The sequence below is a fragment of the Mytilus californianus genome, unplaced genomic scaffold, assembly GCF_021869535.1.
Source record: "Mytilus californianus isolate M0D057914Y unplaced genomic scaffold, xbMytCali1.0.p SCAF_3, whole genome shotgun sequence".
NCBI lineage: Eukaryota > Metazoa > Mollusca > Bivalvia > Mytilida > Mytilidae > Mytilus > Mytilus californianus.
Genome location: NW_026262679.1, coordinates 14,393,953 through 14,538,131, shown reverse-complemented (window position 1 = coordinate 14,538,131; position 144,179 = coordinate 14,393,953). Strand labels below are relative to the sequence as shown.

General features: G+C 32.6%; 1 protein-coding gene and 1 long non-coding RNA gene across 2 annotated transcripts; one reads left to right on the top strand and one right to left on the bottom strand.

Annotated features, from left to right (window-relative positions):
- Nucleotides 1-3,369: 3,369 nt before the first annotated feature.
- Nucleotides 3,370-8,615, bottom strand: LOC127733974 (uncharacterized). Its single transcript, XR_007997316.1, has 2 exons — nucleotides 8,215-8,615; nucleotides 3,370-4,020 (listed from the first exon to the last, which is right to left on the bottom strand). It is a non-coding gene; the product is annotated as an uncharacterized LOC127733974 (long non-coding RNA).
- Nucleotides 8,616-24,004: 15,389 nt separating this feature from the next.
- LOC127733965 (trichohyalin-like) lies at nucleotides 24,005-138,125 on the top strand. Its single transcript, XM_052243453.1, has 5 exons — nucleotides 24,005-26,849; nucleotides 82,299-82,645; nucleotides 126,690-126,846; nucleotides 134,723-134,982; nucleotides 137,862-138,125. Exons 1-5 carry the CDS (start codon nucleotides 24,155-24,157, stop codon nucleotides 138,018-138,020), a joined length of 3,618 nt encoding a protein of 1,205 aa, XP_052099413.1. The 5' UTR covers nucleotides 24,005-24,154; the 3' UTR covers nucleotides 138,021-138,125.
- Nucleotides 138,126-144,179: the final 6,054 nt, after the last annotated feature.

The following is a 144,179-nucleotide window of genomic DNA, read 5'->3' as shown; positions in this document are numbered from 1 at the left end:
TATTTTTTATTTTCAATTTTTTTTTGGACATTACAATTTTCAAACAAAGACTAAATACTTGACAGTCACACATAACATTTTTATTTAAAGATTTATATACTTTATCAAATAATGGGCACGAAAATATCTAACAAATTTTCTCGTATCATGATTCTATGAAATTTGGAACTCTAGTACTATAACATGAGACCTCGGGGCCAATGTTTTCTATTTATAATATTTTCCTTTTACTTATTTTGCTATTTGTTAATTTTCTATTTTCTGTTGTATCTATCAATATGCCAACAGAGTTCGCTTTAAAAAAAGAAAGAGGAAATATCAGCGTAAAAACTAAAATAATTGATTAAAAATGAGTTATTATAATAGACTAACGGAACTCGAGCAACACATTTTTTGTTTTACGCAGAAAAAAAACCGGACATTTCAATAATTTGCAGTTTTCAACCTTTGATCATGTAGATGAAAATTGGTCAATAGCAACCGGGACTTTACTAGTATTCCGGCCTTATATATCGGTATATGCTATTATCCCTCAATACCACATGCTTTGCGGCGCAAAATATTTGGCTTGACCAAGTCGGGATTTTGCCTAGGACACACATCCGCAGTCTACCGGGCAGTTCCAAACACTACCAGTTAAAGACATTATATATACACAAAATCTATACTACTTACTAGGTTCAGGAAAAGTTGGGATTGTAATTTTAAAACTCCGCCCAGTACACAGGGACGCTATAATAGTCGGTGATATTGGCAAACTTTAACTTCTGTCTTACTTTTTGACATGCGTTTTTTTCAAAAGGGAAGCCAATAAGGAAAGTTCTTGATTTAAAAAAATTAAAGTGGAGTGTGTCATTGCGGCAAGAAATATGCATGACAACTTTTTTAATGATGTGTGAACACTGGTTATGTGTATTGCAAAATAAATAAATATCGTATACAAATAGAAAAAAAAAAGAATGAATGAGGACCCCCCCCCCCTCTTCCACACCTGCTAGCTGCAAAGAAACGTAATTATCGGCCTATGATGATAATATGGAGATGCATTTTTTTTTAATATTGACTTTTAAATTTGAACTTTGGTGGATAGTTGTTTCATTGGCAATCATACCACATCTCCTTATTTTCATATCGTAGGGTATAGAAATATGACTTCCCTAATCTGACAGATAATCCCTTGCTATGGCAGGGTTTTCATACAGCTGGATGTATCATGAATACCTCCGGGGGGGAAGGGGGGGGGGGGGGTGGTAGGAGGGGGCACTTCAATACTTAATTGATAAGGGGTGCCGCTGGGGCCCACCTTTTTCAAAAATTTATATTTCAAAAATGTATACCTTTTCATATATTGCGTAGGTAAAAATGTAACCTTTTCCCTATAATGCTTGGGTTTCATGTAGTGTAATGTAAGACTAGAATACCAAAGTGTTAAAAAAGAAAATTTGGTTGATAAAATCACACCCGGGAACACCAAGAAAGATGACAGACGAAGAAGTTATGGAAACTTTATTGACCTTATCATATATTTTTGATAGTTTTCCCGACCTTTTCACATATTTTCAAGCTTGAAAAGGTGACCTATTCCAGCGGCACGTCCCATCACCTTGAATATAGGAAGTGCCCCCTCCCCCACCCTCACCCGAGATAAATACGCAGCCTCGTATGGTAAAAAGGAGGAATTTTGTCCATACCAAGCATGCATTGTCCATTCATTTTCTAGCGACAGTCCATATATTTTTTGTGTTAACAAGAGTGCACAAGCTGAAATGTCTCACCTGCTTTACTAATCATCATTCATGATTGGTTTTATGTTGATATTCCTAAAGATAAAGTTTCACTACAAGTATCAGAAATTGATCAGATTAACCAATCCAAGCCAGCCTTACACAGTGGCGGAGCCAGAATTTTTCATGAAAGGGGGGGGGGGGGGTTTACCTAAGAGAGGCCTGCTCCAGTCATGCTTCAGTGATTCCCTATATAATCAACCATGGGCCCTCCCCCTAAATCCGCCTCTGTTACAATCACCCCATCAACCAAATATTTTAAACATATATATAGTATGCCAGTAACAGACAAAACCATGAACATAAGGTTAAGTTCAGATAGACCCTGCAAGACAGGCATATTTGTTTTTCATTCATTATTTTGTACATAAATATGCCATTAGTTTTCTCATTTGAATTGTTTTAAATTGTACATTTGTCATTTGGAGGCCTTCTATACCCAACTATGCAGTATAGGTTTTACTCATTGTCGAAGGTCGTATGGTGACATTTAGTTGTTTATTTCTGTGTCATTTGGTCTCTTGTGGAGTGTCTCATTTACAACCATATCACATCTTTTTACTTAATATTTCAATATATACATTTAATAATCATACCATACACCAAATATAATAACCCATTGATTACACAATGTAGCATGTTAAAAGAGGACTTACCATTGACCAACGAACCATGCAAATGTGGTCAATGACAATTGCCAGACAGACATGTACTCCTTACATTTGTGAATCATTGCATACATATAGTTTATCTACTACATGTACTTTTAGTATTAGAAAAAACAGACAAAAACACAAAAACATGACATTGTCAAATGACCTTAGTATTGCTAACAGTATCTGATAAACAACCCTAATCAGGTAACTTTAACCTTGATCACTGATCCATGAAATGTGCTTGAGATCTTTGTAGCAATCTGTATTAATTTGAGTGCATATCTAAATTTACAAAACAAAATTAATCTGGATTATTGTGATACTGTTAATTTAGAAATTATTACGAGGTTATTATTAATGCAAATAATGCGACAGGGTGCATATCGCAATAATAAGAACTTGCATTCTGATAACTGAATTATAGATCTTTATGCAGATTTTTTTTGTAATCGCAATAATTAAACTCGCAATTTAGTCCATTCGTCAAAAATCGCAATAATTTCTGAATTTACAGTAAGTAAAAATGTTGTCAGTTAATAGTGAGACACAAGTTTTCCCAGACAATATATAATTCTTTTGGTTGTTTTGTTTGGTTGCTGTCTCATTGAACAAAACTGTATTTTATTTCTCCTTTTATCCAGAAAATATAACTTTTGAAATAGAAACTGAATAGCATATGGATGGATAACAAATGCCAAATGATGTAAAATAATTCAAGTGGCCATTTAGGTCAGGGGTTGGTGAGGTAAAAGATGAGGCAAAGGCATGTGCATTTACCACAACTGCCACTTGGAATTATGATTTCCAAAATTTCCAAATCTCATAGCTACCTTCTGTATTAAAGACAACTGCATATATTGAAGTTTGCACATCATGAATTGTGTTTGCAGCAAAATTCACTACAGACAGCAAAAAAAGCTCTATTAAAATTCATTTTTTGAAACATTTTTGATTTTTATTCCTAAAATGTCTATGAGATCAAATTTATAAAACATTTATTAGCATTGTAAATTTCAATATACTAGTAATTGTTGACATGTATACATCATGTACATGTACAATCATTAGCTGATCAGCTCTATATTTTCATTATTTTTATATCAATATTCTTCATCAGTGTTTTTTATAAGACTCAATAATCTGTATTCATCATTGGGACAGGTAGGTAAAGTAGGTCCTTTTGATCTTGGATTTTTTTTTATGGATTTTGACAGCACTAAAGCATATAGTTCCAAATTATAGTTGATCTTGGCTTCTTAAATGGATTCTGACAACACTTTGCATATAGACACCAAGTGTAGATGATCTTGGGTTCTCTAATATGGATTCTGACAGTACTTTGATTATACATGTAGTTCCAAGTATTGTTGATCTTGGCTTCTAATGTTGTTCTTAAGTTTTTGCACTTTACATATAGTTCCCGTTTCTGCACTTTACATATAGTTCCCAATTGCAAGACAAGATGATATTGGCTTCTCGTGTAAATTCTGTCAGTTCTTTGCCAATAGTTTCCAAGTAAAGTTGAACATTCCAGGATCTTTCACAACAAATCACTCCTTCCTCTTACATGTACTTGAAGCCTGAAATTAAATGTCAGGGTAAATCTGTCAGAAAATCAACCATGATTGACATTTAAAAGCATAATGTAGTTCATATTTTAAATAAATGGGGAATGTGTCCATGGGACACAGATGATGCCCCCACTTGCATATAAAGTTATAAAGGAGCATAACTAAAGAACGGTAAGAGTGACACTACCCCCCAAAGTTTTACTTGATCTGAATTTTGTTGTAATAAGTAATGTGTATAAGTTTCATAACATTTGGATGAGGCAAACTAAAGTAAGAGAACAGAAACAAAAAATTCAGCAATTTTTCCATTTGTAAAGGGGCATAACTCTAGAACAATAAAAAAGACACCACCAAAAAAAATTCAAACTTGATCTGTGTTTGTTGGTAATAAGCATTGTGTATAGGTTTCATAACATTTGGTTGAGGCAAACTGAAGTTAGAGAACGGACACCAATTTTGGGACATACATGTACGTACAGACAGACAAGGGTAAAACTTAATGCCCACTCCACTACAGCATAAAAAAATGAAGAATTTGTGGCAACAATAATGAGCAAACAAAATAAAATTACATGCACAGCAAGTGTAAATAGTGATTTTGTTTTTATATATATGTTGAATACAGACTTCTCAGGGCATGCTGTTTCGATGCCAGGGACAAGTTATTTCTATGCCTAAAAATTCTAAAATGCAGCTGAGCTACATTTGTACTCCTCGTCAACCAAATTATGCTGAGGTGTCTTGAAACCTGTTTGGAATATGGGATATACAAATTTTGTGTTTAAAAATACTAAGCACAAAACAATAAAGAATTTTTCAACTCAAATGTATGTGTTATTTGGTAAACAAGATAAGCCCTACGTGTATGTTTAAACCTGATACTTGACGTTATGAAATTTTTTATACAAAAGAGAGACAGGGGGAGGGTGTTTAATTGTAAACAAATTGTGATCAAGACGAATCCATCAATAAAATGTATTGCCTCATACTGTAGTGGTTATACATGTAATTTACAAGTCAGGCCATTTATATATTCTCAAGAAAACAAACGAAACAATCGAACCCCTTGAGCGGGTAGTCCTATAATATATGCCTTCGCATTATATATTCACTATTTAACGTTTGCATGCTGATGTTTTCATTTTTTTTTTTTTGGAGGCACATTGACAATAAAAAAAAAAAAAAGAAAAATAGCAAAATCAGTAAAAAGAAAACAGAAATAGAAAATAATGCCCCTGAGTTCACTTGAACTTTTACTTGAGCGGGTGGACAGGGATAAGGGAACATGGGAATGAGGGATCAGGAAGCGAGAAAAGGGGGTATCATGTGCAGGTCCGTTACCGTTAATTAGCCTGGTCTGAGTGAAAATAAAAGTAACCAATTTGGTAGAAGTAAATCTTATGAAGATTATAAATAGAAAAAAAACCTTAGATCTCGTGTGAGTCACTTTATTTTTAAACAATAAAAATAAACTTAATATATCTTTATTTTATTGTTATAGAACTATACTAACAAAAGCATGATTTAGATAAAAGGAAGGGTACAAACAGACTCAGGGTGGGATGAACGTGAATTGGAGCGAACATGATTTTGGGTGAAAGGACAAGAATTCGAAAAGAGGGGGGGGATGAATAATCTGGGAAATATATTTAGCAATTTTTTTGTCTGGGAGCAAGGGGGATGGAAGTAGAAGTTAGGGGAGAAAATTTTAGAGTAAAAGGGAAGAGAAATGGCAGTTGGGGATAGGGAGTGGTAATCATGAACCCCTGTCCGAGGGAAGTTATGGGGTACCCCATTTTACAGGTTGGGACCAAACCCTCTATATGGTTTTCAGGGGTGGATCCAGCCATTTATAAAGGGGGGGGGGGGGGGGGGGGGGGGGGGTTCCTAACCCAGGATAAAGGGGGGGTTCCAACTATATGTCCCCATTCAAATGCATTGATCGTCAAAAAAGAGGGGGGGGGGGGGGTTCCAACCCCCCCTGGATCCACCACTGGTGTTTAAACCTGTATAGAGGAATAGTCCTTCTATAGAGGGGAATTTTTTTAGACTGGATTTAAAGCAAAATAGGGCAGAATGGCATTTTCTACTTATTATGGCAGTAACCTGCTACATTAGATGCACCAATTGATGTACTTAATTTCATTTCACATGCCCAGTTTACTGCTAAACTGACTGAATATACAATCTATTGTACACCATAATTGAAAGCTGTGATGATCAGGTAAATTCCACTCAGTTATGCCTCACTGAACAGAATTTCTATTGTTAGATTTAACATAAAATTTAAAGGTCAACTGCATGTCCCTTTTGTTGTTGATCAGGTGTTCAGATAGGTATACAGTAGATTGCAAGTTCTGTCACTTTAGCAGAAAACTGGGCATCCCAGGCCATTTTTTGGTAAAGAAATACAGAATACAGTAAAGTGCAATAATTGATGAATATATAGTGCTATAGATTATAGCAAATATAACTAGAAAATGCCATTCTGCCCTTTTTTGCTTTAAATCCAGTCTAAACAAACAACCCCTCTTTTATCCCTCTATAGAAGGATTATTCCTCTATACAGGTATAAACACCATGTAGAGGGTTTGTTCCCAACCTGTTTTACTAGTCATTATAGATGCTAACGATAAATATTTAACTTCATTTGACCCTAAGGGAGCTACCATTTGATTTTTATGGGGGGGCTAGGATGAAATTTGAAAAAATAGGCAGGACAGGAGTTTGGAGTAAAAAAAAAATTCAGGATGAGCAACACGGGTAAAAAAAAAATTCAGGATGACATTTTGTGTAAAAAAATTCAGGATAAACTAGTAAAAAAAAAGGCAGGACCGAATAGAGTAAAAAAATAAAAAGGCAGGACAGAGATTACAAATTAAAAAAAAAGCAGGTCAAAATTTTTCATCCTAGCCCCCCCCCCCCCCCCTCCCCATAAAAATCAAATGGTTGCTCCCTAACGTGGCTACGAAATTAGATTTTACGAATGACGATATAAAATCAAGACTCATTTGACGCTACCGACCGTGCAAGGGCTGTATAGCCAGTCAAGGTCGTTAAAAACTTCCATTTGTTGCTAACGATAGCGCAGATCATGAGATGCTGAAAATGGTATCGGGTCCGTTCGCGCCCAATACACGTTCGCACCCTACACGTTCGCACCCCACACGTTCGCCCCCTGGGTCCGTTCGCACCCTTTTTTTTTATTCAAAAACCCGATGAATTATAAGATGTTTTTTAAGATGTTTATCTCAAAATAAAGAAAAATTCGGCAATTTTTGAATTTTTTAAATGAAATATTGTTTTAAATTGATTTGATGATTAATTATTTATGATAACTGTTAATTATATATGGTGTTTACACAGCTAAACTTGATGTAAATTCTGCATGTAGTTATATTAGCATGTATTTAACTTGGTATGAGTAAAAACAATTAAGATTCAAAATGTTATTGTTGTTGAGTTTAAAGCGGTTTGGTATCTTAACATTTAAATAATATTCAACACAAAAAACCTTTTTTAGAAAGTCACTTTATTTTGAAACAATGAAAAAAAAAATACAGCAATACACTAACCAAAACACGATTAAAAAGATATTCAACACAAAAAACGTCACTTTATTTTGCATGTTTTGAAACAATGAAAAAAAACTTATTTATAGCAATACAATAACCAAAACACGATTAAAAAATTATTCAACACAAAAATCGTTTTTAGAAAGTCACTTCATTTTAAAACAATGAACAAAAAAAATATTTATAGCAATACACTAACCAAAATACGATTGAAAAATTATTTAAGACAAAATCAATAAAAAGGGTGCGAACGTGTAGGGTGCGAACGGACCCGGGGTGCGAACGTGAAAGGGGGCGAACGTGAATGGGCGCGAACGGACCCGGATTCGCTGAAAATGACCATCCCCTCCTCTTTGACTGTTTGACACGGATATTTTTCAAAACAGGCTATACATGTTCACAACTTGCCAGTTAACAGGTTAAGGGTCAAGTAAACACAAAAATAAGATACCAGCCATAACGATTATACATAGAACAGAAATTTAGCCCATGCAAGGTTTCAGCCGCAGTGATTTTCTACAGTATTGAGTATTTTGAGATAACCCCCCACTTTGTATTTTTCGTGATACTGATAACATTTGGCTGTCTAATATATTAAAATCTATGTTTTCTTATGTAATGACTCTACCTTCATCGTTGTCTATTCGCCACTATGTCTGTTATTCATGCACATGGTCGTATTTATCAGTGCAGTATGCTGCTCAACAATGGCGACCCTAAAATTTCTGTTGTCCGATTATGGCGCCAGATTAGAGGGAAGCAACTCGCGCCAGACAAAATTACCGTAGTTCACCAAAATAATCAAAATTTAGCTTTTTTATAACAAACAGTAAAATGTTCATCACATTTATATTCAGATTTCGTCCATTGATATAATTACAAACATTATTTATTTAAAGACATTAATAAAAAAATCACAATAAAGTAATTAATGGAGTGCATTGAAATCAGACCTCATGGGGTAGAGGGGTTAAACAAAAGCTCGTAACTTTTTTAAAAGCCTGGTGACCCCCATTTTATTTTACCTTAAAATGCATGAAAAGTTCATAGCTTTGACATATCCGTTTTTTTAAAAAATCTACCGGGGAAATTTTACGAAAAATCGATTTAAGGTGGTACCCAACACCTTGACTAATATTAATTTGGCTCGTTTAATTTTCATAAAATTTTGACAAAATGTTTACTTTGACCCTTTGACAAAAATATAAAAAAATCAAAAAATTTGAACCAACCACTTTATCAGAAAAATTTCATTGGTTATATAGCAGTTTGACAAACACTAATTTTGATCGTTGAGAAGCTTAATATTTCCTTAACAATACAACGTGATTAAAACGTTTAGTTGATTTTTACAGAGTTATCTCCCTGTAGTGTTAGGTACCACCTTAACCAATATTTTTAGCCTTAAACTGAAATTAAAAAATGCCAAATTTAGACATAAATCTGAAAATAAAAGGATTTTTAAGTCTAAAACAATCAAGAAGAACGTTTACATTTCAAATTTAATTGTTTTTTCACATAATAATCATACTGACATGGTTCTAAAAGTCTTTGAATTTGATGTAGTCGTTATTGTTGAAAGGGTGTAAAAGTTTGGAAATAGGGTCAAAATCGCACATTTCGCTTCCATTTGAGGAGAAAACGAGCCTGGTGACCCCCTTTTTTCTTTGCATTTTTGGATTCAGCTTAAAAAAATCTACAAAATATGTGAAAATAAAAAAATTCTACCGGGGGTCCTTATTGGGGTGAGCCACCTTAAGTTTAAATGAAAAAGGTAGGATCAGGTATCAGTAATGAAAAGGAGTTCCTGTATTTGATCATTTTAATCCTGTCTTGATCCATTATTCATTAATATTTTGGCTACCCCTTGTATGATTGTATTAGAAATTTATTTCTGTGTTGAAATAATTTGGTTACAGCAGTATAAATACTTACCAAAATATAAATATTAAATTAACTCTTGGAATAATAATATTATGGCACATACTGACATAGGGCCTATTTGAGTATTTCACTGAGAGTTCTGAAAAGTGATAAAATGTGTTTTGCACATGTCTTTAGTATCAAAATATATTCAATAAAATTACTTTAATAATATCCTCATGTATATAACAGCATATGGTGCTTAATATAATAATAGTTTGATCATGAGAGTGTCAAACAAAGGGACGTAACTCGTAAATTACTATCGGCCCCGCTTCGTCAGAAATATCGACACATCGAAGTGGCACATTTGCGTATTACAGCGTATTAAGTGGCACAAATTTGACATATCATAGTCAAAGTTAGGTTACATGACATAATTTAAATTCAGCATAGCTTCCCGAGAAGTTAAGAAAGAAAATTACGATTTTAATTTCCAGTGACCGATTTTTTTGGTCAACACCTAGACTTTGAAGACACATTTTGAGAGAAAAAAATAGTTTAATCCATAATTGAGTGGATCAATATATTTCTTATATACTCAAGAATGTTCACTTAAAAGCAAATTAGTTTTAATTCATGCAAAAAACTACAAATTCCAAAAAACGGGCTTCACTTTTTTTGGTAAAAAAATGCCCATATATGGTAATCACATGACTTCCATTGTTGCTTTAAGAAATGGGGTCAAACCGGGGTCAGCTTTCCGACTGATCTGCATTTCATTTTTTTTCTTTCACTTGCGCCGATTTTATCTTTCATTTGCGCCGATTGTGTACAGGTAAATTATAGGTGAAAGTTATTTTTTCATTTATCATATAAACCTCTTCCGTTAGCCAGTTGTACATATGTTATGAATTGTCAATTATAACATGTATATAACTGTTGTCCCCTGCTCACAAAGGGGAGGTGGGAGTAGAATTTTGAGCAGGATAAGTCAATTTAAAAGATATTTGTGCACTCTGTTTACATCCACTAAAATCACGGAGTAAAATTCTATTTACAGCATTTCAAAGCACCACAATAAAATCCATAAAAATGTAACACTAGTACAATGAATTATTATCTTGCCGAGAATATATATGCCACACATCTGATATATTCCTTTCTTGTCATTTTATCTTTTCTATACTTGTTATACTTGCCAATAACGAAGTCCATCTTTTCTTTCTCGTGTCAAAACGAAGTTCTCGAACAATATGACCAAAATTATCTTAAACATAAGGGAACACTATTTATATCCATATATTACCATGCAATATACATTCTAGGTTTACTACATGTACATGTATTTACTCGTATAGCAAATAAAGTATCGGGGCTAGTGATAAAAAAATAAAATAGGCGCTAATGAAAGAATCAAATCGGCGCAAATTAAAGATCGAAATTTTTTTTAAATCGGCGAAATCTCGTACGCCCGTGTAACTTTACACTGGTAAATTTATATGACTTACGCTTAGAATTTTAACTAAATATGTGATTTTCAAAACTGAGTTTTCAGAAGGTTAGGCCGATAAACAATACTTTCTAGAAGTTTCGATATACTGGCAACGTATGCATGTTGAGATTAACTTATTTCTTTAAGATTCTCGTAAAATAATGGTGATCTTGCAATGAAGTTCAATTTTATCTATACTGCTTAATTGACAAAATCTTATAGTAAAAATAAAAATGATAAAGGATCATTGTCTTTTGTCATTTGTTTCATTTCAAATTGTCTCAAGGAGAAATGATAAAGATTTCGCCTGATCTCACAGAAGCTTAAGGCAAAAAATATAAGAAATAATATACTCAGTGAATGTGAATTAAAATAAAAATTTACGGTTTTGAAAACTAAACTTGTTGTAAATTTAACTTATGACAAAAATCAATTGCTTCAAGAATAAAATCCAACATAAAATTTCTCACTTTCAAAAAGCTACAATGACCGGAAAGATTGAAAACAAATTTCGATTTTCAATGCCGGCAATCTATACATACAACCTTGTCGTTGTTTTAATTTCCAAAATGAGCTATTTAGATTCATAATATTTCATCCTGTTTTGAAAAATACTTTATAGTTTTCAACGGAAAATTATTTCTTAGATTCTAAACCAATTTTTGAATTAAAAACTTATTTGTATTTTATATTTACTGTCTCGTTTATTCAAAACACGTGAGGTAGTAATAACGGGGATCGTATTTTAAGATAGGTTAAATGGATGTAAAACGTTTTAGAATCAAAAACTTTAATTCATATATTATACCTATAATTTTAATTTTCTTATATTTTAAATATTCAGAAATAATGAATCCACAAACTAGATGGAATAATTTGTATACGCTCGTCTTAGTCGGGACACATAATGTTATAAAGAAGTCCGTCCGTGCTAATGTCTGTCCGTCTGTCAACAGTAGCGAAAGAGTGAGCTAGGGCGAAGTTCTGTTCAAAATTGACGTGACAAAAAAACCCACACATCTAGTCTAATATAGTCAAATAGTCTGTAAGTTAGCCAGTGTCATCTTTCATTTCTCTTTTTATTTTCAATGATTTTGCTAATGAGAGGGAGAGGACAAAAACGGAATTTCCTTTCTAAAGCGTCGTAAAAGTTTATTTCGAACAATTTTTCATTCCGACGGATGGTGTTTCTGAAGGTTAATTTTGTGCGACAACAACATCATGAGATCTGATACTGATACATACATGTGATCTCTTGTATTACCGGATAATATTAAAGTAGGTGAATATAGTTGTTATTCTTGATTCTTGAAAATTTAAATGTGGGTTTCAAACGTCTAATTTGCAATTTTTTTCAAACAGTACGCCAGCAAGGAAAACTTGTACTATGACGTCAGATTCAATGTTCTGAAGAAAGACAACTCTTTTCTTCAAAACGAACGAGAAAAAAACATGAAAATTAATCATAACTTTTTTGAAAGGTCGGTGACATATACATTTTTTGCTTTATTTTGAAGAGTACACATGGCACTTTCCTTCTTGAAATTTTGATGAAAAAATCACTGGTAGATATTTTTTAATACTTGAAACGTTTTTCATTCTTGCGTTTTATTTTTGGCAGGAATGAAATAAATCATATTTCTTAAGATCAAAACAATAAGAGCCTTAAACTCTTGAACCTGTATTTGATAGACACAAATCTACTGTTTAATATGAAACAAGAATTATGCTTGTAGGTTTGATATAATGGGATTTTTTGAGAGTTTAAATAACAAGCAAATATCATGTTAATATTCGGGAAAACACGAAACTGAGGTTGCTATAGTGACAAAACTAAGTCGGTGATCCCCAATTTTTTTTATCATATTTTGTTCCTCAAATCATGAAATACCTTCACACAAAATTTTAAGGAAATATCACTGGTAGAACTGAATAGGCTGTTTGGTCTTTAAGAAATAACGTTTACTGCAAATGGGGGTACCTGTAAAGAAAGTAATTTTAAATGGTGAACAATTGTATCTTTAATCCAAAAATTTGAACTTAAGCAGCAGGGGTATATAGTAATCGACTCATGCAAAAGTTGTCCGATTTTATTTCAGTATATTTCAGTATAGCGAAGTAGCGATTTCTGGCGCATCACTGTATTTTTCGAGATATTTTAGAAATGGAATATTAAATTAAATTCCTCCTGTCCCACCCTAGAAAATTAAATGGTCACCCCCTTAGGTATCTCTTTCCCTTCGTATTTTATATTACGTTTAATTTTTAATATTTTAAAACTTTTCTATTGCCTTTATGGAAGTTTTTATAAATTTTGGTGTATGCATGTATGAACTGGGACAAATTTATTTATCATTAGACCAGGTATAAAGTAGTCAAAAGCAAATACGTCTTACATTCTTATGAGTTGGTACATGGACTCTTTGAGTTGAATCTGAGACGTCACGTTAGCAATGTAAAAAGTAACAAATTTCATGTGGGGGGGGGGGGGGGGACCTTTTTAGAGTACTGTTCTTACAGTCGGCATGAGGTGTGATAACCCGTCCATTCAAATTTGGTTCATTTTGGTCGGTATTTGCTGTTTGAGGCTAATAATGTACAATTACCTGAGCAACAAGTGAAAGCGGTCAATAATTTCCAGAGAGATTGTGAAGAACAATTTGAATAGTTTGAAAAAGGATGTTGACAACTTGTGTTGGTATAATGTTTACGGAGACAAGGGCGGATATCTTAGGCCGAATTCCGAATTTAAATCACCAACGTTGGGTGTAAATAGTTGATTCAACATATGAATAGGAAAGGATGATGAATGGTATTTCATATTTCAAATAATTTTACACCTTATTTTTTGCCGTTTAAATCTTATCCTGAAAGCACACTTATTACTAAAATAATAAGCTGAAGATCTGAAATGAGCCTTTACCTTGTATGTTGTGTAGCATAAAGATAAAGCATCCAAGAATGTCATAAATGCAACTTTACAGCGTGGAATGCCAAAACCAACGTCAAACAATGGCCGCCATTACGTGTTGACAACGTCGTCTAGTGAACCGTATCACTGAGCACCGAAATCCTTACTCAGAGGTTTCCGTTAGGAGTGTGGTTTCGCATTTTGGCTCCGGTGGATTTTTCAAATATAAAAGTTATTGTGCAATGCAATTCATTTTTAGACATCTGATGACTATCCTATTTGAAATGATTGGTGGTTACAGAGAATTGCTCTTAAGGCTTCAAAGTGGGTTTATATGAACATCAAGATTGTTTTTGTCTCGCCTGCGACTTTTTATGTCGCAGTATATATGTAAGACATAGGGATTACTATGCGGCGGTGGCAGCGATGTAACCTATTTGTATTAAGCTTTATATTTCAGAAGGTAGAAGACCTGGATGCTTCATATCTTGTATGCCGAGATACCTTATGTGACGAAGTTTCTGTCTGTCATTTGTACATTTTCCTTAACCTCATTTTCATGGTTCAGCGACTGCTTGAACAAAAATTTAGTTTTTATTTAGCATGTAAAAATCTCACTTTTTATGAGTAATAGGATAAGTATATTTGGTATAAGGGTTTCTTGCAACGTCTACATGTTCGTCAGAGAGAGTTCACCTGACCATAACCTCATTATATGGATCAGTATTCAAGGTTTAAGTTACGTGATTAGGTCCGTTTCTCAGATACTATCAGCAGTAGGTCAACTTTATGTGGTGTATGGAATGATTGTAAGGGGTACTTGTCAGTCTGGCAGGTATAATCTTACCTTGACCCCATTTTCATTGGTCAATGTTAAGTTTTTGTCTTTTGGTCTGTTTTTCAATTACCTTATGCAATAGGTCAACTATATTTGGTGTATTGAATAATTGTAAGGTGAACATTATAAAAATAAGGAGATGAGGTGTGATTGCCAATGAGACAACTATCCACCAAAGTTCAAATGAAGTGGATGTAAGCAATGTCTGACAGGATTTATTTGACCTCGACCTCATTGTCATGGATCTTTTAAAATGTTAAGTGTATGTGATACTTGTAGTAAAACCTTTATCTGTAAGACTTTCAACATACAATCAATGGTCAGTAAAGCAGGCGAGACATTTCAGCGTGAACACTCTTGATTACATTTTTATAAGCTATTTGTTTGACATTAAGTATTTTCGTATCTAGACCGGCGATAGGTCCAGAAATTTTTGTATTGTTTACAAGCACTTATTTTTTGCTCACCTGGCCCAAAGAGCAAAGTAAGCTTTTTTTCATCACTTGGCGTCAGTCGTCCGTCGTCGTCGCCCGTCGTCGTCTGTTAACTTTTACAAAAATCTTCTCCTCTGAAACTACTGGGCCAATTTTAACCAAACATGGTCACAATTATCATTGAGTAATCTAGTTTAAAAAATGTGTCCGATGACTACGCTTGCCAACCAAGATGGCCGACATGGCTAAAATTAGAACCTATGGTTAAAATGCAAGTTTTGTCTGTTACTTTGAAAATCGTTATAAATAGAGAAAATCTGACGACTTATAGGTGATATTGCCCTTAAATGATAAATTTTTTTTTATTTTTGCCTATTATCTTGAAAATTATTATAGATAGAGAAAACTTTAAATTGCAAAAATGATCAACAAGACTAGTTCTACAAAAAGAACATGATCGAAATCGTCAGTCGACTCCTTATAAGAGTTATTGCCCTTTGATGACGATTTTTACCATTTTTTTGCGTTTTAACCTTATATCTTAAAAATTATAATAGATAGATAGAAACTTAAATAAGCAAAAATGATAAGCAAGACAAGATTTAAATTTAAAGACCAAACAGCCTATTCAGTACTACCAGTGATTTTTCCTTAAAATTTTGTGTGAAGGTATTTCATGATTTGAGGAACAAAATATGATAAAAAAAATTGGGGGTCACCGACTTAGTTTTGTCACTATAGCAACCTCAGTTTCGTGTTTTCCCGAATATTAATATGATATTTGCTTGTTATTTAAACTCTCAAAAAATCCCATTATATCAAACCTACAAGCATAATTCTTGTTTCATGTTAAAGAGTAGATTTGTGTCTATCAAATACAGGTTCAAGAGTTTAAGACTCTTATTGTTTTGATCTTAAAAAATATGATTTATTTCATTCCCGCCAAAAATAAAACGCAAGAATGAAAAACGTTTTAAGTATTAAAAAATAACCACCAGTGATTTTTTCATAAACAATTCAAGAAGCAAAATGCCATGTGTACTCTTCAAAATAAAGCAAAAAAATGTATATGTCACCGACCTTTCAAAAAAGTTATGATTAATTTTCATGTTTTTTTCTCGTTCGTTTTGAAGAAAAGAGTTGTCTTTCTTCAGAACATTGAATCTGACGTCATAGTACAAGTTTTCCTTGCTGGCGCACTATTTGAAAAAAATTGCAAATTGGACGTTTGAAACCCACATTTAAATTTTCAAGAATCTAATATAACAACTATATTAACCTACTTTATTATCCAGTAATACAAGAGATCACATGTATGTATCAGTATCAGATCTCATGATGTTGTTGCCGCACAAAATTAACCTTCAGAAACACCTTCCGTCGGAATGAAAAATTGTTCGAAATAACCTTTTACGACGCTTTAGAAAGGAAAGTCTGTTTTTGTCCTCTCCCTCTTATAAGCAAAATCATTGAAAACAAAAAGAGAAATGAAAGTTGACACTGGTTAAGTTAACTTACAGACTATTTGACTATATTAAACTAGATGTGTGGGGTTTTTTGTCGCGTCAATTTCAGAACTTTGCCCTAGCGCACTCTTTCGCTACTGTTGACAGACGGACACACATTAGCACGGACGGACTTCTTTATACCATTATGTGTCCCGACTAGGACGAACGTATACAAATTATTCCATCTAGTGTGTGTATTCATTATTTCTGGATATTTAAAATATAAGAAAATTAAAATTATAGGTATAATATATGAATTAAAGTTTTTGATCCTAAAAATTTTTACATCCATTTAACCTATCATAAAATACAATCCCCGTTATAATACCTCACGTGTTTTGAATAAACGAGACAGTAAATACAAAATACAAATAAGTTTTTAATGCAAACATTGATTTAGAATCTAAGAAATAATTTTCCGTTGAAAACTATAAAGTATTTCTCAAAACAGGTTGAAATATTATGAATCTAAATAGCTCATTTTTGGAAATTAAAACAAAGACAAGGTATGTATAGATTGCCGGCATTGAAAATCGAAATTTGTTTCCAATCTTTCCGGTCATTGTAGCTTTTTGAAAGTGAGAAATTTTATGTTGGATCTTATTCTTGAAGCAATTGTTTTTGTCATAAGTTAAATTTACAACAAGTTTAGTTTTAAAACCGTAAATTTTGATTTTAATTCACATTCACTGAGTATATTAATTTCTTATATTTTTTGCCTTAAGCTTCTGTGAGATCAGGCGAAATCTTTATCATTTCTCCTTGAGACAATTTGAAACAAATGACAAAAGACAGTGAACCTTTATCATTTTTATTTTTACTATAAGATTGTGTCAATTAAGCAGTATAGATAAAATTTAACTTCATTGCAAGATCACCATTATTTTACGAGAATCTTAAAGACATAAGTTAATCTCAACATGCATACGTTGCCAGTATATCGAAACTTCTAGAAAGTATTTTTTAACGGCCTAACCTTCTGAAAACTCAATTTTGAAAATTACGTATTAAGTTAAAATTCTAAGCGTAATTCATATAAATTTACCAGTGTAAAGTTACACGGGCGTACGAGATTTGCTCCGATTTAAAAAAAATTTCGATCTTTAATTTGCTCCGATTTGATTCTTTCATTAGCGCCTATTTTATTTTGTTATCACTAGCCCCGATACTATATTTGCTATACGAGTAAATACATGTACATGAAGTAAACCTAGAATGTATATTGCATGGTAATATAAGGATATAAACAGTGTTTCCTTATGTTTAAGATAATTTTGGTCATATTGTTCGAGAACTTCGTTTTGACACGAGAAAGAAAAGATGGACTTCGTTGTTGGCAAGTACAACAAGTATAGAAAAGATGAAATGACAAGAAAGGAATATATCAGATGTGTGGCATATAAATTCTCGACAAGATAATAATTCATTGTACTAGTATTTCGATTTTATTGTGGTGCTTTGAAATGCTGTAAAAAGAAATTTTACTCCGTGATTTTAGTGGATGTAAACAGAGTGCACAAATATCTTTTAAATTGACTTATCCTGCTCGAAATTCTACTCCCACCTCCCCTTTGTGAGCAGGGGACAATAGTTATATACATGTTGTAATTGACAATTCATAACATATGTACAACAGGCTAACGTAAGAGGTTTATATGATAAATAAAAAAATAACTTTCACCTATAATTTACCTGTACACAATCGGCGCAAATGAAAGACAAAATCGGCGCAAGTGAAAGAAAAAAAGTGAAATGCAGATCGGCGAAAATGCAAAAAGCCGAGTTCAAAATTTATATTTTTATTATTATTTTTATTAGAACGGAGGTTACAGATAGTGTAGTATCTTTTGTGTCCATTTGTGTTTAATTTCCACTAGGTATCAGCGCGACGCTTAATTCCACTTTTCTTGGAAGACGTAGTTTTAAGCGTACACCATGTTGGAATCCGTGAAAAACGCGAAATAGGACGTTATAATTTGATGTATTTTTCATGGCTAGAAACAACGTCATAGAGCTTTTATGTCACTACCAAGTTGCGTTAGTTGATGCGCATCAACAATAGGCTGTTTGGTCTTTAAGACAAAAATGGTGGAAATCATCCGATGAATCCTTATTAGTGTTATTGCCCTTTAATGACGATTTTCACCATTTTTTTGCGTTTTGCCTTATATGATACAAATTATAATAGATAAATCACAAAAATGATCATTAAGTCAAGATCTACCAACAAGTCAAATTTTGCCGATGTAGTTAGTAGACTGTCACTCTTTAAAGGAGTGATTGCCTTAAATGAGGAATTTTTGAACCCTCTTTTGTGTTTTGAGCAAAAACCAAAGAAGATACAGTCGGAAAGCTGACCCCGGTTTGACCCCATTTCTTAAAGCAACAATGGAAGTCATGCGATTACCATATATGGGCATTTTTTTACCAAAAAAAGTGAAGCCCGTTTTTTGGAATTTGTAGTTTTTTGCATGAATTAAAACTAATTTGCTTTTAAGTGAACATTCTTGAGTATATAAGAAATATATTGATCCACTCAATTATGGATTAAACTATTTTTTTCTCTCAAAATGTGTCTTCAAAGTCTAGGTGTTGACCAAAAAAATCGGTCACTGGAAATTAAAATCGTAATTTTCTTTCTTAACTTCTCGGGAAGCTATGCTGAATTTAAATTATGTCATGTAACCTAACTTTGACTATGACATGTCAAATTTGTGCCACTTAATACGCTGTAATACGCAAATGTGCCACTTCGATGTGTCGATATTTCTGACGAAGCGGGGCCGATAGTAATTTACGAGTTACGTCCCTTTGTTTGACACTCTCATGATCAAACTATTATTATATTAAGCACCATATGCTGTTATTTACATGAGGATATTTATTAAAATAATATTATTGAATATCTTTTGATACTAAAGACATGTGCAAAAAAATTAGCGAAACACATTTTATCACTTTTCAGAACTCAGTCTCAGTGAAATACTCAAATCATGAGGCCCTATGTCAGTATGTGCCATAATATTATTATTCCAAGAGTTAATTTAATATTTATATTTTGGTAAGTATTTATACTGCTGTAACCAAATTATTTCAACACAGAAATAAATTTCTAATTTAATCATACAAGGGGTAGCCAAAATATTAATGAATAATGGATCAAGACAGGATTAAAATGATCAAATACAGGAACTCCTTTTCATTACTGATACCTGATCCTACCTTTTTCATTTAAACTTAAACGAGAACATAATGAAAGTATTCTGAGACTGAATGTAAATTCTTCATTATTTGAAATAAAAGGAAATTACTTAATTAGTTTGCAATTCTTGTATGAAAAAACAAAATATAACAATCAATTATGTCTCACTGATTCCATGCAGATTCTAATGAATGGACTCAAATTATAAAAAAAACACTAAACCAATAAATTAATGGTTCTAATCATGAACTTGAAAATAGACAAGAACAAAAAACACTGGGTCTAATATTTTTCTTCTTCTATTTTTTTTTTTTAACAATTATGCATTTTTATATTTATATAAAAGTATTTCAGAGCAGATTCTGAGTGCTAAGTCAACAATATTATGTTTTAGATCACAAGTCATAAGTAAGTCACACTTCATGTCAGTATGAACATGCTTTGAATAAGAGTGATTAAAATGCTAGTCTGAAAGAGATTGTTTTAAGTTCATATTCAGGACAAGACTTTTTCATTTACCTTTGGCAGTTTTGCAGCATTACTTCATCACAATTTTTTTTATAATATTATAAACGATGAATGAGTTTTGGTTAAGGTTGTGTAAAGACAGTATACGATTTCCTTACCTTGTTTTAGTTAAGTCAAACAATTCACTGACTTAAAGAGAATAATTAATCCAGTCAAATATTCACAGCTGAACTCGCCATTGCTTATTCAAACAAACACACTAAATGTGTGTACATTGTGTAAAGATGCAAGTTGACATCGATGTGTAAGATAAAAAAACTACAATGTCAAAAAATGTCTTTCGTTTGGAATTTAGTTCGAACGGGGTTTCCTAAGGGGTGATAGAACATTAGACTTGATTTTTGTTTTAACTTTGAGATACTTATTATTAATTTTTTATATAGTTTGTATAATCTTTGTTTATCTGGAAAAAAAAGAAGAAAAAAATAACAGACAATTTCGCATAATTCTTAAACGACGATCAAAGGCATTACGTTATTTTTAAAAGACGGACAATTTATAACATGTTTAAGTATTATTTTCTTTGATAATAAGAACCATGCTTGAAAAATCGAACGAAATCTATTTTTGACCCTAATGGCAAGTAAGAAACAGAAAAAAGAAAAAAATCCAAATTGTCGCCAAATTATTTTTTCCGCGAAATTAACGCAATTTCAGAATGGCGGGTTTTAATATCAGTCCCATTGTTGTCTTAAGAAAGTAGCAACAACGGTCGTTTCTAAGGGCTTGCTTTCCGACTGGATAGAGAGAAACTAAACAGACTAAATGATCAGCAATAAAAGATCAACAAAACAGAGATTTTTGTCATGAATTATATTCTCGTCTACCATGTTGGAGAGTGTCCTTTGTTGAATATGCACATAGACAAAGGTGAGCGACACAGTCTCTTTAGAGCCTCTAGTTTTTCACGCGAACTTTTTTACGCAATTTTACAAAATAAAGAGACGAAAGACATATGATTTTTGTTTAATCTCTTCAAAGATACATATAGAATAACCATACATTGTCTCGAAATATAAATTTTATTTGTACAAGGCTTACAAACAGGTAGAACGAGAGGCTGTGCCGAGCATTTCTATCCTGTTTTGAGCCTCGTACAAATAAAATTTATATTTAGAGACAATTTATGGTTATTCTTAAATACTGCAATTCCTACAACTGTTCCAAATGAAATATTTAGGTAAAAACCATCATTTTTTAATTTGGAGCTAACGACGTAAAAATTCCGCGAAACTGTACTTTTAATGACGTCATAAATAAAACTCATTCACGCATTCTCAAGGTCATAAAAAAGGCGATATACGGTCAATGACTGTATATCACAAATGATTATATGGTCAGTGCAATTTGACTGCGCAAATAGCACAGCTGCAGTATATATGTAAATAATTTCAGAAAAGGTATCACTCAAAGGGATTGAAATTCTACTTTTGGCAAAATTTTTTGGGGAAATGTGACATTTTCACACCCCTTTTTACAATATTTTATTGCAAATAAATGCAGATTGTTGCCTTGAATACATAATAAAGAAATTATATTTCACCATTTTAACTACTGAAAATCAAATCTATGGAAGATAGAGTTGTCTCATTGGCACTCATACCACATCTTCTTATATCTAAGATATGATTACATACATTTACACATATATGACACAACCAGTAAGCTTAATTTGTAAGAAGGCAAGGAAAAGGGAATGGTAAATTCTTGAGAGTCAGTTTTAATTTTTTTCCTAACTGCATATTGCTATACCAAAGAGAAAGAAAAAAGACAAGAAATAGCACGATAAACAGATTATCCGGTTATCTACGTATAGGTATCCGGCGTAAAATATCAGCCGGTCGACACAAATGTGAACCTGGTTCGCTACACTCACTCGCCCAAAAGGTTCACATTGTTGCTGATAATTAACGATGTATATATGCAAACAATCCGATAATCTATACTTATTCACCGGGGAATAACAATCCGAGCCTAATTGGTAATGTATTAATTTATACACGAATTATGACGTCACGGACGTCTGTAAACAAAATGGCAACGGTTAGGTTAGGAATTAAACTTCTCGGTTGAGGAGAAAACAAGGTCTGAAAATTCATCCAGTGCCGAGGGAAGCCTTCTTTCAGGACCATCAATACTTTACAGAAAGAGTCTACTAAGTCAGGAACCTGATGTTCAGTGGTTGTTGTTTGTTGATGTGGTTCATAAGTGTTTCTCGTTTTTCGTTTTTTATATAGATTAGACCGTTGGTTTTCCTGTTTGAATGGTTTTACACTAGTCATTTTTGGGGCCCTTTATAGCTTGCTGTTCGGTGTGAGCCAAGGATCCGTGTTGAAGGCCGTACTTTGACCTATAATGGTTTATTTTTACAAATTGTGACTTGGATGGAGAGTTGTCTCATTGGCACTCATGCCACATCTTCTTTTATCTATATACTAGTAGTCGCCGTCATGTAAAATTGGCACCAGGTTTTTGATCAAATACTTTAAAGTCTAGCAATCACTGTCCTACCTGTTATGGTGATTGTACGGTATTATCCGACTTTCACATTATCTTAAACGGTTTTCCATTGTAAATCCACCATAGTAGCCAATGGTCTGCAATAGAATATTTCTTTAGACTTACGTTACTATTGAGCAAAAGTTTCGAGGGTCCGAAAAATATGTAAATAAACTGAACGTAAAACTCCACGGCAACACTTTCGGTGAAACAATGTCCGATTCCATCATTGAAAATCGTCTAGTATATTGTGAAGGTCAGGATTATACCGTGCAATCACAGTAAAAGGTGGGACAGTTAAAGTTTTTTTCTGAATAACTTGGGTTCCTCTTCATTGTAAAACGTCATCTCGAATGAACGCGATTGATAGTTTAAAAATATTTGATCAAAACACCGGTGCCAATTTTACATGACAACGACTATAAGATACAAAATAATTCTCTGCTGTAAGCAAATATGTTGCTACAGTAAGACACGTGCTTCTTTAACATTTATATTCGATGATTCGAAAGGCATTTCTTCTGTTAGTTCGGTATAATAAAACAAATGTGGCCCCTTAGAAGCGGTCAATATCCAAATTTGTCAATTCTAAAGAGTTATTCACTTCCGTTTCCGCACTTATGACAAAATCCTTTTAGGGTTGACAATCTTGGAGATTCACCTTTTCTTAGTATATAGCTCTGTCTCGAATTGAATATTTTCAGTATTTGAATTCAGGGATTATTTTTCTTTTCCCTTTTTTTTTATTATTATTTCATATGCTTTTAATGTGGATAAAGTTGAAAATGACAGGAACTATATCTTTTTTTCTACGCGTCTTCCTATAGTTTGATGTTGACAACACCTATTGTTTTATAACATCAGAAGAGTTAAATTACAGGATTTCCTTACTTTTAAAGTTATCTTATTTTATCTGAACTGGTAATCACGGTATTTCATTGCAACCAATGTAATAAAATAGGTTTTTCATGATTGAGTTTGAAACTTGAAACAAAAAACAAATAAGTATCTCCATTAAATATATAACAGAGAGAAAGAAAAAAAAACAACCAAACAATCAAAAATCTAAACTGATAAAAATAACATAAAAGATAACATTCTGCCTTTATTACAGCACATTGATTTTAACTGCAGGTATTTAAGTCGCTTGGCAATCTAGCGCAGCCAGATACCATTACCAAAATTGATCTAGCGAATCCAATTACAACCTTGAGTCTTCGATTATACCCTCAATTATGGGAGGGTGTTCCGTTCTTTAAACTCAAATTGAAACTCTGCGAACCAGAATATATGGATGCTCCTTCCATGAAGGCAAACGCGACAATAACTAATTCAGATTCTCGGATCATTAGAACTCCGAAGAGAAACGTCGAAAATCCTAAAGTTTCTATTATTAGAAACAGAGAAGCTGATATTCGCCTTTCTAAGAAATTGAAGCACCTCTTCCACACTCCTGCTGATCCCCATGCCAACAGTAAAAATAATAGAAAGTCTATAGTCAATGAAAATACCAATCATTTAATTGCTTCAAGATTCAATAGCCAAAAAAATCACAACTCAAAGTACCACACATCTTCCTACAAGCATCGAAACCAGTTTCGTAGGAATCAATACCACCATGGTTCTCCAAATATGGATATTGATCGTACATTGCACCTTGATACTTTACGCCCTATTTATGGTCACACATCGAACACTGATGATAAACCTTTTAAGGACCGCAAACAAAGAGATGCTGGGCCCACTAGCAGCTATCTTAAAAAAAACCCAACATTTCCTAATGGAAATCAATATACGCATGGTAAGGAGAATCGACATCTTCCAATCCGATATTACAATAAACGTAAGCACAAAAGAGACCGAATTGATGATCGACTTAGCAATGATAATTTGAAAACACACAAAAAAAACATTGACCAGTACAAAGAGCACAGACATAAACATAAAAAATACCACTCCAGATCCAATTATAACAAAGACAACGATAAAGAAGAAAAAAAGTCGTTCGAAAATATATTCAAAAAGGACAAAAATACGGATTCTTACAAAGAAAATCGACATAAACATAAAAAACCGTATAAATATGGCAAAAGGCACCATAAGGTTACCAAAAACACTTTGATAAATAAGATCGACCATCAATCTAAATCTGATAAACAAACTCAAATAAAGTTGAAGAAACAAAAGAAACAACCAGATGATGAAAGGCCTATTAAAAACAAGCAAAACATGACAAATGTGGTAATAACAGAAGGAAACAAACAGCTTAAAATTGAAGAGCAAATACGTAAACTTAGAAAAGAAGACCAAAGAAAACAGGAACATTTACTTAGAGAAAAAGAACGTAGATTTGAAGAATATAGACGTAAACGTAAAGAGGTAAAAATTAAACAACATAAACGTATAGTGGAACTAAATCTAAAATTTAAAAAACAACAAAGTGAATGTGATAAAAAAAGAAGACGGACATATTGTCAATCTCAAAGCTCAAATAGTCGGTCGAGAAAAAAATGCCTTCGTCGTTTTCGCAGTGAGTTTCAAGAATGTAGTAAAAAATTAAAAAAGTTGAGAAAAAAAGAACTTAGTAAGGAAAACACTAACAGTGCTTTGCAATACCTTGAACGTAAACATAAAAAGGAAGAGGAAAAGGAAGAAAGTACACGTAAACGTAGAGTGGAAGAAAGTACACGCAAACTTGAAGAGAAAATACGTAAACTTAGAGAGGACGCACGTAGACAACAAGAACATCAACTTAGAGAGAAAGAACGTAAACGTAAACATAAACTTGAAGAGGAAGCACGTAAACGTAAACTTGAAGAGGAAGAACGTAAACGTAAACTTGAGGCAAAACGTAAAATTGCTGAGGAAGAACGTAAACGTAAACTTGAGGCAAAACGTAAAATTGCAGAGGAAGAACGTAGACTAAAGGAACATAAAATTAGAGAGGAAGAACGTAAACGTGAACTTGAGGCAAAACGTAAAATTGCAGAGGAAGAACGTAGACTACAGGAACATAAAATTAGAGAGGAAGAACGTAAACGTAAAATTAGAGAGGAACTACTTAAACGTAAACTTAAGGAGGAAGCACGTAAACGTGAAATTGAAGAGGAAAAACGTAAACTAAGAGAGAAAGAACGTAGACGACAGGAAAACAAACTGAAAGAGGAAGAACGTAAACGCAAACTTAGAGAGGAAGAACGTAAACGTAAACTTGAGGAGGAAGAACGTAAACGTAAACTTGAGGAGGAAGAACGTAAACGTAAACTTCAGGAGGAAGCACGTAAACGTAAAATTGAAGAGGAAAAACGTAAACTAAGAGACGAAGAACGTAAACGACAGGAAAACAAACTAAAAGAGGAAGAACGTAAACGCAAACTTAGAGAGGAAGAACGTAAACGTAAACTTGAGGAGGAAGAACGTAAACGTAAACTTCAGGAGGAAGCACGTAAACGTAAAATTGAAGAGGAAAAACGTAAACTAAGAAAGGAAGAACGTAGACGACAGGAAAACAAACTAAAAGAGGAAGAACGTAGACGAAAGGAAAACAAACTAAAAGAGGAAGAACGTAAACGTAAACTTATAAAGGAAGAACGTAAACGTAAACTTGAAGAGGAAGAACGTAAACGTAAACTTCAGGAGAATGCACGTAAACGTAAACTTGATGAGGAAAAACGTAAACTAAGAGAGGAAGAACGTAAGCGTAAAATTAGAGAGGAAAAACTTAAACAACATAAATTTGAAGAGGAAAAACGTAAACGTAAACTTAAAGAGAAAGAACGTAGACAACAAGAACCTGTTCCAAGCATAACTGTTCAGACAAGAACAACGACCGAACCCACAACAACACCAAGTATAACGATAAGACAGCGAACCACAAATACGAGTCAACCAACCACAACGACAAGCCAACCAACCACAACAGCCAACTTGACAAAGGACACACTGAATGAAGATCTTAAAAAAGAACTCATCAAAGAAACGAAAGGTATATAATATTTTAGGAAGGGCAAAGGTCAAGGTCACTATTTTTTTTTTTTTTGGAAAAATGGTTTGCGGGTGATACATTGAGTTTCCCTTGCTAGATTAGAATGAAACTTATACAGATTGAAGATATGAGGGTAGGGGTAGAAACTCGGGGGGGGGGGGGGGGGGGGGGGGGGGGGGGGGTACGTGCACTTCGACCGTTTTGTGGTAGGGGTGAGCAGCATCGAGTATCCGACCCTTTTCATATATTTTTAATAACAAAAATACATACATAATCAATTATTTTTTGACAAAAAATATACCTGTACTAAGCTATGTTGCTTGAGATAAATAGATTTGACAAATATCTAATGCATTTATGACTGTAGTTTTCACGCATCTCTGAAAAAAATCGACATCTGATTAGTTTCAGATACGTTTTTATCTCAAAAAATATCGACCTTATCACATGTCACAGCGTCTAATCCCTACAACACATTTCATGGAAAATACCCCCCCCCCCCCTTTTTTTCCCTCCTGGGTAGAATTCTTTTGATTTTGGTGTCAATTTGTCAAAGGTATATGTTACTTTTGTCAAAAGTATATGTTACTTTAACAAAAAAATAGATTTTGATTTTAGCCCACCTGGCCCTGAGGGCCAAGTGGTCTTTTCTCATCACTTAGCGTCCATCGTCCGTTTACTTTTACAAAAATCATCTCCTCTGAATCTACTGGGCCAATTGGCACCAAACATAGCCATAATCATCTTTTGGTTATCTAATTTAAAGTTTTGTCCGATGACCCCGCTTGCCAAACAACATATTTTTCTCACACCGATTCAGAAATTTGAAAATAGCATGAAAATTAGAGAATATAGATTCCACCATTGCAACAAGTGTGTTACGATATTTCTCCACTCGAGACAGTTAAATTTTAATATTTAAAGCGCGAGGCTTGTCGAGCTCTTAAAATATTAAAATTTAACTGTTGAGAGTGGAGAAATATCGTAACACACGAGTTATAGTGGTGGAATCTGTTTCTCTAATGATTTTTATCCTTCCTTTTCAAAGATTTGCAGAAAGTTGTGTTCTTTATGTGTGACGTCATCAGGCATGGTCGCCTTGTTTCATGACGTCACAATCGGGAATTCAGAAGAAATCAAGAAAATTTAACGTCATAATTAAATTTCGACCAATCATTTGCCGAGAAAAGATATTTTACTAGTGAGGAGAACAATTTTTTCACAATCGATTGGGAAACGTGAAAAAAGTGACAAAATTAGAGAAAGAAATGTTCAAAATGTTGAGATCTACTTCTGTTTGATTACATCAAAACTGTCAGACGACTTTTTACAGGAGTTATTGCCCTTCAATCATGAATCTTACCATTTTTTTTTTCAATTTGCTTTTTATCTTGAAAACTATTTAAAGATATAGAGAAACTTTTAAAAGCAAAAGTTATCACCAACACTATATTTACAAATATAAAGTCAACTTGGCCAGTCAGTCAACTTCTTATTGGAGTTATTTCCTTTTAATGACGAGTTTTACCATTTTTTGTTGTTTTCGACCATTATCCTGAATATTTTAATTCGGTTGCTATAGCAACAATGTATCGGAATCTGCAATCAAAATCATAAAGACTTAAACATTTTTCTTTCTTTCGTAAGGAAAACTACATCAGTGCTAAGAAAGTGAATACCAAGATATATAATAAACCATCAAAGAGCTGTGTTTTATTTAATATGCTTTCTAATGTTCTTATTTTATCTTATTGTGAATACATAGAATCGTTTTCATAACAGCGTAGACAACCGTAAAACTTTTGTTGATTATAATACTGAATGAGTTACCTTTAACTTGTTTGTCATTGGCTAACGTAACAATGATTTTACGCTCACTCAGTCTGTCAGAGGCCTTCCAGTGGGGATTTAAATAATGATCACTTGTTACACATTTCGATACATAAAATGAAACTTTCTTTTCACAAAACTTTAAAAGATTTGTTTTAAATATTTGTTTATACCATCACATACAACAGTTTCATTTTAAAGAATAATAATGTTCAGAGCTGATATCATTAAATAATCCAAAAATACGTTTATTCATTGTAAAAAACTTTTAAGTTCATGGGGTTAATTCACAAAATATCTTATTGATTACGAGAAGAAGTACTTCTACGTTGTAATCATTTTAAAAGAGTGGCCTACTGTTTATTTAATGCATACATGTAGGTTTTGTTTGTGAAGAGTTCAGGATAATTAAAAAATCATTTTATTTTTTTTTTAATACCTTGATTTTTTTTTTACATATATCGATTCATTCATTCAGATATTTATCAGTTTGTCCTGGCTATTCAAGTCCTACACAACGTCTCACGAATTTGGTCTTTTTCTTACAAAAATTATATTCTTGTGATGTATTCTTTTGTTGAAGAATGAATGTTGCCCCTTTTTTAATTTTTTGTCGGTTATTTTTTGTGTCTCATTGACATATATGACAACCGGACTACCCCTTTCTTCATATTTAAAAAAACATACGAGTGACATCAATACCAATTCATGACACAAAATAACTAAGTTAAACTTACAACAGAAGAAAGATAATGAACATTTTATGGTCTACTTAATATCGAAGTCAGAATGTGGTCTTTGTAAAGATGTTGTAAATTAATCAAAAACAACAAAAAACTAAATAATTTGAATATTTATATTGGAAAAAGTAACGTTGTGTAAATCATTACAATTATTTTATTCCAAATGAATATCAAGCTGTTGCATTTTTCCGCTGCGAGCAAATTTTGACTTTTGACCGCATTTTTAAAATTAATTTTCTTGCTGTAATCCTGTTGGAAACTGCGCTGTATAGTTTATTTTTCGTTTATTGTTTATTGCCAAATATAGTCAAGACAGACACACAAAGTTTGAAAGGTTACATGTTAAAATAGTGAATGGAAATGGGAAATGTTTCAAAGAGACAACAACCCGACCAAAGAGTAAACAATACAGCCGAAGGCCACCAACGGGTCTTCAACACAGCGAGAAAATCCCGCACCCGAAGGCGCACTTCAGCTGGCCCTTTCACAAAAATGTGTACTAGTTCAGTGAAAATGGACATCACACTGAACTCCTAAACAAATAAATGAACTAAAATTAAAAAACATACAAAATGAAGACTAACAAAGACCAGAGGCTCCTGAGTTGGGACAGGAGCAAAAAATGCGGCGGGGTTAAACATGTTTAGTGAGATCGCAACCCTCACCCTATATCTCTAGCCAATGCAAATTAAACAAACACACAGCAATACACCGCTACATATTGTGCCAAAGTCGGGCTGGGGAGGGTGCATGTTATACTGATTTAATCCTGCAGCAATTTTAGCCAGGGAGGGGTTGCATGTTAAACTGCATTAGCCCACTAAATTTTGAGCCAAACGTCCGGCTATCCGGGTTTTGTGTTAAATTGTTCATTGTTGATTAAACGTCTATTTTACTATATATTTATGGACAGGACTCGATGGTTTTTGTTGTTGTGGTCTCTTAATTTTCCTACCTTTTATCTTTTTTGTTGTATAACAGATCTAAAGCCGTTTAATTACGAAACTATGTGCAATATATTTGTAACCCTCAGAAACGTGTCCTTACCCCCAAACGTGTCCGATTCCCCCAAACGTGTCAACATGACGTCACTGAACTGCAAAACATGTCTAAATGTAAAAGGGCGCCAAAGCGTGTCATTTTTATCAACGTCCAATCGTGTCCATTTTTCAGTTGGAAAGCAAGTCCTTGGAAACGTCCGTTGTCGTCAAGCTCTATCAGCAACAATAGCAGGGGGGATTAATTAGGTGGCGCTACAGTCGTGCGCCAAATCAATCGGCTAAAAGATTGACGTTTAAAGTATTTATTTCAACTTGTCATGCTTAAAATTATTATAATTGAATTTTAGAATTTGTAGGTTTTGCGACCAATATAGTTTCAATACGTCATAGAAACATTATCAAAAATAGCTTGTTATTGCTATTTCTATGTCCTGTCCGTTTTAAAAAATTTCAGCCATCTTTTTTGTTCGCCAAAAACATCGATTTTTCATAACTTGACGTTTGCGTATCCAAATACGGAAAAGAACGGTATCAATCTTAAATGAAACCGGGTAAACTATTTCAAACTTCTACACAATTTTGAAGCCATCATTTTTTACTATTATACAACAATTTTGGTGACCACCAGTCATGTCAATTTGTACCTTGCTTTGGCTGCGTTTCTACTTCAAAACAGTAAAGTTCAACTTCTTTTCATTGTACCTGTTTCCAAAGTATTCTAAAATCCTGATTTTATTATATATATGAATGAAACTGTGATTAAAAATTGTTGTTTTTCACAGTTCCATACGATACCTCCATTTTAAAGTAATTAAAACCCTTTTTGATCCCCTACACAAATTGACGGTGACATTGTATTCTTTTTCAACATACGTCATATATAACGTTCAAAATATGTGTCAGGGTCATGTGCATAGTGAAAATTTAAACATTGGAAAAGTGAAACAGCAAACAAAGTTCTTCTTTATGGCGTTTGAAACTATAGGTCTAAGAAAATTTCATTTATACTGGAAGCAAATATGACAAATTAATGATGACCTATGCCTGGATAAACAAAAGCACAAAAATAGCAATAGAAAATGCGTTGCAAAGAAAACTTCTGGAGGAAAAAACATATGAAAAAAGGAAATGAAGGTCAGTTAATTATATTTGTATTTTATAAGTTAAAAACCTTGCTTATTAATTATCTCTTTACTAAGTAAGCTACATTAATAAGAGCAAACACTTGGTTTTCAAGTCAAACAAGAAATTAATTCATAGAGATGTGTTCTTACAAAATTGAATTTATTCAAAAGGCAAATTCTTGTCAAATTTAATCATCATTGATCATTATTAAAGTAAAATGCACAAGATTTGTCATACCAACTTTCATTTCTGAGATTAATATCCAATTATTCAGGTAAAATATACAATGCTTTGTTTATAAATATATAAAGCAGCAAATACAGCAACCTGAAGAGAAGAAGCCACATTTTTTTTCTCAAAAAGTTTACTTTCTTATTCTATAAAATACCCTGAGAAATTGGACAAGGGCTACTGTGCTAGCTAATCTAATAGTTGAATTTTACAATAATAATGATTTTAAAATTCAAAATTATGTCACTTTCACTTATGATTTTAAGCATTATTTTTTTACAGAATTTTTGTCATTTTTTTGGTAAACTTTTCCTTTTTCTGTATGATATTTTCTAGGCAGTACTGTACTGTTCAACTAAGAAACATAGGCTTGAGTTAAAAGGCTTTTTTACTTTGAAGAAATTAAATTGTGACTCTTGGTCCCACTTTATTAAAATATAAAATATAAATGGTCAGTACTATTTTTTTTCAGAAAGATTATTTAAATTGTATACAGTATGTTTTATTGCATTAAACATTGTTAGAAGTAGTTAAAAGAAAATCCATTAGGAGTGATCCCATATCCCATTATAAAAATTACAAACTGAAAGTAAATTTCATCAGCCAGAGCTAATTCATATCAATTCAGCTAGGTTTCTAGATCTTATTTTCACCAATTTTAGGTCTTTTAATTTCTACCTGTAATCCTTCTCTGAAAAGTAGAGAAGTATCTCTTCTTAATATTATAACATAGTTGTTAATCGACTTTCTTTTATTTTCTTCTTGATTTTTGTAAAATAAACTCCTTTTTATTCATTTTGGTGGGTTTTTATTTTTGACTGGTGATATCAAGGGGAGATAACCACTTGCACAAATCGGCAAAAAAACCACCGCTTCGTGTTGAACATAACTTGACGTTTGCGTATCCAAAACTGTATTTCCTAGATATTCATATCGAGTGTTTGTCTTAATGAGATGCTTTATTAAATTTAAATTCAGCCCATCATTTTTAGTTTCCTCGAAAATATTTAGATTTTTCGATCAGGAGCCTTGACAATTTTCACACAAACACTTCAAGTTTGAAGATAAAATAAAGAATAAAGGACTTTGAGTTGATGTGTAAGTTTTGACGAGTTAAAACTATGTATATCCAAGATTATTTTTATCAATAAGTTTTCACCATGACAGTGATATTTTAGTGAGTAAAAGTGAGGTTTGTCTCATCCGTAGTTTTACTGAATTTTCACAGTCACGTGACTCTATTGTTGCTGATAGACTTGGGGTCAAACCGTGACCTGCTTTCCAACTGTTTTATACTAACGCCCAAACATGTCCAATCTCACAAAGGTGAAAGCTCAATCGTGTCCATATCATAAAAATACTCCTTTTACTATTTCATTGTAAATTGAAATGTAGTCCTTTAAGTCTTTATCAAACTAACAGTATAACCCGTGCCGAAGTGGGGCCTTCGTTTGGCTGTGCGGAATGTAAAAGTACGCAGCCATGTCATGTTATAATGTTGATATTAAATCAGATACCTCGTGTAGGGAGAATGCCCTATCTCTGCACATTAAAATCCTTGTAACAACGCTTTAAGGATGTCGTCGGTGATATGCTGCAAGGCAACATTTTTGTCCCTATCCATATACCCATATTATCTAGTGGCAGTTAGAATTTCCCCAACTTTTATTTCAAACGGCCTCTATTATATAAGGGGGAATGAAGGAGTATCATACTGAAGTCCCGAAAAAAATAAAGCGGTCTTTCCCCGCTCTCAAAAATTATTATTTAATTCCGAGTCCCGATTAGTGCAAGTGCCTATTATAACCAAACAAATTTAGACCGAATCCCAAATTCTCGGAATAATAATGGCACAATCCCAAAGTCCCGGAAATTATTCTTATAGAACCTACCTATAGTATTTGTTGTAATATGTTGTCGTCATGATAATGCATGAAATATTTTGCACTGAACGCAATGTCTCTTGTTTGTGTGTCTTTAAGCATTGTTAAGTGATGTAAAAAAAAAAAGAATACCAGTTTATAATTTCAAGAGCTTTTAAAGAAACAGAACTGTTGAAAAAAATAGAGAACACTTCTGCAGGAAGCCGGCCTGCAATATCCTCATTCATGATTAATATAGTAAGGCATTACGGCAGTTTATTAGTACAAAATAATTTACTTCTTTCAACAGTGTTCCTTTTTTAGTTTCCGTAATTGTGTCCAAAATACTTCAGGATTTATGTTTTTTTAATGCGGCTGTTATCTTATTTAGGATCCAACAAAAACCCGACATCTTCAATGTCCCCTATTATGGAATTGCCGTAAATGTTATAGGCGTCACTGAGAATATAATAGCGCTTAAAGTTTTCAGACGTTCCGGCGTTTTAAAATGGACACATTTTGCCAAATAACAATTATCGGACACGTTTAGGGCTTTGAAATCGGACACGTTTGGGCGATATCACAATTTTTAAGGACACGTTTGGGGGAATCGGACACGTTTGGGGGAATGGACACGTTTGGGAGTGTTCCTAAATAAGATAAAAGTCCTAAATGTAAGCAATTATAGGCAACCGTACGGCCTTCAACAATGAGAAAAACCCATACCGTATAGTCGGCTACAACAGTCCCTAATCTGAAAAATATGAAACAATTCAATTGAGAAAACCAACGGCCTAATCTACAACAAAACAATTAACGAAAAACAAATATTCTGCTCTTTGGTCGGATTGTTGTCTCTTTGATACATTCCCCGTTTCAATTCTCAATTTTATTATAGATATAACTGCATATAAAAATAAGAATATGTGGTGTGATAGACAATCAGACAAATCCCTTCCAGTGGTCAACAGATGTTAGCAATATAGGTCACCGTGCGACTTTCAACAATAAGCAAAACACACTCTGTATAGCATGAAAGCTTCAAATGGCCTTGTTATGAAAAACACGAAAGTTGAGTGGATGCAGAACAGAGCGAGTGAAAAAAACATGGATACCGCATGGAAACTGGCAAATGGTCCGCAATATTACTTTGGTCAACTCACTAACTTGAAATTAAAGACCTGGCGAATTTAAGTCCTTATCTATGGCTGAGATGTATGTTTAAAAAAAAGGAAAATCAAGGGTTGTTTGGACATTTTTATAATGCAAGTCTTGGTTTTAAATTATTTGCGAGTAAGCTTAAGGAGTCAATAACAAATAACCACTCCCAGAAAGACGGGAAAATCCATTAACAAAAGAAAAAAATGAATATACGAACTACAGAGCACTGCATATTATATACATATTTTATTTGCGATCATAAAATGTGCAAAGTCGTCCATTACTGTGTAAATTGGGTCGATTAAAAAAAATGAATATGTTTCTGTTGCCAAGGGTTTTTCACAAGTATAGTAGTTAGCAAAAAAGTTCACCAAACTATACATTTTACCTATTCAAAAACGTAAATGCAAATTTCACAAGGCTTGATCCAAATATCTTTTTTACTGTCTAATAACTTGCAAGTACGAAAAAGACAGGACAGAAGTATATTTTGTCTATATGTTTTGTGTTTGCACACTTTTTAAAGTTGATCACGCATTCGTTCTAAAATAAAATTTTGACCAGATAAAAGTTTAAAGATGACATAATTGGACAACCGCAATTGTTAAATCGCTTCAACATTGACGTCCGAAAAAAAGATAATAATCAACACATTCTATGGTACATGTATCCTGACAAAGTGATTGAATCGAAGATCTATTAATGCAGAGTAAGATGAAAAATCAAACAGCATTGTCAATAATATTAGGGCATGAAGGTGAAAGGGATGCCAAAAATAACTTCCAACAACGCATACATCTTGTGTATGTAGTTGTAAGACAGTCATAGATAAAAAAAAAACTAGGAATAAACATGGGATGAGACACTGTTAGTGTCCTAATAGGCAGGTATATCTTGCTTGATTTACATGTACCAGTATATGTCCATACATATGTTCATATGTTCACTTACAATGTGAAACAATGAGCTATAGTTACTCCAAAAACTTGGTGTTCATCCTGATATCTGTTTCGGGAAAGTTATAGATTTTCGGTACTTTATTTTTTTAAATAAAATCTCGAAATCGTGATATAATTTAAATAAACCAATTTGTATAATCGAAAACATATTAATGATTCTTGAGTGTGCACCACATGTTTTAGGTTATTTCGAATAGACAGAAAACATATTACAGTCATTCCTTATAATTTAATTCTAAATTCCGTTTTTAAGGAGTAAATTTTGAAAATAACGTTGGTGACGTCACGGTCACATGACAAAATCATGTCTATGAGCTGATAGACAAAACACTTTCAGCCAATCAGAAGACGTGTTACATCCAAAATTAAATTATAATCGAATAATACCAACACAGAAATAAATTTCTTTTTCATAAAAGCTAGGGCTAGTCAAATATAAATATTTGTTCTAGACAGTGTTAAAATGCCAAATCTATTAAATGCCTTGCAATACTTTTTTTATATAAATAAAAGAAATAATAATCTCAATGTAAATTCTTCACAATGTAAAATAAAAGGAATTGGATTGCAATCTGTGTGTATGTTTATTAATTAAACTAAATAACTTTAAATTTTGTCTCATTCCATACAAGTTCTACTGACTGGACTCGAATTGTAAAAAAAGGAAGCCTAAACAAATGCATAATGATTTAAATGGTAAATCATGAACTTGCGAATAAATTATAATGAAAAATATTCGATCTCATATTTTGTCTTCTATTTTGAAAAATAAGACTAGGCCTATTTCAATGCAGTTTTTGAGTGCTAAGTCAATAATATTTTTTTGGAACACAAATAAGTCACAATTCATGATAATGCATTCAATAAGTAATTAGAATGCAAGTCTGATATAGATTGCTTTAAGTTCAAAGGATAATACTTTTATGTTTCCATCGGACATGGAATATTTGTATTAACTTTTACAGGAGCCCTTCATCACAGTAATAATAAAAATTTAACAATGAATGATTTTTTCCAGTCATCTTGATTTAAGGTTGTGCACAGACAGTATAAAATTACCTCAATTTTTTGTTTCAGTTAACGTAAAACTAAAAGAGAATAATTAATCCAGTCAAATTCACAGCTGAATTCGCCATTGCTTTTTCAAACAAACACACTAAATGTGTGTACATTCGGTTCTTATGCATGTTGATATCGATGTGTAAGACAAAAAAAAACTACTATGTCAAAAAATGTCTTTCCTTTTTTTACATACATATATATATATAAATTTCCTAACAATGTAATTTTGACACACTATTTAGTATGTAAATGTTGAAATGTAAAAAAATATTTACAATGCGATAAAAAAAAATAAACACAATATTTCGCTAGACAGAACGTTATTGCAATTATTTTTTTTTTTTTTTTTTATTTTTTTTTTATTTATTAAGTGATTTATTTATTAAGTAATGCACATTTATACCCCCGAGGGGTTGAAGGTAAACAATACAACAATATAAACAATGCAAACGTTATAAAATATAAAACATCATATACAAATAGTTAAAAATCCCAACTCGTAATGATTATGCAGGAGTGGTGTCCACTCTCCTCAGTGCGAAAGACTGTTTAATGAACGATACAGTAAGCTGCATAATATAAAATGATGATAGAAGTAATTGCAATTTATCTTCCATAAATCCTGGATGAATGTTATTTATGTCTTTTTCAAGCTGTTTTCGTAACGATTAAATAATTTCACATGTTAAGAAAAATGAGTTTCATCTTCAACCTCATTTAAATATTACAATATTTACAAATTCTGTTTTCTCTTTGAATTCTTCGATTTTCAAAATTATTTTCAAGAATATATTTGTCTAATTCATATTTTGTCTTTATTTTACTGTACAAGAACATTTTACTTTTTTCATTAGTTGATTTAAATTTTTTAAAGAATATATTTTCAAAGCTATAGATTCTTTTTTAATATTTTTTGAGAATGAACTGTTCTCTTGTTTATATTTTATTTCCTGTATTTTATTTATGTCTATATTATTTGTGTTAGATATATTTTCAACATATGAAAATGTAGTGTTTGTGCTGAGCCATATAGATAAACAGAAAGCATCATATAATAAAGGGTTATTTTCATCACTGGATATTCTTGCTAAGTATTTCAGTGATTGCACTTTAATAAAAACATCTATGGGATACTGGGCTAGTTCTGCTATAGCAGCTATATTGACAGATTGTTTACTAAGCCCCTGTATATATTTAATATACAAAATTTTAAATGTGTCTTCTCCACTTGGCTACTATCGATCATTGCTAAAAAATCAAATTTACTCATAGATATAAGAAGATGTGGTATGAGTGCCAATGAGACGACTCTCCATCCAAGTCACAATTTATAAAAGTAAACCATTATAGGTCATGTCTTTATTTTGTATTCGTCTATCAGCTCTTATTATTTTATCATAAAAATTCATATACCAAATTTCAGAGTTATACATGGGAATGGGATTAACTAGGGATTCAAACAATTTTTTGTATAGTTTTATAGACACATTTTCTAATGGAGAAAGATATTTAAAAATAGAAAACATAACTTTAGTACCTTTTTTAACCAATTCAATGTGTGATGAAGTTAATTTCCCAGACGCTTCAATTATATTTCCAAGGTATTTATATTTTAAAACCTTTTCTAGTTTGCCACCATTTAAAACAAAAATAATATTAATTACATAAAATATTCTTCTGTTGAAAGACCATTATTTTAGTTTTTTGTGTATTTATTGTGAGCTGCCACTTATTAAAATAGGAGTTTAATTTATCTATAGAGTTATGTAAACCTTCAGGAGTTTCAGATAATAATAGAATGTCATCTGCAAACATACTGAGGCAGTTCATTGACATTTTTGCAGAGTCACTGGTTTACAGTTTTCATCAAATATTTCTGGTAGATCTTTTATATAAATATTAAATAAGTTTGGACTCATATTATCCCCTTGTTTCACTCCTCTATCAATAGAGACATATTCAGATATATTCTCCTTTGATTTCACAGAAGCTTCAGTATTCGTATACATATTTTTTATCAAATTATAAAATTTCATACCATTGTTCTCATTTTTTGTTAAGTTTATACAAAAGACCTAACCACCACACTGAATCAAATGCCTTCTTTAGGTCTACAAAACATCCATAAATCTTTTTCATTTTAAGGTTTATATATTTATTAAACAGAGTCTTTACAATAAACACACCATCTGAAGTCCTGCTGTTCTTCTTAAAGCCTAATTGATTGTGGCATACATTATTTTCAAATAAAGTAAGTAACCTGTGTAATTTATAGCCACTTAAATAATTTACTCAGCTCATCAGAGAAATTCCTCTGTAGTTTGAAGGATTTAGATGATCCTCACTTTTAAATAAAGGAACTATAAATGATTTATTCCAATTTTCAGGATATAGAGAGGTTGATAATATGAGGTTAAAATATTTAGCAATCGCTGTTAACATTACAGAACTACTGTGTTTTATAATCTCATATAAAATTGTATCCGGTCCACAACTTTTCCCACTTTTTAATCTTTTAATTTGTGTTTTTATTTCAGATATAGTTATTGGTTTATCACTGTCTTTGAAGTAAGCAACTTTTCTGTTTAACATAGTTTTTCAAAAATACTGTTCTCAAAAATTTTATCATTTTTTTCCGGTTTACCCTGAGTTTTAAAGTGATCTGCAAACTGACTAAGATCAATCAAACTTTCATCATTCTTATCCTTATTATTTTTTATTGTTCTTAAAAGCTTCCAGACTTCTTTAAATTCATTTGGTGACATGTTGTCTAGTTGAATTCTTTTAAGTGTAGAAACTTTTTTTAATTGTTTAGAGTAACAAAAATATTCTGTCTTTCAGACTGGTCAAAGGGAGATAGCTTTAATTTTTTGCTGTATAAATTAAAAGTACTTCTTAATGCAAAAAAAAATTGGTTCAGTCCAGTTAGATATTCTTTTTCATTTCTTTTTAAAATATTTTTTTCTCATACATTCATGTGACAAGTTTATATAAACGTCTGTAGCTCTGTCCTGTGTATTTTCAAAATTCATTTGTTGAAAATTGTTTAATTTTTCATATATATATTTTTCTTTAAGCTCATTCTAAAACAATAGTTTTGAAGTCTTTGTCCATTTGAATTCAAAATCATTTTTTATTCTTATTATTTATATTTGGTAATTTTACATCACATTTTAAATTGGTAACAATTTGATTATGATCTGAGAAGTATGATGGAGTTTTGACTATAAAATAATTCACTAAGGAGAGTAGACTCTCACTAGTTATAATTTTTTTTTATTATACTTTTTCACTTTTTTGGTCTTTTGAAAAATGTTGTTTTTGCTGTATTTAGACCCCTCTATCAAGAAATATGTTTTGCATGTACACGTATAAAAATTGCGGTTTTTATCCAACGTAATCATAGGTTTGAACGTCGTTTTCAATTTAGACTTACTTACGAAATCGCGGGTATTTAGAGCTTGATTGAAAGTATGTAAACTGTTGTAGGATGAATTTTTGTAAAAGATTTTATGTCTGGAGAATTTCAGAAAAGGTATCAAACTGAGTCATAGGCACTTGGAGACAGGACAATTATTTTAAGCCCTCTCCCTTTTTTCCAAAGTACGTTATTTGTTTTGCTCTCTGTTAAATTCCATGATTTTCGCGTTTCTGTATACTATGAACATACATACATACATACATAATTATAATATAAATAAAGTGTATTTGCTATTAACTATCAATTCCAAATTTCTTCTCCACGGCGATCACTGCTATATTATATAGAGTCTCTATATATTATAGGATTATAATCATAGTATACATGCAGAATAACGCGAAAATAATTGTCCTGTCCCCGTTTAAAATTATGTTTAAAGAGGGGAGTAAAGGGGGTGGGGGCATCTGCACGGAAGAACGCGAAATAAAATTGCCATTTCACCATGAGCGAACAATTAAAAATTTCTTGCACGTTGATCTTTTTATCGATTTCAAGAAACACGGTGAATAACGAACCTTTTTCACGACTGCACTTGAAATAAAAAGTGGCAAAACAGTTTCACGTTGCACGAAAATAACCCTTTACCACCTCTTTTAAAGTTTAAAATCGGAAGTCTTGGGTATGACTTAAAAGTCGGTCTGATGACGGAAATAATATCCGGATGACTTTTTTTTCGTTTTTCTCCCAAAATAACCCAAACTGACTAATCATAAGAATGGATGACAAATGCGACTATGCATGGTACCTATAAGGACACAGAGGCATGATGATTAATTTATTGGGGAAGGAAGAGAAGCGACACACAAAATGAGGCCTTCTCGTTTAATAGTATATAGATTTATATTTTTTCGTTTGGGCTTGTATTATATTTTCCTTCCGGTTTATATGATCCGTTCATCCTATTTCGACTCTTTAAAATTCAAGAGTCTATCCTAAATTGAGGTAAATTTTATGGTGTAACACCACTAATTCGGGCCCGGCCAGAAAGTACATACCGGAAAGATGTACATATTTAACACAAAATAGTTCCGTCGCATGAGTGTAACTTTCAAAACATGTAGAATATTTATGTCTTTTTGGTATCAAATGAAAGCTGAATGACTGGTGATCATTGTAGAACACTTTTTGACTTATAATTTTGATTATTAAAAAAACTGCACCAAATTTTAAAATGAGGGTACATTTTGCCTGTTTGTCAGATCTGAAGTACCAGCGGCTCTTTTCACAAATAATCTTAAGAGTAAAAATACTCGTAAGTCATACACATTTCAGTATAACTTACGATCAATTTTAATCGTAAGATTTTTTGTGAAAAGAGTCGCTGTTTTGGTACATCCTAAGTTCCGTGAACCAGTTCTTTCTTATAAATGTCATTAAAGGTATGTTGATTTTTTCAGTACAAGACACCATAAAGTGTTGCTTTATTTGAACTTAAAGTAAAAGAGCTGTGCCTGCATGAAATTGATGAATTTAACATAGAAAGCAATGGGGCCATGAATTAGTGGTGTACTTCCTATTACAGAGAATCATCAGAAATTTAATTTTTAGAAGTTGTACCTATTCCAATGAAAATTAGTCACATTTGATGTCAGTTATCATGTTTAATTATCTTTTTTGGATGAATAATTCTATATAAGTGAAATTTCAGCTCTTAAATTGACAGAATAAGATATTTTAGCCTTTTATGGTCATACAACATGCATGCAGTTAAGACTTGACTCCAAGTTCTTATTTTTGCATAATTTGGGATTGAAATCAATAAAACATGTATATTATGACTTGTTTATGGTAAAAAAGTAGCTCTTGGTCAAATAATCATATGATTTTCAAGTTTTATTGGTTTTCTTATGGTAGCCTTTTACAATCTTGGCAATTGGTATATACTCATATAAGAATTCCAAAATCTCACTGTACATGCAATTTTGAACCAGTTTAGCAAGTTATCCAGCTGAGGGATATATAAATTGCTCTTAATAATCTATGTTGTACCACAGAAGTATGGTTTATACCAAAAAATGTCCCTTTTCCAATAAGAAGAAAAAAGGGGGGACAATATTCTCAATTATGTCTTAGGTTTGGACTAATATATTTTTATTAAATGAACAACCTCTGGTAAAAATATGACTATTGGTAAGCACATTGCTATCCTAATAGAAATTAATAAATAGAACAATGATATTGAGAATAAAAAAAGTATATTGGCCATTGGTAATATCCATATGCAGTTTTCTCTGAATAACCCATATGTTACTACCAGTCCAATTTGAGCTTGAAATTAGTAAAATAGTATTTGGACTAAAGCTTTACATGTTTTTCATTGCTTCAAATAGATCATAGAATTATATAAAGTAAAGCTGAAGTCAATATAGCAAGTTTGGTTCTGTTATTACAGAGAATCATCTGAAATTTAATTTTTAGAAGTTGTACCTATTCCAATGAAAATTAGTCACATTTGATGTCAGTTATCATGTTTAATTATCTTTTTTGGATGAATAATTCTATATAAGTGAAATTTCAGCTCTTAAATTGACATAATAAGATATTTTAGCCTTTTATGGTCATACAACATGCATGCAGTTAAGACTTGACTCCAAGTTCTTATTTTTGCATAATTTGGGATTGAAATCAATAAAACATGTATATTATGACTTGTTTATGGTAAAAAAGTAGCTCTTGGTCAAATAATCATATGATTTTTCAAGTTTTATTGGTTTTCTTATGGTAGCCTTTTACAATCTTGGCAATTGGTATATACTCATATAAGAATTCCAAAATCTCACTGTACATGCAATTTTGAACCAGTTTAGCAAGTTATCCAGCTGAGGGATATATAAATTGCTCTTAATAATCTATGTTGTACCACAGAAGTATGGTTTATACCAAAAATGTCCCTTTTCCAATTAGAAGAAAAAAGGGGGGACAATCTTCTCAATTATGTCTTAGGTTTGGACTAATATATTTTTATTAAATGAACAACCTCTGGTAAAAATATGACTATTTGTAAGCACATTGCTATCCTAATAGAAATTAATAAATAGAACAATGATATTGAGAATGAAAAAAGTATATTGGCCATTGGTAATATCCAAATGCAGTTTTCTCTGAATAACCCCTTATGTTACTACCAGTCCAATTTGAGCTTGAAATTAGTAAAATAGTATTTGGACTAAAGCTTTATATGTTTTTTATTGCTTCAAATAGATCATAGAATTATATAAAGTAAAGCTGAAGTCAATATAGCAAGTTTGGTTCTGTTATTACAGAGAATCATCAGAAATTTAATTTTTAGAAGTTGTACCTATTCCAATGAAAATTAGTCACATTTGATGTCAGTTATCATGTTTAATTATCTTTTTTGGATGAATAATTCTATATAAGTGAAATTTCAGCTCTTTAATTGACATTATAAGATATTTTAGCCTTTTATGGTCATACAACATGCATGCAGTTAAGACTTGACTCCAAGTTCTTATTTTTGCATAATTTGGATTGAAATCAATAAAACATGTATATTATGACTTGTTTATGGTAAAAAAGTAGCTCTTGGTCAAATAATCATATGATTTTTCAAGTTTTATTGGTTTTCTTATGGTAGCCTTTTACAATCTTGGCAATTGGTATATACTCATATAAGAATTCCAAAATCTCACTGTACATGCAATTTTGAACCAGTTTAGCAAGTTATCCAGCTGAGGGATATATAAATTGCTCTTAATAATCTATGTTGTACCACAGAAGTATGGTTTATACCAAAAATGTCCCTTTTCCAATTAGAAGAAAAAATGGGGGACAATATTCTCAATTATGTCTTAGGTTTGGACTAATATATTTTTATTAAATGAACAACCTCTGGTAAAAATATGACTATTGGTAAGCACATTGCTATCCTAATAGAAATTAATAAATAGAACAATGATATTGAGAATAAAAAAAGTATATTGGCCATTGGTAATATCCATATGCAGTTTTCTCTGAATAACCCATATGTTACTACCAGTCCAATTTGAGCTTGAAATTAGTAAAATAGTATTTGGACTAAAGCTTTACATGTTTTTTATTGCTTCAAATAGATCATAGAATTATATAAAGTAAAGCTGAAGTCAATATAGCAAGTTTGGTTCTGTTATAGGTGTAACACCACTAATTCGGGCCCGGCCAGAAAGCACATACCAGAAAGTAGTACATATTTAACACAAAATAGTTCCTACACATGAGTGTAACTTTCAAAATATGTAGAATATTTAGGTATTTTTGGTATCAAATGAAAGCTGAATGACTGGTGATCATTGTAGAACACTTTTTGACTTATAATTTTGAATATTAAAAAAACTGCATCAAATTTTAAAATGAGGGCACATTTTGCCTGTTTGTCAGATCTGAAGTACCTGTTTTGGTACATCCGAAGTTCCGGGAACCAGTTCTTTCTTATCAGTCGGAAAGCAAGCCCTTAGAAACGACCGTTGTTGCTACTTTCTTAAGACAACAATGGGACTGATATTAAAACCCGCCATTCTGAAATTGCGTTAATTTCGCGGAAAAAAATAATTTGGCGCCAATTTGGAATTTTTTCTTTTTTCTGTTTCTTACTTGCCATTAGGGTCAAAAATAGATTTCGTTCGATTTTTCAAGCATGGTTCTTATTATCAAAGAAAATAATACTTAAACATGTTATAAATTGTCCGTCTTTTAAAAATAACGTAATGCCTTTGATCGTCGTTTAAGAATTATGCGAAATTGTCTTTTATTTTTTTCTTCTTTTTTTTCCAGATAAACAAAGATTATACAAACTATATAAAAAATTAATAATAAGTATCTCAAAGTTAAAACAAAAATCAAGTCTAACGTTCTATCACCCCTTAGGAAACCCCGTTCGAACTAAATTCCAAACGAAAGACATTTTTTGACATTGTAGTTTTTTTATCTTACACATCGATGTCTACTTGCATCTTTACACAATGTACACACATTTAGTGTGTTTGTTTGAATAAGCAATGGCGAGTTCAGCTGTGAATATTTGACTGGATTAATTATTCTCTTTAAGTCAGTGAATTGTTTGACTTAACTAAAACAAGATAAGGAAATCGTATACTGTCTTTACACAACCTTAACCAAAACTCATTCATCGTTTATAATATTATAACAAAAATTGTGATGAAGTAATCCTGCAAAACTGCCAAAGGTAAATGAAAAAGTCTTGTCCTAAATATGAACTTAAAACAATCTCTTTCAGACTAGCATTTTAATCACTCTTATTCAAAGCATGTTCATACTGACATGAAGTGTGACTTACTTATATTGTTGACTTAGCACTCAGAATCTGCTCTGAAATACTTTTATATAAATATAAAAATGCATAATTGTTAAAAAAAAATTAAATAGAAGAAGAAAAATATTAGACCCAGTCTTTTTTGTTCTTGTCTATTTTCAAGTTCATAATCATGCTTAGAACCATTTATTTATTGGTTTAGTGTTTTTTTTTATAATTTGAGTCCATTCATTAGAATCTGCATGGAATCAGTGAGACAAAATTGATTGTTATATTTAGTTTTTTCATACAAGAATTGCAAACTAATTTCCTTTTATTTCAAATAATGAAGAATTTACATTCAGTCTCAGAATACTTTCATTATGGTCTCGTTTAAGTTTAAATGAAAAAGGTAGGATCAGGTATCAGTAATGAAAAGGAGTTCCTGTATTTGATCATTTTAATCCTGTCTTGATCCATTATTCATTAATATTTTGGCTACCCCTTGTATGATTAAAGTAGAAATTTATTTCTGTGTTGAAATAATTTGGTTACAGCAGTATAAATACTTACCAAAATATAAATATTAGATTAACTCTTGGAATAATAATATTATGGCACATACTGACATAGGGCCTTTTTGAGTATTTCACTGAGACTTAGTTCTGAAAAGTGATAAAATGTGTTTTGCAAATTTTTTTGCACATGTCTTTAGTATCAAAATATATTCAATAAAATTATTTTAATAATATCCTCATGTAAATAACAGCATATGGTGCTTAATATAATAATAGTTTGATCATGAGAGTGTCAAACAAAGGGACGTAACTCGTAAATTACTATCGGCCCCGCTTCGTCAGAAATATCGACACATCGAAGTGGCACATTTGCGTATTACAGCGTATTAAGTGGCACAAATTTGACATATCATAGTCAAAGTTAGGTTACATGACATAATTTAAATTCAACATAGCTTCCCGAGAAGTTAAGAAAGAAAATAACGATTTTAATTTCAAGTGACCGATTTTTTTGGTCAACACCTAGACTTTGAAGACACATTTTGAGAGAAAAAAATAGTTTAATCCATAATTGAGTGGATCAATATATTTCTTATATACTCAAGAATGTTCACTTAAAAGCAAACTAGTTTTAATTCATGCAAAAAACTACAAATTCCAAAAAACGGGCTTCACTTTTTTTGGTAAAAAAATGCCCATATATGGTAATCACATGACTTCCATTGTTGCTTTAAGAAATGGGGTCAAACCGGGGTCAGCTTTCCGACTGTTATATGCCATTAAAGGTATGTTGATTTTTTCAGTACAAGACACCATAAAGTGTTGCTTTGACATGCAATGATTGTCACTTTATTTGAACTTAAAGTAAAAGAGCTGTGCCTGCATGAAATTGATCAATTTAACATAGAAAGCAATGGGGCCATGAATTAGTGGTGTACTTCCTTATGGCCTTCCAAATATTTTTTCGATCCATAACATCACTGCCGAGACTTTAGTTGTCAAAATCCGGATATGGTGTACTAATTTTTGCACCTTTTGTTTGCGGTATACCATCTTTTCCGCAAGTGTATTGTTTTCTGTTTCAGTGTTTGGTATTAGATTAATAATTTTTAAAGATCCATTTTGTTACATCTTTTTATCAGTTTATTTGGCAATCGCCAATAGCAGTCAGCAGGGTTTAAGAACATCAGTTGTTCGACCTGTCAGTCAAATGCGTTTTATTGAAATATACCTTTTCACTTTTTTTTTTCTGAACGCGATGTGACCTCAATAAAACTAAGTCACGCGATAGATACCTAGTAGTAGCTGTGGATGTGATTGAATTGTGCTGTATTTAGACCCCTCTATCAAGAAATTTGTTTTGCATGCACACGTATAAAAATTGCGGTTTTTATCCAAAGCAATCATAGGTTTGAACGTAGTTTTCAATTTAAACTTGTATATATATATATATAGATTGGAAAAAAAAATCCATGTAGATCAAATCTCAACTAATTAGCAAAGATTAGGCTAAAGAAATTATCATCATAACTCCAAAATATGATAACAGAGCTTTATTATTATTATTATTATTATTATTTTATCATTAATTTTGAAACATAAGACTATTCTCTTAATTCAAATAAACAAGTTAATATTGGTTTATATTAATTTAATTCTAAAAGTAAGTTTACATGTATCTTTTCGTTTGTTTATCGTGAAACGGTTGATTTTCTATAACGTTTTGGCTTCATCAAATCAAAATGGGTGCCTTCTGAACGCGAATTATAGGTCCGCTTCGAAGTACAAAAGTTCTAAATTTTCCTATTAGAATCGAAATTATTCTATCATGCCATGCTCTATGCTAATTTTAACATGGGTAGGCATTACGCTCGGTATAAAGATATTGACAAATATAATGCCTACCATGTTAAAATGAGCATAGAGCATGGCTTGAACGAATTATTTCTTAAATAAAATTAGTGCCAATACACATAAAATTATACCTATACATACAAGTTAATTTTTACTTGTACTTTCTTGTATTTTTATGTGATTGAAAATTAAAAGTCAGTTTTGAATTGTGACAATACAACCAAAAAAAACAAACAAAAACAAAAAATCTTACTATATCCACATTCTGATGGATACTGAGGAATTACATATTTATTCTTATTAATTTTTCTGATGTGTTTTCTTGAGTCCAAAATTTAAAATAACGAATAATGAGTTTAAATTTTCAACAATTTCTATGTACGCCAATAAGGAAAATCACTACACAAATGTACGACTTGAGATATTGTCTATTTATTGACTAACACAGTAAAATGCCATGTTATATTATCGTAAAACAGGAAGAGAGAGATGTAATGTTAAATGTCAAATGCACATCGGAAAACCTTTTCCGGAATATGAAACTACCTGGCGTTATCGCTTTTTTCTCTTTATTTTTTACAAAATTAGAAACACCTTCACAGGTTAGACTGCCCTCTGGTGTTTGGGATTATTCTGCCCCTTACAATAAAACTGAAAAAAATGAACTGTTCTTTATACATTTAGGAATCTCTCCATTACTCTCAGTACATTACATAGTCGTTGAATATCTTTGGAAGTGAGCGCTTGCGATCCGGTTGACTTATTAAATCGGATGATGATAAATTTTTTCGTTTTCTTTAGAGTCAGTATATGTTTCCTCTGGTTGTCCATTTCAAAGTTATCGTTACTTAAATTCATGTCCGGACTGTTTGCACTAAATGGATGTTCAACATTTCCTAATTGAGTACTTTGATGCGGTATTACTGACGGCAATGTTGGAAGGTCATGACGGCGTGCACAAAGCTGAGTCCACAAACGTAACGACTTCAAATTACTTAAATCATTTACGACGTCGGCATTTTTTCTCCAGAAAACAAACGCGTAACAAAAACACTGGACACTTAGTTTATCACATAGCTTTAAACATAAACGTTCAACATATCACTTTTTTTCGAACAACAAAGTGCAGCAATTGCACATTCTGGAAATATAAATAAATATATGCTAAGAGCAGTGTAACGGAAATAATAAGCGACTATGTCGTGGACCCTCTTCAAAAATAGCGTTAAAACGTCATTTCTTTAAATTGTAACATAATAGTTGGACATTAAAAAAAATCAGGTGTTCAGCCCGGGCTATCGAATCATTCATATTTTGCAGATTTTTGTAAACCTCTTGTTATGCACATTTGAAATATCAAGTTATTTTGAAGTAAAAAAATAGCAATTACATATCTTTTTTTACCGATTCTTCATTTTCGGATATTAATCCTTCCAAATAACTACTTCTTACACATAACGAATTACATTCCAAACTCATCCACCATGGCCGTTTCTGTTTTTTTGCGGTGAATTTCGTATGACGTCATAGTCCGAATCCGAAAAATTCTATTATACGAAAATGCGGGAAAATCTGTTGAATTTGTATAAATTTTAGGTCACAAACTCGATTTTATGCTTATTTAATGTTACTAGTTTCACATATTTTTGCCGTTCTTTCAGTGTTCGTTTCATACTTTATAGATTTAATTTTGATAACCTTAATAGTAATGTGGATTTTAATGGCTAGTATTCATAATTTTATCATAAAAAAAACTTCCTTTTTAAAAGATATTTTAAACACGGTTGTATAAAACTACTTTCAAAAGCGCATTTACTAGTTGCCGTCAACTTTGTGCACGCCGTCCGGATATTACTTTAGGTATTCAGTGTATTCAGTCGAGCTGTGACAAGTGAAATCGTTAATGGTTTTAAATCTGAGCTAGATAGGTTCGAACGAAGTATTTCATCTTCTAGTTCCTGAAAAGCTTTCTCAGCAACGGGGTTTTTGTTTACATTTTTGGGACGCCCTAATTCTATAGTGATGCATTGTCTAGCTAACAGTTTGTCTTTAACTAATGTTTTAAAACCAGATGCAGGGTCGGTCCTGATAACAGCAAATGGGCCGTGTTGAGGGTGGACTTCAGCAAGAAGTTGAATAATGGCATATCTAATAGTTTTGTAAAGGTGTAGGAGGTTACACATTCTCGTAAAACAAAAACTAACTGACGCTCACGTTTTAAGACATCTAGGGGAAATGAAGAACCAATAGTTTCAGGGGGGTCTGCTGAATTCTGTTCTTCGCGGACCTTTGGGTCTTCCAACAACGAAGCACACTGATGACAGCTACTAGTTACAGATTCGATCGCCTTGACCATGTCTAATACGTAAAAGTATCGTTGTTGTATAGACTTTATCAGGTGACACGACGGATGGTCTAGTTTAATGTGAGTTGAAGTAATTGGTCCATCTAATACTTGACGTGGTACAATTATTAATGCACGACAAGGTGCAAACGGAAGGTTTCTTTTGACTACCAATAGTCCGTCGTTAGCTAACGAAGCTACATTCAATTATCGCTTTATGTCCTTTATGTTTGTGAGTTTCTTGGAGGTCTGGTCCCCTGGTGTAAGTGATCATCCGTTCGCCGGAGGTCAGAACATTCGGTCTGGTTTGAAAGCCATGCTGCTCTGCTTGTAAAAGGAAACTTTACTGTTCCGTTAAGAATGTCTGCAGTTGTCACGTGACGCACAACGCATTCCTCATGAAGATGTATAAAATTGCAATTTGACAGGCGGGATTGTCACAATCGGGTGCGTTACGGCTTGAATAGTCAGACGGTAGTATTGCTAATCCAGAAACATGTCTGATAGATACTTGGAAGCGACTCGAAGTTGACAGAAAAGTAGAAACCCGAGGGCTTGATGAAAATTCATCTCTACATAATTTTTCAAAGACTTGAACACACGGTTTACTATCAGTTAGAACATATGCTGTAGATAAAGATTGAATTATGTATATTTATAACTTAAGTGTTTTATAGAAGCCGCAATTGATAAGGCCTCAATTTCAAGGTAACCACTGACGTTGAGTTTGTCTAAGTTTCGCACTGAAGAACCCTGCAAGAAAAAAAAGTTTGTCGCTTCTGCTTATGTACAACGTAGCTCCAAGTCCGTATTTTTTTAAAGCTCCGTCTGTAACAATCCAGAGTTGGTCGGTTGGACGAGGGAGAGCAATCAAACGATTGGTAGAAAGTGCGTTTTGTGCGCTAGTAAAGTCTGAGTTAAGCTCTTCGGTCCATAATATTGTGTCTTTTGACTCACATCCAGCTACTGCGTTTTCAAGTAGTGACAGAAGTCCAGAAGAGTTCTTAATAACACGAGACAACACTTTGTAGGCACCAACAAATGATCTAAGTGCACGTACGGTTTTTGGAGGCTGACAGCTAGAAAGTGTAGCAATGCGGTGAGGGCTTGCACGGATTGATCCGAGTTCCCAAATCCAGCCAAGGATTGTAGCTTGTTTAGGTGCAATGATTGTTGTTTTTGTAGCTGATAAATTAAGGCTACACTTCTGCAAGGCTTGTAATACTCTTTCCCAGTTAGTAAGAAGTTCTTCTGGTGAATTGCCGCCGCAATATAGATCGTCGGCAATTTTCGCTACGACGCCTTCTTGTACTAGGTGGCCTAGCACACGGCAAGTAAGTTCCTCTAACGCCGTCTCAGATCCAGGCATTCCCATTGCAGACCTCACATATACTCTAACACCACAGTACTTCATCGAGTCTCTAGATAAAGGAATTTGATAAAAAAAGATTTAGTCAAATCGGAAATCACAATATGTTTCCACTGAGCAATTTGGCAAATGCTGTGACAAGTCGAAAACCTCAATTCGGATTTTTGATGAGGAAGGATGGATTGAGATATTCTACTGTAACGCCTATATCTTCTGGTCATTTAAACACACCTATGTCTTCGAGTTCATTTAATTTTTCCTGTAAAGTAACTAGCTGCGTTTTTGAATATTGAGGTATCCGTCCCTTTCTTTGTGGTGGTTGAACTGATCCCATGTTAACTTTTGCTTCGAGAGCCCCAACTGCTCCGTTGTAGCCTTTAAACGTTGGACTGAAAACATCATCATACTGTCTAAGCAAGGCTTTAAACTTTCCCTTAACACATAGTTGTAATAGACCATCAGGGTCAACTCGAACAAGATCGGAATGTAGTACTTGAGCATTATGGAGTTGAAATTTAGCAGCGTCAGCATGTTCGGGGCTTTTAATGTCATTATTCTCCGGTAAATATGTAGAACGTACGTTGCAGAAATGTTCGTTACGTTTCAAAACGAGAGGTTCATCAGTGAGGTTAGGTATTTGCAGGTTTCCTGCAACGCTAGAAACTAGACTGGGTTCAGACCAAGTAAAGAGTTTTTCATGAGAATCATTGTTGTGAGGTTCAATAAAAAATATGTCATCAGTTGAAACCATGTAGTAGGTATTTTTACATCTATGTAATCTCCTGGCCATAAAGTAGTGGCGTCTGATGGTGATCGTGCCACATGTGCTCTGCGCACTGTAAATATACCTGAAGCCTGACGCGTCCGGGCGCGTTTAAAACTTGTACACCGAATGTTCAATATTTTAACGTCATTTGTTCATGCTTAGAGACGTGTTTAAAATTTAAACGTTTGTGTTCAAAATATTAACACCTGTGTTCAGACGCAGTGAACACCGGTGTTCAAGTTCTGTTCTAAAAATGAAGATAGTCATTTGTCCGATTTTCTATCCTTCCAATTGGCAAATTCAAAAAGAAATTCTTTAAAAAATATGAATGTATACGCAGGATGTTGATCTTGTGAATGTTTGGTTAATATTTTAGTAATTGTAAAATATAAAACTTCTAAGCTGGCATATATGTATAGTTTATGAATGTATTACAAGTTTTACTTATAAGTGACATAATTATGCATATGACGTTGCGCACGGTATTGGTACCACTGTGCGTTACACGACGTTCCAAAATCAAACGGGGATGTTGGCGTTGTTCCAAAGACCGTTTTAAGCGTACGAGCTTTTAACTAATGTGATAATGCCGCTTAAAATGACCATAGAATTTACATTCTTCTATTAAGTATTCAGTTTGCGAAGATTTTCGAAGTTGCTTCAATATATTTTTTTCATTTTTCCAAGCTGGGGTTTGCATTATTAAATGCATTTGTTTCCATTTCCCGGCATAGAATTAAACAAATATTTAAACACACAATTTTGTGTCAATCTGAAACTTTAAAACTTATTTTGATACTATGAGTGAAAAAATGCAGGGAAAACATACACTACTACCTCCTTATTCTAAGGACGAGGGTGCTTCTAACATATCAAAATGGATCACAGTCTTCGTTTATAACATTCGATGTCTTACTTTCTTCATTTTCTTTTACTATTTGTGTATTATCAGTTTCTTTTTCTTCTTTTTTAATTTAGCAATCTGATCTCTTTGCCGTAAAACTTCTTCAATATTGCTTGTGAAATTATTAATATTTGTTTCTTGTTTCTGTCTCTTTCCCCTATTATACCTTTCTTTTTGTCACGTTGTTATTTGGTAATTTCTCTCCCTCAATTTTTCTTTTTTCAATTTACGTTAAATTTCTTAATTTGATTATTTGAAAGATGTTCATAGACGATAGCCTGATATTTTTCTTTTCATAATCAATGCCAGAGCCTCCGGCGGATTTAGGGGGGAGGGGGGGTTCCCGGGCCACCCCTTATGGAGCTACATTTATGGTTAATGTAGACTTTTTACCTGTTCCACTCCTAAGGTTTCTAGTTTCGGGACCCCCAGGCCCCCTCTTTTTCAAAATCCTGGATCCGCATCTATCACATTTCAACACTTTATTAATAAGATGTCCATTGTACTAATTTTTTTTTCATAAAATGTGGCGTATACTAATATTTCATACATTTTATCGGGGTTAACTCGAACAAATAATCATCATCATATACTAGTATGTATTAGTTCACGATCTTAACATCAACTACGATTTTGAAGAAATTGTAAAAAATGGCAATGTTTTTTGATAAATCCCTAACGAAAAACTTTATAAACAAGCATTCTGAGAGAATGGCATGGCAATACATAGTCCCCTACCGGTTAAAATTCCATTGTTCTTGAACAAAATACTAACTTGATCTATAACTTGTCATGGTGTAAACTTTATAACAAATGTCAATATCTTCAACATGTTCAAGCATAACAAAATAAGTGTGGAAAACCGATTATTTGAGTGAATTTTCTAAGTCCAAGGACAATAGCTCTGCCAAAAAAAATCATCCGAACTGAACCAAATTTGAACTTGATCTGTAACTTGACATGGTAAAACTATATACCAAATATCAAATCAATATCTTCAAGCATGACAAAAAAAGTGCGGAAAACTGATTACTTTCGTGAATTTTCTAAGTCCAAGGACCATAACTCCGCACAAAATCATCAGACCGGAACAAAATTCGAACTTGATCTGTAACTAGTCATGATAAAACTATATACCAAAAATCAAATCAATATCTTCAAGCACGAAGAAAAAAAGTGCGGAAAATTGATTACTTGCGTGAATTTTCTAAGTCCAAGGACCATAACTCCTCACAAAAACATCAGACCGGAACAAAATTCGAACTTGAACTGTAACTAGTCATGATAAAACTATATCCCAAATATCAAATCAATATCTTTAAGCACGAAGAAAAAAAGTGCGGAAAACTGATTTGCCGGACTGACGGATGGACAGACCGACAGACAGACGGACGGAGTGCAAACCTAAAGTACCCTTCGACTTCGTCGGCAGGGGACTAAATATGGATACAGTTTGAAATAAAAATACGTATTCTTTGCTGCCATTGTTAACTTTCAAAATTTTAAGGTAGATTAGGGTCTAGATTATTTTTTTATTGCAGATAGCTGCAGATAATCGGTTCTAAATTTTTACTATTATTAGCAAATTTGATGCAGAAATGAAACTTATTTGTGAGCTTTTCATTTCAATAAAAAAAAATGGTTACATCTTTTTGCATTTAAAAAGAAAATGTTTTCATTGATTAAAATTTTTAAATCATGATTGTTTTATCACACAAATAATTCAGAAAATTTATTTTATAGAGAAATGTACATGTAATTTACATATTTTGTGATGAAGTAAGAAAACGAATACGGGTGTTCCGTTTTGTTTTTTGCTTTCGGAAAACACATTATAAGAGCTATCTTCTTATATATATATTATTTAAAACTCTATCGTTTAGTTTTTTCTTCTTCATATTTTCTTCACATCAATGTACCTTTTCCAAGTATAATCCTTACAAAATCTGATAATTTTCACAAACTTAAGCTTTAAAACAGTTTGGTGATCCATACTTTTTATTAAGTTTTTTTTTAAATTATAGCATTTTGGCAAAGTATGGAAAACTCTACCCCTTTTTATATAGACCCAAATTCATCAAACAACTATTTGATTAACAACAGGCAGAAATCCGATTTTTTTAAAAATCCTTATTTTTTGCGAATAGATATATACTTTTTAAGTAACTGCTTTCGTAAATATATACATCATCATGAATCATTTTTTTCTTAAAGGAAGTTCTATGGACCAGGAAAGTACTTTTATACTATAAATTCTTTTTGTTTTCGAGCTGCCAATTTCAACAAATAGTAGGGTATCGGTTTACACTAAATTTCCTTTGACATTTTTAGACCGTTTTCAAACGGGTTATTTTCGGGTTTTCGGTTTCAGTGTTTTTATGCCCCACCTAGGGGCATTATGTTTTTCGGTCTGTGCGTCCGTTCGTCTGTTCGTCCGTTCGTCCGTCCGTCTGTCCCGCTTCAGGTTAAAGTTTTTGGTCAAGGTAGTTTTTGATGAAGTTGAAGTCCAATCAACTTGAAACTTAGTACACATGTTCCCTATGATTTGATCTTTCTAATTTTAATGCCAAATTAGAGTTTTGACCCCATTTCACGGTCTACTGAACATAGAAAATGATAATGCGAGTGGGGTATCCGTGTGCTAAGGACACATTCTTGTTGATTTTGTCTTATCAAGTATAAAAATCAATAGTTCAGTCATGTTTTGTGACGTTCTGCGAAGATAAAAAGAAAGATCTACTATACATTTAAATTGAACATTTCCGCTCAGCAGATTGGTTGATTGTTTTTTTTTTTTTTTTGTGGTTAACGCCACATTTAGCACTATTGGATATTTCATGTTGTTCAGTTTTAATTGGTGGAGGAAGCCGGAATGCTCGGAGAGAACCACCGAACCCACACAGCAGACATTTTGTGGTTGATTTAGTGGTAATAAAGAGGAAAATATGATGTCAATTTATTATACATACAGTGTTTTCAATATAGTATATTTGTGAGGATTTGATATTTTCTCTAACTTTTTCTATCGATTGGTTATACATGTAAAGAATATTGAACTTCCAGCAAAATATACGCTTTCAAAAAATATAGACTGAAAGAAATTTTGGAAGATGAGTGGTAGATTGCATGGTGACTTTTTTTTTCGAAACGGAGCTAAAACTAGGTTAAAAGGTACTTCGGTGTGTCTGTAAATTAATACACTGGAGCCTGCTAAATGTTTTTTTGCAATCCATCATATTTTTCGGACGGACAACTATTACCCTAACATATTTGCTTTTTTTCTCTCTCAAATTAATGTAAAAGAAAAGTTTCAATTAAAATTTTTAACTCGTCGAATCGCATGCCTATGTAGCAGGCAATTCTGTTGGAGATTCGAGACAACAAACTCCATTCTGCCACACATTACTTCTAGAAGTAATAAACTTTTTTTTCATAGTAAACAGTAAACACAAGCGACTCATTTCACAAATAATCCAACTAGACTGTGACCATATGTAAACTTGTCTCACTGTTATGGCCCTGGAGCACGATTATCGCACTTAGACTAGTAAATCAACCAATCAAAATACTGATGTTTTGAGCAGAAAATGTGTACTCCGAGTAAAGTTTTATGACCGAGAGCCCTGATTTCCGAGTCTGAGTACGATAAGAAAGTTTTATGACCGCAAGGCCTGTTCTTTACTACGGAGTATCCGAGTTAAATATTTCGTCATCTTTAATTATTTATACAATGCAGATCTACTTAGATGCATATTAAACAAGAACTTTATTTAATATAGATCAGACTATTTCATGTAATTAATTGTATGTCAATTATGCAAGAAAAGTCATGTACACTTTAGCGTTATCATGACGTGAACGTCAAATTACAGTTATGGGGACATGTCATTGGACATCTAAGATTGTTTCGTATTTTCTACCAGCAACACAAACAAAAGTATATATCATATCATTTTAGAGGAAATTAAATGTATTTTCCATTCATACCAGTTAAAAGGTGATAACAATTGGAGATCAAGTAAAATTTCGTTTAAAAAACAGCCTCCGAATTATTTTATGTATCATTTTGTCCATCGGGACATTTTATTGGACACGGGAAAACTGACGATGTTTTGAAAGTGAGACCACAGTTATATATTGATGACTCCAAATACGTTCTTTAGGACATGTATAAATTTTCTGATATCAGTAAAAGCTACTTACATCTGTTATATCTTATAATAGTGAAGGCAAAAAGTTTTTATAGGAGCTGAGCAGCTAAATGGGACATTTTTTCTCTTCCTTATCTCAGCGCTTCTGACAATCTTCTTTCACTCACAGTTAAAAACGCCTATGACACCATTTTTCGTCAATAGTATACAATCATGTTGAAAAGTTTTATCACATTTAACCTACTAATTAATCCGAACCGTGATTTCAAAGACGCACACAAAACAAAATTGTAACAGCGGGACAACCTTTAAATGACGTTATGGGCATCAAAATGAGCAAGATTTTCTTTACAAAATATACAAAGCACAAAATGATCTATTTCATTGATTTTTTTGGTTTCTTTCCTTTCGAATGATATGCAGAACATGGATATTTATTATGTAGAAAAAGAGCTTGAATTGGAATAACCCGCTACAGACCTTCTAAAATTCAAACTGACCATTATTCCGTGCGTTCATCGTGTATCGTGCGTGTTGCGTGCGTGTATCGTGCGTGTACCAATCGTGTACCAATCGTGCGCTCATCATTCATCGTTCCGTGTATTTTCCGTGTAACGTGCGTGCATCGTGTATTCTTAATCGTGTATGGTGCGTGTATCGTGCGTGTATCGTGCGTTCATTAATCATTCATTCTTAACCGTGTATCGTGCGTTCGTCAATCGTGTATAACTGTGTACATCAGATAATGTGCATTTGTCAAACGTTCATCTCTAATCTGGTAACGTTCATTCATTGCGGTTTTTATATGATAGTCGGTTATAGAGCTCATCAAAGCTTATATTTTATCTCACGGTTAAAGTGTATATATATGTTCCGACTATAAATAAAATTTACATTCAAACTTACTTTCTTGTGAACACTTAATTAACTTCATCGTACATAACGTTCATACAGATTCATGAATTTTTGTGTAAAATTTATTTATCATCTGTAAACATTTCGTGGTTATTCAGTGAATCTTGGCTGGGACTGACACATTTTAATATAATGAAACATGTTCTACGTACAAACAATAACATGATGACATTTCTACGACAGAACAGTTAAAATTGGAATTTCTATTCAACTGAGCGAAATGGGCTTAAAAATATACTGTTGGCCAACTGTTATTTGTTAAAAAATATTCCGCCAATTAAAAACAACAGTGCTTTTGCAAAATTTAGATGTGGGGTAGCTCCACTAAAAATAGAAACTGGAAAGTATGAAAGAAAAGAAGTCCACGAGATGACATGTGTTGTAGCTCTACTATTGAAGATGAACTTCATGTCATTTTAAAATGCCCATTATATGTAGATTTAAGACAAATTATGATACATTAAGCTAAACATTTTAATGAACATTTTAACCTTTAATTATCAGATAGCGAAACATTTATATTTTTATTTAATAACGGCAATGTTGCTGCTATAGTTGCCAAAAACATCAACAATATTTCATTGAAAAGAAACGGCATTTTATTTCCTAGTTCTCAAAGAAAAAATGTTTTATTTTCATATAGTACAGGTGGACACTGTAAATTTTAAATGTAAATGAGTAAATATATTGTGTCTTAAAAGTCTCTCATTATTCTTTTTAAGATTGGTACATACAATGCAAATGTTTTAATGTTTTATGTTTATTTCTGTGATTCACATTTTATGTTTGTATGTGGTGAGACTATAATAAAATATTGAATCAGTATTAACATGATTAATGTTCAACTTGAGTCATTTTTCCAATGTTGAACAATGCAAGATTATAATTCTTCGCTTATTTGGCAAATTCATATAATCTACTAAATATTCAAACATTTAAGTTTTGATAAATACCATTACAAATATAATTTTTGTCTTCGTTTCTGATGGTCACGTGCAGGTAAGGTTATTACATTGAGAAATACAATATACAAGATTGTCGGGTAAATGTGGATTGCGGATTAAGATTTTAGATGTCAAACTTGAATTAACAAATTAAACTGAGGCGAATTTAACACGAATATGTATTTTCTCTTCAACAGTGTTTTTATTCTCTGTTCTTTATTGTCATTTAAAATAAACTAAATATGTTTTGTGGAAAATTGAATACAAATAAACATATGTATTTGAAGGCATTTTTTTAATTAAACAAGTATAAGATCACGCAAATATATCCCGTATTCCTTAAGAGGGATTTTAAATTGAGGAACTTTTTAAACTTGAAATTGTGTTTACGAGTTTAAGATATTCTTTTTTATTCAAATTTTTTGATAAAATAGTTAAATATATTGTATTATCATAACAAGTCTTTATTTAAATGGAATAAACATGGAACACTTTCACAGATTCACTTTTCATTGTGTTCATGGTTGCATATCAAGGACACCGTTTTTAATGTATGTCTAAAAGATTAATATCCGAAAATATAATTCACAATAGTACTTTGTATTAAAGAATGACGGATTATTTTACCATGGGGGTATTTTTTGTTCCGTTACTGAGGACATTTTTTTGTCCTTTATGAATCCATATGACAAATTTGACTCCAATAAGGATAAATTTTATCTTATAGAAAAATCGGTAGTTTTTATCCGATAGATTTTGTGTTCATCTTTATCGGATATAATAGATTGAAAAATACAAACAATTAATTGAAGTTTCGTATGCATCTATCACGATCCAGTAACTTTTGACTAGTATAAAGGGTTGCCTTGGTTTTATAGCTCAAAACGGTATCATTTGTTTTGCTTTACATTGGGTTAAATAATGAAATGTATGTTTCAGAAATTTGCACAAGTTTGATTTCGGCTTTGACTCCCAGGGACACTGTCGTTTACAGTAAAGGACGAAAATCTACACATTAACGTTCTTATAAAAAAGAAAGTTGTGGTATGATTGCCAATGTTCATCATTATATCATAATTATTGTACTCCCCCTAATAATGAATCTATAATATATGCCACTGGACGTTAAACGATCAACTATTAATTCATCCATCTTATCCTTTTAGTTTTGTGATAATTTGCATATCAAATACATGAAACAACAGGGGCGGATCCAGCCATTTTAAAAAGGGGAGTTCAAACCCAGGGCAAAAAGGGGGGGGGGGGGGGTCCAACTATATGTCCCCATTCAAATGCATTGATCGTCCAAAAAAAGGGGGGTTCCAACCCCCTGAACCCTCCCCCTGGATCCGTCACTGAACAACTGCAGAGTTTCACTAAAGTTAGAAGGCCGATATTATTGCACATATAAAACAGGCATTAACATCGATCCCTACGTTTTGATCCGCTCACAAAACAACACTTTATAAATTTCATGCATCTATAAAGCTTTTCTGGATTTACTTTCACTAGGAACGCCTAATGCTAAATATTTGAAAGCCAAAGAATGTATAAAATAGATAGGAGTGTAGAGCTATATGACCAATAAAGGGCCTATACACATTCACAACATTCTGTGTATTTATGTGTTTGTCCAAAGTCAAAAGCACGTAGTTCAGTGGTTTTCGTAACATCAATTCTGTTATATACATGTATTTGGGCTTTTTTTTTGTGGCAAGATACATGTAGCTTTGAAATAAAGAAGGCCGTTAGTTTGCTCAATTGAATTGTTTCATATTTTTTTCATGTCGGGGCGGGGCCTTTAATAACCGACTTTACAGTTCCCGTATTTTTTCATTATTGAAGGTCGTATAGATATAACTGCTAGCATTCCTCTTGATTTGAACTTTCTTGAATAGTTGACTCACTAGCAATTATACCACATTTTCTTATTTTTACATAAGCCTTCAATCCATCAAAAGCCAATTTAGTCTGCTGTAGCTGAAACCTACGTTTCTTAAAAAAAAATCTAAATTTATATACTGACAATTTAAGAAATGTTTGTCATAGATATCTGTTCGTGATATAAGTATTAAAATATTTTAGCTATGAAGATGTGTAAACCCTTAAATAAACCCTATTTCTTTGGGCAATACCTAGGGGAATTAAAATAATAAAAACCATTATTAGAAAATCGGAATATATATGTGTGTATGACTCGGAGGTGCAATGGAGATCATAAAGTTTGATGGCCACGCGTGAAGTGCGCTGGTCTGCGCCGAAGTGCGATGAGCTGTTCGATGGTTTGCGATGGTTTATATAACGCGGGATACCTAGATTAAAGTCTACAGATGTGCAATTATTATGAGCAGTATATTTGTTTCAATGTCAGTATATAAAGCATTTACTAGTGTTATTGTCTATGAATGTAATAGTTAAAGTTGCCGCGTACTAATTTAGAGATCGTCCTATTTGATGTTTTGCATGTGGAAATTATTCTTGCTTCAACATGTATCTTTACTTAATTTGTTCCTCTAATGAGATCATCATTTACCGTTATATAATCATAAGAATAGTTTCACGGTGGACCCGTATGTATTGAGGGAATGACACTTCATCGTACGTAAAAACAAATCTTTCGTATATTTCCCGTTTCACAGTCCTACATGTATATTGAATTTTACCCACAACTCAGAAAGTTGACCAGCGCGGGGTATGCTTAAACCTCTTATTCTAGATGTCAGGTAACTTACTTTAAAGTAAAAGTTAAGTAGAATCCGTATGCTGGTAACATATAAGAAAAATAATAAAAGATAATAACGGTTTCAATTCATCACTTTTACTAGCGCTTTCACTGCTTTTACAGATCTTCAGGTAATATATATATATTTAAATTTGTTTTTTAGGGATGCATCCAGTTGTACCTTTTCATTTAAAATATATTTCCGTGAAGTAATCTCAAAAGATTACTCACTTCAATAAAAAATAAATAAGGGAAATGAAACCTCTTCTCGCATGTTGCACTTTGTGTAATTGTTCTCTTCGACAAAATACTGCCTTGAACTCAATTTTGGTATAAATATAAAGAAGCCACATTTGGTTCTTAAATGGATATTTTTTAAACACCTAAAGCTAGGTAAAGCCTATCTCTTGATATAGGCTCTTAAATTCGGCAACTTTTAGAGACCGACCGTGCTTGGGCTGTATAGCCAGTCATGGTCGCTAAACTCTTATTATCCGTTTAGAGATTTTCTGAAAATACGATGGTTACTGTCTCATTAGAAACTAAAACCTTATCAAATATGGTGGCCTTCGGCTGTCATCTGCTCTTTTCGGGTTGTTGTCTCTTTGACATATTCATCATTTCCATTCTCAATTTTAAAATAACTAAAAATATGATAAACAGTTGCCAGAGCAATATTCATTTAACAAGCCAGTGCGTTGATACAGGTTATATTCTACTGAATTTACTATATCCGTTATTATTACGTAATTATATAAGTCCCGTGTCCAGGTAAAAATAACAATTTGTGGTTTGTATGTCAGGTGAAAGTGACAACGGGTGGTATGTATACTAAAATGTTTATCGTCTTCCATTATACATGAGGGTGTGGATGGGGGTTTATAGAATAAAAAATTATTGACCAAAAAATAAAGAATACAAAAAATAATCAGACAAATTTATAGAAAAGAAAATGATGAGGTACTAGAATATATATGGAATAAAAAATGATCGACAAAAGGTATAACGATTAGAAAAAATTGCCTAAAATGATAGAATACAGAAATAATGAATCCCTATTCAGACTCTCATAATCTGACGATGACGTTTAGCTTTAGGACAATTATGGGCATGTGATACAGTTTTAGAACCACAGTGATTTTTTTTTTTTACAAAAGTTCACATATATACAAGCTAATTTTTACAAAATCAATTTGTATATGTAATAAAAATTATATCTTCTTGTGCTAAATTTAAAAGACAAATGGGTTTGAATTATTCGACATTAAAAAATTTTACTTATAACATTTCGGTTTCTTGGACATTTTTGTCCTTTGAACAGACATCTTTAACTTTTTTGTTTCAAAAGATAAAGATATGCGGATTTCGGTAAAGAGATTGGGAATATCTTCGTTATAAAATTGGGCTCTACATTTGTGTAACAATTCTTTGTTAATATTTAATTTTTGTGAAAAGAAATTGATACAAGAAGAAAAAACGGTATTTTTGTTGTATATTCATCTAGTTAAAAAAAAGTAGGTAATTTCTTCATAAAAGTTGCAACGAATAATCTTCATACAGTATCAAGCAAAATGTCATGTCTAAAATGAGGGGCCATAACTGATAACACTTTTTCCTTTAAAAAAATGAAAAATAATTATTTGGATAAGAAAATAACCCAGACATTTAGATATATTAGAATAAAAATATTTTTTTAATTTTTTAAAAATCATTTAATATTCATCGGTTTATGATTAAATGAAAAATATAGAAAATTGTTAAGTTGTTTTTAAGGAAGGAAAATAATGTTTGTCCCGAGAAAAAAGCCCCCCCCCCCCCCTATAAATGATCATTAATTTACCTAAGTGGGGGCTTAAATTTGGAGACCGATCGCGAGGCCTGACTGCCATAAACAACAGATAACGAACAGCAAACAGTGGATACACCAATTGATATGTATGAAAGACAACGACGGACACAAAATGATTGCACTGAATAATTTCAACTACCATTGAGATCGTTTTTTTCTTCAAATCTCCTTATCAAATTAGAAATGCATTTTAAAAAACCTTGGGATATCTTTTACAGTTTGGAATTGGAATTGGAATTAAAAATTGCATTTCCCAAAGAGTTTCAGGTAAAACCCCGAGAATCTCACCTCCTAGAAATTTGAAGTGCCAGGATGTTTGAAAATATGTATGAATTTTATTACATACTTGAAATTGTATAAGGAATATAAAAAGATTCAGTATGTTTACTGTACAAACAAACAACAGACACCAAGTGATGGATACAATTGTGGCTTATATTGTTTAATTCATTTTTACTGAGAGCAAAATTTGATTGATTGATTATTCAGTGGTTGTTTAAACGTCCAGTGGCAAAAATTTCATGCATATTCAGGACAAAAAGTCGTTTCAGAAGTATATTATGAAGTATTTGGTATAACAAATGTTTAAATTTTCTCATTATTTGGTAAATTTCATTTTCTTAGCTATTTCTAATTAATTTTATGAATCAGATTTTTCTGGCAAATTATATATTTTGCTCTAAATTAACTCATACGATTCTGATAATATAAGGAACATTGTAACTTAAGTAAAAAAAAAGAGATTATGATTGTTTAATCAGTTGTTATGTAAGTTCGCTCGTGTCAGTCGGATCACTGATTTTCGGCAATATCAAGGAAAAACCAGCACGTTCCAAATATTGTTCAACTACTCATTTAATGGTGATTCTTTTTCTTTAAAAATTGGAATTTATGTAATAAAAATCTATCTATCTCTATCATAGTATGAAAACAGAGTACAAGTAACACGTCCTTTCTAGTCCTTAGTGGCATATTATAAGTCCTTAGCAGTGTTTAGACGTACAGGCAGAAAACAGTCGAAGGCCACCAATGGGTAGAAAATCCCGCACCGAAGGCGTTTTTCAGCTGGTCCCTAAACAAAAATGAATTTTAGTTCAGTGATAATGGACATCATACTAAACTTCGAAACATACAAATATTTCCTAAATTTCGGAACGTAAACATATGATAATTAATTAGTTAAGGTTACAAATTTAGGCATATAAAAAGAAGGGGGCGGGGGTCAATGCATTTGAATGGGGACATATGGTTAAAACCACCCCTTTTATCCTGGGTTGAGAACCCTCTTTTTAAAAATGGCTGGAATCGCCACTCTTTAAAACGTAGCAATTTATAAATTATTTATATTAAGTAGAATTATAAAATCGATGAGTTTTATAATTTGATAACACTCATTGATATTGGAAATACTATACTACAATTAATTTATTTAATACATGGAGTGTTTAGTAAAACTGTCGACCAATCAACACAGAAAGCGAGATATCTAAAATTTGTATACCCTTATAGATTTTCATTATCATACATCAATCTTAAATGCAATTCCAAATAAAATGGCTTTGAGAACCGTGTATTAAGCGCTTATCGTTCATTCGTCAATGAATAATTCACCGTGCGTGTATCGTGCTTGATCGTGTGTTCATCATTCATCGTGCATCGTGCGTGTATCGTGCGTTCATCATTCATCATTCATTTTTCGTTAATCCTCCGTGTAACGCTCATCGCTCATCGTGCGTGTATCGTGTATCGTGCATTCACCGTGCGTGTATCGTGCATTCACCGTGCGTGTATCGTGCGTGCGTGTATCGTGCGTGTGGTCAGTTTGAATTTTAGAAGGTCTGTATCTGTCGCATTTTTTCAAAGAGACACCAATACCGTGCGCAACGTCACATCAATGAGGCCTGTTATGATAATATCGTAATAAAAATATGTCGATGTTTATCTTATTTCATGATCCGTTCATTTTTTTAACATTACATGTTCAATCAGTGTTCAAATCGCTGGAAATTTTGAACACTCGTGTTAAAAAAAATATACCAGGATACCAAATACCGGAAACAGATATCGGCTGGCGATTTAGGCGGTTAAACGAAGAATGGATACACATAAAGAAGAGAACTGGAGAAGTGACTTCTATCCCACATGAAAACGAAAGAAGTGAGTAACTTAGGATAATCTCCATATATAGTTCGATGGCTTCCTTGTTATTTTCTTATGCCAGATATATATATATATATAACTATTAGGTGCGCGAACGGGTTTTTGTACGATTACAGCGTAATATATATATATGTGTGTCAAATATTCAAAACTATTATATCCAACATTTCAATATTCAACATAAAAGACGAACTAAAGAAGTGGCTTTAGATATAAACGTAAATAACTGTCAGCTTTGTTCTGATGATTTCCTAAACTGATGAATAACCAGTCTGTCTGTTATACAGAATAAAAGATGATTTTCGACATCCACATAGCAGACTTAGAAAATGAATTCGTTTTTTTTTATTTGCAGGAATCGTTAGACTAAAATGTCTGAATTAGGAACCGGTACCCAATAATCCCAAGAAAGTCATTTCTGCAAGCTACAAAGTGGTGGAAAAATAGAAAGATGTCAATAAAGGTATGACAATATATGTATATCAATAGCTTATTTCGGTGTATCATTTCTATCTGTACACCTTAGGTCAAGAAATAGACTTTTGTAATTTTTAATGTCAAAACGTGCATTTCATAGCACTAGAATATCAACATTAAAGCATAACAAGCATTGCATAATTTGATGCTTTAAGAAAAACTCTCTTTTATTAATTTTAAATTTTATTTTGCAGGATATAGGCTCATAGACATTCCTTTTTGAGGATTTTGACATTGGAAATGGATAACAACACATAAAATGCCACCCATGCAGTTGATAGCTTTAAGTGAAGATGCACCGAAAAGTGGAGCGTACATTGTATGTGATGACACCAGTGTCATGGAAGTGTCCGTTTGAATGGTTTTACACTAGTAATTTTTTGGGGTCCTTTATAGCTTGCTGTTCGGTGTGAGCCAATGCTCCGTGTTGAAGGCCGTACCTTGACCTATAATGGTTTACTTTTATAAATTGTAACTTGGATGGAGAGTTGTCTCATTGGCACTCATACCACATCTTCCTACATCTATATATCGTACAAGAACTGTTGGAATTTGCAATTTTTTAAACTTTCGTTGTGACAAATATTTATATTATAAACTGTTTACTTATCACATTGACATGCTTTTTGGTTAGGATACAGAGGATGTAGTAACTATCTAATAATGTAGGGAAAAATCATTATTTGTGATATATTTAAGTCAGTTTAAAAAAAAATATGTATGTGATTTCACTGACTGTTATACTTATATCATAAGGTATCTGATGTACTTTTCTTTCATATATGCTCATTTGATTATATAACGAATTACTCGTTAAAAGATGTATTTATTGTTATATTTTGACTGAATTGAATATAGTTTTTATAACAGTTTTAGTTGAGTACTTATGGAAAATTATGTACGCTTGAAAATAGAACATGTTCCACATTTGAACACCATCACTTTGAACACTTTTGTCAACTGTTCTGAAAGTGAACATCTGGTGTTCTGAATCTTAACACTTTTGTTCGTCGACGCGTTCAAAAGCCCTGTAACACTTTTTGAACACATAGAACATGTTCAAGAGCAAAAGTGTTAAGATTCAGAACACCAGATTCGGAGACGTAAGTCTTGTAGGATTGTGGCCATAATAAACGTCAATATAAGGTGATTGTTAAATCTGAACTCTGTTAGATGCTACGGGGAACTGGTCTTGAAAGGTTGAATCATTGTTATCTGAATCGCATTCGTCAACATCATGAATATCAGATATAGCACGAGCTTTAGCCATAAATTGTCGATCTTGTTGTGATAAGTATGTGCATTGACTAAGAAAATGACGGCCAGGTCATCCTGCTGATTTGCACAGTGGGAATGATTTGAAGTTTGAGCGGGGCACAAACGAAGATTGTTTTGTCTTTGGAAAGCGCTTGACGGCTGCTCTCATGGATTTGGCATCCTCTGTTGTACGTAATTCTTCTAGAAGTGATTCTAGAGCTTATGATATTTCTGGTTTTATAGACGCTAGTGTTCTCGCCCGAAGCTCTGTACCATATCTCTGTTTTATAAGTTTAGGTAGCTCAGGATGGATGAGACGAAGCCATGTCAATATTAAGAGGTTTTAATGTAGGTGATAGTTCCTTGTCGTCCTCTATGTCTTCATCGTGGTGAGTTATATCCATATCTTTTCTTAACAGACTGTCTTCAATAAAGGCCATTAATCGTTTGTACAAATCTTCAGGTATCTAACCTGGACCATAGTGAATAGCATCAAACCAACAAAATGCGCACCTGTAATCTTGAAAACCATAGTGGAGGCGGAAGGTTTTCCAAATGTTGTCAATCGATGTGGAGTTTTTAACAATAGTGTTCCTAGAAATTATTTGGCAGTAGTTGGCAATCTGTCCTAACCTAAGCTCTAGCATGCTAACTTTTTGCTCGCGTGTTTTTCTGTTGCCTTCTGGGACTTCTTCCCCATCATTTTCAAACCCCCTGTGAGTTGTTGTTTTTGTTTTTTTTCCCATTTTGTTCCAGACACAAGAAAAGGTGCTAAGTTTTTGTCTAAAGATAATGTATATAAGGTTCTGGCGCCAGTTTTCAAAAGTGTTAACAGTTTCTATCTTTGTTAAGCACCACTGTTTCGGTACCCGGGTGGAACTAGCCATGTTAAGGATGATTTGGGTTGTCGTTCACTTGCGTTCACAGTAATGTTTTTATTACGGAATGACTTGCACACATTTGTACGAAGAACGTGGGACGTAATCTCGCTGCCACCACGCCAATAAGGAAAATCACTACACAAATGTACGACTTGAGATATTGTCTATTTATTGACTAACACAGTAAAATGCCAAGTCATATTATCGTAAAACAGGAAGAGAAAGAGTTAATGTCAAATGCACATCGGAAAATCGTTTCAGGAATATGAAACTGTTATTGGCGGTAACTATAACAGCTAATAGTATCTGAATATAATACTAGTATATTAAGTACAATTCTTTTAATAGAGATGTTAAAACCCATTTAAGCTTTTCTTGAGCATTTTCATCATTCTGATGACGGACGGATTTATGTATTGTACTTTTGCTTCATACAATGATCATAATCAAAATATTGTGTATCACTTGTGTCATAGTTCCTTTTGTCCTGCCAATATTCAATTCATGTGTATATTATGATTCTGATTTGAGGGTCCCTGGCTGTACATATAGGTATGTGGCTGTTCATTCTTTACATAATAGTTATTTTTATATTCTCTTGTATACATGTTAGCTTCTTCAAATCTATCATATTTTTGCTCTTTTATATATAAAAATAAGAAGATGTGGTATAATTGCCATCGCGACAACTCTCCACAAGAGACCAAATGACACAGAATGTAACAACTATAGGTCACCGTACGGCCTTCAACAATGAGCAAACCCCATACCGCATAGTCAGCTATAAAAGGCCCCGAAATGACAAATGTAAAACAATTCAAACGAGAAAACTAACGGCCTAATTTATGTACAAAACAATGAACGAAAAACAAATATGATACACAGAAACAAACGACAACCACTGAATTACAGGCTCCTGACTTGGGAAAGGCACATACAGAATGTAGCGAGGTTATATGTCTATTTCTGTTTGAGTAACTTTGTCTAGTAGATTTATTCCAATTGTCAAAATACTTCTTTAGCCCATCATTTTATTCAGAACTTTCTTGTATGCACGTACTATAGTTTTGGGACACCGGTTTCTATTGAAGGATGAATTCCATCAATTATATCTTCTTCTCTCAGAGGGGCCTCGGTGGCCGAGTGGTCTAAGTAGTTACTACTGTAATCACTAGCCAGTCAACACTGAGGTTGTGAGTTCGAACCCCGCTCGTGCGGGTGCACTCGACTCCAATCTTAATTGACTAGGATTGTCAGTTTTTCTATCGAAGGTCGGTGGTTTTCTCCGGGCACTCCGGCTTCCTCCACCAATAAAAACTGGCCGCCACGAAATAGCCCAAAAACGGTGCTTAAAAGTGGCGTTAAAACACCAAAAATCAATCAATCAATCTTCTCTTAGATATAGACAAATAACAAAACTACAATTATATTGATCACATTCACAAATTTCCTTTAAGGGCATACGATACAGTTACAAGGGAGGTAATGACGTTGATAATATAAATTGTTATTTTCGCGACGTCAAACTGTGACTTGTCGGGAAAAGATGCAGTTTTCGACTGATTTTTATCATTCAAACTGATTTGACTTGAAAACGAGTTCATGGACCCCTCTTTTTTTAAAATGACATTTGGTTTGATTACGTATGAAGATTAGGTTTACCAATTTTCATGAAAAAGTCAATAGTGCAATTTTTTTAAATTTGATAAATATACAGCAAAAAATGACGTTTTTTTTTCTACAATCATGATCATTTGATTAATATGAGTTATTTGTAAAAATGAAATGTACAAATTTATAGAACATTTATATAAAACAGAAATTACAAATAATTTAACAAAAAAGAGCTTGTGTTTATCTTTTAAAACAAAAAAGTTATGTATTTCTATCGAAAAGAAAAAAACGTCCACAAATCCGAATTTTGAGGAAATATCTGAAATTTCAACCTCAATTTACTCAAAAAGTAGCACATGATGGTATATTTTTTATTACATATTTGATTTAATCAGGTAAAAAATAGCCTATATGCAAATTTTCATCAAAATTTCATTATGGGATCAAAACTGTATCGTATGCCCTTAATCCTGCGTTGAACTCCCCCTAGACTGATAGAGATAGTTAGGATTGAATATAATGTGAACGCTAACTGGTTTTATTTAGATCGATTCAAAATGTATATATACATTTACAGGCGGATACCCAGTTGAAATTAATCAAAAGAAATAGAACTCGTCGAAAAGAGTAAAAAAAAGTATAGTACACCTTTTCATGTTCTGGTGTGTTTGAGGTGACTCTTCTGTCTTGAAAACGTATAAAGCAAAAATATTTGATACATCATCTCGCTTCAGATTCTATTATTTTTATATTATATGATGATATAATAACAATAAAAAATCTCAGTACTAAAAATGCAATATATGGGTCAAGTGAAATACCTTTCTAATGAGTCATAACAACAGAGTAGGTGTGTTTGAATAACAATTTTTTACTAAAAGTACTCACAGGCGCTTGGGTATATGATACAGAAATTTTTTTTTAATTTGTTTGTTTGTTGATTAAAATATTCAATTTCTATATTTATACTACATATCTATCACTACTGCGCATGTCTCACATAGTTTCGAGTGATTTTACCAACTTTGAGACAAACCCCCATTTTACTATCCACGCTAGGGCGAAGTTCTGAAATTGACGCGACAAAAAAAACCCACACATCTAGTCTAATATAGTCAATGAGTCTGTAAGTTTGCGAGTGTCATCTTTCATTTCTCTTTTTATTTTCAATGATTTTGCTAATGAGAGGGAGAGGACAAAAACAGACTTTCCTTTCTAAAGCGTCGTAAAAGGTTATTTCGAACAATTTTTCATTCCGACGGATGGTGTTTCTTAAGGTTAATTTTGTGCGGCAACAACGTCATGAGATCTGATACTGATACATACATGTGATCTCTTGTATTACCGGATAATAAAGTAGGTGAATCTAGTTGTTATTCTTGATTCTTGAAAATTTAAATGTGGGTTTCAAACGTCCAATTTGCAATTTTTTTCAAACAGTGCGCCAGCAAGGAAAACTTGTACTATGACGTCAGATTCAATGTTCTGAAGAAAGACAACTCTTTTCTTCAAAACGAACGAGAAAAAAACATGAAAATTAATCATAACTTTTTTGAAAGGTCGGTGACATATACATTTTTTTGCTTTATTTTGAAGAGTACACATGGCACTTTCCTTCTTGAAATTTTTATGAAAAAATCACTGGTAGATATTTTTTAATACTTGAAACGTTTTTCATTCTTGCGTTTTACTTTTGGCGGGAATGAAATAAATCATATTTTTTAAGATCAAAACAATAAGAGTCTTAAACTCTTGAACCTGTATTTGATAGACACAAATCTACTGTTTAACATGAAACAAGAATTATGCTTGTAGGTTTGATATAATGGGATTTTTTGAGAGTTTAAATAACAAGCAAATATCATGTTAATATTCGGGAAAACACGAAACTGAGGTTGCAATAGTGACAAAACTAAGTCGGTGACCTCCAATTTTTTTTATCGTATTTTGTTCCTCAAATCATGAAATACCTTCACACAAAATTTTAAGGAAAAATCACTGGTAGAACTGAATAGGCTGTTTGGTCTTTAAGTCACATTCACATCAAGTAATGTTAAAACCACATTGACTAATGACACAACCATATTAAATAATGGTGAAACCACATCGAGTAATGACAAAACCATATTGAGTAATGACAAAACTATATCAAATCAATACGAAACCATGTTGTGTAATATCGAAATATCATTAGGTAATGACTATTCCATATACACCTTATCGCTATTTGTCCGTTGTCCGCCATTACTGGACATCACAAAAGTTCCCGTAAAATTTTGACGTCATAATAGAAAATATCTGACGTCGCAATGGAAAAAAGTGATTGTTGTATGACGTCAAAAGTTCAAGCACCGTCGATTCTCGGGTCAAGCTGGAATAGCGATAAGGTGTATTGAATTATATCAAATATCATTACGTAATGTCAAAACCATATTAAGTAAAGACAAAATATCATCAAGTAACAATAAAACAACATTATACAATTATAACCTTTGTAGGAGGTCGATACAAGATATATCGACCTGAAAGAAGTATATTGACTGAGGACGAAGTCCGAGGTCGATATATCCTGTATTGACCTCATAAATAGGCTATAATTGTTATATTATTAATTTCCGACCATATTTGTATCAAAATCATCATTTGATTTTGTTGTAATTTCATAGATATCATATTGTCTCCTAGACAATAACAACAGATTAGTTGTTATTTCATTTACTTTTTTGATGTTTTTCTTTCACATGTTATGTATTTGAAGATTTTTTTTCTTCAAATAATCGATCATAGATATTTTTTATAAAACTTTTAACAATATCATGAAATTCATTATATGACGTCACAAAGTATATCGGTTTTTAGATATTCTAAAAATAACCGTGCAATATGTTTTTTGCTGTGCAATATGTTTTTTGCTATCCGCCGTTTTCTCTCTACCTTCGAAAATATAGTTTAACATGTGACTATCCCTGAACGAATCAAATTAGTTAAAATATACGAATTAATAATATAAAGTAATATCAGAGTTCCACATAAGACAGCTGTGGCGTTCCATAAACCGGGGTCAGCTTTCCGACTGCGTAGTAATTATTTAAAATGTTAACTTGACATGCCATACATGATAGAAAATGCGGACGTGAAAGAAAGTACTTCATCAAAGCGTCAACATGAGTTTACATTCTGCGGAGGTTACATTTCGACGATTTCGTCTTTAAAAAACAAAATACGTGTATCTAAAAGGAAATTTGTATTAAATTTTTATGTAGACATGCACCCATATCGATCTGCTGGATGTAGAATTTTACGGGAAAAAACTATGGCTCTAATTTAAAACTGTCATATTTTTGTTTGCATAGCACAGACCGGGCTATTTATTACAAAACAACGTGGAAATGAACTTTAAGATAATTTGCAAATTCATAATTTTTATTTCCACCAATTTATCTTGTTTTCTAATATAACAGTTATGAGAACGTATCTATCCGTGTTTAAAAACCTCGCTGGATCGGCTGTTAACTAAGCTTTGCTAAAACCAAAGACTTGTTATTCCATTTTCTTCTTTTTTGTTTGTTATAAATAAAAAAATAATAAATTATAGAATTTTGTTCTATTTATAGCAGTTGTACAAGTTCTTGGTACACTTATTTCGTCACAGAATCTATCGTACCTCGGAAATGGCGGCGTTGAATCAGGATTTGCTTGTTAGCAAAAGTTAAATTTTCGATGTGGCCACCGGCCTCGACCGCTAAATATTTTTGCAAACTGAGTCAAAGTGTCAAACAATCAAAATAAGAGTGAAATTACTTTGGTCGAGGCCTGTGGCCGATGCAAAATTTAACCAGAAAGTGTGAAATTCTTTAAGAATTTGGACATTTTGAGCGTTCCTATTTGATTCCGGGTATTACGTCACATTAATGACGTCACAAAAATATGATTTAATACTACAATAAAACAAATAACTATATACATAGATATGTTTTAGCTATAAAGGATCCACCTTGTTTCTCTTTTATTTTTATTTTTTGTCAACTCACAGGGCCAATATCGGCACTTCGTGGCCTTCAAACAGACCTTATCCCGAATGTGAATAGATCGAGAAGTTGCAAATACATGTATGGAAATCGAGACGACCTGTTCTTAAAATTGTATAAAAAAAATAGTAAAAATCTTAATGGATTAAGATATTTATCTTTAATTTTTTAACCTGCACAGACATGACTTTTAAATTGTTATATTCATGAAAAGACAATATTTCTATTTTGAAAGTTCATGTGACAAGAGCAGACCGGTGTAAACGAAAACTTGAGATGTGCAAAAGTAGGTATATTTTGGGACATTGTCACAGACCAAGGACTATGTGGAACACGTTGAAATGTTTTACCTGAAAGATCTTTAGATTTTGTATGTACATGATTTTTTTTTATCAATTATATGCAGCAAAGATTAACATTCTTTAAATTTCAGTTTCACAAGCTTCTAATGCAATTATCTATGTAAATAATGAACACAAAACATCGCGTCTTTGCATGTATATATCTAATAACACAGTTTAACAAATAATTTCTTTAAAATATACGATTGTAAAGAAATAACTTTTGATCAGTATCGTCACCGGCATTGTTTAACTATTGATTTTCTCGACTTTTTTTTTTTATTATGGATACATACCCACGGGTGTCATTCGAGAATATCGGTATATTGAGAAAAATCATCATGAAAGAATAACTAACGGTGGTCAAGCATTGCGATCGAATCGTGAAAGTAATTAAATGTAATTCTACTTCAAAATCTGTGAAAAATCTGCTGTATTATCAAAGGATGGAACAAATCAGGAAAAAAAAAATTTGTCTGTCAATATGATTCAACTTCCTTAAAAGTCATACGAACTTTGAATTAAAAAAAAGTTGAATATGTTTTATATACTGGAATGGCTAAGTTTTACTATAAAACAAGTGTACGTGAAATTCCTTGTAGAAGAAAATCCTTTATATTATTAAAATCTTAATAGACGTACTGCAATTGAATTATTGTCTTCCCGTATACTAATTCGCCGATATTTTCGCGTATGCAGTAACCTTTACTACGAGACCTCTCGTTAGAACTTCGGCCACCGCACTGCGCAAGTGCGAAGGAAAAACATGATAAAAGAATGTAAACAAATGTGCACTGGAAGGTAAATACTAGTAGTAATAACTGAATCTTAAAGAACAAATTTAATGCAACAAATCATTTAATAACTGTTAAGGAAAAGTTTAATAAATAGATGAGAACGCATGGAAAATTTAAAAATAAAATATCGTGGCTCTTATAATTCACTTATTTCTTCGGCAACTAACTATAAAGTTATTTAGCTTGCAATCAACAATCCCGGAATGAAATATTATTTGTCGATAATACGTTATAGATTCGTTATAAATATAGAAAAAAACGTGCATACAGGACTTAGTTTAGCATATATGCATGCATTGGTTCAATAATTTCGATAACATCGAAATTACAAGAAACTCGTTTCATATGACTTTAATCATACGGTGTACTATGTTAAAGAAAAAATGCAGTTTTTTTTAATAAAACACAAAAGGCGACACACTATGAAGATCATATGAGTATCATTATGAACAGCTTTGATTCATTATTTTGATCGTGACCAGGGATAATGATCAGAAAGCAACATATTTTTTACCAATTGACATACATGTAATTGGTTGAAGAGTGTAATCACTTACAAAGAATTAATGCGTTTTGTTTTTTTCCATGATGTATTTATATCTGTGAAAGCAGTGAAAGTACTAGTAAAAGTGATGAATTGAAACCGTTATTATCTTTTAATAATTTTCTTATATATATATACAAGTCTAAATTGAAAACAACGTTCATACCTATGATTGCGTTGGATAAAAACCGCAATTTTTATACGTGTGCATGCAAAACAAATTTCTTGTTAGAGGGGTCTAAATACAGCACAAACAACATTTTCCAAAAGACTAAAAAAGTAAAAAAGTATATTTTAACAAAACGCATTTGACTAACAGGTCGAACAACAAATGTTCTTAAACCCTGCTGACTGCCATTGGCGATTATATACAATGTATATATGTGCAGTCAAGATGGCCGATTGGTCTAGAGCGCTGGACACAGTGCAGGCGGTGTTGTCACGATATCCCAATAGCATGAGTTCGAATCCCAGGGAGGGAAGAACAAAAATTTGCTTCCGCAAATTTGCAGATTTAACATTGTTGTGCTGATATTAAGAGTAATTATGAATATTATATATATATATATATATATAACAATTTCCAAAAGACCAAAAAAAGTGAAAAAGTCTATTTTAACAAAACGCATTTGACTAACAGGTCGAACAACTGATGTTCTTAAACCCTGCTGACTGCCATTGGCGATTGCCAAATAAATTGATCACCAGATCTAACGAAATGGATCTTAATATTAATTTAATACCAAACAGAAAACAATAAACTTGTGGAAAAGATTGTATACCACAAAAATGAGGTGCAAAAATTTGTACACCATATCCGGATTTCGACAATTAATGTCTCTTCAGTGATGTTAGGGATCAAAACGGTATTTGGAAGACCATATAATTTACCTCAATTTAGGATAGACTCTTGAATTTTGTAGAGTCAAAATAGGATAAACGGATCATATAAACCCGAAGGCAAATATAATACAAGCCCAAACGAAAAAATATAAACAAGTCTAAATTGAAAACAACGTTCAAACCTACTCATTGCGTTGGATAAAAACCGCAATTTTTATACGTGTGCATGCAAAACAAACTTCTTGGTAGAGGGGTCTAAATACAGCACAAACAACATTTTCCAAAAGACCAAATGAGTGAAAAAGTATATTTTAACAAAACGCATATATATATATACAAGTCTAATTTGAAAACAACGTTCAAACCTTTTTTATACATGTTCATGCAAAACAAATTTCATGGTAGAGGGGTCTAAATACAGCACAAACAAAATTTTCCAAAAGACCAAAAAAGTGAAAAAGTATATTTTAACAAAACGCATTTGACCAGCAGGTCGAAAAACGGATGTTCTTAAACCCTGCTGACTGCCATTGGCGATTGCCAAATAAACGGATCACCAGATGTAACAAAATGGATCTTAACTATTAATTTAATACCAAACAGAAAACAATAAACTTGCGGAAAAGATGGTATACCGCAAACAAATAGGTGCAAAAATTAGTACACCATATCCGGATTTCGACAATTAATGTCTCTTCAGTGATGTTAGGAATCAAAACGGTATTTGGAAGGCCATATAATTTATCCCAATTTAGGATAGATTCTTGAATTTTGTAGGGTCAAAATAGGATGAACGGATCATATAAACCCGAAGGCAAATATAATACAAGCCCAAACGAAAAAATATAAACAAGTCTAAATTGAAAACAACGTTCAAACCTACTCATTGCGTTGGATAAAAACCGCAATTTTTATACGTGTGCATGCAAAACAAACTTCTTGGTAGAGGGGTCTAAATACAACACAAACAACATTTTCCAAAAGACAAAAAAAGTGAAAAAGTATATTTTAACAAAACGCATTTGACTAGCAGGTCGAACAACGGATGTTCTTAAACTCTGCTGACTGCCATTGGCGATTACCAAATAAACGGATCACCAGATGTAACAAAATGGATCTTAACTATTAATTTAATACCGAACAGAAAAACAATTAACTTGCGGAAAAGATGGTGTACCTAACTACCTGTGTGAAGGTCCGAATCCGTAAACGGAAGGTCACCCCTGTTTTGTATAACCTTGTATTTATATTTTACTTATTTTGTATTTTATCGGGAAAGTGTATATGTCATTATACTTTATTATACTGACTGCATTATTAACTACAAAGATTTTTTTTGTTGGCGTCTTTGTTTGAATTAATTGTAAGTGTGTTTGAACGTTTAATTCAGTTGTGTTGTATGTCTGTGATGTAAGTTTACACAGTTTTGGCTGCTGGATCCCAGTTATGGCCGCGTTAACCATTTATGTCTGTTTGAGTTGCTCACCCAATTTGGCAATATAACGGAACATTAAAAAAAAACTGTCGTACAGGTGGGATTATTAGGAAGATAGAAAACCAGGTTTAATTCACCATTAACTAAAGAAAATGCCTGTGTCAAGTCAGGAATATGACCGTTGTTTTCCTGCGGTTTTTTAAACAATGTTTTTTTTTTTAATTTTTACAAAAATCAACAAGGATCTTCGTTTTATAGATATGACTGTGCATAAAACTAATGGATATCAGATGAGACCATCTTAACTTTTCATACGACTTAAAACTTATGCAGGACGGACAGACGGACTTATATTATTATAAAGCAACAAGTCGATGTGATATTATCAAACAATCAGATTCAATGACATTAAGCTATCATAGTAAAAATAAGGAGATGTGATATGATTGGCAATGAGACAACTATCCACCAAAGTTCAAATGAAGTGGATGTAAGAAATTATAGGCAAAAGTACGGCCTTCAACGATGAAAAAAACCTATACCGTATAGTCGGCTATAAAAGGCCCCGACATGAAAAATATGAAACAATTCAATCGAGAAACGGCTTAACTCATCAGATCGATTCAAAGCAGAAAAAAACATCTATCAAAAATACAGACCGGACGTGGCATGGTATTTCTGCATCCCTCACAGCAAAAAAGACACAAAGTACATTTATGAGAGTAATCGCAGTTACTGGCAGCCAGTTCAAAGCCAATAACAACTACAAAATTAGTGTAATAAAAGAATTCATGAATCTAAGACATAGCTCTATTCACAAACAAAAGTGAAGCAGAATAAGTCTCGCAAATACAATCTGTTGCTATACCAATTACAAATATAAATAATCATGTCACCCTTTAAAGAATGATTTAATCGTTTTTGTGGATTTTTGCAATAATGAATAAGCGGCAACAGATCTATCACGATCCTTTTTCACGATCATCAAAAATTGGTACCCGATCTTTCACGATCCGAAATATCATTTTTTTTACAAATATTTCCGTTTTTGCGAAGTTTTTGATTAAACTAAACAAAAAACTTTAAGGACCATTTTAAACAGTAATATAAAACGATATTTTAACGAAAAAAAGTAGTTATGCATTCAAAATATGAAAAAAATCATTATTGTTTTCATTTTTATTTCTTTGAAATTTCGATGAGCAATTTACCTTTTGTAGTTTTATAAAAACGGTGTACTTTTGAAACTTGATTTTTCTCAAATACTGATCATAATGTTGATCCATTTTGACAGACAGTTTTATTTTTCCAATATATGTCATTACAATTCATTAAATTAGATTATTTACTGACGTTGCATGTGTCTTCCTTCACATCCTTAAGATTTCCTTCACGATCCAATCACAATACTTGACCACCGTTACTTATTCTTTCATGATAATTGTTCTCGATATACTGAATGCCAGCCGTGATACCGGTAAGGGCTAGAAGACGACCATTTGATTTGCTGGGGAAGAGTTGGGAAAGGGGTGTGGGGATGGTGTTCAAAATGAATAACTTGTCTTGGTAAGAACTGAAAATAAATTACTTTTCACAAGACAGAATTAAAATGAATATTCTGCGACATATAATGCTGGATAGTTGGGGATATAATATGTACAAAATGAAAATAAATGTTCGCGCGGGAAAAAAGCATGCGTAGCAACAGAGGAAAATAAATGAATATATCCTGTCTCACACTTTCCCTCCAAAGAAAATCAAATGGTCGTCCCCTTAATAAAGGAATAACATAATTGCATTTATTTTTTACAAAGGTTCTTACATAAAATAATGTATTTATCGGTATGTAATGTGTGCGTCCGTATTTTAAAAATATCATCAGGCCTACGTGTTTTTAATTTTAAATCCAGTTTATAAGAGTTATTACATATGCTTGTACACTAAAATATGTATTTATCTAGAAAACACCATAAAGACAATTATACCCTCATGATTGTACTAAATATAAATTAATATACAACTTTACTTCCAACATTATTTTTGATTTGGTTATGAACGTCCTTCTTATACATTTTATTTAATAAATACTCAAAATTGGCCAATTTTGTCAAACTTACTGTTTTGGGCCATCTTCAGACAGTAATGGTTAAGTCAACTGTTTAGAATAAGCCATTAGGTTGTAAGATTCTTAAAGTGCACACATGACAGACTTTTAGAAATTGCCCTATTGTAAAATAAAGTTAGGGGAAATTGGTCCTCTCTCTATCTCTCTCTCACGCAATATACACACGTTCTTAAGAAATATGATGTACCTTAAGGGCATACGATACAGTTACAGGGGAGGTAATGACGTTGCTAACGTAAAATGTTATTTTCGCGACGTCAACCTGTGACATATTGGGAAAAGATGCATTTTTCGACCGATTTTCATCATTCAGACTGATTTAACTTGAAAACGAGTTCATGGACCCCTCTTTTTTAAAATGACGTAAGGTTTGTTTACGTATGAAGATTATTTGTCCCAATTTTTACATCGCGCTGACTGTGAGGGCATTCCGATGTATTGTTGCCGACGATATTTCTTCTTACGTAACTTTCGTGTTTGACTGGTAACCGGTCTATATAAGCGGACATTATCGAGTGCAAAATAACATTCCTTGTCGCTTGTTATAAATTCATTTCTTCATTGAATACTCATAAACATATTTTTGTTTAGAACATAAATTAATTGAAAATGTTTTGTCGTTAGAAATATATATATAAAGTTAAGTAAAAAATCATTATAAATATCTATGCACACGTACAGAAAAATTGTGTTAACGCATGCGGAAGAATATCTGTTCTGTTCAGGTATGCACCTCCGTTTATATTCGGAGCACTCCACTTATCGGATGAGCAATTTTAAAATATTTACTCAACCGAAAAGCGGATATCTTTATATTTACAATAATATAATAGAATATAATTCAAAAATAGAATTAGTTCAGGTGAATTAAACAAGAGTTTATAATGTCTTTGGTGCGTTAAAATATTAAAAGATATTAATAAAAAAATAGTATGTACACAGCACAAATTACGGCAATATGATTCAACTTTTTGCGGAAAAATATGTATGCCTGCTGAAATCCAATCTATTAGAAAAATCGAATTATCACAGAAGAGTGTCCACCATGCACTTGTACTGCACTATTATTAGAATAGTAAAATAAAATGATATACAAATGGATGAAAATTATATATACATGTAACTGTTATATACAAACATTAATATAATATATACATGACAAAAACCAGAGTAATTATACTATACTGATTTGTATCACTACAATATAATAGTTATTATGGTGACGTTGAATTCCCTGTCATTTATTCATCATCCACGCACGAACTTGTCTCAGAAAAAAAATATAATATATCTGTACATTAACCTCACTTTCAGGTATACTGATGTAATTTTTTTTCTGAGACAAGTGTTTGTCACTTTGTGACTATCCACAAGAACTTGCGGTCATCCGATGTTCAGTACTTCAGTACTTTGAATATGAAAAAGTCACCGATGAATTTTTTTTTAAATTAGATAAATATACAACAAAAAATGCCGTTTTTTTTCTAAAATCATGAAACTTTGATAAAAATGTTTTATACAAATTTAGAGCATACTTATGTAAAGAAGATTTTCCAAATGTTTTTACAAAAATCCGCTTGTGTTTATCTTTTGAATCAAAATAGTTAGGTATGTTTATCCAACATGTCCAAAGGATAGAAATGTCCAAAAAAACGAAATTTTGAGTAATTGTCTAAAATTTCGACCCCATTTATCTCGTGAAGTAGCACATGAAGGTATATTTTTCATTACATATTTAAATTGACTAGGTGAAAAATAGCTTGTATGCAAATTTTCGTAAAAAAGTCACCGTGGGATCAAAATTGTATTGTATGCTCTTAAATCAAATACCAAAACATTTAAATCATAGATGTATTTATGTCAATAAGGTGTCTTTTATTGGAATTATTTCATTACTTTCTTTTTTATTAGCGCTAATTTGCAAGACTAAACCAAAATGGCGTTATTCCAGTACTGGAATTCCACCTAGCGATGTGTTCACGGCTACAGGAGATTCGAGTCAGGCTTGGCGAGCAAATGGTGGTCTTACAGTGGAACCATACCATTTCCATACTAACACCAGGAACAAACACAAACAGACGATAAAAAAACTATTTTTCCAAGTTTCATTTCCAGATCTAACTGAAGTGTTCGGGTTGAGGATTGTAGGAAGTAGCCTACCACATAACTGGGGATGCATAACAAGATTTGCCCTGCTCTACAAAATGGCTCATCAGATGGAATGGGTCTTCTACCGAGATAACTTTGGGGCAGCAAGGGCAAGTTTAATGCGATTTATAAAATGTTACTCTATACGAACATCAAATCATTTGTTTTTGTTGACCAGCAGCTTTTAATAATGAATTATTTCGATAGGAAAAATTCAAACTCATTTCGCTCTAACTGGACCTATCAGAAACGATCGAAAGGCAACCATTTTAAATTTAGAAACCAAAAACATTCTAAAAACCTAGATGTATCACAGTATAAAGTGTGCAGATACATATAGACATACTTTTGAAGATTGAATTGAATTGCATAGCGAGCAAATGCAACAGAAATGTCAATTCTGATCTCCGGCGTCGTTCAAAATACGTATTGGCACTTTCAGATTTTCAATGTTAAGGATGTACTTAGGTGAAATTAAAAAAAATCTAGAATTTAAAATTGATACTATAAGTCAGAAGAGCATTGGTTAAGGAACAAAATAAGCTAAAATTATTGATAGATCATGGACCTCCTTTTCGAGGTATTTAATTTTTACATCGCGATGACTGTGAGGGCATTTCGATGTATGGCTATCGTCTAGATTTCCATTACGTAACTTTCGTTTTGGGTTTGTAACCGATCTATAAACATGATAAATACGCGGATATTAACGAGTGCAAACTAACATTCCTTATCGTTTGTTATAAATATATCTCTTCAATGAATACTGATAAAAATATTTTTGTTTAGAACATAAATTAATAATATGTAAATGTTTTGTCGTTAGATATATATATATATAAGTAAAAAATCATTGATATTATCTATGCACACGTACCGAAAAATTGTGTTAAAGCATGCGGAAAATTTATCTCAAGAACGTTTTACGATAATCCCGGCAAGGACCGGTAACTTTGTAATTGTTTGTTGTGGGAAAATATGAATGCCTACTCATATCCAATCTTTTAGAAAAAATCGGATTTTTACAGAAGAGTGTCCACCATGCACTTGCACTGCTCTATTATTAGAATAGTAGAATATAATGATATACAAATGGATGAAAATTATATATACATGTAACTGTATATAATAATTATTACATTGGTAGCAATGAATTACATTGATTTCCCAGTCAAATAAAAACCGATAATTTCACATGTGAAATAAACGTGGTTATTTCACTCTCTGACGTCATACAACAAAAGGCGTTGTCAAGACGTCGATAACGTCGGATCAAAACAAATTGTGAATGCGTAGAAAAAAGATATAGTTCCTTACATTTTCTACATTAATTTCATTAAAAAAAGCCATTTGCCAATGTAATAAAAAGAATAACTGATCAAAGAATTCAAATATCGAAAAATATTCAACTCGTGACCGAACAACACTGATAATTAACTCATGCGCTACGCGCATTCGTGAATTAATGTGTTGTTCGGTCACTCGTTGAATATTTTTCTCTATTTGAATTCTTCGATTAGTTATTCTATAAATATTCAACTCGTGACCGAACAACACTGATAATTAACTCATGCGCTACGCGCATTCGTGAATTAAGGTGTTGTTCGGTCACGAGTTGAATATTTTTCGATATTTGAATTCTTCGATTAGTTATTCTATAATTATTACATTGGTAGCAATGAATTACATTGATTTCCCAGTCAAATAAAAACCGATAATTTCACATGTGAAATAAACGTGGTTATTTCACTCTCTGACGTCATACAACAATAGGCGTTGTCAAGACGTCGATAACGTCGGATCAAAACAAATTGTGAATGCGTAGAAAAAAGATATAGTTCCTTACATTTTCTACATTAATTTCATTAAAAAAGCCATTTGCCAATGTAATAAAAAGAATAACTAATCAAAGAATTCAAATATCGAAAATTATTACATTGGTAGCAATGAATTACATTGATTTCCAAGTCAAATAAAAACCGATAATTTCACATGTGACCGAACAACACTGATAATTAATCTTTGAGTTAATTATCAGTGTTGTTCGGTCACGAGTTGAATATTTTTCGATATTTGAATTCTTTGATTAGTTATTCTTTTTATTACATTGGCAAATGGCTTTTTTTAATGAAACTAATGTAGAAAACGTAAGGAACTACTGTGGATTCATGTTTATTCGTGGTATACCAATTTTCGTGGGTTTCGTGGGTCACAGCGAACCACGAATTTAAGAATTCAACGAAGAATAATCCCGAGAAATGTGTATGGAGTCGGATGTTTATTTCCGGTTATGTTATGCAGTTCTAGTATAGTGTTGACTAGCGATAAACATTGTAACATAACACATGTTTTTATTGAATGAAGATACACTTGAAGTATTTTGACTAAATCAATAATAAATATATCGAATATCAGTGATAATTTACTTTTTAAAATTGATTAAAATTGTTCATGGAAAAAAACTGCAAGTTGTTAATTACCGTGTCATAGTTTGGTTTACTGGTGATTAAAAATCAATAGGATTAAGTACGGGGATATTGCCCTTAGGTAATATTGTTTTTGACAGGAACATTTATTTTCACACCTTTTACATATATGACTGTTTATTATATCGTGATTAGGGAAATGAGCTTTCAATCATAGAGTTTTGAATGCCTTATAAAATTCCGACAAGAATTTATAAATTGTAATACATACAAATAATTAGTTGTCTCTATCCATTATTGTAATAGAAGTTTTCAATGAACACTTTAACCTAGAATGACCAAGCGAGGATGTTGACAATTCAAAACTTTTTCAATGAATTCATTCTTTTTTGTTTGTTTTATTATTATTCAAACCAAGGAGGTTATATGATCTCCTAAATCAAAAAGAAATCCACGAATTACGTATCCGATTTTTTTTTTTTTTGTAATCAGCATTCCACGAATTTACGTATACCACGAAACGTCTTTTTTTCTCTATCCACGAAAATTGATATCCACGAAAATAAATGAATCCACAGTATATCTTTTTTCTACGCATTCACAATTTGTTTTGATACGACGTTATCGACGTCTTGACAACGCCTATTGTTGTATGACGTCAGAGAGTGAAATAACCACGTTTATTTCACATGTGAAATTATCGGTTTTTATTTGACTGAGAAATCAATGTAATTCATTGCTACCAATGTAATAATTATAGAATTATCAGTGTTGTTCGGTCACGAGTTGAATATTTTTCTCTATTTGAATTCTTTGATTAGTTATTCTTTTTATTACATTTGCAAATGGCTTTTTTTAATGAAATTAATGTAGAAAATGTAAGGAACTATATCTTTTTTCTACGCATTCACAATTTGTTTTGATCCGACGTTATCGACGTCTTGACAACGCCTATTGTTGTATGACGTCAGAGAGTGAAATAACCAAGTTTATTTCACATGTGAAATTATCGGTTTTTATTTGACTTGGAAATCAATGTAATTCATTGTTACCAATGTAATAATTATAATTATTACATTGGTTGCAATGAATTACATTGATTTCCCAGTGAAATAAAAATCGATAATATCACATGTGAAATAAACGTGGTTATTTCACTCCTCTGACGTCATACAACAAAAGGCGTTGTCAAGACGTCGATAACGTCGGATCAAAACAAATTGTGAATGCGTAGAAAAAGATATAGTTCCTTACATTTTCTACTTTAATTTCAGAAAAAAGTCATTTGCCAATGTAATAAAAAGAATAACTAATCAAAGAATTCAAATTTCGAAAAATATTCAACTCGTGACCGAACAACACTGATGATTAACTCATGCGCTACGCGCATTCGTGAATTATTTTTCTCTATTTGAATTTATTTCTATAATTATTACATTGGTAGCATTGAATTACATTGATTTCCCAGTCAAATAAAAACCGATAATTTCACATGTGAAATAAACGTGGTTATTTCACTCTCTGACGTCATACAACAATAGGCGTTGTCAAGACGTCGATAACGTCGGATCAAAACAAATTGTGTATGCGTAGAAAAAAGATATAGTTCCTTACATTTTCTACACTAATTTCATTAAAAAAAGCCATTTGCCAATGTAATAAAAAGAATAACTAATCAAGGAATTCAAATATCGAAAAATATTCAACGAGTGACCGAACAACACATTAATTCACGAATGCGCGTAGCCATTTGCCAATGTAATAAAAAGAATAACTAATCGAAGAATTCAAATAGAGAAAAAAATTTTATCGGTTTTTATTTGACTGGGAAATCAATGTAATTCATTGAATTCTTTGATTAGTTATTCTTTTTATTACATTGGCAAAGGGCTTTTTAATGAAATTAAAGTAGAAAAAAGATATAGTTCCTTACATTTTCTACATTAATTTCATTAAAAAAAGCCATTTGCCAATTTAATAAAAAGAATAACTAATCAAAGAATTCAAATATCGAAATTTGTTTTGATCCGACGTTATCGACGTCTTGACAACGCCTATTATTGTATGACGTCAGAGGAGTGAAATAACCACGTTTATTTCACATGTGAAATTATCGGTTTTTATTTCACTGGGAAATCAATGTAATTCATTGCAACCAATGTAATAATATAATATATAACAACAAACCAGTGTGCAGTGGGAAAGCCAGTGACATTGAAGAGTTCTTTCCGGTGGTCACGCGGGAAAGGGGACATAATCTAAAAATTTCGAGGTGGCGCTGTAATCAGCGTGTAAACAAAAACTTATCATATGATTCAGACAATAAATTTATCAAAACGACTTATCATCCAACAGTATTTGCGGTTTAATCTTCATCAGAATAGATTTTGTCACACGACTGCCAAAAATATATTAAAATAAGTGCTTCGTTATTGAAATATGATAAATCAAAAGACTACCTCCGTTGGTTTCCAAAAAACCGCGGGTAATACCCCCGTCTGAAAATAACTGACACAATTGCATCCTAAAGCTTTTCATTGGTTGAGATATAAATAAATGTGACCCAGAAACACATGGGCACATGACTATGTAAAGAATTCCCCGTCACTTCGAGTCTTGTTTACATAATAATACCTCAACCGGAGGTCAAAATTCAACATTTTTCTAACGTTTTTGGCGTTATTTCATTGCAAAATGGAGCAAATGATGTCAATTTTACCAGTTTTTAACCACGAAATTGATTCAGACAATGAAGTGTGATGATGATTCCTGGATTTTTAATATGTTTTACATAAAAATGTTGATAGGTTGAAGGCTTTACTCCGTCGTTTGTTGATTTTTTTCATGTTGCTCAGACTCCTTGTTTCAATAATTTTCTGCATTTATTTAATTATTTGTTTAATTATGCTGCAGTGTATAACAGATTTATGTAGTACATTGAAACTGGTTAATTCTACGAATGAATTTGTCCATATAAATGACTTCAGTTGTCTGGAAGCCCCCCCCCCCCCCCCCCCCCCCCTTTTCCCACTTTCAAGAAATTTCAGTTGGGCAAAAATATTGTCTGAATGAAAAGCTTGCACAAATGCAAAGTGTAAACACTCAGCTAATGTCTGTTTTAAGCCATTTTTTATTACAGTCATTCTTTGTTTCTGTAACTATTTACCTGAAATGTGTCAACTTGTCAATTTTAAAAATATTAAAAGTATCAATCAACAAATATTGCCTGCCTGCCACTGTGACATGAAAATCTGATGAGTCAATAATTTTCACTTGATTTTTAGTCTTTGTTCTTATTGTATAAATAAAACTACTATGCAAGTGGGAAGTTAACACAGAAACATTTGTATTTTGCCTGTCCTTATCAAGGAACCTGTTGTACACTAACCATTCATGTTTAAGTGTGTCTGGGCCCTGGTAACAAATATTTATCATTGTGTTTTCAAAGTGTGTGCATGTTCTTAAAGAATTGTTTTGAAAAAGTTTAGTGGCCATTCATCAAATTTGTTTTTCTTCCATATATATATAGTAGCTGTATTTATTTTATCATTAGTTCTGGATTTAGAATTTTGATCACATGCTGTTTTATAAGGTCCTTTATACTTGACAAATTGGTTTGCAAATTGTTGAAGGCTAAAACTGTTACCTATAATTATCATCCTCTATCAATTGTCAATCATGTCAATATGGGTTTCTTTTAAAAACAACTTTTCCCAAGGAAAAACTAAAGTTGAAAAAAATAGTTCAACCCAGATATGCTGCTGCTGAAGAAATTAACATTAACAATGGTATTTTTCAAATATAGCATTCATTAATTACACTATTCCTTCATTGAAAATGAAAAAAAAAATATTTTAAATTGAATGCATCCAAGGGCTTTCCTGGATTAACCTTCAACAGGTATGCTCAATGCCTAGTACATACAAGTCTTAATACAAGTGAGAGCTATATGACCATTAAGAGCATTAAAAAAAGCTATATTGCTTCTGAGGTCTGCTTTGAAAATGGCATATGAATGTCTCACTCTGATTTTGGTGATCCTGTTTTGTTGCGTTGATATTAATTTTTCGACACACAATTTTTATTTCACATTAATCTTTTTCGAGGCCTATCATGATGGAAATTTTAGGTACTGTAAATTCAGAAAGGATAGCAAAGTTTTTATTATTGCAATAATGTGAGTGGGTGAGTATCTAAATAATAAATTGCATTCTGATACCTTTTAATCTGATTAAAATGCAAATCCTGTGTCCAAGCTTATTACAAGAAAACAAAGCTTGGACACAAGATCTATACTTAAATCAGATACATATATACCATTCCTATATCTGTGTGCTGATTTTTCTGCAAAAGCAATACTTTTTACACATTTTATTCCATTCTTCAAATTTGCAATAATAAAAGCACACAATAATTTGCAAAATCATGTGATTATATATAGGAAAGGGCACCTATGCATCTCATTCTAAATACTACACATGGAGCAGGATCTGCTTACTCTTCCAGAGCACCTGAGATCATCTGTATTTTGTGGGTTCAAGTTGCTCAGTTTTCATTTTTCTAATTTGTATATTAGTTTAAACTTTTCATCAAATAGTCTGAAAACAGAGATACGTATCTGCTGAAAATGATTTATTTAGGTGCAGGGGTCACCACACTTCAAAATCTCCCTGGAAGCATATAACAGTGAAAAGTCATGTCATGAGAGGCCACTAGAGAGACATCAAGGATACCTCTGGGAGAAGTGAACGATTCTAAAACCACTCCGTTTAAGTCCTTCACACCTAATAAATCATTAAAGTAGACCTTTTACATCCTTGAAGTTGATATTTTTTTATGTCTCAAATACTACAGTACATACATGTACATGTATATGGCTAATGTGCTTGCTTTGCATCTATGAATGTTTTATTGTATTGCAGCAGCAGCATTGTCTCATGTACATCCATCTACCCCATGTCATCAATATTAAATGATTATGGTGTTTCACTTTGTATATATAAAAATATAAAAATGTTAAGAAAAAAAAGTTTATTAAAAGATAAATAAATACAAATGCATAAAAATAATGTTAAGATGAAACATATGTAAATAATATCTTAAATAATTATAAGTAAATAAGCTTCAATGAAATAAACAAAATTTAATACAACTTAAATACTTTGAAAGTAAAATAAAACAAACACATAACAATAAAGTTTAAAATTTAAGAAGCATAATTATTGTTAAAAAGTCCAAGTTAAAGTAAAAACAAGTCAAATAGTCCTCTGTTCCATAAATCCTCAAAATGGAAATGTTTCCTGCTCTTCTTTATTCCTTATTTCTATTGTTACATGTATCTGTAAATATATAATTTATGCATATGATATTAAATGAAAATAATTTCCCAACTTCTCTAGAGTTGTCATATGAAATTATAATTTACATTTTAATTGTCTACTGATTCTTATGTGGTCCAAGTTTGAATTTAAATTGAATGTTTCTAATTTCACTAATGTAAAACTAATCAGATGTGAAATAATTGCCAATGAGACAACTATTCCCAAAAAATCAAATGGAGTGGATATAAGCAATTTTATGCTACTCTAAAGCCTTCAATCATGAGAAAATCCCATAATGTATATACTTAAGTTTGTTTTTAGATATTTGTTATTATTTTTTTGAAATTGAAATTATTCTTATTTTAATCTTAAATAATCAAAAGTATGTATATAAGCTTCAATAAAGATAAACAAAAAAATTTAGACTTTTGGTGTGAATAAATAATTTATTTTAATGACTTTATATGATATGTCTGATAAGAAAAGGTCATAATCATATACAGCAACATATGTTCAAAGAATTTTTTCTATTTATTTATTCATTTACTTCAGTATCTTAACATGTTAAAGTTAAATTCATCACTATAATAACATATCAATCTTTTTAATAGATATTTATATATATTTTATGATATTAAATGTAAGTAAACGTCATAATTACAAACAAAATATCAGTATGAGAGCAAAAATATAAAGTAAATGCACAAGTAAGTCTGCATTCAGGTTGAGAATTCAAACTCTCCTTGTGCAAGTTATCTGAACTAGGATTGCTGTAATCAAAGGTCTGTGGTTATCTATGACGGACGGATGGACAACGGTATACCATAATACCTCTCATAAACGGGCGTATAAAAAGGAGGGTTCTTTTTCCAAATTGTCTTTGCCTAATGAATATTCTATTAAGAATTTCTTTTAAATATTTAGGAAATTTCCTTTTATCATTAAATGACATTTTATCAAAATAAATGTGAAAATTACTAATAATATTCATTTCTAATGAAAATTAATCTTCAAAATGACAACAGATTATGGGTCTATTCTAAATTTAAAAAAAATGGAAAATTAATAAAAAAAAAATCATAACTTCATAGTACATCCTTTAACTGTATCTGAACATGATTAATGAAAAAAAAACACTGACTAGATTGTCAAAATCTTATGAAGAATATTTATATTTATATTTCAAGTAAAGAGGGAAAATGTCGAAATGTTGACTTTCTTATCAGATAACCTATGTGTAACATCTGTGGTCAGTTTATTGGGAAGAGTGATATATAAATTACAAGGACTTCAAACTGTGAAGCTAATCAGTTGTGAAATTTGAGATTCCCTCAAATCTGAGGGCATTCTTCTGGCTGTACTATAAAGTATATGAGCAATCAATCATCCACCACCAATAAAACCTGGCCACAACACCTTGCCAATACTGTGGCGTTAAAAATCAACAATCAATCACATATAATTTGTGTGTTTTTTTAGCATGGAAGGAGGGGCAGAACTGATACTTTCCTCCTGATTAATATTTCATATACCTGAAATCTGTTCAAAATATTTTTCATGACCATATATGCATTATCTAACAAAAAAATGGTACCTTTGTTCACATAAACAAGGGTCTGGATGGGGTGTCCTCCATTTCTATATTATTAAATCTTTAAGGTCATTTGTCTCTATTCTTTATACTTTTTGCCCATCATTCTCTTTTCTCAATAAATTAGCACAACATTATTTTCTATTCCTTATATTTTTAAGTCAATTTTTCTCTATTCTATATACTTTTAGCCATAGTACTCTATTCTGTTGTTATTTTTTTTGTCACATACTCATTGAACTAACCTTTTTACTATTCGAGAGAATCAAACAAATGATCACAAATGCTTTACACAACCGTAATAATTAAACTAAAATATAAATGCTATCATTGACCGGCCAAAATTAAAGTTTTATGTAAAATTGAAGTCTCACGCTGGGAAAGGGGCGTTTATTTACATGTGGTCTGTGGAAATTTCAGCATCGAAAAAGGGGCAAATATATAGCAATAATTTGGCATAAACCGATCTGATCAATAAAATTTTATGGATATTGTTCATATCTTTCTACTAACCATTAAAAGAATATTACTAGGATTTTGTGAGCACAGAAACCTACTATTCATCTGGATCTGTTGAAAAATGGCGTCGATTTATGTGCTTCCCTTTCGCAGCCTCAGTTGCAATTTGACACGGAGTGATGGGTAGTTATGCAAATATTTAGGGACTCCCATCATCATAGATACTATTTTTGGTCATTTTATATTTAAATAGCCATTAGGATGCAAATGTGTCAGTTATTTTCAGAAGGGGAAAACACCCGCCATATTATTATCTTCCAAAACAACAACGTCACTTGCCTTTTTCAGATGTTTGTTTCTTGTAAAATAAAATCTTCTAAGAAGAAAAAATAGCATGGTCACCTGTTAAACTTACCTATATAACTAATTGATGATGAAATGATGCAAGTTTAATTGTATTTAATAATAAATTTCTTGAAAAATCAAACGTACACGATGTAAACAAATTACCGAGATGGTGCGATACTGTCGCCGTCTATGTAAAAATCGCGATTGTCGCCCTTGGATTCTTGTCCGTTACGTCATATGGAAGGAGGCGCAGAATTGACGTGTGGCTTTCCCACTGTGTGTACTGCTTTGTATCACTACAATATAATAGTTATTACGGTGAGGTTGAATTTCATGTCATTTATTCATCATCCACTCACGAACTTGTCTCAGAAAAAAATATATCTCTGTACATTAACCTCAGTTTCAGGTATAGAGATGTGATTTTTTTCTGTGATATGTGCTTTTGGCCATCCACAAGAACTTGCGGTCATCCGATGTTCAGTACTTCAGTACTTTGATTTAAAAATGCCGGGGAAAATGCTGACTCGGTGCATTGGTGTTATTTGGGTCTAAAATCGAAAGAAAAGAAATCTAGAATCTGCTTAAATTTTGGTAAATGACCTTTTATGAGCTATTGAAGTCTTATATGAAAAGAAAAATGGGTTTTATGGGGCAAAATATGTTACCCTGTATCGCAAGGAAAAAAAACCAAGGAGTCCGAACATCTGACAAAAATCCTAAACCTGACCTAGGTACATCCCTAACCTTACGAACTATGGGAAATACGGACTAAAAGCTTGAATATTGTCATATCTGTCGATTGTAATTCCATGAATTTCCCTTCGTTTGGAAATATTTACACTTAATTTTTACATGATAAGGGTTTTCGATTGTACTCCCTAAGCATCGCTCTCTCTCTTTAGGATACTGATTCTTGGTGTTCGCATGATCGATTTTAAATCCATGAGGGTCTTTATCATTTGAAAAGATTGACTAAACTTACATCGTAGAAACTTTCATTGCAACTCAATGTGCTCTTTTTCACCTTGAAATTATACTGACATAAAATAAACCCCTACTCTATATGTGGGGCTGTATTGCATTCATCTTGTCTGTCCGTCCGTCCGTTCGCACAAAAATTATTTCCATCACATAGTTTTAAGGTTAAATTGAACATAATGTCTTCATATTTGGGTCAGCAGCAGGTTTGAACACTAGTCTGGTCTGTCAGACACATACTTCCTGTGCCGAAACTTTTAATTTTACAATATGTTGAACGAATTTAAAATATTTCGTCACACATTTCTGAATTACTACTGAACAAAATGACTTCATATTTCATCAGCTTAGCTGCGATTCAGATCTGTCAGATATACCTACTTCCTATAGTCTGGTACTATAAAATACGAGTGGGGTATGCCTAGCAAGACAATGCGTGCTACTTCTTTTTTTTTATATCATCAAATCGATTGTATTTCTTTCTCCTGAAAATACTGACACTAGTTTTTTACATTGTCACAACTGTCGATTGTTACTCATTACTACTCTTTCACAAGTGAATAATGACACTAAAATTTACATTTTACAATGATCGATTGATACTCAATTCTTCTCGTTTACAAGAAAATACTGATTTTACATTTCGAAGTTACTATTGTTACTCATTGCTGGCGAATACTGACACGTAGATTTTACACAAAACACAAACGTCGATTGTTTAAGAAATAATTCGTTCATGCCATGCTCTATGCTCATTTTAAAATGGGTGACGTAGGCATTATTTTTGTCAATGTCTTTATACCGAGCGTCAGCAAGTTGTAAAATGCCAACCCATGTTAAATTTAGCAAAGAGTATGGCATAATAGAATTGTTTCGATTCTAATAGGAATATTTATAACTTTTGTACTTCGAAGCGGGCCTATAATACACGCTTGAAAGGCAGCCATTTTGATCTAATGAACCAAAAACGTTATAGAAAATCAAAGAGTTTAACGATAAAAAATGAACAGATACATTTAAACTTACTTTTAGAATGATTGTATTTAGTTTCCTAGCGAGCAACACTTACACAAATGTCCATTTTGATCTCCGGCGTTGTTCAAAATTCAACTGACGTTGCAATTTCAATTGTGAAGTCAATCACGTGAATCCCATGTTTTATTGGAATTAGAACATGACAAAGAAGAACGTCTTATTAAAATTACTTTTAGAATATATTTAAGATATATGTAATATTTTAAGTTTCAATTCATATGTTTTAATTTGAATGAATATACATTTTTTATTTATACTGTCCAAAGTATACCTCCTGATTTAGTTGGTTGTTCCTGGCCGGCGGGATCGTCGATGATAGAGATTTTGTCATTATTTGGTATATAACTTTAAAAAATACAGCATACTAGCATTTCATCATTTATAATTGTAATGTATACATGCTTATGCTTATGAGTTGTATTCATGTATATTGTTTTGATAATTATCAAAATCCGGTGTCCTTAAATCTGTCACTCCGAAGGGTGACTGGTGAATAGAAATATGGTCACTAAAGGTCTTCTTCCGACCGGCAGTAAAACCCTTGGCAAAGTGGGGCGTCCCTTTGGCTGTGTGCGATGTGCAATTACGCAGCCACGTCCGGTCACAATTTGTAAAAGTAAACCATTATAGGTTAAAGTACGGCCTTCAACACGAAGCCTTGGCTCACACCGAACAGCAAGCTATTAACTACTTGTCCACGGCAATGAGCTGACACAACTGCATGTTGGCATCCCGATATTTGATCTTTTATTCTTTGATTTACAAATCGATTTATCACACGTGCGTTTGAATCGATCGGAGCAATATATGCAATAGAAAAACGTCTATGTGAAAGATTTTAAGCAGCCTGAAAAAAATTTGCGGAAGCGGTAATTATTTTTTTATTTATTTTAAAAGTCAATTTCTCCAAAACAGGAGCGGGAAAATCGAAAGAACTAGAAAACAAATTGGTGTGGCCTAAAATGAAATATTTAATAAAACTACTTTTACGCGTACAAAAGGTTTGAATAGTTGTTCGTTTGTATGAATGAAGTCGCGTGCATTTAAATTTTCATTGATAAATTGACGCAGATGGACTTGAGCACGTGGCGTTGCTGCACTAATACATGTCGTCATTGCCTAATATTTTCGGTGATCAAATATTAGGCAGTAATTAAATGAAAGGGAAAATGTACAAATTGCAGATATATCATAAAGGAAGTCTGTGTCCTATGATTATATCAATAAAAACGGAAAATTAAATATTATCAACAACATATCATTTTTTAAGAAAAGTATATTCATTGGTTTTGGAAAATTTAGGCTTCTTAAGACACTTTTTTTAACCGGTTTTCGCAGATTGTATGTGCTTTTTTTTACAAATATATATCTATTCTAAAAGAATTCACTCAATAACATTTTTAAAAATAAAAGCGATAAATGCACTATTTTTTCGATTTTCAGTTTAAGTTTAAGGGCATACGATACAGTTTCGATCCCACGGTAAATTTTTTTACGAAAATTTGCGTACAAGCTATTTTTCACTCGGTCAATTCAAATATGTAATAAAAATATACCTTTATGTGCTAATATTAGAAATAAATGGGGTCGAAATTTTAAAGATTTACCTAAAATGTTGGATTCTTGGACATTTCTATACTTTGGATAGACATACTTAACTGTTTTGTTTCAAAAGAAAAACACATGTGGATTTGTGTAAAACGATTTGGAATATCTTCTTTTCAAAAATATCATCTTAATTTATGTAACAATTCTCATGATTTTAGAAAAAAAACCGGCATTTTTGCTGTATTTTTATCTAATTAAAAAAAAATCATCGGTGATTTCTTCATAAAAATTGAAATAGATATTCTCCATACAGTGTCAAGTTAAATGCAATTTTAAAAAAGAGGGGTCCATGTACTCGTTTTCAAGTTAATGATTAAAATCACTCGAAATATGCATCTATTCCCGATAAGTCACAATTTGACGTCGCGAATAATAACATTTTACGTTAGCAACGACATTACCTGCCCTGCCCTGTAACTGCATACGATACAATGTTAATCCAACGGTCAATTTTTGACGAAATTTTGCAAACAAGCAATTTTTCACCTAGTCAATTCAAATATGTAATAAAAAATATACCTTCATGTGCTACTTTTAGAGATAAATGGTGTAAACATTTTAGACATTTACTGGAAATTTTGGTTTCTTGGACATTTCTATCCTTTGGAGAGACATACTTAACTTTTTTGTTTCAAAAGATAAGCGCGAACGGATTTTTGTAAAATTAGTTAGAATATCGTCTCTACACAACTCACTGTGCTTTGAATTTGTTCAAAAATGCGTTAGAAATTATTATAATTCATTGTTATCCCATTTTCATGATTTTAGTCCAAAAACGGAATTTTTTGCCGTATGTTGATCTAATTTAAAAAATGTTTCATGGGTGATTTGTTCATAAAAGTTGGCACAAATAATCTTCATGCATATTCAAGCCAAATGCCATTTTAAAAAAGAGGGGTTCATGAACTCGTTTTCAAGTTAAATCAGTCTGAACGATTTAACTTGAAAACGAGTTCATGGACCCCTCTTTTTTAAGAAGATTATTTGTACCAATTTTTATGAAAAAGTCACCGATGAATTTTTTTTAAATTAGATAAATTTACAGCAAAAAATGCCGTCTTTTTCTAAAATCATGAAATTTGATGAACAGTTAATTTTAATCATTTCCAAAGAATTGTTATACAAATTTAACTCATACTTATTTAAAGAAGATTTTCTAAATGTTTTTACAAAAATCCGCTTTTGTTTAATCTTTCGAAACAAAAAAGTTAGGTATGGACTGAAATGTCCAAAAAACCGAAATTTTGAGTAAATGTCTAAAATTTCGACCCCATTTATCTCTTACAGTAGCACATGAAGGTATATTTTTCATTACATATTTAAATTGACTAGGTGAAAAATAGCTTGTATGCAAATTTTCGTAGAAGAATCAATGCGGGATCAAAACTGTATCGTATGCCCTTAACACACCGCAGCTGTATGCAAAATTTAATGAAAATCTGTGACATGACCAATTTACTATAACTTGAACTTACTTTTCACTCATGTTTGGTCACGAGTAGATTTAAGAGATAACTGTATTGTATTTGAAGCTTTGCGGGCGTCCATCGGTAGTTTTACTGTCGCAAATTTAGTTAACCTGGCGACGCGTAGCCACATTTCAATGTTCCAAATGTACCATTGAAATTAATTGAATCAATTGAAGCAATTGGTCTTGACCTTTTAAAAAATAAGCATATGTTGGTTTGATTGTACTGTTTCATGGTTGATTTGTTCATAAAAGTTGGCACAAATAATCTTCATGCATATTCAAGCCAAATGCCATTTTAAAAAAGAGGGGTTCATGAACTCGTTTTCAAGTTAAATCAGTCTGAACGATTTAACTTGAAAACGAGTTCATGGACCCCTCTTTTTTAAGAAGATTATTTGTACCAATTTTTATGAAAAAGTCACCGATGAATTTTTTTTAAATTAGATAAATTTACAGCAAAAAATGCCGTCTTTTTCTAAAATCATGAAATTTGATGAACAATTAATTTTAATCATTTCCAAAGAATTGTTATACAAATTTAACTCATACTTATTTAAAGAAGATTTTCTAAATGTTTTTACAAAAATCCGCTTTTGTTTAATCTTTCGAAACAAAAAAGTTAGGTATGGACTGAAATGTCCAAAAAACCGAAATTTTGAGTAAATGTCTAAAATTTCGACCCCATTTATCTCTTACAGTAGCACATGAAGGTATATTTTTCATTACATATTTAAATTGACTAGGTGAAAAATAGCTTGTATGCAAATTTTCGTAGAAGAATCAATGCGGGATCAAAACTGTATCGTATGCCTGTCAAGTATTTTGCCGCTATTCTTTCACGGACTGTAACTAACGTTACCTTTGTAACGTCAACACGTTTATTACGTTATTGTAGTCATACAAGCAAGTAGAGTCATTAAAAGCAATTAGAACTGTTCACACGTATTCTATTTACACAAGCGAAGTACTAACCAAATAAACCCAAACATTGGTGCCGTGACTCATGGAGAAGCTGAAAGCAATTCGTGGTGGACACAGAAGCGCCGTCACAAGACTAATCAATAGAACTAACCAGAAAATTTCAGAAAATGAAATCGAGAACCAAGAACTTTCGGCAGCCACAGACACTCTGATGAAGAAGAGGAACTTACTTGAAACTTTGGACACACAGATTTTAGATGGAACAGAAGTCGGAGATATGGAACAGGAAATTTTGGATAGTGATGAATTCAATTTACATTTGGAAGTGTCAATTCACAAATTCAAGGACATTACATCAAACTCAGGAGCTAGCGTTCTAAAACCTACGGTGAGTGATTTTTTAAATCAAGGTCCAGCAGCACATATTTCAACACTTCCAACAACAAGCAATATTAATCACAACACAAATCAGACACAGGATGCTTTTCAAAGCACTTTTGTAAATCACGGAGCAAACGCAACTTATAACCCTTCTCCGAATTTCTATCATAGACTACCAAAGTTAGACTTGCCTTCATTTTCGGGAGATATTTTACACTGGCAGACATTTTGGGATTCGTTTGAATCAACCGTACACCAGAACCCTGCTCTTACAAACATACAAAAGTTTAGTTATTTAAATTCACAACTCCATTACGAAGCAGCACAGTGTATTACAGGGTTAGCCCTAACCAACGCAAACTATGATCAAGCAATTAATTTACTGAAGGAGCGTTACGGTCAACAACAGAAAATTATCAACGCACACATGCAAAATCTTCTTGATTTACCAAGTCCTTCATTTACCCTCAGTAGTATTAAGTCATTTTATGACAGATTGGAAGCGAATATCAGGGGACTTGAATCCCTAGGTCAGACGCAAGATACATATGGATCCCTTCTTGTACCCATAATTTTCGGGAAACTACCCGCAGAAATGAGGAAAAACTTAACACGGGAACACGGAAAAAATAGCTGGGATATAATATCGCTGCGTGAAGCTTTAGCAAAAGAGATGTATGTACAAGAGGCTGGTAATGTTAATACATGTATGTCCGATAATATGACATCAACTGCGTCTTTTCACACGGGAGCCGTTCCTAAGACAAGCACAAATAAACAACAATTTAGGGGAAATCAGATCAAGACCATGAATACACGCTTGACAACTAAACCATGTGTATATTGCAAACAGTCGCATTCGTCAGTAGATTGTACAAACATTGTAGACCACGAAAAACGCTTTACCATAGTTAAACAGAAAAACCTTTGTTTCAATTGTCTCGGAAATCATAAAGTTTCAGAATGCCGTTCTAAATTTAAATGCCGTAAATGTAATAACAAACATCACACAAGCCTATGTAATAAAGACAAGACAAAATTACACGATGAGCCGACAACCGCATCTGTAAATACAGTTGAAATTGAAGAGGGAAATAGTAACACATGTATATTTTACACTTCGTCAACATTGCCCATGCAATCTAGAACTGATGTACTACTGAAAACAGCAATTTCACCAGTTTGGACAGGAAACCAGACCGTATCCGCAAATATACTGCTAGACGAAGGCTCACAGAAATCTTTCATTTCAGAAAATTTAGCTACAAAATTACAAATTACAACAAAGGGAACCACCACAGTCAGTCTAGCTGCATTTGGAGACGCAAACAGGAACGTGCGTAACCTTGATAAAGCCGTTATTGAGTTGGAAACCCAACAAGGAGAAAGAATACCAATGGAGGTGCTTATTGTACCCACAATAGCTGCCCCTCTTCAGAACCGAATGAATTACGAAGCATCTAAACTTCCGTATTTAAAAGGTTTAAGATTAGCACACCCCGTATGTGAAGACGATAAATTTGAGATTTCTTTGTTAATAGGCGCAGACTATTATTGGGACATTGTTGAAAACAATATAATCCGCGGAAATGGTCCAACAGCTGTGAAATCAAAAATTGGGTATTTATTATCGGGACCGATGATCAACACAACAGGTAATACAGTTGCAGCTTCAATGATGAATATTTTGGTACAACATAAGAAGGAGGAGATTGATTTAGAGCGTTTTTGGAAACTGGAATCCATGGGAGTTACAGCAGACGATGAGTCAACACAGACAGACATAGATTTTTATTAAACATATCAGAAATCTAGTATTATGTACAAAGATAATCGATATATTGCCAAATTACCGTGGAAAGACGATTTTCAGGACTTACCAACTAACTACAATATAACAAAACGTCGTACTGAAAATTTAATAAACAAGCTCAGTAAGGACCAAGACACGCTAAAAATATACGGAAGTATAATAAAAGATCAAGAAAAGCGTGGATTTGTTGAGAAGGTTAATGAGGAAACCGACAGAAGTACAAGAATTCATTACATTCCACATCATGCTGTTAAAAAAGACTCAACAACAACACCAATACGCATAGTTTACGATTGTAGCTGTAGAGAATCACCAGACAAAGCCAGCTTGAATGATTGTCTCATGTCAGTTCCACCACTTATAAATGATTTGACAGGAATCATCACAAGATTCAGACTACACAAGTTCGCAGTAACAACGGATATCGAGAAGGCGTTTTTACAGATCCAATTAGACGAAGAAGACCGAGATGTAACAAGATTTCTTTGGTTGAGCGATTCGAGCGACCCTACTAGTCCACTAATCACCTATCGTTTCCGAGTAGTTCTTTTCGGAACAACTTGTTCTCCATTCATGTTGAATGCCACAATCATGAAACATCTGAAAAATAATTTGTCAGATACTGCTAGAGCATTGAAGAGAGACCTGTATGTGGACAACGTTTTGTCGAGCTTTCATAGCGAGGAGAATTTACTATCATTTTATAAAGAATCACGTCAACTTTTATCCAAAGGAGGATTTAATCTTAGGTCTTGGACATCAAACAATAGGAAACTGCGCAATATGGCAGAGTCGGAGGACTGCATGGACAAGGACAAAACTATTAAAATTTTGGGACTTCGATGGAACACTGAAACTGATACGATATCGTTTCAAAACAGCATTAAAATTGATAAGGAGAAATATGTTACCAAGAGAGAAATTCTTCAACAGTCGTCAAGGATATTTGACCCGTTAGGAGTATTAAGCCCAATCACCGTCCGAGCTAAGATTTTGATGCAGACTATATGGGAGAGGAAATTTGACTGGGATGAGCTCTTACCAGATGATATAAAGAGAAAATGGTACGCTTTATTAGAGGACTTACAACAAGCAGTCACACTTGAAATACCGAGATTTTATTTCACCAATGAATCATCTGCAAATATCAACACCAAGGTAAGGAAACTACATGTATTTACCGATGCTAGTCAAAGTGCATACGGAGCATGCGCCTACATTGTGGCCGGAGATGAATCAACGCTGGTTATGGCGAAAAACAGAGTGGCCCCTTTAAAGCAAATAACATTGCCAAGACTTGAATTAATGGGAGCATTAACAGGAGCGAGGCTAGCTAATCATTTACTGGAAAATTTAGGAGACATGGAAGTAACATTTTGGTCCGATAGCCAAATTGTTTTATCATGGATTGCGTCGATGAAACCACTGAAGAAATTTATTGCTAACCGAGTGACTGAAATCAAAGAACTGGTTAAAAATCAGCGATGGAAATATTGTCCAACGGACATGAACCCTGCAGATTTACAAACTTGAGGCACATCTGCAGATAAATTTCTGAACAACGAATTATGGACACAAGGACCGAAGTGGATTATCAACGAAACTGAATGGCCTACTTGGAACGGAAACAAAATGGCATTGCTAACAAATGCTGAATATGACATTGAGCCAAATTTGTCACTACTCACATCAACACAGAATCAGAATGAAGAATCGGGACTTCACCGGATTATTAATTTAGACCAGTTCAGTAGTTTAAGAAGACTTTTGAGAATTACCGCATATATACTAAGATTTATCAAGAATTGTAAACTACAAAAGAATCAAAGGAACACATCAGCCCTTACGGTAGAGGAAATTAACCATTCAACATTATTATGGATCAAGAGCACTCAGGATAATTCATTTCATCACATCAATTCGACTAAAAGTCCGTCAATATTAAAACAGTTGAAACTTTATAAAGACGATCAGAACATTTGGAGATGCGGAGGCAGAATTAACAATGCACCTTTGAGCGAAACCGCTAAATTTCCATATTTGTTGCCAACAAAACATAGTTTCACAACTTTGGTTATAAAAGATGCACATGTGAAACAACTTCACGGAGGAGTAACTAGTACAGTGACTTTATTACGTCAGACATATTGGATTTCGAGAATTCGTCAATGCGTCAATGCAGTATTACGCAAATGTGTCACCTGCCGTAAAGTTATAGGGAAGGCTTATCAGAAACCGGACCCGCCACCACTACCAGTAGATAGAGTTCAAGATACATTTCCATTTACCGTGACAGGCGTAGACTTTGCAGGACCACTTTATGTAAAAGATTCCGACAACTCTAGAGCTAAAGTTTACATCTGTTTATTTACTTGCGCCTCTACTAGAGCCGTACATTTAGAGATCGTTTCAAACTTGACAGAGGAGTCTTTTATTTTAGCCTTCAGAAGATTTGTAAGTCGTAGATCGTTACCAAAAACAATGATTTCAGACAATGCATCAACTTACATAGCCGCCAGTAATGAAATTCAACGGCTAACGAATTCGCAATCTTTATTAGAAAAAATACAAGATCAAGGAACAGAATGGAAATTTATTCCAAAAGGAGCACCTTGGTACGGAGGATTCTGGGAGCGTATGATCGGACTAACCAAAACAACTTTAAAGAAAGTAATAGGGAGTAAATGTATACGCATGGAAACATTACAGACAGTCATCACTGAGATTGAATCTACATTGAACGACCGACCAATCACGTACGTGTCATCAGATGTCAACGAACCTGAACCATTGACACCTTCTCATCTTCTTTGTGGCCGGAGAATAAGATGTTTACCGTATCCGTCTACAAACATGAACAATTTGATTAATTTTGAACCAAGTACACATAACAACTTGAATCAACGTCTACAGGATCAGCACAACATTATTCAACATTTTCGACGAAGATGGAAAAATGAATATCTTACATCATTAAGGGAATACCACACGGCTTTAGGACACAATAATCAGACTATCAAAGTTGGTGATGTGGTTCAAATACATGAAGATTCGCCTAGAATTAATTGGAAGCTAGCCATTGTAGATGAACTATTGGTTGGCAAGGATGGACTCGTTAGAGCAGTGAATTTGCGTACAAACAATGGACATACAAATCGTCCAATTTCAAAGTTATACCCGATAGAGGTTTCTTGCGATTTGTTTCAATCAACACTTGACACCAAAGAACGTAAATCGAAGAAGGACGCCAGGGTAAAGATTCGCCAGTTGATGTCTTAATTTTATACTTATACAGACTTTAATTTTTCAAATGATTTTTATTTTCTACATACATTGACTTTAAGTTAAACTGTGAATATTTGCGATATCTATGTATTTATTAAGAATTTTTATCATTTTCACTTCTCGGCGCCCCCAGTGTCAAGTATTTTGCCGCTATTCTTTCACGGACTGTAACTAACGTTACCTTTGTAACGTCAACACGTTTATTACGTTATTGTAGTCATACAAGCAAGTAGAGTCATTAAAAGCAATTAGAACTGTTCACACGTATTCTATTTACACAAGCGAAGTACTAACCAAATAAACCCAAACAATGCCCTTAACACACCGCAGCTGTATGCAAAATTTAATGAAAATCTGTGACATGACCAATTTACTATAACTTGAACTTACTTTTCACTCATGTTTGGTCACGAGTAGATTTAAGAGATAACTGTATTGTATTTGAAGCTTTGCGGGCGTCCATCGGTAGTTTTACTGTCGCAAATTTAGTTAACCTGGCGACGCGTAGCCACATTTCAATGTACCAAATGTACCATTGAAATTAATTGAATCAATTGAAGCAATTGGTCTTGACCTTTTAAAAAATAAGCATGTGTTGGTTTGATTGTACTGTTTCATGGGTGATTTGTTCATAAAAGTTGGCACAAATAATCTTCATGCATATTCAAGCCAAATGCCATTTTAAAAAAGAGGGGTTCATGAACTCGTTTTCAAGTTAAATCAGTCTGAACGATTTAACTTGAAAACGAGTTCATGGACCCCTCTTTTTTAAGAAGATTATTTGTACCAATTTTTATGAAAAAGTCACCGATGAATTTTTTTTAAATTAGATAAATTTACAGCAAAAAATGCCGTTTTTTTCTAAAATCATGAAATTTGATGAACAATTAATTTTAATCATTTCCAAAGAATTGTTATACAAATTTAACTCATACTTATTTAAAGAAGATTTTCTAAATGTTTTTACAAAAATCCGCTTTTGTTTAATCTTTCGAAACAAAAAAGTTAGGTATGGACTGAAATGTCCAAAATACCGAAATTTTGAGTAAATGTCTAAAATTTCGACCCCATTTATCTCTTACAGTAGCACATGAAGGTATATTTTTCATTACATATTTAAATTGACTAGGTGAAAAATAGCTTGTATGCAAATTTTCGTAGAAGAATCAATGCGGGATCAAAACTGTATCGTATGCCCTTAACACACCGCAGCTGTATGCAAAATTTAATGAAAATCTGTGACATGACCAATTTACTATAACTTGAACTTACTTTTCACTCATGTTTGGTCACGAGTAGATTTAAGAGATAACTGTATTGTATTTGAAGCTTTGCGGGCGTCCATCGGTAGTTTTACTGTCGCAAATACCCGTTTACCTGTCTCCGCTACGCGTCGCCAGGATAACTAAATTTGCGACAGTAAAACTACCGATGGACGCCCGCAAAGCTTCAAATACAATACAGTTATCTCTATTCTAATGTAAAACAAGTACATAATTCAATTTCAATCATTATTTTAGTGTAAAATTTTCATTTAAGAAAATTCCGCGAAAAGATGTTATGTTCTTTGGACCCTAAACTAGGTGACGTCATAGGTATGCTTCCGGTGTCAAACGTAAACACCGGGCGTTTTCTGGCTTCTTGACCGCTCAGAATGTAATAAAATTTGATAAAAAGAAGATTTCTAGGTTCAACATGTGAGTTCTTTGCTTATTATTGTAGAAATTACATGTCAATACATTCCGCAATTCAAAATGTCGGCTTCCTTAGTTACAGACAAGGAGATAGAGAATGTTACGCTTACTGTCATCCAATCAGAACCATACATCTTATCGCTATTCCCGCTTGACCCGAGAATCTGTCCCGCTTGAACTTTTGACGTCATACAACAATCACTTTTCCATTGTGGCGTCAGATATTTTCTATTATGACGTCAAAATTTTACGGGAACTTTTGTGATGTCCAGTAATGGCGGACAAATAGCGATAAGGTGTATTGATACAAAATAATTGCATTAGAATAAGCAATGCTCTGTTTCTTTTTCTGTGCGTTTTCACTTAGTTTGTTGACAACACCCATTTTTGAACAGTGTCAGAGGACCGACAATACGGGATTTAATTTGACTTGGAAGCTTTTAGTTGTAATCAAGGAAAACACCACTCTTCTCACCCTGTTCTATTTTTATGTATTACATCCAATAATGATATTTATTACATTGGTTGCAATGAATTAATTATCGTGATTTCCCGGTCAAATAAAAACCGATTCATGTAATTTCACTCCTCTGGCGTCATACAACAATGGGTGTTGTCAAGACGTTGTCGATGACGTTGCATCAAAACGATTTAAGAATGCGAAGAAAAAAGTAAAATAACAAATATCGTCTTGGTACCTGTTTTGACGCCAACCAGAAATGACGCACCGATTTAGTTTTCGGTTTTATATTTTTAAACAAAAGCCGTGCCGTCATCAACATATGCTGTTCATAACATGATGGTGAAGGTCATCTGACTACAACGAAGATGCCTAAAACTCCGCCCAGAAAGGTAATTATTGCCTAAAGTGTTATAGACAATGCAATTTCCGCCATCTTATTAAGGTCAAAAACATCCTACCCTTCCCCGAGTGATTATCAGTCCTATATTCACTTTGGTCAATAAAAGTATGTAGCCGTCTGCTTCCCCATTTGGTGTTTTTTCAAGTCACGTGACTGTCATGTGACATGTTTTTACATTTAAGCGGGAATCACTGTAGGCCACAGACCACAATTAAATTCCTCTATTAGTTCTTTATAACGTTTTGTTTCAAGTGAAAAAAATGCACCATGCATTTTTGTCAAATCTTTTGTGTGTGTAATGTACAGTACTAGTCCAAAAATATATCCAAAATTCAGAAAGATTGAACCAATCACTATTACAAATTTAGCCAATACACATCCATACCCCTATGGACAAGTCAAGAAATGTTCCGAAAACTGTAAATATCATCTTTTTGCACCTGGCCTAATCACTCTTTCCATATCAAAATCAGTTAAAATACAACATCCAAAAGTTTATTTCACCTCTCTTCTTTCATTTCCATAAAAAAAAATATATAAGAAATGAGTGAGGAGGGAAAGAAAAAAAAATTGAGAAAAAAACACTCTAATTAAAAGGAACTATATTCGTGGACAACGAAAAGTGGGGTCATTAATTGTGGTCTTGGGCCTATTAGGGGTCTAAAACTTGACCAATTCTAATAAAACTTAACATGATTTAAGCTTAGTGTATTATGAAACAGTTTACAAAGTTTCAAAGCCATATGATACCAATTATAAAAAATGTGTCATTTTTTATATAAGAACTTTGGGTGCTGAATTGTGGCGTTGAATTAGAACAATTTCAGCTATCAAATTTGGGCTTCTAAAAACCAAAAGATACCAAAACTTGCACTTTTTAATGTCTCTATGTATAAGTTATCACCTATTTAAAGCAACAGATAGCAAACTTCATCTATCAGACTTAAAAAAAGGGCCAGAAGTTAATTTTATATGAGCATGTGCCAAAAAGTAGAGGTCTTATATGAAATGTAATATTTTTCACTTACAACACTTTTCTGAAGTTGTTAAGTTATAAGAAAAACTTTTACATGTTATAAATGTACTTTTAATGGAAATATAAGTTTCAAATAGCATAACACATGTGGATAAAATGGTCTTCTGCAATGTCAAGCTTAAAAAACAGGTTGTCAATTTAGGCCGTTCCCCACATTTGCATATTAAAAAGCATATAATAATATGGGAGATGAAGATATGCTTCTTTTTGCTCAAATCTTTGCTTAGATGTGATAAAACATGGAGCCTGGATGTAACAAGACTGTCACTTCCAACTATAAATGTAGACAGTATGGTCTGATGCAAAGTTATTTACTCTACTTTTTAAAACCGGCATGAAATTTCAGCCTCAAAAGGCCAATATTTTAACCACTAGCTATCAAACAAAAGAAAATAAAGGTAGTCTGTGAAACAGACAAGGCCAAACAACCAGTAATAAGTGCTTTTGATACAGATTCAGTGAAATCTGCTGAAAGGAATTCAACTTGTATGTGCAAAGAACCTCATTTTTCACTTGCTTCATACTGACCGTTAGACTAAGACCATTAAAGCAGGACATTTTGCACTCTAATTCTGATTTTATCTACTTTTTTTTGTGTTCAGTGTTCAAAAATGAGTTAAACATCTACATTAGATACCACAAACACAAATAGAAAATCAGAAAAATCTGTCAGAGAGAAAGTAAGCATACTACTTTTGTAATAATATTAAAACAACTGAAAAAGTTCAATTTTGGGCATGTAGGCAGAAATATCACTTTTTTACAAAATTTTTATCAAAAAAAAGTGAAAATCATTTATTCTCATGTAGTTTGACAAATTAATACCAATAGACCATTCAGGGCAGTTGTCGAAGTACAAATTCAATATTTCCTGAATTCACCTCTTAGGCCACAGACCACAATTAAATTCCTCTATTAGTTCTTTATAACGTTTTGTTTCAAGTGAAAAAAATGCACCATGCATTTTTGTCAAATCTTTTGTGTGTGTAATGTACAGTACTAGTCCAAAAATATATCCAAAATTCAGAAAGATTGAACCAATCACTATTACAAATTTAGCCAATACACATCCATACCCCTATGGACAAGTCAAGAAATGTTCCAAAAACTGTAAATATCATCTTTTTGCACCTGGCCTAATCACTCTTTCCATATCAAAATCAGTTAAAATACAACATCCAAAAGTTTATTTCACCTCTCTTCTTTCATTTCCATAAAAAAAAATATATAAGAAATGAGTGAGGAGGGAAAGAAAAAAAAATTGAGAAAAAAACACTCTAATTAAAAGGAACTATATTCGTGGACAACGAAAAGTGGGGTCATTAATTGTGGTCTTGGGCCTATTAGGGGTCTAAAACTTGACCAATTCTAATAAAACTTAACATGATTTAAGCTTAGTGTATTATGAAACAGTTTACAAAGTTTCAAAGCCATATGATACCAATTATAAAAAATGTGTCATTTTTTATATAAGAACTTTGGGTGCTGAATTGTGGCGTTGAATTAGAACAATTTCAGCTATCAAATTTGGGCTTCTAAAAACCAAAAGATACCAAAACTTGCACTTTTTAATGTCTCTATGTATAAGTTATCACCTATTTAAAGCAACAGATAGCAAACTTCATCTATCAGACTTAAAAAAAGGGCCAGAAGTTAATTTTATATGAGCATGTGCCAAAAAGTAGAGGTCTTATATGAAATGTAATATTTTTCACTTACAACACTTTTCTGAAGTTGTTAAGTTATAAGAAAAACTTTTACATGTTATAAATGTACTTTTAATGGAAATATAAGTTTCAAATAGCATAACACATGTGGATAAAATGGTCTTCTGCAATGTCAACCTAAAAAAACAGGTTGTCAATTTAGGCCGTTCCCCACATTTGCATATTAAAAAGCATATAATAATATGGGAGATGAAGATATGCTTCTTTTTGCTCAAATCTTTGCTTAGATGTGATAAAACATGGAGCCTGGATGTAACAAGACTGTCACTTCCAACTATAAATGTAGACAGTATGGTCTGATGCAAAGTTATTTACTCTACTTTTTAAAACCGGCATGAAATTTCAGCCTCAAAAGGCCAATATTTTAACCACTAGCTATCAAACAAAAGAAAATAAAGGTAGTCTGTGAAACAGACAAGGCCAAACAACCAGTAATAAGTGCTTTTGATACAGATTCAGTGAAATCTGCTGAAAGGAATTCAACTTGTATGTGCAAAGAACCTCATTTTTCACTTGCTTCATACTGACCGTTAGACTAAGACCATTAAAGCAGGACATTTTGCACTCTAATTCTGATTTTATCTACTTTTTTTTGTGTTCAGTGTTCAAAAATGAGTTAAACATCTACATTAGATACCACAAACACAAATAGAAAATCAGAAAAATCTGTCAGAGAGAAAGTAAGCATACTACTTTTGTAATAATATTAAAACAACTGAAAAAGTTCAATTTTGGGCATGTAGGCAGAAATATCACTTTTTTACAAAATTTTTATCAAAAAAAAGTGAAAATCATTTATTCTCATGTAGTTTGACAAATTAATACCAATAGACCATTCAGGGCAGTTGTCGAAGTACAAATTCAATATTTCCTGAATTCACCTCTTAGGCCACAGACCACAATTAAATTCCTCTATTAGTTCTTTATAACGTTTTGTTTCAAGTGAAAAAAAATGCACCATGCATTTTTGTCAAATCTTTTGTGTGTGTAATGTACAGTACTAGTCCAAAAATATATCCAAAATTCAGAAAGATTGAACCAATCACTATTACAAATTTAGCCAATACACATCCATACCCCTATGGACAAGTCAAGAAATGTTCCGAAAACTGTAAATATCATCTTTTTGCACCTGGCCTAATCACTCTTTCCATATCAAAATCAGTTAAAATACAACATCCAAAAGTTTATTTCACCTCTCTTCTTTCATTTCCATAAAAAAAAATATATAAGAAATGAGTGAGGAGGGAAAGAAAAAAAAATTGAGAAAAAAACACTCTAATTAAAAGGAACTATATTCGTGGACAACGAAAAGTGGGGTCATTAATTGTGGTCTTGGGCCTATTAGGGGTCTAAAACTTGACCAATTCTAATAAAACTTAACATGATTTAAGCTTAGTGTATTATGAAACAGTTTACAAAGTTTCAAAGCCATATGATACCAATTATAAAAAATGTGTCATTTTTTATATAAGAACTTTGGGTGCTGAATTGTGGCGTTGAATTAGAACAATTTCAGCTATCAAATTTGGGCTTCTAAAAACCAAAAGATACCAAAACTTGCACTTTTTAATGTCTCTATGTATAAGTTATCACCTATTTAAAGCAACAGATAGCAAACTTCATCTATCAGACTTAAAAAAAGGGCCAGAAGTTAATTTTATATGAGCATGTGCCAAAAAGTAGAGGTCTTATATGAAATGTAATATTTTTCACTTACAACACTTTTCTGAAGTTGTTAAGTTATAAGAAAAACTTTTACATGTTATAAATGTACTTTTAATGGAAATATAAGTTTCAAATAGCATAACACATGTGGATAAAATGGTCTTCTGCAATGTCAAGCTTAAAAAACAGGTTGTCAATTTAGGCCGTTCCCCACATTTGCATATTAAAAAGCATATAATAATATGGGAGATGAAGATATGCTTCTTTTTGCTCAAATCTTTGCTTAGATGTGATAAAACATGGAGCCTGGATGTAACAAGACTGTCACTTCCAACTATAAATGTAGACAGTATGGTCTGATGCAAAGTTATTTACTCTACTTTTTAAAACCGGCATGAAATTTCAGCCTCAAAAGGCCAATATTTTAACCACTAGCTATCAAACAAAAGAAAATAAAGGTAGTCTGTGAAACAGACAAGGCCAAACAACCAGTAATAAGTGCTTTTGATACAGATTCAGTGAAATCTGCTGAAAGGAATTCAACTTGTATGTGCAAAGAACCTCATTTTTCACTTGCTTCATACTGACCGTTAGACTAAGACCATTAAAGCAGGACATTTTGCACTCTAATTCTGATTTTATCTACTTTTTTTTGTGTTCAGTGTTCAAAAATGAGTTAAACATCTACATTAGATACCACAAACACAAATAGAAAATCAGAAAAATCTGTCAGAGAGAAAGTAAGCATACTACTTTTGTAATAATATTAAAACAACTGAAAAAGTTCAATTTTGGGCATGTAGGCAGAAATATCACTTTTTTACAAAATTTTTATCAAAAAAAAGTGAAAATCATTTATTCTCATGTAGTTTGACAAATTAATACCAATAGACCATTCAGGGCAGTTGTCGAAGTACAAATTCAATATTTCCTGAATTCACCTCTTAGGCCACAGACCACAATTAAATTCCTCTATTAGTTCTTTATAACGTTTTGTTTCAAGTGAAAAAAATGCACCATGCATTTTTGTCAAATCTTTTGTGTGTGTAATGTACAGTACTAGTCCAAAAATATATCCAAAATTCAGAAAGATTGAACCAATCACTATTACAAATTTAGCCAATACACATCCATACCCCTATGGACAAGTCAAGAAATGTTCCAAAAACTGTAAATATCATCTTTTTGCACCTGGCCTAATCACTCTTTCCATATCAAAATCAGTTAAAATACAACATCCAAAAGTTTATTTCACCTCTCTTCTTTCATTTCCATAAAAAAAAATATATAAGAAATGAGTGAGGAGGGAAAGAAAAAAAAATTGAGAAAAAAACACTCTAATTAAAAGGAACTATATTCGTGGACAACGAAAAGTGGGGTCATTAATTGTGGTCTTGGGCCTATTAGGGGTCTAAAACTTGACCAATTCTAATAAAACTTAACATGATTTAAGCTTAGTGTATTATGAAACAGTTTACAAAGTTTCAAAGCCATATGATACCAATTATAAAAAATGTGTCATTTTTTATATAAGAACTTTGGGTGCTGAATTGTGGCGTTGAATTAGAACAATTTCAGCTATCAAATTTGGGCTTCTAAAAACCAAAAGATACCAAAACTTGCACTTTTTAATGTCTCTATGTATAAGTTATCACCTATTTAAAGCAACAGATAGCAAACTTCATCTATCAGACTTAAAAAAAGGGCCAGAAGTTAATTTTATATGAGCATGTGCCAAAAAGTAGAGGTCTTATATGAAATGTAATATTTTTCACTTACAACACTTTTCTGAAGTTGTTAAGTTATAAGAAAAACTTTTACATGTTATAAATGTACTTTTAATGGAAATATAAGTTTCAAATAGCATAACACATGTGGATAAAATGGTCTTCTGCAATGTCAAGCTTAAAAAACAGGTTGTCAATTTAGGCCGTTCCCCACATTTGCATATTAAAAAGCATATAATAATATGGGAGATGAAGATATGCTTCTTTTTGCTCAAATCTTTGCTTAGATGTGATAAAACATGGAGCCTGGATGTAACAAGACTGTCACTTCCAACTATAAATGTAGACAGTATGGTCTGATGCAAAGTTATTTACTCTACTTTTTAAAACCGGCATGAAATTTCAGCCTCAAAAGGCCAATATTTTAACCACTAGCTATCAAACAAAAGAAAATAAAGGTAGTCTGTGAAACAGACAAGGCCAAACAACCAGTAATAAGTGCTTTTGATACAGATTCAGTGAAATCTGCTGAAAGGAATTCAACTTGTATGTGCAAAGAACCTCATTTTTCACTTGCTTCATACTGACCGTTAGACTAAGACCATTAAAGCAGGACATTTTGCACTCTAATTCTGATTTTATCTACTTTTTTTTGTGTTCAGTGTTCAAAAATGAGTTAAACATCTACATTAGATACCACAAACACGAATAGAAAATCAGAAAAATCTGTCAGAGAGAAAGTAAGCATACTACTTTTGTAATAATATTAAAACAACTGAAAAAGTTCAATTTTGGGCATGTAGGCAGAAATATCACTTTTTTACAAAATTTTTATCAAAAAAAAGTGAAAATCATTTATTCTCATGTAGTTTGACAAATTAATACCAATAGACCATTCAGGGCAGTTGTCGAAGTACAAATTCAATATTTCCTGAATTCACCTCTTAGGCCACAGACCACAATTAAATTCCTCTATTAGTTCTTTATAACGTTTTGTTTCAAGTGAAAAAAATGCACCATGCATTTTTGTCAAATCTTTTGTGTGTGTAATGTACAGTACTAGTCCAAAAATATATCCAAAATTCAGAAAGATTGAACCAATCACTATTACAAATTTAGCCAATACACATCCATACCCCTATGGACAAGTCAAGAAATGTTCCGAAAACTGTAAATATCATCTTTTTGCACCTGGCCTAATCACTCTTTCCATATCAAAATCAGTTAAAATACAACATCCAAAAGTTTATTTCACCTCTCTTCTTTCATTTCCACCCCAAAAAAAAAACTAAGAAATGAGTGAGGAAGGGAAAGAAAAAAAAATTAAGAAAAAATACACTCTAATTAAAAGGAACTATATTCGTAGACAACGAAAAGTGGGGGGCAACGAAAAGTGGGGTCATTAATTGTGGTCTTGGGCCTTGTAGAACAAATGATCGTCGCTTATGTAATATTCTATGGTTTATCGATTTTTTTTCATTCGATGTTTGAAGTATACATTGATAAATGTATTGATGTCAATGTTGTTTTATGAATGCAATTACTTTTTATTTTCAAATATATTGCAAAATATATCACTTTCCTAAATTTTGAACAATTGTATTTTAGATTTGAATAAAAATGTAGGTAACAATTAAATTGATTACAAATTAAAAAAAAAAAATTTATTTCAGAAATTTACTAAATAGTACAGAAAATATTCATCAACACAATAATGCATATCAGCTAGTCAAAGAACAAGGCATTCCTATACGGACAGCAGCACGTAGATATGAAGTACCTGAAGCTACTCTACGACATAGACTGAGTGGCTATGTAAACCCTGAAGCTGTCAAGTCAGGCCCAGCTCCTTTATTTAATGAGGAAGAAGAAGCAGATCTTTTTAATCACTTGAAGCTCATGGCTAGAGTAGGATCTGGTTACAGCAGGTCAGAAGTAATAGATATTGCAACAAATTATGCCATTTACAAAGGATTAAGGGACAGTGAACATCCATTATCAACAAAGTGGTATAAAAACTTCATGGCTCGTTGGCCAGATTTAAAAATCATCAAACCAAGAAGTCTTGAAATGCAGCGTGCAAAAGCTACATCTGAGGTCAATGTGCAGAACTATTACTCTGAACTTCACAAAATTTTGGAAAAATGATCTGTTTGATAAACCAGAAAGAATTTACAATGTTGATGAAAAAGGAATATGCACTAACCATAAGTCTCCATATGTTATTGCAGCTACAGGATCTGCACCACCAGCTATTACCTCAGGGGACAAACACTTGGTCACATTCTTAGGCTGTGGAAATGCACAAGGTCACAGTGTGCCACCGTTCTTCGTATTTCCTGGTAACAGGATGAGGCAAGAACTTCTTGAAAATAAGTCAACAGGTGCAGACGGTGATGTGTCAGAAAGCGGCTGGTCTAATACAGAAATTTTCTCCAATTACATGGAGAATCATCTTTTGAAATACATACCTCACAGAACATCTGATATTCCAGTATTAATTCTTTTTGGTGGACATACATCCCATACATCATTGAAACTAATTGAATGGGCCAGAAAAGAAAACATTATTTTGTTTGTCTTACCTGCACATACAAGCCACATTCTCCAACCTATGGATGTAGGATGCTTTGGACCTTTTGAAAGGATTTTCAATAATGAGTGCCACAAATTTATGCGGCAAAACTTTTCGCAACCATTTACACGTTATAATATATGTGGTCTGGCTTGTAAGGGTTATCTTCATGCACTTTCACCTAGCAATTTACAAAGTGCATTTAGAAAAACTGGGATTTATCCGTATGATCCTCAAATGGTTGATCGCTCCAATTTTGCACCAGCACAAGTGTTCATTCAAGAAGATTCTGTAGAAGAAACATGTGAAACTGAAGACAGAGAACCTGTACATGAAATTGAACCAATTGAGGAAGATATAGATGTACCTGTTGAAGAAATTGAAATTAACATAAACAATGTAGAAGAAAATGAACATGCTTTAACAATCAATGAAACACAAGAAAAAACAGTGTCAGAGAAGAATGACACTTTTTTTGAAGATCGAGAGAAAAACCTATTCAAAAAGAAACCAAGAACTAAACAAAGACGCTATCTGAGCAAAGTTGTAAGTGGGAAGGCAATTACAGAGAAGGAAACTATTAAAAAAATTAAAGAACATAAGGAAAATGTAAGCAGAGAACCAAGTCAGAAAAGTCAGAAAAGTAAATCAAATGGGAAAGGAAACATTAGCTAAACCTTCAAAATCCTCAAAACAAGTGAAGTCAAAAAGAGTTCTAAAAGAAACAATAACAGTTGTTGATGAGCCTTGTGCTGGTACTTCTGGACTTAATTTGCGAGGAGGGCCCATTAGTATTGATGATTCAATGGACTCTGATGTAATAGAAGATGAAGAACCTTGCTGCGTATGCAAACTTACTGGCCTACCTCAAGAATTAAGGAACTGTAATTTCATAGTGTTTGCCAATTGGAGACAGTGTACACTCGAAAATTGTGGTCATTGGGTACATCTGAAATATTGTTGTGACAAAACAGTGCTTAGGAGGCATGACACTTTTTTACGTCCTTGTCATAGTACCTCAATAGAGGAATAAGAGAGCATATAGCTATAACATTCTATTTTAATCAATCAAGGCAACAGTATTTAAACAATTAATATCAAATTCACATTGCTTTTGTGTTACTATCATTGAAGTGAAAGAAAATATCTAAAGTTGTTTATAAAATTAAATTTGTTGAACAGTGTTAACTTTAAAGAATCCGGATTGAAGCAATTTTTCGATTATCAGGTACGTGTAAGTGGTTTTTACTGGTTTGTTTACAGTGCGTCATTACTGGTAACCATCATTAGTTGGCAGTCCGTTCGTAATGTTAGCAAACATGATTTTTATTGCTGTTACCGTTTCAAATATCAACTGTTTAATGACTGAAATATATTAACAAGTTATCAATCTTTTATTCCATTCCGTTTTTCTTATTCTTTTAAATAGTGGATTAAATGCAGAGACAAAAACAACCTTCGGTGCGTCATTACTGGTTCCTCGTGGATATAACGAACTCCAAGGAAAATTCAAAACGGAAAGTCCCTCAACAAATGACAAAATCAAAAGCTCAAATTCATCAAACGAATGGAAAACATCTGTCATATTCCTGATTTTGTAGAGGCATTTCCTTAGAAAAAGATATAGTTCCTTGTAGTTATTACTTTATTTGCATTAAAACCACACTATCAATGTAATAAAAAGAACAACTACTTAAAGAATTCAAATATCGAAAAATATTCAACTTGTGACCGAACAACACTGATAATTAAATCATGCGCTGCGCGCATTCGTTAATAAATGTGTTGTTCGGTCACTCGATATTTGAATTCTTCGATTAGTTATTCTATAATTATTTAGTTTTTAGTATTCATTAAATGTATTTTGTTTCATATATATTCTTTTGCCTATCAGCATGCACATATAGTTTTGTAAAAGAGTTTTGTAAAATTATTTTTAAACTTAGGGTGATGAATTTATGTAAGAGTACTGGTCTTGTTTCCTAATCCCTTTTTTGAATTACTTGCATATTTTGTATTCATTTGTTCTTGTAGTTAAACATATAACCATTTTTTAACAAAACAAATGTTTACATTTATGTAATAAATAAACTGCTATCACAGAGATATGTCTGGCTTTTTTGTAATTTTGATTATGCAAATGTTGAAATTAAAATGGCAATACTTAACAAATTAGGCTAATATTCAAAGTCAATGAACCATGACTGAGGTATATGGCTAAACCATCTCCATGTAAATGAGATGCGCCAATGCTTATACAACTGCATACCAAATATCATTGACTTATTATAAGTTGTTCCCTTTAAACAAACCTTAACACAAACATTAACTTATAAACTATGTAAAAGTTTCAAAGTCAATGAACCATGAAAGGGGGGTGGGGGTGGGGTGGAGCTATATTATCTCCATGGAAACGATACTCACAAATGCCAATAATTTGGCATACCAAATATCATTGCCTTAACATTAGCAGTTCATCTTAAACTGATCTTATCACAAACTAATACATGTAAACTAAGCAAAAGTTTCAAAGTCAATAGGCCATGACTGAGGGGATGGGGCCAAATATTCACCATTGAAATGAGATGTGCTAATGCTTATACAACTGAATACCAATTAACATTGACCTACCACTAATGGTTCCCCTTGAACTGACCTAATCACAAACTAATACATGTAAAATAAGCAAAAGTTTCAAAGTCAATAGACCATGACTGAGGGGGCAGGGCCAAATAATCTCCACGGAAATGAGATGTGCTAATACTAATACAACTGTATACCAAATATCACTGACCTACCCTAATGGTTCCCCAACTGTATACCAAATATCACTGACCTACCGCTAATGGTTCCCCATAAACTGACCTAATCACAAACTAATACATGTAAAATAAGCAAAAGTTTCAAAGTCAATAGACCATGACTGAGGGGGCAAGGCCAAATAATCTCCATGGAAATGAGATGTGCCAATGCTAATACAACTGTATACCAAATATGATTGACCTACAACTTGTGGTTCACCACAAACTAGACCTAATCACAAAACTAATACATCGTAGACGCCGCCGCCGTCGACGACACCGGAAACAGCATACTTATGTCTCGCTGTTTGACTCCGTCAAGCGAGACAAAAAGCCGTCAATATATATCAGCAATCTCAAAAGAGCTCTAAAAAAATATCTTGTCATCAAGAAACAACAATTATTTGACGATCTTATTGTATATATTTTGATTCCCGATTCTGGCAGACTGTTTAATATATATTCTTTTGTCCATCAGCATGCAAATATAGTTTTGTAAATTTATTTTGACGATCGTATTGTATATGCTTTGATTCCCGATTCTTGCAGACTTTTGATGCTTCGGTAATCTTTTAGAATCAATATTGAATACAAAATTCAAACTGTCATTTTAAGGTGGCTCACCCCAATAAGGACCCCCGGTAGAATTTTTTTTATTTTCTCTTATTTTGTAGATTTTTTTATGCTGAATCCAAAAATGCAAAGAAAAAAGGGTGTCACCAGGCTCGTTTTCCCCTCAAATGGAAGCGAAATGTGCGATTTTGACCCTATTTCCAAACTTTACCACCCTTTCAACAATAACGACTACATCAAATTCAAAGACTTTTGGAACCATGTCAGTATGATTATTATGTGAAAATACAATTAAATTTGAAATGTAAACGTTCCCCTTGGTTGTTTTAGACTTAAAAATCCTTTTATTTTCAAATTTATTTTTAAATTTGGCATTTTCTAATTTCAGTTTAAGGCTAAAAATATTGGTTAAATCGATTTTTCGTAAAATTTCCCCGGTAGATTTAAAAAAAAACGGATATGTCAAAGCTACAAACTTTTCGAGCATTTTAATGTAAAATAAAAACGGGGTCATCAGGCTTAAGTTATGAGCTTTTGTTTAACCCCTCTACCCCATGAGGTCTGATTTCAATGCACTCCATTAATTACTTTCTTGTGAATTTTTTATTGATGTCTTTAAATAAAAAAATGTTTGTAATTATATCAATGGACGATAGCTGAATATAAATGTGATTAAAATTTTACTGTTTGTTATAAAAAAGCGAAATTTTGATTATTTTGGTGAAATTCGGTAATTTTGTCTGACGCGAGTTGCTTCCCTCTAATTTGGCGCCATAATCGGACAACAGAAATTTCAGAGTCGCCATTGCTGAGCAGCATACTGCACTGCTAAATAAGACCATGTGCATGAATAACAGACATAGTGGCGAAAAGACAACGATGAAGGTAGAGTCATTACATAAAAAAACATAGATTTTAATATATTAGACAGTCAAATGTTATCAGTATCACGAAAAATACAAAGTGGGGGTTATCTCAAAATACTCGCTACTGTAGAAAATCACTGCGGCTGAAACCTTGCATGGGCTAAATTTTTGTTCTATGTATAATCGTAAAATCTAATTTCGTAGCCACGTTAGGGTCAAATGGAGTAAAATATTTATCGTTATCGTCTATAATGACTAGTAAAATGGGGTAACTTCCCTCGGACAGGGGTTCATGATTCCCACTCCCTATCCCCAACTCCCATTTCTCTTCCCTTTTACTCTAAAATTTTCTCCCCTAACTTCTACTTCCATCCCCCTTGCTCCCAGGCAAAAAAATGGCAAAATTCCCAGATTATTCATCCCCCTCTTTTCGAATTCTTGTCCTTTACCCAAAATCATGTTCGCTCCAATTCACGTTCATCCCTTTTACATTCCCACCCTGAGTCTGTGTGTACCCTTCCTTTAATCTAAATCATGCTTTTGTCAGTATAGTTCTATAACACAATAAAATAAAGATATATTAAGTTAATTTTTATTGTTTAAAAATAAAGTGACTCACAAGAGATCAAAGGGTTTTTCTATTTATAATCTTCATAAGATTTACTTCTACCAAATTAGTTACTTTTATTTTCACTTCAGACCAGGCTAACTAACGGACCAGCACATGATAACCCCTTTTCTTGCTTCCTGATCCCTCATTCCCATGTTCCCTTACCCCCTGTCCACCCGCTCAAGGGGTTCGATTGTTTCGTTTGTTTTCTTGAGAATATAAATGGCCTAATTTGTAAATAATAACCACTACAGTACGAGGCAATACATCATTTTATTGATGGATTCGTCTTGATCACAATTTGTTTACAATTACTGGCAGCGAAACAGCATGCCCCGAAAAGTCTGTATTCAACATATAAAAACAAAATCACTATTTACACTTGCTGTGCATGTAATTTTATTTTGTTTGCTCATTATTGTTGCCACAAATTCTTCATTTGTTTACGCCGTAGTGGAGGGGGCATTAAGTTTTACCCTGGTCTGTCTGTACGTACGTCCCAAAATTGGTTTCCGTTCTCTAACTTCAGTTTGCCTCAACCAAATGTTATGAAACTTATACAAAATGCTTATTACCAACAAACACAGATCAAATTTGATTTTTTTTTGGTGGTGTCACTTTTACTGTTCTAGAACTATGCCCCTTTACAAATGGAAAAATTGCTGATTTTTTTATTTCCGTTCTCCTACTTTAGTTTGCCTCATCCAAATGTTATGAAACTTATACACATTACTTATTACAACAAAACTCAGATCAAGTAAAAAGTTGGGTAGTGTCACTCTTACCGTTCTTTAGTTATGCTCCTTTATAACTTTATATGCAAGCGGGGGCATCATCTGTGTCCCATGGACACATTCCCCATTTATTTAAAATGAGAATTAGATTATGCTTTTAAATTGCAATGATGATTGATTATCTGACAGAATTACTCTGACATTTAATTTCAGGCTTCAAGTACATGTAAGAGGAAGGAGTGATTTGTTGTGAAAGATCCTGGAATGTTCAACTTTACATAGAAACTATTGGCAAAGTACTGACAGAATTTACAGGAGAAGCCAGTATCATCTTGGCTTGCAATTGGGAACTACATGTATATGTTAAGTGCTGAAACTTAAGAACAACCAACATTAGAAGCCAAGATCAACAATACTTGGAACTACATGTATAATCAAAGTACTGTCAGAATCCATATGAGAGAACCCAAGATCATCTACACTTGGTGTCTATATGCAATGTGTTGTCAGAATCCACTTAAGAAGCCAAGATCAACTATAATTTGGAACTATATGCTTTAGTGCTGTCTAAATCCATAAAAAAATCCAAGATCAAAAGGACCTACTTTACCTACCTGTCCCAATGATGAATACAGATTATTGAGTCTTATAAAAAACACTGAAGAAGAATATTGATATAAAAACAATGAAAATATAGAGCTGATCAGCTAATGATTGTACATGTACATGATGTATACATGTCAACAATTACTAGTATACTGAAATTAACAATGCTAATAAATGTTTTATAAACTTGATCTCATAGACATTTGAGGAATAAAAATAAAAAATGTTTCAAAAAATGAATTTTAATAGAGCTGAATTAATTTTTTTTTGCTGTCTGTAGTGAATTTTGCTGCAAACACAATTCATGATACACAAACTGCAATATATGCAGTTGTCTTTAATACAGAATTAGCTGAGTAATATAATTCATTCTGAGAATATTTTTTTACTCAGAAAATAAAAGTTTTATTGCGCCGGGGCCTGAACTTAACCTCATGTTCATGGTTTTGTCTGTTACTGGCATACTATATATATGTTTCAAAATATTTGGTTGATGGGGTGATTGTAAAAGAGGCGGATTTATGGGGAGAGCCCATTGGTTGATTATATAGGGAATCACTGAAGCATGACTGGATCAGGCCTCTCTTAAGCAGTTACCCCCCCCCCCCCCCCCTTTTCATGAAAAATTCTGGTTCCGCCACTGTGTAAGGCTGGCTTGGATTGGTTTATCTGATCATTTTCATGATCATTGATAATATTAATTTTTTCTGATACTTGTAGTAAAACTTTATCTTTAGGAATATCAACATAAAACCAATCATGAATGATGATTAGTAAAGCAGGTGAGACATTTCAGCTTGTGCACTCTTGTTAACACTAAAATTATATGGACTGCCACTAGAAAATGAATGGACAATGCATGCTTGTTATGAACAAAATTCCTCCTTTTAACCCTACGAGACTGCGTATTTATCTCGGAGAGGGGGCACTTCCTTTATTCAAGGTGATATGACTTTCCGCTGGAATAGGTCACCTTTTCAAGCTTGAAAATATGTGAATAGGTCGGGAAAACTATCAAAAATATATGATAAGGTCAATAAAGTTTCCATAACTTCTTCGTCTGTCATCTTTCTTGGTGTTCCCGGGTGTGATTTTATCAACCAAATTTTCTCTTTTAACTTTTTGGTATTCTAGTCTTACATTATACTACATGAAACCCAAGCATTATCGGGAAAAGGTTAAATTTTACCTACGCAATATATGAAAAGGTATACATTTTTGAAATATAGATTATATGAATAAGGTGGGCCCCAGCGGCACCCCCTATCAATTAAGTATTGAAGTGCCCCCTCCTCCCCCTCCCCCTCCTCCTCCCCCCCCCCCCCCCCCCCCCCGGCAAGGGATTATCTGTCAGATTAGGTAAGTCATATTTTTATACCCTACGATATGAAAATAAGGAGATGTGGTATGATTGCCAATGAGACAACTATTCACTTCACCAAAGTTCAAATTTAAAAGTCAATATTAAAAAAAAAATTTCATCTCCATATTATCATCATAGGCCGATAATTACGTTTCTTTGCAGCTAGCAGGTGGGTCAAACCAGTGATCACACATCATTAAAAAGTTGTCATACATAATTCTTGCCGCAATGACACACTCCACTTTAATTTTTTTAAATCAAGAACTTTTCTTATTAGCTCCCCTTTTGAAAAAAAACGCATATCAAAAAGCAAGACAGAAGTTAAAGTTTGCCAATATCACCGACTAATATAGCGTCCCTGTGTACTGGGCTGAGTTTTAAAATTACAATCCCAACTTTTCCTGAACCTAGTAAGTAGTATAGATTTTGTTTATATATAATGTCTTTAACTGGTAGTGTTTGGAACTGCCCGGTAGACTGCGGATGTGTGTCCTAGGCAAAATCCCGACTTAGTCAAACCAAATATTTTGCGCTTCTCCGCAAAGCATGCGGTATTGAGGGATAATAGCATATACCGATATATAAGGTCGGAATACTAGTAAGGTCCCGGTTGCCATTGACCAGTTTTCATCTACATGATCAAAGGTGGAAAACTGCAAATTATTGAAGTGTCCGGTGTTTTTTTTTTTTGTTTCTGCGTAAAGCAAAAAATGTGTTGCTCGAGTTCCGTTAGTCTATTATAATAACTAATTCTTAATCAATTATTTTAGTTTTTACGCTGTTATTTCCTCTTTTTTTTCTTTAATGCGAACTCTGTTGGCATATTGATACATGTAGATACAACAGAAAATAGAAAATTAACAAATAGCAAAATAAGTAAAAGGAAAATATCCTAAATAGAAAAAAATTGGCCCCGAGGTCTCATGTTATAGGACTAGATTTCCTAAAATCATAGAATCATGAAACGAGATAATTTGTTAGATATTTTCGTGCCCATTATTTGATAAAGTATATAAATCGTTAAATAAAAATGTTATGTGTGACTGTCAAGTATTTAGTCTTTGTTTGAAAATTGTAATGTCCAAAATTTTTTGGGAAAATAAAAAATACTTAACTATTATCAAAATTGTGCAGTGTTAAAATATTTCACATACTCCGGAATTGTTATGTTCAAAAATTTTTGGCAAATAAAAAATACGTAACTATTATCAAAATTTTGCAGTGGGAAAATATTTCACATACTCCGGGATAAGATCCTACCAATACTTGGAAATGAAGATATTTCAAGTAAAAAAGAGATTTATGACAGTAACAAAATGTAATAATACGCCAAACGGATAAAACGGTTAAAAAGCTCATTAGAGCTAATGTTGACTCTGTTTGTATACTTTGCTGACTCTAAATAAAGCTTATTTATTAATTATTTATTTATTTATTATTTATAGCGTGCAGATGAACCCCGATGCCTTTATACTATAGCATACTATATGGGTTTTACTTGTTTTTAGAAGCCGTAAGGTGACATGCAGTTGTTTACATCGCTACCCTTTGTTTACGGTTAAACATCGCGTTTCATATATATACTAATACATCTAAAAGACATCTTTTGATGTATTCAACCAGTATTTAAATGAAAATAGGGTGCGAACGGGTCCAAGGGGCGAACGTGTAGGGTGAGAATGTGTTTTTGGAGCGAACGCACCATATACCGTCGTACATGTCAATATTTATATTTTCTTATTTTTTAATGTTATGCTTTAATATATCATGTATAATTCTGTCCTTTTTATGTGAAAAATGAACAAACCACTCTGTAGTTCTGACCGTATGTATTTCCTATTTTGTAGAACGTTTTGCATGGTTTGTTGACATTAGGAAAGGGTGCTCTCATACACGCCCGCGTTCCAATGTCGTCAAAACTATTTTTGAGAAAACCCCTCAAAGCGACCGTTTCCAAGGCGCTCGTCGTCAGAAACATATATGCGCACTGCTAAAGGGCCCAGCCACCTTAAATCAAACGTGATATAAATCTAATATAAGTTAATACATGTAAACATTTTCTAGTAGATGTTTGCTATATCAATATTTAATTCATATGAAAAATAAACGACAGTATTAATTCATAACATTAATTCATAACAACAAATTCAAACATTTTTATGTTTGGTATTACTATAAATTTTCACTTCTTCGTACTATGAACATTAAAATTATTTATTTTGTAAAAATATTTCCTTTCTCTATCTGAACTGTACACGTATACCTAACAAAATTATTTTTATTTACCTGTGTTTAAAGTAATTGCAAATGGCTGATATTTTTGTTCAAGTATATTGTTTTTACATCGCGATGACCTTGAGGTCATCCCGATGTATTGCTATCGCCTAGATTTCCATTATGTAAATTAGTTTTGGGTTTGTAACCGATCTATAAACATGATAAATATGCGCACATAAACGAATGCAAAATAACATTCCGTATCGTTTGATATAAATACATCTCTTCAATGAATACTGATAAAAATATTTTTGTTTACAACATAAATTAATAATATGAAAATGTTTTGTAGTTAGATATATATATATATAAGTAAAAAATCATTGATAATATCAATGCACACGTACCGAAAAATTGTGTTAAAGCATGCGGAAGAATATCTCAAAGAACGTTTTGAAGGACCGGTAACTCTGTAATTGTTTTTGCGGGAAAATATGAATGCCTACTCGTATCCAATCTTAGAAAAATCGAATTTTTACAGAAAAGTGTCCACCATGCACTTGCATTGCACTATTATTAGAATAGTAGAATAGAATGATATACAAATGGATGCAAATCATATATGTATGTAACTGTTATTTTAATATAATATATACTGATTTGTATCACTACAATATAATACATGTAGTTATTACGGTGAAGATGAATTTCCTGTCATTTATTCATCATCCACGCACGAACTTGTCTCAGAAAAAAATATATCTCTGTACATTAACCTCAGTTTCAGGTAAAGAGATATGTTGTTTTTTTTCTGAGACAAGTGCTTTTGACCATCCTCAAGAACTTGTGGTCATCCGATGTTCAGTACTTCAGTACTTTGATTCTTAAATTGTTTACAATTTCACAGCGGTATAACATTTTACTTTAATTATTTTTCCGTTAGTTTATTTATTTTGTATTTGCATTGTATCATAGATCAAATTTATTTGTTCAGTGTATGTTCACCGGTTGTTAATATGTCTTTTGATTGAGTTAAACCATTTCAATTGATATTTTATAGTGTGTTTTTCTATGTTGTGATGTTACACTATTGTTTCAGATAAGGGTGAAGGTTTGGTACCATTAAAACGTTTAAACCCGCTGCAATTGTTTGCACCTGTCCTAAGTCAGGAATCTGATGTTCAGTAGTTGTCGTTTGTTGATGTGGTTCATAAGTGTTTCTCGTTTCTCGTTTTTTATATAGATTAGACAGTTGGTTTTCCCGTTTGAATGGTTTTACACTAGTAATTTTTGGGGCCCTTTATAGCTTGCTGTTCGGTGTGAGCCAAGGCTCCGTGTTGAAGACCGTACTTTGACCTATAATGGTTTACTTTTATAAACTTTGTCTTGGATGGAGGGTTGTCTCATTGGCACTCATACCACATCTTCTTATATCTATAAACAATATATTTCAGGTGTTTGATATGGGCCAGCAATCGAGGAATTCATGTTCAAAACCGATGACATTTCGCCTACCTGTACCCCTAAGAACAACCGACATTCGTATCTATCCAGATCAATGGTCAGGCGAACCACTTCTCCACGTCAACTTTTTATCTTGTAGTTTAGAAGGTAAGATTTTTTTTTTGTTATCAAAATAGAAAGTTTAGTCAAGAAAATAAGAAAAAAAACACAACACAAATTCAACACTGATTTGACATAAAATCTTGTTGATATGATTGATTGATTGATTGATGTTCGTGTAAGGTAACAGTTACGTAAATGGGTGATCTCACGGATTTTTATGAATTGTCCAAGCATCTTAAGCATGCGATACTGTATTTGATGATTTATGTAACTTTTAAAATTAACAAGATGTTTAAAGCAAATTGATAGTCCTGTATAAAAAGTCTTAATTTTGTCATGCTGTGCAAAGATTGGACTATTTATACTATAAAAAAAACTATAAAAAACGCAATTTGTTATCAGCTACAAGTTTTATATCATTTCCCCGCATTAACATATCATTTTTAAAGGAAATTCGTAGGACAGGACTTTGAGAGATAACAATTTAAAATTAATATTGCTGAAAATATAATACATTTAAGGAATGACTGTAATATTTTGTCTGTCTATGAAGAAATAACATAAAAAATGTGGTGCACACTGAATAACCCGCATGTTATTTCGAATAGACAGAAAAAATATTACAGTCATTTCTTATAATTTAATTATAAATTCAATTTTAAACCAGAGTAAACCATGAAAAAAAGTTGTTGACATCACGGTCACATGACAAAATTATGTCTATGAGCTGATAAACAAAATAACGCCAGCCAATCAGAAGACGCGTTACATCCAAAATTAAATTATTGAGCAATACATACACTTAGATTTACTCAAACAACTAAAGTTTAAAAAAAACACCTTTACAGGGCCGCTATTTGGGGTTACTGACGCTTCTCCTTTACGTGAATAATTTATGTTGTGTTTGAAATATTTAAGACAATTTATTATAGCTTAGGCACACGTAAAGGGCTACAAGAGGATAACGCTTATAGTTTACAAAACAGCCTTATTGTTGCGTAAACCCCTGAGGGTTTACGCAGTATATATTGGACGATGTCCGTAGTCTTTCGGAACACCGGATGTTATTCGGAATACATCTGTTTCTTTCTATGGCCACCTTTCATATACATGCGCAATAGCTTATTATTTGACCTGTTGAATCATTAGCATCTTAAAGTTGCTATAGAGATATGTTACATATATGATGCGAAATTTATATTGACGCAAGCTACTTTAATAAGCATTTGAATACTTCCTTGCACAATTACAAGCTGCTAATATTTACCTTACATATACGCGTAGTTATTCTAATTAGAGTCAAACGTTGAAACCAGCTGTGTTTAGATATGAGATAAGATTTCACGTAAACAATGCGATTTATATTCGAAACGAGATTTGTTAAAACTAAAATCTATAAAAGAAGTATTACTAGCATTTCACTTAAGATTCCGAGTCTAGGGAAAATGTACATAATGTACGAAGCAGGCTATTTCATAATTGTCATACCTCAACGTCCTTGTGGGACTAACTAAAAGACAATACTGAAATTAAAATGAAGTCTTTCTTGCTCTTTATTGAAATTTTACGTCTAGGATAGACCAAGGACGTATATAATCTAAATTGATATACGTCCTTGAATAGTTTTTATTTTCTTTAAAATTACAATTTTCTTTGTTTAAATATTGCAACGCTATTTCCTTATCAAATGTCTATTAATTAATAGACACCGAGTGATGACAGATGCAGGCAGAGATAAGAAAAATTAATTTCTATTTATAGTTATCTTGGTCAGGGAACAGATTATCTAACTATATGTTCGGCCTGTAGTAATTAATGCTCTTCAAAATGTTCGTCAAAATAAAAATAAATAATTTATTATTTCTTAAAGACGATCAGATGATGGATTTTCGGTTTTAATATATTAAGTACGAAAATGTAAAACAGTGTAAGAAGATTTTGAGCCATCTCACTGATCAGTAGGCTACACAGTGCCCCCAAATGACCAGTATAAAACTATCCAGCAAGAGAGAAAAACGATAGCCGGGTCAATGTAAGAAACCTACTAGGCAACTTCAGTTCAATTTCAATATCTAGATTATTCTAATGGATTTGTCAAATGTCAGGGAATATCTTTTTAAATGTGGTAGGAAGACAACTCTCCATCAAAACACAGTGTAGTCAAAATTAGCAATTATAGGTTATAATTCAGCCTTCAACACAACAGCTTGGCTCACATTGGACAGCATCCTACCGAAGGCCCCAAAACACTTATCAAACAATTTAAACAGGAAAAAACAAACAGATCTAATTTAACTTCAAACCAGAAACAAAAAGCAAATATGAACTGCACCAAAAAAAGACAACCACTAAACAACATGCTTCGGACTTGGGACATGTGCTTATGAATACATCTGGTTTAAAAGAATTTACGGGAGAAAGGAAGAAAGACCATTCACAATTTGTCTTACATTTGTTTTTCTCTCTTTCAATTAAATAAAAAAAAAATCAAACTTTTCAGATGTAGAGTTCATTAGAAGGAAATATTCCCTGTGGAACTACAATTCATAACATAAAGTCCGTTGGCAAATAGAAGAAAAAGAAGATTATTTTTGGCAAAGGGTACCGGGGAAATCCTCTTTGTGTTCAAAATATACATGAAATATTTGCCACTGCCCCTTGTCTTTGTTCTATGAATGTTTACCCTGCGTTTTCTATCTGTTACATGCCAAGAAATCCTCGCTAAAAATTCCGGTCGGCCTCCTACGGCATCCATTAGTAGTTAAAGATTTGATTTCATTCAATAAATTAATTTATGACCCGCGTATACGTCTCACTTAAAACACAGCCATATACCAAATGGTCAAAATTAATCATCCATGTAATTTGCTCTATGGGATGTTTGCAAAATTTCAACATGTTCAACGGAGGCAATTTCTTGGCATGCATACATACCATAAGACAGTAGTGTAATTTTACCATGTAAAAGCTAGACACCCTTTAATATCTAATGAAAAAAATCGTGTTCAGATAAAAAAAAATCGTAAGGGTTCCGCGGAACCCAGTGTCTCGCCTACTTTTGCTGTAAATCGCAGGCTCAACTAAAATGAGGAAAAACATCAATTAAATATTCCTCTCAATACTATTTTTTTTCATTTTAAGAAGCTTCTGTCCAAGTTTAGGAAAAATCCAGGATAGTTTATAAATCTAAAAAATTTAACTTCAGACTGTATATAATGTTAACTGGAAGAAAAACTAAGTCCATTTATAAGTAAAATATAGATAAACAGGTACAAAATTTTAACAAAAAATTTCCTTCTAGATACTAGCTTTTAATCAAAAACAAGCTTCTGTCCAAGTTTGGTACAAATCCAGGATAGTATAAGAAAGTTATTAAAATTTAAAAAAAACTTTAACCTAGGCTCGACAAAAAGGAACACCTTACAACAGTTCATAAATGTGACCTTAAACAAAATCATATTTAGGTGATGGGTAAACCGATTAGTGGTAATTTCAGGTTTGACCATGTTAGTTTTTTTGTTGTTTTCAATTTTGTTTGTTTGTTTATAAGTACAAGGTGTAAGCTGTTTTGTCTAGGTTATAAATATCTTTTTTAATGAATTGGTTTCGGTCATCAAGGTGAGGAGGATACAGTGCGATTCAAATTGTATATATTTACAATTAAACTTGCAGGCCTTTTTTCATGACCTCTTTAAAATATAAGAAAACATCAAAATAAAAAGGGACATCCGGAAAATATCTTCAAAGCGATTTAAAGGTTTTAAAAGTGTTTGTTTTTAACAAAAGAGGTTTGTCATCTAAAACTTTTAAGAGCATACACAAAGCACAGAACTTAAAATTGCCAATGCTTGCTACCCTAAGCATAACATTAACAAGAATATTTCACCCCACATTGAACAGTATTTACTTTAAGTAAACAGTCACTGTCAGTTTCTAATTCTTATATAACAAAAATGATATAAAACAATAAATCTTTTTTTTTAAACAATTATCTTATATCTAATGCCAAGCAAGCATTTGGGTTTACGATTGCATTTCTTTTTTTAAAGAAAGCAACTTGTTTGTGCGCATTAGCTAATGCTGCTGGATTATGACATAAAAGCACCGTGACGTTGTTTTCTGCTTGACAAAAAGCGGTAAATTATAACGTCCCTCTTCGCGCGCTTCAATGATTCCAATATGATGTTAGTGTCAAATATGTTTTGTAACATAATACGGCATTTTTCCTTTGAAGTTTTTACGTAATAACCTGCTTAATAGTTCGGTTTCTGAAAAACCATGGTTTAATATAAAGATTGATATGTTATTCCATTATAAAGAATCATGACGTACTTTGTGTAGATAGGCGGAGCTTGAACTATAGTATAATCTGATATTTTTTATGTTAAACCATGATTTAAACTCCGCCTCTTTGTTACGCCTCCATGTAATTGACAGTTTAGTGAATGCACGAGGACATTAATTTCGTTTGTTTTACAAATAGGATTTCTACTTTCTGGGAATTCCGTCACGGACTTCATAAATTTCAACGAAATTTTTAGACACATCTCTAACGACTCGGCCAGTATTTCATGAAAAACAGAGAAGGCATCTGGTCCATGCTTTTAGTTTTAGGAACAAACCGTTTAATTTTCGGGGGGGGGGGAGGGGGGGCTGTTAACATGTATACCTGAGCCGGATTATTTTTGCCAATGCCTTTAATAAACGCAATAAAATTTTGTTGGGGAAAATCTTTTTTTTTTAAAGAAATTTTTTATGACAAATCAGAGCCGGAATATTTTGTTCTAAAAATTCCCAGGCCCCCAGAAAATCAAATGGTATGTGCCTTAGAGGAGCCCGAGTCGCTCAATTCAGAAAAATAAGTTTTTGTCATGTCTGATGTGTCGTATTCCCCTTATCTTTTGTTTTTTTCAACTGAAAAAGGATATTACCTAGTGAATAGGATTAATTTATTGGAATGGCTTGTGTTCTTGTTTCGAAGTTCATTCCGGAGCACCTGGGGTCGCCCCAGTTTTTTCGGGGTCCGTGTTTCTCATTTCTTTTTTGTTTTCAATGTTAAATGTTGCTGTTTGTCCATGTGTGTCTTTTTCGTTCCCGAGTTTGTCTTTTGTCCATTAATTCCCCTTCTTCTTGGATATCGCTTCGGTTGTATACACTTCTATTTTAACTGCTCAATTATAAACATGTTTTTTGGGTGATGCTGTCTTTTTTTCAATTTTGAAAAATGTACACATTTCTACCAGGAGTACTTAGTAAATATGACAAACCCTTTTTTGAAATAACCATTTAATGCCAAATGTACCCTATTTTAAACCATGTTACTCCTGACGAAAAATGAGCCCACTTTTCGTATCTAAAACATACAAAGAAAAAGAAACAATTTCCAAATTATGTACACTGAACTGCAGTCAAGTTTAGCATTTGATAATTCATTGTTACATCCTTTGTTCAACCAGGGGTGATCTGAGCCTGATCATCCCTACCAGATCACCCCAGCTTGAGTTTCTTTGTTTTGCATGCTTTCCTTTGTTTTGAAACATTAGGCGGGAATGCCAAATCCAAAATAAAACTTAGAAATATTAATGGAGAAAAGACACACTTTCAAAATTTATGTAGAAAAAAATCCATTGTCTATGCTGGGATTCGAACTCAAGACCTTTGGCATATCAACTCACGACACATACCCCTACACCAGGATAAATGGATACAAACTCTCAGTAATTTGACATATTTAAAGGAAGCAATATATTTTCATAAGTGGGGCGAGTTGGCAGACCTTTATTCAGTGGGATTTTAACCCTTTTCATAAATAAGGCGAATTGTCAGACTGATTGTTCAATGGGATTTTATCCTTTTTCATAAGTGGGGCGAGTTGGTAAACAAGAGTGGGCCGATTGGCCAGTGGGGCGAGTTGACATGGTTTCATATTTAAACATCGTGATCGGGGGTCATACAGGGTATATATTATATAGTAATATATAAAGTATATTATAATGGTTGTGAGGTGTTCTAAACTAGATTTTAAATGGTTTTTCGTCTAATCTAAAACAGCTGGGATGTAAAATAGTTATCCCATTCGGACTTGGTGTGTCAGTGTTAGATCACCCTCTGGCCTCCAGCCATCGGGGTGATCTTACACTGACACACCATGGTATGTACATTGTTGGAAAATATAAAATTTATTTGTATGAGCTTAAGAAACAGGACGAAAAGCGAGGCTCACCGAGCTTTTCTCCTGTTTAGTAGCGAGTACAAATAAATTTTATATTTTCCGACAATGTACATATATTGTTTTTATCCTGAAATTTACATCCAACACTTGAAACATTAGTTGTTAAAATCTAAATCATTGTCTCTAATTTTTCAAAGAAATCAACATAGTTTAAACGCGGACCGCGAAGAGGACCCCAAAATGAACTGGTACGCAAAAAGAAATATCCACATTACCGCTTGCTCATCATGGAAGCGGGGTAACAGGAGACTGTATTTGTACAAGTACAAATAAAGCAAAAATTTATTTGTGTACCTGTTATTTATACAATAGTTAACTGATTGCAGGATAAATTCAAATCTATGTTTTCTTATGTAATGACTCTACCTTCATCGTTGTCTACTCGCCACTATGTCTGTTATGCACGTACATGGTCTTATTTATCAGTGCAGTATGCTGCTCAGCAATGGCGACCCTGAAATTTCTGTTGTCCGATTATGGCGCCAAATTAGAGGGAAGCAACTCGCGTCAGACAAAATTACCGTATTTCACCAAAATAATCAAAATTTCGCTTTTTTATAACAAACAGTAAAATTTTAATCACATTTATATTCAGCTATCGTCCATTGATATAATTACAAACATTTTTTTATTTAAAGACATCAATAAAAAATTCACAAGAAAGTAATTAATGGAGTGCATTGAAATCAGACCTCGTGGGGTAGAGGGGTTAAACAAAAGCTCGTAACTTTTTTAAAAGCCTGGTGACCCCCATTTTATTTTACCTTAAAATGCTCGAAAAATTCAAAGCATTGACATATCCTTTTTTTTTTAAATCTACCGGGGAAATTTTACGAAAAATCGATTTAACCAATATTTTTAGCCTTAAACTGAAATTAGAAAATGCAAAATTTAGACATAAATCAGAAAATAAAAGGATTTTTAAGTCTACAACAACCAAGGGAAACGTTTACATATCAAATTTAATTGTTTTTTCACATAATAATCATACTGACATGGTTCTAAAAGTCTTTGAATTTGATGTAGGCGTTATTGTTGAAAAGGTGGAAAAGTTTGGAAATAGGGTCAAAATCGCACATTTCGCTTCCATTTGAGGGGAAAAAGAGACTGGCGACCCTCTTTTTTCTTTGCATTTTTGGATTTAACATAAAAAAATCTACAAAATATGTGAAAATAAAAAATTTCTACCGGGGGTCCTTATTGGGGTGAGCCACCTTAACTCAAAAGATCGGTACGAAGTAAAAAAAACTAACATTAAAAACAGTAGACACAAAGCACCGAAATAAGTTACTGAACGCAAGTTCAAAGCCAATTACAACTGATAAATAAATCATGTTCTACCAGACTAAAGTATCTATCAATACTCATCCAAGTTTACTCATAAAATTATGTTTTTTTTTGAGCAGTTTATATCCGATCACAAAAAAAGTTTAGATTTGCTACGACATATGGACAGTAAGCTAATAAATAGTACAATACTGAACTTTGGCAAACGAGGAAACTTAATGGCATTGAATTCGTAAATGTTCTAGGGAAGTCTTGTGTTTTCCCACTATTGTATATGGTTTTTCAATGTGTTTTTCAACTTCAGAGGCTTACCTTGATCTATTAATTAGTTTACAAGTGACTTTTATTAGGCAAACTATTTGAACATGTTATCCTTATTTTTCTATTGATTTGTTAATTCAGGACAAACTTGCGTAGAACCACTACTAACAGGCGGAGGTAAGCTACAGCGCCTACAATTCGACAATATGGATGCACAACTCGTAGATAAAAACAGCATGTTCTATATTACCATCAAATTCAAGAAACACGCCATATCTAGAATAAAAGCTGTGCAGTTTTCTCAGGGACCACATGATAACGGTATTACAAAGTTTGTCTTGCAGTATCTTGGCAATTCCGAAAAATGGAATTCTGTCAGTGACAAAGATGGTGAAATTATGGTAAGCGTTTAACGATGTCATGGGATATATGAAACCATTGAAAAGTTTAAAAAAAAATCAAAATTAATTAGTCATTGGTTCAATTAAAACACAAATCAATGCTTTTAGGTTAAGGATTGATTTTTCTGAGGTTTCAGTCTCGTTGAAATCTCGTTCGGGAATTATTTCCAAAACATGTAATACAAGTGGAAAATATTAATGAATATAAAAAATATCATAATCAAACTAAACTCTGTTAAAAAATTATGTGCTTACAATAAATTGTTTTTGAGTAATAAAATTTTCAAATTTTATAACCAATCTGGTCAGTGTCATCAGCCTAAATGTTGAGAAAATATGTGAGGGTACAAAGAAATGATTTTACCAAAGATATGTACATCCCATATCAATTTTTTCTCTTCAAAATTCTTAGATATGTATTTTTTCAATCATTTATAACAAAGAAGTTGAAATAATATGCTTTTTTTTCTTAAAAAAAAAAAGAGAGAAAAATCCCATATTTACAAAATTGACAGCATGGTCAATTTGACACGAAAAAGCAACAAAATTTTATAAAACTTTCTAATATTAATACCAACCTATAGATTTTTTAAATTAAATTTATTCAGATTGGTCCACTTCATCATTAGCGGAAGTATGAGAAAAAAGTCTAATTGTGAAATTGTGATTTTTTTCATGATAATAGCCCAAAAATGGGTAAAAAATTGATGAAAAACGGAAAAATCATAAAAAATGGGTACTTTCAAATGACCGTAGCAAGAAAAGAAGAGCACCACCATATGATTTTTCCTTCATCAGTTACTTTCTTATAGTCATATAAAACCAAAAATCCGGTTAAGAAAAAAGTTTAATTCTAGAAATATTTGGCTCCTCAGAAGCGTACATCCTTTATTATGTTATTGATGTGATCATTTCCGTGTTAATGGTATGAAAGTATTAGGTGGTCGCAGAATTAATTTTAGCTCACATGGCCACGGATTTTTTTTTTTTGCACCCGTCGGCGTCATCATCCGTCGTCGAAAAGTTCTCGTCTGAAAATTCTTGGCCATATGTTACCGAATTGTTTGTGAATGTTCTTTAGGGAATCTAGTTTACAAAATGTATCCTGGAATTTGATTTATCAACAAACAGGTGCTTTATCTAAAAATAGACCATATGGATGATTGCAGTTTTTGATAGTTTTACGCTTGACGAGAATACTCATGATAATGTCTCCTCACACATTGTGACGTCGTTGATAACTTCTCCTCGAACATTGTTACATCGCTGAGCTGATTATTACTGCTCTCGTCTCAAAGCCGTGATATGAGAATTACGGAGCGACTGAGCTGGGTGATATAGGCGAAGGGAAGGACGAAAGTTATTGCCTTTGTAGTACGAATAATTTTGCCAATTTTGCAGAAATTATAAAAGATAGAGAAACTGCAAATATGCTCTTCAAAATAAGACATAATAAAACGCAACATGGATAACATGCTCAATTGAACCGTTTTAGGAGTTATTGCCTTTAATGATTTTTACCCATCTTTGCAGAAACCATGCGTAATAGATAGAGAGAAATTGTAAATAGCAAATATGTTTAACAGTTAAGCACAATAAGATATACAAAGAAACCAGCATGACCGAAATTGTCAACTGACTTCTTCCTTATAAGAGTTTTTGCCCTGCATGATTTTTTTTACAAATTGGTATATTTTTTAAGAAACTATATAAGATAGAGAGAAACTGTAATACCAAAATATGTTTAGCAGAAAAAGATTTTCAAATAAGTCAACATGGTCAAAATCGCCATTTTTTTTTTTTGACACGTTAAGGGCTCAAGCTCTTCAAATTCATATGGACATAATATACTTGTATCTAGGCCATGAATCCTAGCAAGATAAGACATCCTTTGTCTATCAAGAACATCGTTTAGAGGGTGCTATCCCAAAGATCAGATTTGGGGATATTCAATTTAGTATCAAAACTCAGTTTTGCCGATTTATATTGCCATGTTTTAAGTATTTAGTAACTTGAAGCGGCAAAAGACAACCATACGGCACATCCGTGTACTAGAAATGGTCGGATCTCCGAATTCAGGAGAGCATCACAAAAGATAATACTGCACATCCGTGTACTAGAAATGGTCGGATCTCCGAATTCAGGAGAGCATCCCAAAAGATATGCGATTAAAAGATCCGTGCTCATTTAGCAGCTTTAGCAGCTTATACTCATATAATTCAGTGTGCGTTATGTTAAGCAAAAGTCAAAGGGCGGGAAAAATAAACTCCGAGATATTGGTAATCATTTATTTTTTCTTGCAATTGTGACAAAGCCTTCTCGAAGCAGTACACAATCGATTTCAAAATAAAAAAAAATATGCAGGTAAATGTGTTTATTTGTTTAATAAATAAGCAGAAAACCTCACTTTTTACTGCTATAGATAGCATTACCGTTTTTTTGGCGCAAAATAACGTTGCAGCGTATTGCTAACGCCACCTCGTCGTGTAGGCATTCTTGCCGTAGAACACAAAACTTTGAACTTTATGTCCCATAGTATATTTTACTGGTTCTATAATCAGCTTATCTTTTTTCCTTCGAAACTGCTTTCAAATACACGCAACTAATTTGACGATGTGTGTGTGTTTTCCTGAAATTTGAATGCATATTATTACTACTATAAAAGATAGAGAGAAACTAAAAGCAAAAAACTTCAACACAGTAAGATCTACTATAAATTTGACATGGTCGAAATTTGTTTGGCAAAAAATACTGTTAATGAAGGAAAGTTAAAAAAAAAAGTCTTTGAAAATTAATATTGATGTTAAACGAAAATTAAAGGCAAACAATCATTTTAATTATTTTGATTATCTCGGCCTGGCCATTTATATATATTGCAGATGTTTTCAACAGATACCATAGTGAAGAAGAGCTACCCAACAACAGTTTTCTTCAGCAAGCCCGTAATAGCTAAATCAATGAGGATATACCCCGAGACATGGCAAGGATTAAGTCCCATGATCAAAATAGAATTTCTAGGTTGTACACTCAAACATTAAAAGTTAGTAGGAATTTTTTGTGTTACATTTCTTTATTTAAAACACTCTTATAGCGAAATAGTGAAGACAAAATGAATGCGATAAGAACAGAAACTATCAAAGTTAAACCAGTGCATTGTTTTGGACTACAGTTAAATGAAACCATCGTCTTGTAAATACATATGACTGAAACATCTGCGGTTTGACATAATAAATCCAATGACCAAAAAAATGTTATACACTATTTATTTGTTTCAAAGGCAACTGCATAAAAAGGGGAGAAGTCAGAGACAATTCATGGCAACTCAAAAAACGAATAGTGAAAGAACCTTCCGCAAACCACTTCAAATTGAGCAACACAAATCACACAAAAAAGGGGTTGAACTCGTTATGATCATCAGAAATCCTTATTCACGCTATAATGTTTGATCTAACGTTGATGGTAAGGGCATACAATCCAGTTTTGATCCCACGGTGATTTTTTTACAAAAATTTGCATACAAGCTATTTTCACCTAGTCGATTCAAATATGTAATAAAAAATATACCTTCATGTGCTAAAGGAGTAGGTTCGATAAGCCCAAAAATGGCCCCCTTTTTTAGCTTAAATTTCAAATTAGGATTTATTGACCAATATCACAATGAATCATAGCTAATACAGTGACTAGATAGAAAATAAGCCTTTTTGTTGAAAATTTATGTTCCTGCGTTTTATTCATGACGTCACAAATAGTACTAATTTTGATTTTCCACGAAAAAATCAATGAAAATGGGCACTTACGTCGACAAAAAAATCTTTTAAAATAATGTTTGTAAAGACATTTCACATGTCTAACTTGAGTATTTAGTTTGTCAACGCCTGCGCTCTATGTTTCCTAGTCCTAAATTTGGTTGAAATCCGGTCAATTTTGTCAAATTTTGCCAAAATCTCTTATATTGACCTATTTGGGATGTAAAAATCAACGCTTTAGAATAAAACTTTGACACAAATAGTTCTATTTAACTTTCTCAGATGTCTTTAAGTCAACTTAAAACATTTTTTATCTTGTAAAATTGAACTTTATAATCGGGGCCAAATATGGCCCTTACTGAACTTACTCCTTTAGAGATAAATGGAGGCAAAATTGTAGACATTTACTTAAAATTTCGGTTTCTTGGATATTTCTATCTTTTGGACAGACATCTATCTCCCTGTTTTTATACTTAACCTTTTTGTTTCAAAAGAAAAACACGTGTGGATTTTTGTAAAAAAATTTGGAATATCTTCTTCACAAAAATATGCTCTTCATTTGTGTAAGAATTCGTTGGAAATCATTAATGTTTACAAAATTTTCATGATACTAGAGTGAACACGCTGAAATGTCTCGCCTTCTTTACCAACCATTGATTTTATGTTGATAGTCCTAAATATAAAGCTTTACTACAAGTAACACATAAAATTAACATGATCCAAGAAAATGAGGTCAAGGTCAGATACACCCAACATCATGACAGTGGTTACAAAGCAACTTGTCGAAATCAATTTTATTTTGAACCAGTAGTCCACAGCTTCCACAATAAAGTACATTACCTTTTGATGTTGATGTAACTGTGTCCTAAAACTATTACAATGTCATTATTTAAATTACATTGTTTCGACTACAATAGCACACCAATCTTTTTCACAAAGAACAGTTGATTGGATAAAAGTGATGGATTGCAACGCCTATAGAAAACTGAGGTCCTATGAACTTAGCCTGGCGTCATGACTCAATCTAATACTTCGTCTACTGTCGAGCAGTAGGCCAGTATCCCAGGCTACTATGAAATGACTTCAGATAGCTGTCAATATGAGGGAAAATATTCCAGATATATTTAGACATTTAGTTGGGAACCAGTATTCAATATTTAAAAAAAATATTGATATCTTTAATTGTTTTAGTATTAAAAGTGTTGAGTATCGTACATGAATTGTAGATTAAGTTTGGGAAGTCGTATACACCCCCTTTTTGTAGTCATTCCACATAAAGAAATACTAAAAATCTGCAGGTTTTGTGATGTTATAAGAATTGCAAATATTTAACAAATTCAAATTCTCATACGGAATGATTTTCTTTTTTTCCTCAACATTGCCTGCTGAAGAGAGTGAGAGAGGGATGGAGGGTCGTCATCCCGAATTTCCGAGAAAAAAAAAGAAGCTGAATACCGAAATCCCGAAAAAATAAAGCATTTCATGCCGAATCCCGAAAAATTAATCATTGATTCCCGAGTCCTAATAAGTGTAAATTCCGAATTCACACAAAAATATAGGCCCAATCCGACGTCCCGAAAAGATCTGTTCAAGAGTTCAGTTTATCTAAATTTTCAGAATTAAAATCAAACAAAAATATTTTACAAAATTCAGTCTTCAGACACGTTAATTGATATAGGTATAGTCTGAATTTTGCTAGAAAATAGCCAATGAAATGCATAACATATCGTATGTCATGGGTCATGCACGGACTGTCTTACTTTATAGGGATGCTAATGTGGCACATCAAAGATAAGATATACTTTAACCAGACATTTACCCATTGTACGACTTTGCCCCCAGCAGAGCTATAGAAAAACAGTACATTAACGGGTGTTACACGGACACCTTTTAGATGATACACGGACACTTTTTAGTTGTTACACGGACACTTTTTATGAATAGAATCACTCGCGCATGATCAGTGAGTTCATGGGCACTTTACATTTCAATTAGATTTGAACTTTTTGTTTCACATACATATTTCCTGTCTTTTTTATTAAAATATTTACGTTGGCATCTATAACTTACGAAAGCCTATTAGGGTCACAAAAAAAAATATTTATCGCGTAATTACGAGATAAGTATCTCGTAATTACGAGAAAACTATCGCGTAATTACGAGAAAACTATCGCGTAATTACGAGATAATCCTTTTTAGCTCACCTGGCCCAAAGGGCCAAGTGAGCTTTAATCATCACTTGGCGTCCGTCGTAGTCGTCCGTCGTCGTTAACTTTTACAAAAATCTTCTCTTCTTAAACTACTGTGCCAAATTTGATAAAACTTGGCCACAATCATCATTGGGGTATCTAGTTTAAAAAATGTGTCCGGTGACCCGGCCAACTAACCAAGATGGCCGCCATGGCTAAAAATAGAACATAGGGGTAAAATGTAGATTTTGGCTTATATCTCTGAAACCAAAGCATTTAGAGCAAATCTGACATGGGGTAAAATTGTTTATCAGGTCAAGATCTATCTGCCCTGAAATTTTCAGATGAATCGGACAACCCGTTGTTGGGTAGCTGCCCCTGAATTGGTAAATTTAAGGAAATTTTGCCGTTTTTGGTTATTATCTTGAATATTATTATAGATAGAGATAAACTGTTGACAGCAATAATGTTCAGCAAAGTAAGATCTACAAATAAGTCAACTTGACCAAAATGGTCACTTGACCCCTTAAGGAGTTATTGCCCTTTATAGTCAATTTTTAACCATTTTTCGTAAATTTTTGTAATCTTTTACAAAAATCTTCTCCTCTGAAACTACTAAGACAAATTTAACCAAACTTGTCCACAATCATCATTAGGGTATCTAGTTTTAAAAATGTGTCAGATGACCCCGCCCGCGAACCAAGATGGTCGACATGGCTAAAAAATAGTACATAGGGTAAAATGCAGTTTTTGGCTCATATCTCTGAAACCAAAGCATTTAGAGCAAATCTGATGAGGATAAAATTGTTTTTTGTGTCAAGATCTATCTGCCCTGAAATTTTCAGACCAATCAGGCAACACGTTGTTGGGTTGCTGCCCCTGAATTGGTAATTTAAAAAAAAAATTGCAGCTTTTGATTATTATCTTGAATATTATTGTAGATAGAGATAAACTGTAAACAGCAATAATGTACAGCAAAGTTAGATCTACAAATAAGTCAACATGACCAAAATTGTCAATTGACCCCTTAAGGAGTTATTGCCCTTTATAGTCAATTTTTTACAATTTTCATAAATTTTGTAAATTTTTGTAAATTTTTACAAAATATTTTCCACTGTAACTACCGGGCCAAGTTCATTATAGATAGAGATAATAGTAAGGAGCAAGAATGTTCAGTAAAGTAAGATCTACAAACACATCACCATCACCAAAACACAATTTTGTCATGAATCCATCTGTGTCCTTTGTTTAATATGCACATAGACCAAGGTGAGCGACACAGGCTCTTTAGAGCCTCTAGTTTATCTCGTAACTACGAGATAATCATTTTTTATCTCGTAATTACGAGATAATTATCGCGTAATTACGAGAAAACTATCGCGTAATTACGAGATAATCATTTTTTTATCTCGTTATTACGAGATAATCATCGCGTAATTACGAGAAAACTATCGCGTAATTACGAGATAGTCATTTTTTTATCTCGTAATTACGAGATAATCATTTTTATACGCCCGTTTACGGGACGTATTATGGTATACCGTTGTCCGTCTGTCCGTCCGTCGTCAATATGTCGGATATTAACTCAAAAACGCTTCAACTAATTTGCATAAAACTTTGGTGAATTGTTTATGTCTATTGACGTGAGATCCCTTTCGTTTTTTATAAATTTTAGTTATTACGTTTCCGAGTTATGGGGTTTTATTCATAAAAAAAAGGGGGATTTTCCAGTTTTCGGACAAAAAATAAAAAATGCTTTCAGCAGTTCTTACAAAACTTTGGTGAATTGTTTATATCTATTGATGTAAGCTCCCTTTACATTTTCATAAATGTCTAATATGACATTGAGAATTAATTGAACTTTATTTGTTTATAGTCTGACAATAGATTTACTAAGTATTGCGCAACAGCACAGTGTATTGCACAACAGCAAGAAATCTTTAATTGAATATAAATTCAATTCATATAACCAATTTCAAGTTCTTTGACTACATTTATTCAGAAACCTATAATATGTCATATATTTAATTACAATCCAAATTCAGACCTGTATCAAGCTTGAATATTGTGTCCATTTTTGCCCCAACTGTTCAGGGAAGCAGTTTATTTTATCTCGTAATTACGCGATAGTTTTCTCGTAATTACACGATAGTTTTCTCGTAATTACGCGATGATTATCTCGTAATTACGAGATAAAATAATATGATTATCTCGTTATTACGAAATAGTTTTCTCGTAATTACGCGATAATTATCTCGTAATTACGAGATAAAAAACTTCTTATCTCGTATTTACGCAATAGTTTTCTCGTAATTATGCAATGATTATCTCGTAATAACGAGGTAGTTTTCTCGTAATTACGCGATAATTATCTCGTAATTACGAGATAAAAAACTTCTTATCTCGTAATTTTTGTGACCCTAATAGGCTTTCGTAATAACTTAAATATTTTTTAAAAATGATTTTCTCGTAATTTCGAGTTAAAAAATGATTATCTCGACGCGATAGTTTTCTCGTAAACATACCCCCTTTTGAAGCTAAATGGTCGGTCCGTAAATGTATTTTTTTTCAATATATGGACATGAATAGAAATGCTGGTACCGACGTTTATATTTCAATAAAAAAGACAGGACATATATATAAAAAAAAATCAAATCTAATCAAAATATAAAATCCCTATCAACTCACCGATGCACGATTGATCCTATAAATAAAAAGTGTCCGTGTAATACATGTTCAAATAGGCAGCGAATCTTGAAGAAAATCATTCAACTTATTTCACCAATTGAGGGACGGTGAGCTGCGATTGGATCATATTGTGACACGTGTCTAATTCTGATCAACACTATTAAAGACATATAAAAACCTATAAGCATGAACAAATTTTAAAAAATCCAAAATATATGCCTATATCATAATATATATCTAATAACAAGACAAAATCCATTCTTTAATAACATTTCATTCACTAATGAAAAAGGAAATTCATTCTTTTTATACATTTATATTGTTATTGAATTCATATATAATGAATTCATATATTTGGGAGCAAACGTACGATTTTTATTATTTTTTAAGGGGGAATGGAATGGCACATCCTGCATTTTTTCAACAAAGAAAGGATCAAGCCTGTTTATTTTAAATTTATTTTAACCCCCACCCCCCTTTTCTGTTTTCCCCGAAATAAAAATCAAATGTTAGCTTGCTTACCTCTGAAATGTTTTTCATACATTACTTACTTGCGAAATTGTATTTTAAAAAG

Excerpts from the sequence above, each read along its gene's own strand:
- LOC127733965 (XM_052243453.1), top strand. The coding sequence starts at position 24,155 with ATGGATGCTCCTTCCATGAAGGCAAACGCGACAATAACTAATTCAGAT. Across the intron at positions 26,850-82,298 it reads ACTCATCAAAGAAACGAAAG|CGCTAATTTGCAAGACTAAA; the intron begins GTATATAATATT and ends CTTTTTTATTAG. Across the intron at positions 126,847-134,722 it reads TTTATCTTGTAGTTTAGAAG|GACAAACTTGCGTAGAACCA; the intron begins GTAAGATTTTTT and ends TTGTTAATTCAG.